The 141,684-nt window shown below is 47.4% G+C and overlaps 5 protein-coding genes and 1 long non-coding RNA gene across 10 annotated transcripts in view; 3 read left to right on the top strand and 3 right to left on the bottom strand.

The window, feature by feature from the left end:
• The window catches only part of LOC128338641 (hairy/enhancer-of-split related with YRPW motif protein-like), a 16,086-nt gene extending 6,857 nt beyond the window's left edge, over window positions 1-9,229 (bottom strand). Inside the window, exons 1-3 of the mRNA XM_053281360.1 lie at window positions 9,159-9,229; window positions 8,239-8,419; window positions 7,227-7,470 (exon numbers count right to left, since the gene is read on the bottom strand). Coding sequence (XP_053137335.1) covers window positions 7,227-7,470; window positions 8,239-8,419; window positions 9,159-9,227 — 494 coding nt within the window. The 5' untranslated portion in view covers window positions 9,228-9,229. The remainder of the gene's footprint in view (window positions 1-7,226; window positions 7,471-8,238; window positions 8,420-9,158) is intronic.
• Window positions 9,230-23,346: 14,117 nt separating this feature from the next.
• Window positions 23,347-27,396, top strand: LOC128338581 (transcription factor HES-5-like). Its single transcript, XM_053281259.1, has 3 exons — window positions 23,347-23,461; window positions 25,040-25,220; window positions 26,250-27,396. Exons 1-3 carry the CDS (start codon window positions 23,396-23,398, stop codon window positions 26,477-26,479), a joined length of 477 nt encoding a protein of 158 aa, XP_053137234.1. The 5' UTR covers window positions 23,347-23,395; the 3' UTR covers window positions 26,480-27,396.
• A 10,603-nt stretch (window positions 27,397-37,999) lies between these two features.
• TNFRSF14 (TNF receptor superfamily member 14) lies at window positions 38,000-65,640 on the top strand. The gene is made up of 9 exons (XM_053280996.1): window positions 38,000-38,221; window positions 39,126-39,817; window positions 49,952-50,057; window positions 51,370-51,495; window positions 55,120-55,275; window positions 56,222-56,312; window positions 56,918-57,102; window positions 58,386-58,402; window positions 59,875-65,640. Exons 2-9 carry the CDS (start codon window positions 39,809-39,811, stop codon window positions 59,983-59,985), a joined length of 801 nt encoding a protein of 266 aa, XP_053136971.1. The 5' UTR covers window positions 38,000-38,221; window positions 39,126-39,808; the 3' UTR covers window positions 59,986-65,640.
• A 1,196-nt stretch (window positions 65,641-66,836) lies between these two features.
• Window positions 66,837-101,275, bottom strand: MMEL1 (membrane metalloendopeptidase like 1). 5 transcript variants are annotated; one of them, XM_053280991.1, is made up of 23 exons: window positions 100,391-101,275; window positions 100,057-100,220; window positions 91,333-91,392; window positions 89,968-90,129; window positions 88,742-88,822; window positions 87,903-87,998; window positions 87,169-87,287; window positions 86,331-86,396; window positions 85,228-85,362; window positions 83,150-83,239; window positions 82,302-82,438; window positions 81,244-81,337; window positions 80,300-80,428; window positions 79,160-79,258; window positions 76,988-77,071; window positions 75,026-75,129; window positions 73,806-73,864; window positions 73,121-73,240; window positions 72,636-72,769; window positions 71,960-72,025; window positions 71,090-71,185; window positions 70,426-70,502; window positions 66,837-68,676 (listed from the first exon to the last, which is right to left on the bottom strand). In XM_053280991.1, exons 1-23 carry the CDS (start codon window positions 100,438-100,440, stop codon window positions 68,577-68,579), a joined length of 2,322 nt encoding a protein of 773 aa, XP_053136966.1. In that variant the 5' UTR covers window positions 100,441-101,275; the 3' UTR covers window positions 66,837-68,576. The 5 variants fall into 5 exon arrangements, with proteins under 5 accessions (XP_053136966.1, XP_053136967.1, XP_053136968.1 ...); XM_053280992.1 differs by having other exon boundaries at window positions 100,429-101,275; XM_053280993.1 differs by lacking the exon at window positions 71,090-71,185.
• Window positions 91,219-125,024, top strand: LOC128338488 (uncharacterized). The gene is made up of 3 exons (XR_008312639.1): window positions 91,219-91,415; window positions 114,396-114,510; window positions 124,984-125,024. It is a non-coding gene; the product is annotated as an uncharacterized LOC128338488 (long non-coding RNA).
• TTC34 (tetratricopeptide repeat domain 34) lies at window positions 107,424-131,530 on the bottom strand. The gene is made up of 8 exons (XM_053280990.1): window positions 131,397-131,530; window positions 127,049-128,683; window positions 125,907-126,132; window positions 122,306-122,498; window positions 119,015-119,181; window positions 116,418-116,688; window positions 114,322-114,536; window positions 107,424-108,062 (listed from the first exon to the last, which is right to left on the bottom strand). The coding sequence occupies exons 1-8, from the start codon at window positions 131,456-131,458 to the stop codon at window positions 107,541-107,543; spliced, it is 3,291 nt and encodes a 1,096-aa protein (XP_053136965.1). The 5' UTR covers window positions 131,459-131,530; the 3' UTR covers window positions 107,424-107,540.
• Between the last annotated feature and the right edge of the window lie 10,154 nt (window positions 131,531-141,684).

Here is a 141,684-nt window from a genome sequence, read left to right as displayed (position 1 = left end):
CAGGAGTCTCTCCCAGCCCTACCGGGAGATGCTGCCAGGGATGGAAGGCCACCTGGGGCCTTCTGCATGCAAGGAGGCGCTCCATCGCTGAGCTATACGTGCTCCAGATAAACATATGCAGCTGCCTACTGAGTCAGGTCATTGGTCCATCTAGCTCTGTACTGTCCGCCCTGACTGGCAGCAGCCCTCCAAGGTGGGGGTCTTTCTCCGCCCTTCCTGGAGATGCTGCCAAGGATTGAACCTGAGACCTTCTGCATACAAAGCAGTTGCTCTTTCCACTGAGCTACAGCCCTGGTCTCTTCTGTTTATTCAGTTAGAAATTATTGTATATATTCTTCAATATCTCGAAAAGCCTTTACACTGATACACTGCTAATCCATTTGAGGTGTGTGTGGGGGGGCGGATCCTCAATAGTGCACTTACAAAAGTAACTATTCACGAATAAATGGTGAGTACAGTTGGATGTGAAGACACACATCACTTCCTCTGCTTTGAAGGATTTTATTGTCTCTCAGTTGTCCTGACTTTGCATCTCTTCCTTATCTATCTATCTGTCTATCTATCTATCTATCTATCTATCTATCTATCTATCTATCTATCTATCTGTCTGTCTGTCTATCTATCTATCTATCTATCTATCTGTCTATCTATCTACTTCCTTCCTTCTTTCCTTCCTTCCTTCTCTTTCTCTCCTTCCTTCCTTCCTTCTTTCTCTCTCTCCCCCTCTCCCTCCCTCCTAGAATCAATCAATCAATCAATCGATCTGTCTATCTATCTATTGTTCTTTTCCTCCCTCCCTCCCTTCTAGATTCTTTCTTTCTTTCTTTCTTTCTTTCTTTCTTTCTTTCTTTCTTTCTTTCTTTCTTTCTTTCCTTCCTTCCCTCCCTCCCTCCCTTCCTTCTCTCTCTCTCCATCTATCTTTTCCTCCCTCCCTCCTCTCTCTTCCCCTCTCCCTCCCTTCCTCCCTCCCTCCTAGAATCAATCAATCAATCTGTCTGTCTGTCTATCCATCTTTTCCTCCCTCCCTCCTAGAATCAATCTATCTATCTATCTATCTCCTTCCTTCCTTCCTTCCTTCCTTCTTTCTCTCTCTCCCCCTCTCCCTCCCTCCCTCCCTCCTAGAATCAATCAATCAATCAATCAATCTGTCTGTCTATCTATTGATCTTTCTTTCTTTCTTTCTTTCTTTCTTTCTTTCTTTCTTTCTTTCCCTCCCTTCCTTCTCTCTCTCTCTCCATCTATCTTTTCCTCCCTCCCTCCCTCCCTCCTAGAATCAATCAATCAATCTGTCTGTCTGTCTATCTATCCATCTTTTCCTCCCTCCCTCCTAGAATCTATCTATCTATCTATCTATCTATCTATCTATCTATCTATCTATCTATCTATCTATCTGCGGGAGGGGCTTCCGCGGAGTGGGGCGGCCTCTTCCTCACTCCAGCCCTCCAGTGTCAGAGAGCGGAACGTTCCCAGCCTTTTGAAAGGGGCTGAGATAATGCGGATCGATCCATGTGGTCCCTGGGAAAGGGAGCCGCTCCAGATGGCCCATTGCATGGGGTGGGGTGGGGGGGCTGGCCGGCCCCCACCAGGGGGAGTGGCATAGAAGCAGCAGCCGCCTCAGCAGCACTAATGGGCCCTGTAGCCAGGCACGCTTCTTTTGTCTCCTCCCTGAATGTCTTCAATGGGCCAGAAAGTGTGGGAAACCCCGAGATCCCCAGCCCCACACTCTGAGGTTAATAGGGCCATTGTCGGAAGAGGCTCCCAGGCCTGGGAGGGAGGGAGGGCGGAGGATCAACATAATCAGCATCACCCCCACCTTGGACTCCTGCAAGAAAGGCTGCTGGCAAGGGCAGAGCTGGCCTGGGTTCAAGTCGAGATGTCTCAGAGCCAAGCCTTGAGAATACTCGCTTTCTAAGAGGCCAGGAGAAAATGGCTCTGCAGACTCCGTAGTAGCATCAAGTAACACGTTTCACAGCAGCTTGTGTGAGAAGCGTCTGCCACAGACTCCTGGGCTTGCCCTTCAGCTGCCGCCGGACTACAACTCCCATCACCCCCTGCCGCAATAGCCTCTGGATAATGGGAGTTGTAGTCTGCCAACATCTGCGGGGTGTGTGCACATGGATTTGGGCAGCCCTATTCCAGAACACACTCCAGAATCCTCTGTAACATGTAGGGCACCACAACGTCAGCCTGACTATAACTCCTATCATCCCCCCAGCCGCAATGGTCAATGGTCAGGGAGGATGGAAGTTCAACAACAGCCAGAGGGCTGAAGCTGCACAGCCCTATATGTTACAGAGGGTTCTAAGGTGGACTACAACTACCATGATCCAAGGGGCATTCGAGAAGCGGATGATGGGAGCTGTAGTCTTTTGCTTTACGACTCTGGGGCCTCTTCTCCGTCTGACCTATTCCTTTCTCGGGGTCTATCCCCACATTGTGAAGTATACATGTGCTATTTATTAATGCATTGTGTGCCATGCACACACAGTGCTGCACACAATCTGCATCCTACATTTGGGAGCTCCCGTTTAACCAACTAACTAAGTTCAGTTAAAAAAGAGTCCCTGTTGTACTCGCCCTTGATGCAAAGATGGGGCTGATGCATCCCCAGACACTGGGATGTACAACTTAATATGTGGATAGGCTTACATTTATTTTTTAAAATTGTGGTCTTCTTTGATTACAGGTCTTTTTTTCCTTTATTTAATTTTAATTTTATTTTATTTACATTTCTATTCTGCTCTTCCTCCAAGGAGCCCAGAGCAGTGTACATAGTTAAGTTTCTCCTCACAACAACCCTGTGAGGTAGGTTAGGCTGAGAGAGAGGCAACAGGCCCAGAGTGACCCAGTGAATTTCATGGCTGAATGGGGATTTGAACTCAGGTCTCCCTGGTCCTAGTCCAGCACTCTAACCACTATACCACGCTGGCTCTCTTTCTTTGTTACAAACAGATATTAGTACAGTCATCACTGGCCAACCGCAAAATCTGTCCTGGCAAAACCGCACCTGGCAAAACCGCACCGTGGACAAATTTGCAGTTGGCGAGGCATTGGAAACAGGGGGTTAGGGGAATCATGCTCACACACAAAAACCGCACCCCAAACTAAAGAAAAAAATGCTTTAAAGTGGCTAAAGTTCCCCCAAATCCCCTTAAAATTAGGAACATAGGAAGCTGCCATATACTGAGTCAGACCACTGGTCCATCTAGCTCAGTATTGTCTACACAGACTGGCAGCAGCTTCTCCAAGGTTGCAGGCAGGAATCTCTCTCAGCCCTATACTCGTAATCGGGTTAGTAAACCTGTATGTCATTTATGCAATGCTCCTGCATAGGAATAGGGAGGGAAGATGCGACCAAGAGGTTCACGTGGATGAGACAGTAAATTTCCTCTGGAAAAGTTTGTATGGTTATGTGCAAACAGACCAGTGTATCTCTTCTAAACAGCAATGGGACAAATTGTGGAAATGGGCGTAACTCCGATTACCTGATGTGCCTTGTAATCCCCATCCCCGAGTTACAGTACTGCCTGCATATACTTTATAGCTCTGTGGGTTACCAAATCCTTGTTTGTAAATCTTCGTAGATCTATGATGTACAAACAACCGCTTTGTATACAATTGTGCTTTGGTAACGTACTGTATGCTTCGGTAGTTTGTTGGTTCAATAAAAAAAAATCTTGTCCCATTTAACAAACAAACAAACTTGTCCTATCTGGAGATGCCAGAGAGGGAACTTGAAACCTTCTGCTCTTCCCAAAGCGGCTCCATCCCCTGAGGGGAATCTCTCACAGCGCTCATACTTCTAGTCTCCCATTCAAATGCAAGCCAGGGTGGACCCTGTTTAGCAAGGGGGGCAAGTCATACTTGCTACCAGAAGACCAGCTCTCCTTCTACAACATAGGAAGCTGCCATATACTGAGTCAGACCCTTGGTCCATCTAGCTCAGGATTGTCTTCACAGACTGGCAGCAGCTTCTCCAAGGTTGCAGGCAGGAGTCTCTCTCAGCCCTATCTTGGAGATGCTGCCAGGGAGAGAACTTGGAACCTTCTGCGATTCCCAGAGAGGCTCCACCCCCTGAGGAGAATATCTTACAGGGTGGGGGGTTAGCCAAGTGCAGAAGGCCACCCCCTCTGTGCAGAAGGCCTCTCCCCGGCCGGCAGGCAGGCTTCTCCCCATTCCCTGGCCAGTGTGCGGGCTTCTCTCCAGCCCCTTGGTGGTGAAGATAGGAGAACTAGCCCTCATCGGTCAGTCTAGTTATTGTCTCCTCTGATGGCCAGCCGCTCTCCAGGGTTTCAGACAGGAATCTCTCCCAGCCCCGCCGGGAGATGACAGGAACTGAATCTGGGGCCTTCTGCGTGCAAAGCACGGGCTCTTCCACTGATGTGTTTGTGGAACACACGATGCTGCCGATGGAGTCAGGCCCTTTGTCTGCCTAGCTGAGCGTTGTCTTCACTGACTGGCAGAAGCTACCCAGGATGAGTTTCCTAGACTTTCTTGGCCAGGGATTGAACCTGTGACCTTTGGCAGGCAAAGCACATACTGTGCCGCTGAGTTACAGCTCCATCTTTCTTTTCCATCACAGGAACTATTATGTAACTGTTTTCAGAATGACCTGAAAACAGCAGCTGATAACTTCTAGGCTGGACTACTGAAATGTGCTCTATGTAGGGCTGCCTTTGGACATAGTTTGGAAACTTCAGTTAGTCCAAAATGTGGCAGCCAGATTGGTTGAGCTGCTCTTGTGGTAGCCAGCATGACTTGTCCCCTTAGCTAAGTAGGGTCTGCCCTGGTTGCATATGAATGGGAGACTTGATGTGTGAGCACTGGAAGATATTCCCAACCCCCTTAGGGGATGGAGCTACTCTGGGAATTGCAGAAGGTTTCAAGTTCCCTCCCTGGCTTCTCCACGATAGGGCTGAGAGAGATTCCTGCCTGCAACCTTGGAGATGCCGCTGCCAGTCTGTGAAGACAATACTGAGCTAGATAGACCAAGGGTCTGACTCAGTATATGGCAGCTGTCTATGTTCCTATGCTCCTATGTGTCTGGGGGTATCCTGGAGAGACCACATTATGCCTGTTCTTAAACAGTTGCACTGGCTGCTGATATGTTTCCGGACAAAGTACAAAATGCTGTTTAAAACTCTGTTACCTGTTAAAGTTACCTGAGAGAGCACTTTCCCCTACAAGATTTCCACTGCTCATCAAGGTCATCAGGAGGGGGTCCGTGTTCAGGTGCCACCGATTCATCCCGTGGTGACCTCGGATCGGGACTTCTCAGTTGTCACCCCTGGGTTGTGGAACATGCTCCCCATGGAAATGAGATTATTTTCCTTGGAGGCCTTCAGGAGAACTTTAAAGACCCATCTTTTAAACCTGGCTTTTAATGATATCTAGTTTTAATTTTAATTTTAACCTGGTTTACATTTTCTTTTAAAATAGTTTTAATTGTTTTATTATGTGGTTTTGATTTTAATGTAAACCACTCTGAGCCACTTCAAGAAATGTGGAATATAGATCAATCTAACAAACAAACAAACAAAATGATGTAGTTGTGTTATCACTGCAGTAGGCACACACCTGCCCTATATTTTTTCGGCATATATTATATTATATTATATTATATTATATTATATTATATTATATTATATTATATTGTATTGTATTGTATTGTATAAATATATAAAAATATATTTTATATTTTGTGGGAAATTCTTGAGTATATATGGCAGGCAGGCCCAAAAATGTGAATGCAGCAGTAATCCTAACAACAGCCAGACAAGGTAGGCCAGAGTTGTTCTCTCTAGCTTTAAATGGGAACTGAGACTGATGGATCAGTTCATGGCAGATGTGATTATTGACCTGGGTCTTCTCAGTTCACAGCTCATTAAATTATCTGCACCAGATATAAAAGGAAGGATTCATTCATGGAAAAAACAAAAACATATTTTTATTGGCATTTCCATGACAGAAAATTCAAATTGTATTCCACATCACATAGGATGAACACATACACAAAACTTTATAAAAGTGACCCAAAGCCATTCAAAGAGAACATATTCAACCAATATTACAGACATTTCCCTCCTTATTAAAGATACATAAGCCTTGTTTCCTTTACAAAAGGCATCCGATGAACTCTCCAAGGAGAGAAGCACGCACAGATCAAAACCTAACAGAAATATCCCCCTACTCTTTCATTATCATAATAACTTACATGAGATAATCTACTAACATAGTACAGTTTCTCAGTCAGAATGTATCCCTTCTCCCTGGAAGGACAACACAAACAGAGAGACTTCAGTTCCTTTGGTGCCTCAACAGATGCTGTTCCCTGGATAGCTGCTACCAGTCAGTGCAGACAGTGCTCGGCTAGATAGACAAAGGGCCTGACTCAGTAGGCAGCATCAGGTGCTCATCAAACACATCCTTAGCTTAGAGGACGAGCACACAGAAGGTCCCATTTCAAATCCTTGCTGTCTCCCAGCTAGGGCTGGGAGACGTTCCGGTCTGAAACTCTGCTGTTGAAGCACCAAAGGATCTTCTGAGCAAAACCTTTGCTCCGGAACAGTTCTGGGTTCGAGTTCTGCTTTGGGCTCGGTGAAGGAGTGATGGTGGCTGTCTCTCTCTCTGTCGCAGCCGCCCACAAGAGTGGACTGCCCACTGCCATGTGCAGACACACACACACACACACACACACAAAATCTTCATTGTGAAGCCTTATGAAGAGAGGAGAGCTGGTCTGGTGGCAGCAAGCATGACTGGTCCCCTTAGCTAAGCAGGGCCCTCCCTGGTTGCATATTAAAAGGAGACTAGAAGAGTGAGCTCTGTAAGATACTCCCCTCAGGGGATGGAGCCACTCTGGGAAGAGCTTCTAGGTTCAAAGTTCCCTCCTTGGCAGCATCTCCAAGATCGGGCTGAGAGAGATTCCTGCCTGCCACTTTGGAGAAGCCGCTGCCAGTCTGTGTAGACAATACTGAGCTAGATGGACCAAGGGTCTGACTCAGTATATGGCAGCTTCCGATGTCCCCATCCCCAGAAGCCACCATGAGCCTTGAAATTCCTCAGTAGAGCAAAACGACCCAACTCTCCTCCTCCTCTTCTGTTACCTCCTCCTAGGACTACCTAGAAATCAAGTGTTCCCTACTTTTAAAAGGGGGACCTTCGCCCCCAAAGGGCCCTCTGGGGTCTGCAGGCAGGTGGGGCCACGGAGAGTCCACCAGCAGCTCTACCACGGCCTCCAGATGGCCACCGGTGGCAGCGGGTTCTTCTGGGCGGCGTGTTTCTTGGGCGGAGGGCAGAGGGCCGGTGGGCGGGCGTGGTTGGCAATCAGGTGGACCTTGCAGAAGTTCTTGATCAGGTGGGCCTGGGTCTCCCTCTTGGGTTCGCAGAAGGAGAGGAAATGGAGGACCTCCCGCAAGCAGCACAGGTAGCCGCTGTTGAAGTCCAGCTCGGGGTCCTTCTGGCTCAATGCTAGCGGGGGGGGGGGGGGGGAAGAAGGGCAAAATTCAGTGCAACGTCCACATAAAAATAAAATAAATAAATACCAGCTATTTTTTCTTAGTTCTCTTTCTGATGTCGTACATCATCATCATCATCATCATCATTAATAATTCAATTTCTATACCACCCTGGTATAGAGAGAGCTGGTCTTGCGGTAGCAAGCATGAATCCTCCGCCTTGCTAAGCAGGGTCGACCCTGGTTTGCATTTGGATGGGAGGCCAAACGTGAGCACGGTGAGACGCTCCCCTCAAGGGATGGGGCTGCTCTGGGAAGAGCACCTGCCGGCTTGCATGCATGCAGAAGGTCCCGCATCCCCTCCCTGGCAGCATCTCCAAGACAGGGCCGAGAGAGACTCCTTGCCTTTCAGCTCGGAGAAGCCGCTGCCAGTCTGTGCAGACAATCCTGAGTTCGATGGACCAATGGTCTGACTCGGTAAATGGCAGCTTCCTGCGTTGCTATGTTCCTATGAGATAGCGAGCTCCTAAAGAGTGGGATTCAGAACGAAACAACCTGCTTGGGTCTTTGGGGGCCTCAGGGAGGTTCCAGGTTGCCTCGCTGGCATCTCCAGATCATGCAGAGAGAGAGAGACTCCTGCCTTTGAGCTCGGAGAAGCCGCTGCCAGTCAGTGTAGGTAATACTGAGCTAGCTGGACCAATGCTCTGACTCAGTAAATGGCAGCTTCCTATGCCGTAAAAGGCCAGGGGATCCGAGCAAGGAAACACCGGCTCAGGACTCACCTTGACTTTGCACCTGGTGCTGCTGCTTCAGGTAGCCGACAGCCACTTCTAAGATGTCTGCCTTCTCCAGCTTGGCGTTGGGCTGCTGTCTCTGGAATTCCTTCTCCAGCAAGATCTTCAGCTGCTCGATGCTGCTGTTAATCCGATCCCGGCGCATTTTCTCCACCACCGGCTTCCGAAGCTGTCAAGGAGGGAGGAGAGAGACCTTCGGCTTTGAAAGGGCATGGAGAAAAATCTGACCAGCGACATTTGGGGGAAGAACCCATCATGCAAACTCCATCCAGCCACCCCCCAACGCCCCCGAGAAGAGAGAGCTGGCCTCGTGGTAGCAAGCGTGGATGGCTCCCCTTGCTAAGCAGGGTTCACCCTGGTTTGAATTTGGGTGGGAGACTACATACGCAAGCATCCCTTAGGGGATGGGGGGCCACGGCTTATGGAAGAGCATCTGCCTGCTTGCATGCAGAAGGTTCCCAGTTCCCTCCCTGGCAGCATCTCTAAGATTGGGCTGAGAGAGGCTCCGTCCTGCCTGCAACCTTGGAGAAGCCGCTGCCAAGTCTGTGCAGACAATCCTGAGCTAGACGGACCAAGGGTCTGACTCGGTCGGCAGCTCCCTGTGTTCACCAGCTGCATCCATCGCTCAGTGCCGGCTTTGCACACCAGCTTGGCAGGCAGAAGGTCCCACATTTGACCCCTGGCATCTCCAGGGAGGGTTGGGGAAGACTCCGGGGAAAGCCCGGAGTGCTGCTGCCGGTCAGTGTGGACACCACTGAGCCCGGTGGGCCGAGGGTAGGACTCAGTATACAGCAGCGCCCTAGGCTCCTAGACCTTCCTGACTTTGTGCCCGTCTGGACGTGCCTTATCCAGGGACGACGATGCAAGCATGAACGCACCCTAGGACAAGGCCCCGGGCCCCGAATTACCTTGTTCTTCTCCTTGGCAAGCAGCCTCTCCTCCTGCACGTGGCCCAAGCAGCTGCTGCTAGGAGCCATCCTTCGCTCTGGTCCCCCAGCGGCCGCTCAGCCCCTCTATTTATACCCACCAGTGGGCACCGCAGTGAGGTGAGTTTCAGACTCCTCGGTGTTTCCCACAGTCCGGCAGCCAATCCGGGCTGCCGGCGGCCGGATAATAGAGAAGGCATCCCTTTAGAGCACGCTCCGTTGGCTGTCAATGCCCCGGAGAGAAGAACCTTCTGGCCGTACCAACTGGTGGAGTGCGCCGAGAGCAGCCGGGCCGGCCGGCCGGAGGACCTGGGAAAGCCTGGCTTCTCCAGCTGGCTCCGGTCTGGGATCAGTGGCATTTCTGAGCCCCCATGCCGGCTGGCTCACCGGGTTCTTGGCTGGTTCGTGATTTATCCCATCCGTAGGGCAATGCCATTCTCTGTTTGCAGCGACGTAGGGTGTCCATCGGTGTGGGGAAGCTTGCAGTTGCGACTCAGGTCCTTTGGAACTCCCTGCCTCTTGATCTTAGGCTCTCCCCATTCAATTCTAAATGAAATTCGAAGACTTTCGTATTTCACCAGGCCACCCTCCTTCCTTCCCTTCCTTTGAGGAGAGGAGAGCTGGTCTTGTGGTAGCAAGTATGGCTTGTCCCCTTAGCTAAGCAGGGTCTGCCCTGGTTGCATATGAATGGGAGACTAGAAGTGTGAGCACTGCAAGATATTCCCCTCAAGGGATGGAGCCACTCTGGGAAGAGCAGAAGGCTCCAAGTTCCCTCCCTGGCAGCATCTCCAAGATAGGGCTGAGAGAGATTCCTGCCTGAAGCCTTGGAGAAGCCGCTGCCAGTCTGTGAAGACAATACTGAGCTCGATGGACCAATGGTCTGACTCAGTATATGGCAGCTTCCTATGTAATTTATTTATTTGTAAACCGCCCTGAGCCAATTTTGGAAGGCCGGTATAAAAATTGAATAAATAAATTAATAAAAAATTAAATATGTTCCCATCTCTTAGTGTCCTGTTTTAATGATTGTCTTTTATCCGGCGCTTTGATGATTTTAGAGGCAATTGCGTGTATATGTGTGTGTGTGTGTGTTCAAATTGTTGTAAGCCTCCATCAATTCATACGTGACAGCATATCACGATTTAAAATAAATAACTAAGATATACATACATAAAATCAACCAGGAGGCAAGGGGAAGGTAGTTCTGTCAAACCGAAATTTCTAAAGCTGCAGAAGTGAGTCACAGTTCGACACTCGGAACTGTGTCTAACTTGAAATTAAAACAGAAATGGGCATTTGAGATGGTGGGTGGAAGCAATGTATTACGTCATGTGCCCTGGAGTTATGATGCTGGTGGAATATGCCAGGCTGTATTGCTAAGGCAATACCAATCACTTAAATCGTTTTTGTACAAGGCAGGTGTGTGTTCACATATCGTCCAGATTTACATCAAAGTCCCTGTATGGTATTGGGGAGTGCTCCATACACGATTCGGGTTGCACATCGGAGCTTAGCCCGACATATGTCCAGGGTAAAAAAATCCACTTTTTGCATTGGGTTTTGAGGCAAATTTGAAATATCAGATATGCCCCATAACTCACAGTATTTCAACCCTCTTAATCTGTGGTAAAGAGAAGTGAGTGGCTCAGAGACACCCACTGAGTGTCATGGCCGAATGGGGATTTGAACTCGGGTCCCCTCGGTTCTAATCCAACCCTCTAACCACTGCACCCAGGGAGAGGGAGAGAGAGAGAGAGAGAGAGTCTGAAAAGAAGGAAGGAAGGAAAGGAAGGAAGGAAGGAAAAGATAGATAGGAACATAGGAAGCTGCCGTATACTGAGTCAGACCATTGGTCTATCTAGCTCAGTATTGTCTTCACAGACTGGCAGTGGCTTCTCCAAGGTTGCAGGCAGGTCTCTCTCTCAGCCCTATTTTGGAGATGCTGCCAGGGAGGGAACCTGGAACCTTCTGCTCTTCCCAGAGCGGCTCCATCCCCTAAGGGGGGGAATATCTTGCAGTGCTGTTCACATCAAGTCTCCCATTCAAATGCAACCAGGGCAGATCCTGTTTAGCTAAAGGGACAAGTCATGCTTGCTGCCACAAGACCAGATAGATAGATAGATAGATAGATAGATGTGGGTGGGTGGATGGATGGAAGGAAGGAAGGAAGGAAAAGATTAGATGGATAGATACTACAAATGCTGCTGCTATTACGGGTATTTATATATCGCTCTTCAACCAAAGTTCTCAAAGACGGTTTATATATAAAAATGAATAATGCATACATAAATAAGATGTTCCCCTGTCCTCAAAGGGCTCACAATCTAAAAAAGAAACGTAAGGCAGATCTCAGCAACTACCACTGGAGGGACGCTATGCTGGGGACGGATAGGGCCAGTTGCTCCCCCCCCGCTACATATAAGAGAACCACTGCTTCAAAAGGTGTCTCTTTGCTCCGTTAGCGGGAGGGGCAGATACACAGCAAGTTGCAGGGCTGAACAGGGACTTGAACTCAGCTCTCCCTGATCCTACCCCAACACTCTAACCACTAGGCTAGACTCTCTCTCTCTCTCTCAGTCTCTTGGGCTCCTGTTTTGCTGGGAGGCCGGAGACGGGTAGATCGCCGCATTGGGGTTACGGAGAGCGGAGCGGTGTCCAAGGGTGTGTCCGCTTCACCCCTGGCACTCCAGTTCCTGACCCCCATGGCTGGTTTGCAAGAGTGGAGCGGCCGGCCGGCCGGGCATTGAAGCCCAGGCCGTGGGCTCTCACGAAGGGCTCCTGTGGTTCCCCGGCACGCTTCCATTGTCCGGGCAGGCAGGGCAGGGGAAGTGTGGGAAATGCCATGGAGCTCAGACCCACACAGCCGGGCGCTAATAGCTCCTTTGTGGGGCTCCAGCCCTCAGACAAAGCTCCCGTGAACTCATGTGGAAAGGATCCGAGGAGGAGTCAGAAGTTTCAACCGTGTCAAAACCTGTTTCAAGATTGATTTTATTCTATTGCTTTTAATGGCCCTGCGTTTTAATCTGTTTTAATCTGTAACTTGGAGAGGCTTTACATTTGGTATACCGCTTAGAGATGTATATATCAGGCGGAATAGAAATATTATTATTATTGTTGTTATTATTATTATTATTTATTCAATTTCTATACCGCTTTTCCAAAAATGGCTCAGGGCAGTTTACACAGAGAAATAACAGGGATTTTGCTCCTCCTTGCCTTAAGATGCTGCCAGGGATCGAACCCGGGACCTTCTGCATGCACATCAAATGCTCTGCCACTGGCTGATCACTGATCCCAAAGTTAGAATAAATAGAACCTGCTGCCAAAATGAGTCAGATCTTGCCCCAACCAGTTCAATGTTATCTACTGCTAACTGAGCAAAGAGGCACCTTTAAAAAAGTGGTGATTTTCTTTATTGAGCGGTGGGGGAGCAACTGGCCCTACCCGTCCCCAGCACAGCATCCCTCCAGGGGCTGTTGCGGGCGTCTATCTTATGTTTCTTTTTAGACTGTGAGCCCTTAGGGGACAAGGAGCCGTTTCACTTATTTATTTATATCCATGTAAAATGACTTGCCTAGCAAGCATAAGGTTGCCGGTTCGAATCCCCACTGGTATGTTTCCCAGGGAAACACCTCTATCGGGCAGCAACGATCTAGGAAGGTGCTGAAAGGCATCCTCTCATACTGCGTGGGAAGAGGCAATGGCAAACCCCTCCTGCATTCTACCAAAAGAAAACCACAGGGCTCTGTGGGCGCCAGGAGTCGACCCCGACCTGACGGCACACTTTACCTTGAAACCACTTGGGGAACTTTTTGGGTCGAAAAGCGGTGTATAAAATATTCATCGCCATAGTACACGGACTGGCAGCATCTCTCCAGGGTTCCAAGCCGGGGTCTTTCCCAGGCCGACCTGGAGATGCTGCCAGGGACTGACACTTAGGACATTCAGCAAGGGAGATGCTCTCTCCTCTTCTCTGGCTGACCCCATCCAAGTCCACACTAGGCTTTCAGGGTGGGGGCTTCTCTCCCACACGTCCAGCTCTGCAGAGATGCACCCCGCGTGAAGCAGTGCAGCCTCCCCCTCGCTCCCCCCCGCCCTTCCTTTGCCTCGTGGAGATTCCCACAAGTCCCCTCTATCGGGTGCACAAGGGAGGATTTATTATTTCCTGGTTTATTGACTCTGAAAAGCCCCGGGGATTATGGCTGCTTTGCACATCAATAGCCGGAGTGTGTTGGACAAAAGGCCCGAGCAGCGGGTTCATGCATTTGGATGTGGGAAAGCCCTGACCCCCTGGCAAAGCAGGCTGGTACCCTGATGGTCGGAATCCATTCCCTTTCAAAGGAACACCCTGCCCCTGTCCATGGGCCCAGGCCATCCAGCACAGCCATGCGGGGGGGGGGGCTCCCCCCCTCCAGCTTTGCCTGGGCCTTCTTTCCACTCTCCCCCCCACCTGCAACCCCAGCCAGCCGAGAGGCATTCATAGGCACGCACGCTCAGCTTCTCGTTCCTGGGCATGTGGAGTTTCTTTCGAAGCAAAAAGAGGGAAGCACTTTTTAAAAGAGAGGAAGGAAGGAAGGAAGGAGAGAGGCAGACATACAAGCCATCTATCCATCTATCCTTCCATCCATCCATCCATTTTTTCCTTCCTTCCTTCCTCCCATCCATCCATCCATCTATCTGCTCATCTTCGGCCCTCCTGCAGATGTTGGCCTACATCTCCCATAATCCCATAATCCCTGGCTATTGGCTACTGTGGCTGGGGATTATGGGAGTTGTAGTCCAAAAATAGCTGGGGGCCCCTAAGTTGAGCAGACCTGAATCTATCTATCTGTCTGTCTATCTATCTATCTATCTATCTATCTATCTATCTATCTATCTATCCATCCATCCTTTCCTATCCCCTGAATCCGTTTGGCCCAGTTTGGTGGTCGAACCGGACTGGACCTGGTTCAGGTGGCCATTGAACCGGGCCAGCTCGAATCCAGTTTAGATTTGAACCCAACCTGCCAAACCGGTTCCGTGCACACGTCTAACCTGGAGATGCCGCCAGGGACCTAACCCGGGACCTTCTGCACGCAAGCAGACGCTCTTCCACTGAGCTGGGCCCCATCCCCTCAGGGGACTATCTCACAGCCCTCGCAGGTAGTCACCCATCCAGATGCAAACCAGGGCAAAACCCGCTTAGCAAAGGGGGGAATTCACGCTCGCTGACGGGCTCTTTCCACGCCCGGGACTGAAAAAGATCTGGGGCTGTTAAACTGTCAGTTGGTGGCTTGTTTGTTTGTATCTTTTTGCTTCTCCCTCCCCATCCAGATGTTAAACCCTCCAGAGAGAAGGGGGGGGCGGTGTCCCTCCCAAGTGCCTCCGCTTGGCTTGACAGTCGGTGATCAATGGCTCCCCCCAGCTCACCAAGCAGTAAATGGGATGCAGATGGCCGGCCCAAGGGAGGGCTCTCTCGCTTGGGAACAAAAGGAAGTCAAATACCATTTCTAATTCAGCTTGTAACTGGGCACACTTTTCTTTCTCGGACGCCTTCAATGCCTTGAATAGGGAGGCAGTGTGGGAAACGCCAACCAACTCCAGACACACAGTCCAGGCTCCGGCTTCACATCTGCCTGTGACCGACAGACACGAAACGGGGGTGGGTGGGCGCAGTTTAAGCTGGCCTGCTTGGGGGAGGAAGGGGCAATAAGGGCGGGAACTGCTGGTTTTAAAGAAGGGAGCCAAGCTGCAGAAAGTTGCAAGTGCTCTCCCTGGCATCTCCAAGACTGGGCTGAGAGAGAGAGAGAGAGAGACTCCTGCCTGCAACATGGCAGCTTCCTATGTTAGGGAAGAGAGCTGGTCTGGTGGTCGCCAGCATGACTGGTCCCCTTAGCTAAGCAGGGTCTGCCCTGGTTTGCATTTGAATGGGAGACTTGAAGAGCACAAGGTTTCAAGTTCCCTCCCTGGCAGCATCTCCAAGTTAGGGCTGAGAGAGAGAGAGACCCCTGCCAGCATTCTTGGAGAAGCCGCTGCCAGTCTGTGTAGACAATACTGAGCTAGATGGGCAAGGGCTGGACTCCGTAAATGGCAGCGTCCTATGTTCCTAAGTTGAAACAAAAGTTCCTCTGCTAATTCTTTGGAAAGACAGATTCCTTTTCTCAGTGTTATTGGCAAATCTACTAATACCAGGCCAGAGCGGTTACAGACAATATGGATTACGTGCAATATTTAAGTTTGAAAAGATATGGACATTTTACATGTCGATATTAATATTTTTTTATGAATATGATATGAATAATGCCAAATTGTGTTTGCAAGTGCTTGCTTTATGTGATGCATTGTTTCTAGAAATCTAGCATTGTTTTTAAATTTTTAGTGGTTTTAATTTTTTTAATGTTGCTATCATTTGAATGAATAAATAGCTTTATTACGATCAGTGATCAGACATACAAGCAGACTAATAATACTACGTGCAGATAAGATGTAACTTGTGCTTTACTGTAAACCACCCAGATATGTGACTTTGGGGCATATATATATATATATATATATAGAGAGAGAGAGAGAGAGAGAGAGAGAGAGAGAGAGAGAGAGAGAGAGAGTCAGGAAGGAAGGAGATAGATAGATAGATAGGTAGATAGATAGATAGATAGATAGACAGATAGTCAGACCATGGATATGTTTGTTTTAAATGAAAAAGAAAAGAAAAGAAATAATACTTTTCTTTTCTTTTGCATGCAGACGGGCTCAGTCCACAGAATTTCCTGGGAGGGCTGCTGCCAGTCAGAGCTGACAATACTGAGCTAGATGGGCCAAAGGTCTGACTCAATAATCAGGCAGCCTGATATTTCATCTGGAGCATCCATAGCTAGCATCTCCCGGGAAAGACTCCTGCCTGAAACCTTAAAGAGCTTCTGCCAGTCAGTGTAGGCAATGCTGACCTAGTTGGACCAAGGGGCTGACTCAGTAGACGGCAGCCTCATATATTCTTCTGGAGCTCCCTTAGTTCAGTGATCGAGCACCTGCTTTGCACGCAGAAGGTCCCCTCCCTGGCAGCATCTCCATGTAGGGCTGGGAAAGACTCCTGACTGGAACCTTGGCGAGATGCTGCCAGTCAGAGCGGACAGTCCTGAGCTGGATGGACTGATGGTCAGACTCAGTCGAAGGCAGCTTCTTATGTTCCTGTAATGCCTCCCCTGCACGGGAGCACAACCCCAGCTCCCCACCTCCTTGCCAAAGAGCCTGGCTCTTACCTCCCTCCTCCAGCCCAGACACATGGCTAAGTAGCTTATTACTTGGCAGCAGAGGAAGTTTGAACCCTTCGGAGTTTCCCACACTTTCCCTTCACGCCATTCAGCCCCTCCACAATGGACGTGTGCCTGCCCATACAAACACATTAGCCATGGTCCCGGGCTTGGCATTGTGTTCAGTGGGAAAGGCCCCTGCTCCCAGAAGACCATCTGGGCAGCCACCCCCGAGGAGGGCAGTGGCCATTTCTTGAATGCACAGGATGTCGCCTGTAAAAATAAAATAAAATCAGGGCGGGGGGGGGAGAGGGGGTGGTGGTGGTGGTGATAAGGCCAACATCTGGCAGAGATGCTGGATTTCGGGGGATTTTATAGTCCTGCGTTAAGCTGGGATCTTGGACCAGCAACCAGTGCATGTTTGTGCCCTCTGTCAAAAAGCGAAAGAAAGAAAGAAAGAAAGAAAGAAAGAAAGAAAGAAAGAAAGAGGGGGAGGGAGGGAGGGAGGGAGAAAGAGAGAAAGGAAGGAAGGAAGGAAGAGGGAGGGAGAAAGAGGAGAGGGAGGGAAGAGGAGAGAGAGAGAGAAAGAGAAAGTAAGAGGGAGAGAGAAAGAGAATGAGAAAGAAAGAAAGAAAGAAAGAAAGAAAGAAAGAAAGAAAGAAAGAGAAAGAAAGGAGAGAGAGGGAGGGAGGAGGGAGAAAGAGAGAGGGAGGGAAGGGGAGAGAGAGAGAAAAAGAGAAAGAAAGAGGGAGAGAGAAAGAGAATGAGAAAGAGAGGGAGAGAGAGAGAAAGAGAAAGAAAGAAAGAGGGAGGGAGGGAGGGAGAAAGAGAGGAAGGAAGGAAGGAAGGAAGAGGGAGGGAGAAAGAGGAGAGGGAGGGAAGAGGAGAGAGAGAGAGAAAAAGAGAAAGTAAGAGGGAGAGAGAAAGAGAAAGAAAGAAAGAAAGAAAGAAAGAAAGAAAGAAAGAAAGAAAGAAAGAAAGAAGAGAGAGAGGGAGGGAGGGAGGGAGGGAGGGAGGAGGGAGAAAGAGAGAGGGAGGGAAGGGGAGAGAGAGAGAAAAAGAGAAAGAAAGAGGGAGAGAGAAAGAGAATGAGAAAGAGAGGGAGGGAGAGAGAGAGAGAGAAAGAGAAAGAGAAAGAAAGAAAGAAAGAAAGAAAGAAAGAAAGAAAGAAAGAAAGAAAGAAAGAGGGAGGGAGGGGGAGAGGGAGAGGGAGAGGGAGAGGGAGAGGAAGGAAGGAAGGAAGGAAGGATGAGAGGGTGGAATTACTACTAGTACTACAGCAGCAAATATTCATTCATTCATTCATTCATTCATTAGATACTGCTTTTCAACAGAAGTTCTCAAAGTTCTCAAAGCAGTTTACAGCAAAAAACAACAACCCATAAAATAGATGAAGACGCTTCCCCAAAGTGCTGACAAATTCTGCCAACTGGTCTTTAGAACACGCGCAAGAAACCTTTGCAGGTTTGGGCAGAAGCCATCCTGCTTGCCTTCTAGCTGTGGTGGGCGAGACCTCCTTTCTCTCTCCCCGCCTGAAATCCCAGGGAGCTGCTGCCAGTCAGAGTGGCCAAAGTGGAGCTTGAGGGATCAAAATCCGAGGCAGAATGCTGAGGGGGGTCTGTTCACCGTAGGGAGGCAGCTCATTGGAAAAAGAAAGCTCCCCCTGCTATCTAGTAAGAACATTTTAAATGGAGATGCTTCAGCTTGAACATGGAATCTGCTGTATGCAAAGAATGCCACCATCCTAACCTGTAGCATGGACAGATTAAGTTGGTCCATCCGCCCTCTCTTGCCTGCTCTGACTGGCAGCGTTCTGGAAGATGAAACGGAGGACCTTCTCCTAGATGCAAAGTGTGTGCCTCTGCTTCACCATGGAGTGATAACCGCTTTGTCTTCTTCCCCTCCTTCCGTTGTGCCAGATTTCAGATTGTAAGCTCCCTGGGGCAGAGGCTTTTTTGGGGGGCGGGGCGAAAAAACATATGATGCTGCCTAATACTGAGTCAGACCCTTGGCCCACCAAGCTTGGCATTGTCTGCACTGACTGGCAGTGGCTCTCCAGGTTTACAGACAGGTGTCTTTCCCAGCCCTACCCAGAGATGCCGGGTTACAGGACTTGGACGACCTTCTCCTCCTTTGGGTGATAGTCTCTGAAGCACCATGTTCCCTGGGGGAGTGAAATCATAATAGTCGATCATAAAAACACTGCATTTACCCAAATAGAAGACGGCTCTGATTTTAAGTCGACCGCCTTAAAAAAACCAAGAGGTTCAATACAGGTTATGCCTATATTTACCCCAAAGGAAGAGGATTCTGAATTCAAGATGAGCCCCCCAATACTTAACATCAAAGAATGCCGGGGGGGGGGGGCTGCTAATCTTGGGTTCAGGTACAGGAGAACCTTGTTAATCGTGGGTCTAGCACCCGCAGTTTCGTGTATCTGCAGTCGGGTAATGGACACCCGACCTCGGTATACACGAAAAAAGGAGAGAGGGTTAAACCCACATATCTGCAGGTCAGGAGCAGCCAGAAATGGCTTCAGAGGTCATTTCCAGCTGACATTTTGCGTTCAGGAGCAATTTCATGGCTCTTTTTTTAAAAAAAGTGATTTTTCAGCCAAATTCCGGTGCCGTTTTTACTTGTGAGGAGCATCGTTCAACTTGCAAAGGTCAGAGAAGCATGGTAGGGTACTTTATTTGGCCGATTTACTTATCTGGGGGTGATTTCGGGGAGTCCAGGTGCCTAACCCTCCCCCCCCCGATTCCCAGCACCCTAATCGCCCAGTATCCCAGATTCACTATCCGCGTCCCCCCCCCGCCCTGTGGAATGGAGCCCGCGCAAATTAGGGAGTTCTCCTGTATATACAGTCCTAATACTAATACGAATAGGAAGACGAAGAAGACGATGATCATCGTCACACTTTCCCAGAGGTCCTTAATTTCCCCATCAATGAACCATCAATGAATCATTGATGGATTTTTTCTTTCTAAGGCTGGCAGAAATCCAGGCGTATCCCCATTCCAAATTGGGACAGGGCGGGTGAGCCTCACCCTGGCCTCGAAGGACCAAACAAAGGAAGAGGCAGGACACACGCACAGAGAGATTATCTGCATGCGCTTTGGAGAGAGACGTGGGAGCCAGGGTCGGGTAAACTTTCCCACCACTTGACATAAAAGCCTTCGACAGCAACAGCTGCTATTCTACACAGAAGGCCGCCAGCTTTTCAGGGCTGGGACAATCAGAGGGCGGGCGTGGATGCGTGCGTGTGTGTGCGTGCGTGTGCGCACGTGTGTGTGTGTGTGCATGCGCCGAAGGAAGGGATACCTGTTCCAGCAAAGCCAGGTCACCTTCTGCGTTCCTGATTCTTGAAGGACGGAATAGAACGATAACGGTAATAGTAACTTAGGAAGGGATATGTTCTCACTTCACTTCACTTCACTTCTCTTCCCTTCACTTCTCAATTTTGTACACTGCCCCAAACTTTCATCTCTGGGCAATGAACAATAGCATAAAACAAGTTAAAACATATAGAGGAACTTAAAACCATGTAACCATTTAAAAATCAACCACAGATTAAAACCTTAATTAAAAAAAAAACTTTTAAAAAACTGTTTTGGCTTGCATAAGAGACGGAACTCTGTGGCTGTGTTCGGATTCAACAAGGAATCGTGGACCCACGGTTCTGTGCGCCCTCCCCTCGCTCTCCCGTCCACATTCAGACGTTGGAGAGTGGGGTCTCTCTTAAGCCAGCAAGACAGCAGAGAGGCAGGGGAGCTTCATAAGAACATAAGAAGAGCCCTGCTGGATCAGGCCCAAGGAGGCCTATCTCGTCCAGCATCCATCTAGTCCACACAGTGGCCCACCAGATGCCTCTGGGTAGCCCACAGGCAAGCGGCGAAGGCATGCCCTCTCTCCTGCTGTTGTTCCCCTGCAACTGGTATTGAGAGGCATCATGCCTCTGAGGCTGGAGGTGGCCCACAGCCACCAGACTAGTCGCCCTTGATAGACCTCTCCTCCATGAATCTGTCTAAGCCCCTTTTAAGGCTATCCAAGCTGGTGGCCATCAACACATCCCATGGCAAAGAATTCCATAGATTAATTATGCACTCTGTGGAAAAGTACTTCTTCTTGTCGGTCCTCTATTTCCCGACCTTCAGTTTCATGGGGTGACCCTTGGTTCTAGTGCTGAGAGAGAGGGAGGGAAATTTCTCTCTGTCCACCATCTCTACTCCATGCATAATTTTATGCACCTTGATCATGTCTCCCCTTAGTCGCCTCTTTTCCAAGGTAAAGATCTTTTCCAAGGTCCCTGCCCAGCAGTTTCTGCACCTAGTCCAACACTCTGACTACAACACTTCATTGGCTCTAGCTTTTCTCTAACAAAAGAGAGCATCTCCCAACTTTCAGTTTCTAATATTATGAAAGAGGAAAAGAAATGTCTCTCTATCCATTGGATGTGCACCGTGCATGAACAGCCTTGCTGGATCAGGCCTAAGCCTCATCTTGTCCAGCATCCCAGACTGGGCAGAAGTGGAGGTGGAGCTCTGGTCTTGTGGTAGCGAGCATGAATTGTCCCCTTTGCTAAGCAGGGCTCACCTTGGTTTGCATTTGGATGGGGGACAACCGGTGAGCACTGTCTGCTGTAAGATATTCTCCATAGGGGATGGAGTCATAGCTCAGTGAAAGTGGATCTGCTTTGCATGTAGAAGGTCCCAGATTCACTTGCTGGCAGCATCTCCAAGTTGGGCTGCCTGATGCCTTGGAGAAGCGGCTGCCAGTCTAGGTAGACAATACTAAGCGAGGTGGACCAAGGGTCTGACTCAGTATATGGCAGCTTCCTATATACCAAGCCTGCTTCATGCAGCAGCCGAGAGGCACCTGGGAAGCATGCAAAGAGGGCAAAAGCCCCCTCCCTTGGTGTCCCCTAGCACCAGGGGTTCAGGGGCATCATGCCCCTTTGATCCTGATGGAAATATACAGCTATCCCAACTGTATATGGATAGGCCAATCCTCCATGAATCTGGCTAATCCCCCTTTTAAAACTACCTAGCTTAGAACATAAGGACAGCCCTGCTGGATCCTGCTCAAGGCCTGTCTAGTCCAGCATCCTGTTTCGCACAGTGGCCCACCAGATGCCTCTGAGAAGCCCACAGGCAAGAGGTATGTGCATGCCCTCTCTCCTGCTGTTGTTCCCCTGCAACTGGGATTCAGAGATATCTTGCTTCTGAGGCTGGAGGTGGCCTATAGCCACCAGACTAGTAGCCATTGAAAGACCTGTCCACCATGAATCTGTCTAAGCCCCTTTTAAAGCCATCCAAGCTAGTGGCCACCACCACATCCTGTGTCAGAGAGTTCCATAGCTCAGTTGTGTGCTGTGCCGAAAAAGTACTTCCTTTTGTCAGTCATAGGAACATAGGAAGCTCCCATTTACTGAGTCAGTCCATCTAGCTCAGTATCGTCTAGCCAGACTGGCAGCGGCTTCTCCAAGGTTGCAGGCAGTAATCTCTCTCAGCCCTATCTTGGAGATGCTACCAGGGAGGGAACTTGGGACCTTCTGCTCTTCCCAGAGCGGTGGCTCCATCCCCTAAGTGGGGGGCAGCGGAGTATCTTCCAGTGCTCACACATAGAGTCTCCTTTTCATATGCAACCAAGGTGGACCCTGCTTAGCTAAGGGGACAAGTCATGCTTGCTTCCACAAGACCAGCTCTCTTCTCTTCCCAGGAAGTCCTAAATTTCCTGGCTTCCAGTTTCATGAGATGACCCCTGGGTTCGAGTGTTGTGAGAGAGGGAGAAACATTTCTCACTGTTGCACTCTACTCCATGCATAGTTTTATGCATCTCTATCAAGTCTCCCCATAGTTGCTTTTCCCTCTAGAAAAGACTGCCTTCTTGTTGCTGTATTTATCTATTGATCTATTTATTTATCTGCCTGCCTGCCTGTTTGTTTGTTTTTGTTTGCTTGCTTCCTTCTTTAGGAAATAAAACAAAGGTTTGCTGCCTCCCCTAGCCTGAGCCCTTTTTTCACAAGAGCTGCTTCCAGGTTTGGTGGCCACATCTGACGGCAGCAAATTCCATAGCTTTACATCCTTACACACTGTGTAAAGAAGTACTTTATTTCCTGTTTATTTATTTTTATGCATCTCTCTCTCTCTCTCTCTCTGCCTCCAAGGAGCCCAGAGTGGTGTACATGGCTACGTTGATCCTCACAGCAACCCTATGGGATAGATTAGGCTGATATTGCAAAGGAAGCTGCTGTCTAATGAGTCAGACCCTTGCTCCGTCTAACTCAGTGTCGTCTGCACTGACTGGCAGCAGTCTCTCCAAGACTCCAGGCAGGAGTCTCTCCCAGCTCTTCCTGAAGATGCTGCCAGGGACTGAACCCGGGGCCTTCGGCATGCAAACCCTGAGCTGTGGATGCACCTGGCGACCCTATGAAGCTGCCGACTGAGTCTGGCCGTTTGTCCATCCAGCTCAGGATTGTCCAACACTGCCCGGCAGCAGCTCTCCAGCTCTCGAACCCGGGGCCTTCTGCATGCAGAGCAGAGTCACGTCCTCCCCGGCGAGTGACGCTCCTCCTTTGCCCTCGCTGCCCCTCCAACGGCCACGAATGGCTCGCCTGGAATGCGATTGATCTCTTCTGCGGCCTCGGCGGCGTGCGCCCGCACTCTCCCCTTCCCAGCTCCCCCGTGCGTAATCCCCGATTGCCGTCCCTCCGTGTACCACGCACGCCCCACCTGCTCGCTGGGGAGAGGGTCATTATCCCCCGGCTATTCATGGCCAATGGAGCATGGCAGATAGGATGCTTCGGCCATTGTGTCGGCCGCCTCCTTCTCATTGGCTCCCGAGTGTGGGAAACTCGCACGAGGCAGAGACCCACAGCATCTCGGGGAGATGGGGCTGTATAAATAGAGGGCCGGAGGAACCCGCCAGGATGCATTTCCCCCCACTCGGATCCCTGGCAGCATCACCGACATCCATCTCCGGCGGCTAGGAAAGATGGCACCCACCAGCATGGTTTTCATGGATCCCAAGAGCCCCCTGAGCCCTCGAGAGAAAAATAAAGTGAGTATCCTGGTGGGTGGATTCTGGGCTGAGAGAGACCCGCGTCTGCAACCCGGTCAGAGCAGGCTGTCCTGAGTTCGATAGACTGATGGTTTGTCTCAGTAGGCAGCTTCGTGCGTTTTCCGGGGACACCCATTGCTCGGTGGGAGATGACCTGCTTTGCATGCCGGAGGCCCCAGGATCGACCCCGGGCTTCTGCTCTGTCTGAAGCCCTGCAGAGCTGCTGCCAGTCAGTGCAGACAATACTGAGCTAGAGGGAGCAAGGGTCTGACTCGGTCTGGCAGCTTCATGTGTTCATGCGGAGCAGCTATAGCTCAGTCAGGGAAACTGGTGGGAGACTCATTCGACTTGCCCACATGGCCACCAGAATGAGTGGGAGAAGGGCCAAGCATGGGTCTGGGGGCCCGGTGTGCTTGCCAACATTACGGTGGGAGGCAGTGAGCATGCAAGGTGAGCGTGCAAGGCCATAGCTTACAGCAATCATGGGCAAGGCGGCAGCTGCATACCTGGATTGTGTCGCTGGGATTCCACCCCCCAGCTTTTTTTTTTTTTTAACCAAGGAGGAAAAGCCGTTCTATCTAGCTGCTACTGGCACCCAATCTCTCTCCCCCATCCGACTTTAATCTTTGCAAACACAAGGCCGAAAACTGAGCACGCACCCAGCTCGGATGCTTCCCGGACTCTTTCCTAGAGAGCCCTGGAGAGTGTAGTTCTCCCAAGTGGGGCTCATCTCGGATGGAAATAGCTAGCATCCTCGCCCAGACTAAACGACTAAAATAGCTAGCCTCCTCGTCCCGAGATGCTTTGAGGCGAAAGCCACTCTCGGCGGGCCAAAAAGGTCCGTTTGCTTTGTAGCGGAGAGATCTAGCCAGCGACTCTGTTTCCTGCTCTCAGCAGCGGACTCGAGTCTGTTGGAGATCGCTGTCGATTCGGCAGCCGAGGAAGCTTTGGGTGAGGGAATGGATAACTTTCTTGACCAGCCAAAATAACAAGATCACCGCCAACCACAGCATTGACCAGAGTAGCAAGCTTAGCATGATGTGTATAATATGCATTACATGCATGCATCTTCATTTTAAGAATCAATGCTCAGTGGGGGGGGGGGGGGAGAGCTGGTCTTGTGGTAGTGAGCATGAATTGTCCCCTTTGCTAAGCAGGGTCTGCCCTGGAGTGCATTTGGATGGGAGACGGCATGTCTGAGCACTGGAAGATATTTCCCTTAGGGGATGGAGCTGCTCTGGGAAGAGCAGAAGGTTCCAAGTTCCCTCCCCAGCAGCATCTCCAAGATTGGGCTGAGAGAGACCTTGGAGAAGCCGCTGCCAGTCTGGGTAGACGACCCTGAGCTAGATGGACCAAGGGTCTGACTCAGTATATGGCAGCTTCCTAACGCTAATTAAAGACAGTAATTAGTCTGTGTGTCTCAGTGCTGTTATGCTCAACTTTGAGAACTTGGATCAGCTTGATAAGTTTCGATCCGCTGGAAGGAAGGGAGGCATACAACTCTGCAGACCTGCCTGGCATCTTCACTAAAAGAAGGGCAATTTCCTAAGCAAATCTCCCTCTCTTTTTTTTTTGCAGCTGAGAAAACCGGTGGTGGAGAAGATGCGCCGGGATCGAATTAATAGCAGCATCGAACAGCTGAAGCTTATGCTGGAGAAGGAGTTCCAGAGACACCAGCCCAACTCCAAGCTGGAGAAAGCAGACATCCTGGAAATGACGGTGGACTACCTGAAGGAGGAGAGCCGGTGGCGAGCAAAAGGTTGGTAATCTGGCAGAGTCTGGAGTCAGGGAAGGAAAGGAGGGTTGGAGTTCAGTGAGAGAGCATCTGCTTTGCAGGCAGAAGGTCCCAGGTTCGATCCCTGGCAGCATCTCCGGGTACAGCTGGGAAAGCTTGGAGGGATGCTGCCAGTCTGTGCTGACAATACTGACCTAGATGGACCAGTGGTCTGACTCAGTCTGGCAGCTTCGTAGGTTCATTAGGAGCATCCATAGCTCAGTGGTGGGGCCTCTGCTTTGCATGCAGAAAGTCCCAGGTTCCATCCCTGGCAGCATCTCCAGGTAGGGCTGGGAGAGACTCCCGCCTGGAACCTCAGAGAAGCTGCTGCCAATCAGTGTTCCCTCTCACAGGGATCCCCAGATGCCATTGACTACCATTCCCGGCATCCCCAGCTTTCCTCGGCGATTATGGGAGTTAACAACATATGCAAATCCCTCTTAGAGGGAACGCTGCTGCCAGTCAGAGTAGGCAATACTGAGCTAGCTGGACCAGGGGCTGGACTCAGTAGAAGGCCATTTCCTAAGAGGATTGCCTGGGCATGGGGCTGTAGCTCAGTGGCAGAGCATCTGCTTTGCATGCAGAAGGTCCCAGGTTCAGTCCCCGGCAGCATCTCCAGGTAGGGCTGGGAGAGACCTCTGTCTGAAATGCTGGAGGGCTGCTGCCAGTCAGAGTAGACAGTACTGAGCTCGACGGACCAAGGGTCTGACTCCATTTGGCAGCTTCATCAAAGCATCCATAGCTCAGTGGTAGCGCATCTGCTTTGCATGCAGAAGGGCCCCGGTTCACTCCCTGGCAGCATCTCCAGGTAGGGCTGGGAGAGACTCCTACCTGAAATCCTGAAGGGTTGCTACCAGCCAGTGCAGACAACGCTGAGCTAGATGGACCATCAGGCAGCCTCCTGTGTTCCTTTGTCAGCCCCTTAAGCCTGTCCAAAGCTAATAAGGGCTCCATGGTGTTCAAAGCCATTGCACCTTCTCACCACGGTCTCTTCTCTTCCATTCCCTTCTCTAGGACCTGCTCCCAAAGACACGCAGGTGGACTTCAAAGAGGGGTATTCCAGGTGTCTCCAGGAAGCCTTCCAGTTCCTGTCCCTGCACAAGGTCCACACCGAGACCCAGGCCAAGCTCATGAGCCACTTCCAGAGGAATCAGCCGTCCCCAACAGAAGTGGCCCATTCCCCCTCCGCGCGGATGAAGCACCCGCCCGCCAAGAACCTCCAGACGCTCTGGAGACCCTGGTAGACGGCTGGATGGACATTAATTCCAGAGGGAGGGCGAGATTTCACCCATTTAGCCCTGGTCTTCTCATGTGTAGAGGATAGCATTTCCTCCTTGTATTATTTATTCCTGGGCGGCAGGGGGGCAGGGCATGGAATACTTTGGGCCAGGGATTCTCAACGTTGGGTCCCCAGATCATACTGGACTTCAACTCCCATAACCCCCATCCAAAGGCCACTGGGACTGGGGATTATGGGAGTTGAAGTCCACCAACATCTGGGGACCCAACGTTGTGAACCCCGGCTTTGGGCCAATGTATTCTGTTGGCTTGTATTTCGGCTGTACCGCAGTGGGTAAAATTGACCCACAGCCGCCATCCCGTTTTGGGGAGGGGGCACGTCTCTTCATAATGAAGACAGTGGGGTGTGTGAAAGCGAACTTTTAAAAAATCTTGCTGTTGCTAGAGATTGCTGTTCTCCACGCCCCAGTAGAAGCTTCTAGCTTCGCTCTGGTACTGCTTTGATCTACTGAGTTTGGGGGTGCAGAAAGTGAATGAAAGTTTAATTTTGCCTGGTGGAGACCTGTTTCTCTCTCAGCGGTTGGGCAACATGACGTGATTTTTCATTGATTTTCTGCTCCCCCATTGCTTAGGGAAGTGCTACCTTATTGTCGCTTTATATTAAAGAAAAGGGATAGTCCCGGGAAGGACTGCTAATTCCCAAATGTCATACATTTGCAAAGTAAGAACGATTGGTTCTTTTCTGATTGGCGTTTCATTGCTATAATGACGGTTTCCTCTTGTACGGGGAAGGTTTCCATTCGTGACGGATGAGTATGTGCATGTTCGTTTCCCGCTTCGGGGATCTTTGCATGGAGTGCATACTGCGTATGCTTGCTGTATCACATTATTTGTAGGATGAAATAAAGAGGGGAGAACTGGATGGCGCAATTCTCGGTTTCCTTTTTCAGAGGAGGGGGAACGCTTGGTTTTAATACTCACTCCCGGCTGCTTTCAGTAGTCTTGTGGGTAGAGATTGAGATACAGGAGCTTGGTATGGAGAAGACGACGCCAGGTCAATCTTTTCCACTCAAAAGTGTCTCTACTTTAGGGTCACCAATTCTGATGGAAGCCATTTCCCACAAGCAATATGTTTGCTGTTTGCACTGGGATGGACAGTTTCATCCAATTGGAAGATCCAATTTCTGGGGTGTCCAGGACCATCCTAGAAGGCTCGCAATGCCAACCCTCCAGAATAGGCAGGAATGAACAAACACACACACACACACACACACACACACACACACACACACACACACACACACACACACAAACACACACACATACCCCTGTGGTGTAGAGAGCTGGACAATTCATGCTTGCTACCACAAGACCAGGAGAAGAGAGCTGATCTTGTGGCAGCAAGCATGAATTGTCCCCTTCCGGGTTGCATTTCAGTGGGAGACTACATGTGTGAGCACTGTAAGATATTCCCCCTTGGGGCTGTTCTGGGAAGAGCATCTTCATGCTTGCATGCAGAAGGTTCCAAGTTCCCTCCCTGACATCTCCAGTTAGGGCTGAGAAAGACTCCAGCCTGCAACCTTGGAGAAGCCGCTGCCAGTCTGGGTAGACAATACTGAGCTAGACGGACCAAGGGTCTGACTCGGTAGAAGGCAGCTTCCTATGTTCCCAGGTGTAGGCAGCCCTTGGCCAAATGGACATGATTCTTCTGTTCAAGAGAGCTTTAAAAAAAAATAACACTGTGATTTATGTCCTGCTTTCCCATTCCAAAACAGCCTCACAGTCTGAAACAAATAAAGCAATGAAACACAATCCTATCCAAAACCAAGAAAAAGTCCATCAAGAAAAGTGGTTTTTTAACAACTGGCTTTCTTTCAAGATTGGCACAATGCTGCCCTCTAGTGATAACGCCTGGATCATCAACCTGATTTTTTCCCAGACCCCCAAAGGGGTTCTCAGTCTTGGGTCCTCAGTGGTTGTTGAGATCACAACTCCCATCATGCCCAGTCACAATATCTGGAGCCACTGTGGCTGGTTGGCGTGATAGGATTTGTAGTCCCAACAACATCTGAGGACCCAGTTTCAGAACCCCTGCTAATGATTTGGAGGCTAGGACCAAAACGTGACCCACCCAGCAAAAAGCGGGAGTAGAAGGACCTGGGGTGTAGGGGTGTGCATGGACAGTTCACGCCGAAATGGTTTGCCTCGAACCGGGGCCGGTTTGTTGGTGCAGTCATGGACCAAACTGGGGGGAAGTTTCGTCTGTGATTGAACCGAACCAGGCCCAGTTCGGGCGAACCGGTTCGGCACTATAAGGGGGTCAGATGGGGATGGAGAACAAGTATGTAAGCTGCTTAATTGGCCAGTGTGGCTGCCAGCACTACCTTTTGCACTTGCCTTCCTGGAGGCCCCAAGCTGCGCCCTCCCCACTCTTTTATCGGGTCTCCTAATGATTTGGAGACTAGGTCCAAAAGCGACATGCCCAGCAAAAAGCTGGAGTAGAAGAACCTTGAGTGTAGGCACAAATGGTTCGTGCTGAACTGATTCGCCTCGAATCGGGGCTGGTTCATCGGTTCGGTCATGGACCGAACTGGGGGAGGTTTGGTCTGTGATCGAACCAAACCAGGCCCGCTTCGGGTGAACCGGTTCAACACGATAAGGGGGCCAGGCAGTGACGCTGAGCGAGTAAGTACGCTGCTTACCTTTACCCCAGCAGGGCACTCCCTGATCTTTTACCGAGCCTCCTAATGATTTGGAGAGTAGGGCCAGAAATGACATGCCCAGCAAAAAGCTGGAGTAGAAGGACCTTGGGGAGTGTAATCCAGCCAAAACTGAGCCAAGTGGGGAAGGCAGGATTTCAACCTCTCCAGGACTCTCCTGGAACCCCCAGGAATCAGCATCGGTTTCCAGCTATCCTGAAGATCTGAATGGCTGGACATAGTGAGAAAGATTGCGGGGGAGATATTGAAGGGAAAAATATATATCTGGGAATAACTTCAGTCAGAATTGGCAATCTTAGGGCAATTCAGTACTAGATAGATCTGCCATGCCCCCCAGAATTTTGGGTTTCAGCTGGATTTTAAGCATCTCACCCAGATTTCATAGCCCACCCCAATTCGCCCAGATTCCAGCTTTCTTTCTTTCTTTTTCTTTCTTTCTTTCTTTCTCTCTCTCTCTCTCTCTCTTTCTTTCTTTCTCTTTCTCTCTTCCTTCCTTTCTCTTTCTCTCTTCCTTCCTTTCTGTCTGTCTTTCTCTCTTTCTTTCTTTCTTTCTTTCTTTCTTAAAAGCTAAGCTCTAGCCCTTGTGGAGTTATGAAAGTAGAGGACTGGAGCCAAACGTGCAGTCACTCTTTTGCTCAAAAATTATTTCCAACCCATTTACATAATATGCAAATTAGGTGCCTGGATTTGGAAAGCCAGAACATGTCGACCTTAGTAGGACAGCACATGCTTTACCTGCAAAAGAATCCTAGATTCAGTCCTACGTGCCAGGTAGGGCTGGGAAACTCCCCTGTCTGAACCCCTGCAGAGATGCTGCTAGTCAGTGCAGACAGTACTGAGCCAGAGGGACCAATGCCTGACTCAGTAGGAGGCAGCATGAGCTTGTGCTGCCGTTTTGAGCAGCTGCCACCTCGGATCCGAGAGGTTTGTCCTAGGCTCCCTTGCAGTAGCACCGAGATCTCTGGAAATACCTCTGAGATTACAGGTTGCTTCCTTAAAGGCATCGGCACCCTAAGCATCTGTTGGGGATGCTGATGCAGTTGGGGCATCAGCCGAGCATCCGATGCGGCCGCGTCGGATCTTGTATTCTGAAGAGCGGCTGAACAGCAGCTGGTGTGGTTGCTGAAAGGAATGGAGTGGAACGGAGAGTTTCCTTGTGACCCTCAAGAAGGAGAAGTAAGAGAGAAGTTCGCTGGTTACCGTCAGCCACAGAGAGAAATGAACTTCACCCGAACTAGCAGGGGGAAACCCCTCCAGCTGATACCAAGGAGAAGAGTCCAACAGAAGCACTGATGGAGATTTTGAGTTTGGCTGCTTTCAGGAAAAGCGCCTGCAAGTCAGAATCAGAGCTGACACCGGAAAAAAATTGTGTGTGTGTGTGTGTGTGTGTGTGTGTGTGTGTGTGTGTGCGCGCGCAAACCTGCACCAGGCAGGAGGCCAAGAAGGACTTATTGCTGTGGAGGAGAAGCAAGGAACTCCACTAAGGGACTCTTTAAACCTCTCCCTCTCTCTGGATTCTCAGGCAGGGAGCCTGAGTTGGGTAGTCTGTACGAGCTGGGCAGGATTGTTCCACGACTGTGCCCTCTATGACCTGAAAACGCCCCCCCTCCCCAGATTTTATCAACATTCAGCTGTGAAAGTGAAGCAGATCCTGGGAGTGGCTCACTTAATTGCCCCACAAAGGCATTGTTCTTTTTTTAAAAATAGGTATTGAGTTTATCTTGCTGATTCATCAAGAGATGGGAGGAGAGCGGGTCTGGGGGTAGCAAGCATGAATTGTCCCCTTTGCTAAGCAGAGATTGCCCTGGTTTGCATTTGAATGGGAGACTCCATGTGTGAGCACTGGAAGATATTCCCCTTATGGGCTGCTCTGGGAAGAGCACCTGCATGGTTGCCTGCAGAAGGTTCCAGTTTCCCTCCCTGGCAGCATCTCCAGATCCAGAGACTCCTGCCTGCAACCTTGGAGAAGCTGCTGCCAGTCTGTGTAGGCAATGCTGAGCTAGATGGACCAAGGGTCTGACTCCGTAAAAGGCAGCTGCCTATGTTTCTATGATGCTGGTTTTTGGTGCTTTGGGTCTGATCTCATCCCTTGTGTTCTGTACAGGAATCTCCTGTTTTCTAACCTCTGGCCCTGATCCCAGTTGTTTTATATCCTAGCTGGCCTCACTTGATCATATGCTATTTTGCGGAATTACTGGCCACTGGCCTGTGTGGAATACAAACAACATAACAGATAATTCCCGACCTCCGGCTCCCAGCTGGACTACAACTCCCATCATCCCCAGCCTCAGTGGCCTTCTGGCGAATATTCTCCAACCCGCTTCATCTTTTACAGATGCTGCTACTATATGTCCTACCCACCAGCTTGCGGTTGTGTCTTTCTTCTCTTTGGCCGCCAGAGGTCACAAACTTCACAGAAATGAGTCCGAACAAGGTTTCGATTCTTAAATTGTTTGGCCTTGGAGTTCAAGCCCTTTTCTGACTCCCAGACTTGGAAAGACGACTTGAGGTAGCTGGGCGAGAAGGAGAGGGAACTCTGCACATCCTCAGAGTTTATCGTGGCACACCTCCGCAGTAGAGAAGCACGGCCCCATCTCAGAAAACGATATCGAAGACCTTTGCCACTGCTCTACAACAGCAAACAGTGGTGAAACTATTGGCTCTAAGGAAGAGCAGAGAAGTTCAAAATGCAGCATCAGACAACCAGGTTACCCATATTTCTTTGCTCAACTCTTTGCTTCGTCTTACTGACAGTCTTCCGCAGCGTGGTGGGGCGCTCCTTGCGGTTCAAAATGGGACAGCACCTCGTAACTTCCAAGCGTGGCAGGAACTGGGTTCGAATCCTTTCCAACAGCCTGCTGTGTTAGGAAACGTATCCCCGCCAACTGAGTGCTCTCCTACATTTAGCAGGGGGAGAGCAGCAGCTGTTTCCAACATGATGTCGTTCCCAGTGGCTTTTGCTGGGGTCTCTCTGTTGTGTGTGCGGTTTTTAAGTCTTTGGGAAGACGTTGGACTTCGCCTTTGGGAACAGGCAACCATATACATTTCCTCTTGGGGCACAAAATTTGGGGATTGCCCCAGATAACGGGGCCAAGAGGCACCTTTCAGTATGGGGGTTGTTAGGAGCAACCCTCTTTCCAGCCCAAACTGTGCACATCCCTAGTAACTGTCCAAAAAAGTATGTTTTCAAATCACATATAGCAGTGGGAGATTCTTCTTTTCAACAGGGAACATTTTCCTCATTCCTATTGATATGCAAACCACTCAGAGTACTTGTTTTTAGTTGGCATGCAGCATCTAAATATTTAGATTGTTAATAACAGAAGGAATTGAGCAAAGAACTAGAGCCAAGCCAATGTCCCATCTTGTATATTTTTGAGATAAATATTGTGCTTTCAAGGAAGAAGCAAATAACTCCCCCAAACCCCTAGGTTTTACCATTTCGATCCCAGTCCTGTACAGCTGCGGGTTCAGCCATCATTTCCCTGGATGGTTATTGCTTTAGCACCATTTTGTCCTCTCTTTTCCTGGGGCAATCCCAGCCAGTCAGGGATCCTGAAGTGTAGAAGGGAAAATGTAGTCAAATACGAGTGAGGGCAATGCTTCCTGTTCTGGAGAACATGGGTGATTCTAGCCCATCAGGGATGCATTTTTCCGCTCAGCAAACTGTAACCTAAGCAAGGAGGGGGACGGAAGAGGAGGGGATAGATCACACTGGTGCTGCTGTTAATCTCTTTTAAAAGCCATGGATGATCCCAGCCAGTCAGGGATCCTGAAGTCCAGAAGAGAAAATGTAGCCAAATTGGAGTGAGAGCAACACTCCCTGATACAGACATATGGGTGATTCTAGCCAGTCAGGGATACATGCCTTCTCTCAGGAAACTGTAACCTGAGCGAGGCGGGGATGTGATAGATTGCACTGGTCCCCCCGCAGGATAAGATCAGTGGAAGAAAGCATGGTTTCCAGGCACTTTACCACTTCAAAGGAGGCCAAGCTCAGTGTGGCTATTCCCCTGTCTCGCTCTGCAAACGCTTTGACAAGAGACGTGGGTGGGAACTGCAGATTGTCTTTGCTTGAACGGCAAAAAAACATGCTCGTACAGGAGAGAAATGGTGGTGTGGGACAGGGGGAGGAAATGACAAGGAAGTCAATGCAGGCTAGAGAGGAGGAGGAATTTCCAGACCATGAGAGCAGTTTGCCTGTGGAACAGGCTGCCACATGCAGCGACAGGTTCCCTTTCACTGGAGGTTTTCCAACAGAGGCTAGATGACTGTATTCCAGTCTGAAATTGTGGAGAGCTAGATGGACCACTGTTCTGACTCCATAGGTAAAAGCTTCCTATGTTAAATTTGGGAATGGGCTATAGCTCAATAGAAGAGCATCTGCGGTGCATGCAGAAGGCCCCAGGTTCAATTCAGGGCTGTGCTTCCAGGTTGGGCGGGGAAAGACAATTATCTGGAATCTTGGAGAGCCGCTGCCAGTCAGAGCAGACAATCCTGAGCTAGAGGGACCAAAGGCCTGACTCAGAAGGCAGCTGCAGATGCTTGTCTGGAGCATCCAAAGCTCGGTGGCAGAGCATCTGCTTTGCATGCAGAAGGTCCCAGGTTCAATCCTTGGAAGCATCTCCAGTCTCTCTGATCTCAATATAAATCATCCATTGTGTTCTTCCATTGTCACGACGTCCCGTAATTTAGTTAACCAGCCTTAATTAACTCGTTCTTTCTGAGCTCTATGCCATGCTGAAATCATTCTGCAATGGTTCCTGATTTTCAAGTGGGACAATAGATTGCATTCAAGCTTGTAGGGACACCTGGGACACTTGGGAACTTCTCACCAGTCATTCGCAATATGACATGGAAATCCCCTGTCCCGGAATATTCTCGCCCATGGACATGGACAGAGGCGACTAAGGGGAGACATGACTGAGGTGTATAAAATTATGCATAAAGGGGAGAGAGTGGACAGAGAGAATTTTTTTCTCCCTCTCCCACAATAGGGGTGAGCACAAAACCAGAAAACCCAGTTCGGTTCGAGTGAACCGGACTCAAACTGAATCGGGTCTGGTCCGGTTCTGCACACACTAGAGCCGGGCCCGATCTGGCCCTGTTCCAGGTCCGGAACCAGTTTGGGTGAGGCTCGGGAGAGGGGGACAAAATAAAACTGGGTCATGACCCAGCCACACAGATGGCCATTGGGCATGTGCAGCAGATTCCAAAATGGCCACTGCAGAGAGGCCTGTAGGGCTGACAATGGCCGTATACGAATGTGGGGAGGGGGTACATCAGGAGACACTCCACTCCACAGAGAACGGAAATGGCGATAACTCTGCCATCCCCCCCCCCAAACAAAACAAAACAAACACCCTGAACTGGTTCGGCTCCACTGAGCTGAACTAGACCCAGTCCGGTTCGAGGGCAAGCCCTCGAGTCGGGCCAGTTTGAGTGTGAGCCCATTTGACCTTGAGTCGGCTCGTACATCTCTATCTCACAAGACAGGCAGGGGTCATCCCATGAAACTGAAGGCTGGGAAATTTAGGACTGTATAAAGGAAATACTTTTTCACACGTTGCATAATTAATTATGGAATTCTTTGCCATGGGATGTGGTGATGGCCACTATCTTAGACGGCTTTAAAAGGGGCTTGGATAAATTCACAGAGGACAGTTCTATCGACGGCTTCTAGTTTGGTGGCTCTAGGCCACCTCCAGCCTCAGAGGCAGGATGCCTCCCAATCCCAGTTGCAAGGGAGCAACAGCAGGAGAGAGAGCATGCCACTAGGTTCCTGTCAAGAGTAGTCATCAGCCAAATACCATCATACCACCATCTAGAGGCAAACTGAGTTTTTTCCTGCTATGAATCTGCAGCAGCTATTCTCAGAGAACTGACAAGAAGTCAATTCTAGAAATATTTCCTTGTGTATCTGATCTTGTTAATATCTGGCTTTCAGAAGATGTCATTGCTCTTGATGGGACCGGCCACAAAATTTCCTGAAGATAGCGGCTGCATCAGTGATTGAGTAGGAGCTCTAAAGAGGGACTGAATGGCAACGGGATTTCTCAAGAGTAATGCAAGTATGGCCGGCAGCCATACTGCATTACTCTTGAGAAATCCCATTGCCATTCACGGGTGGGGTGGTGCATGGTGTCTCATTTCGTCAAAGGGTAGCAGGCAGCAAGGATAAAAAAAAGTGCAGCTGAGATATTTATAATGAAATAGCCAAGAAAGAAAGAAAGAAAGAAAGAAAGAAAGAAGGAAGGAAGGAAGGAAGGAAGGAAAGAAAGAAAGAAAGAAAGAAAGAAAGAAAGAAAGAAAGAAAGAAAGAAAGAAAGAAAGAAAGAAAGAAAGAAAGGGGGAGTGAGTGAGTGAGTTGATTTTAATAGTACTTGTGGTGCTGCAGTCTTAAGCATCGCGTCGCTACAGAAAGGTTGTCAAAATAGGTCAGGCATCCTCTTTCCTTTGTAAGCGAAGGTGCTTTTGATCGGTTCTGCCCAGAAAACCTCTTTGTAGCAGCATCACGGAAACTTATGGGGGCTGTTCTTACCATCAGTGTTAGGGTAGGCAAAGCTTCCTGCTCTAGTCTGGGAGCTGGGCACGCTCCAGATGTTTGATCATATTTTAGATATAAGCAAAGTCGGAGGCTGAGGCCCAGCTGGGTAGGTCGGTATATGGCAGATTCCTATTGTGAGGGTCTGCCTTCCTGCTCTGCCAACCACGCCCGTCCAGCCCAGGGGAAAGCTGCCCCTGCTAACGGAGCTGAGAGACACCTTTCAAAATGGCGGTTCTCTTGATTGAGCAGGGGGACAGCCACTGGCCTTCTCCAGCCCCAGCACAGCATCCCTGCAGTGGCTGTTGCTGGTGTCTGTTCAGGTGGTCTTTGGCCCTTTCTGGCTCGTTCTCCCATCGCGGTGGCCATCTTGGAGGCTGCCATGCATGCACAATGGGCCTCTGCATGGCTGGGTTATGACCCAGGTCACACGGGCACATTGCGCATGTGTGGTGGCCTCCAAAATGGCCGCCGCGATGGGGGAAGGGGCTGGAGAGGGCCGGAGACTAGGTGGTTTAAAGCATAACGGAGGCCGTGGGGAGAGGGGGAACCTCTGTGGACTGCCCCCGCAGCCTCAGAGAAGCCCCCCAGAGGGGGGAAGATATATATATAATATATATGTAGATAGATAGATAGATAGATAGATAGATAGATAGATAGATAGATAGATAGATTCACGAGCCCCTGCCAGCCAAACCTAATGGGGGGCGGTTTGAGGGGGGCAAAACCAAACTGGCCAGGTCTGGTTTGAGGCCAGTTCGGATTTGAACCAAACTGGGCCAGTCGGTTTTGTACACACCACTAGCTGTCAGTCCCTGCAGGCAATGCTGAGCTTGGTGGATCAAGGGCTGGACTAACATGTTCCTAGGAGAAGGCATCCAGTTTGGCTGCCACCGAGAGGTTCTTCCTCAGATTTCTCCGATACTCTCCCACAAACCGCTCCCTGGCTTTGACTCCCCAAAGTCCACGCCGGAAGTTCTCGGATCAGAGTTTTTCAGCCAGCAGTCAGCAAAGTAGGGGAGAAATTCCCCTCGGAAACTCAAGAAGCTTGGCCTGTCATGTTGATGGCGTCTCTGGTGACCCAAGCCTCCACAGGGGACAGGAAGCGAAAAATCTGAAAACAAAACAGGCAATGCCGTTCCAAGCCGGGGGGGTGGGGGACGGGGGGTGGCCCGTCAGCTCCTGCTGCCAGGTCCTCCCTATCAAATGGGATGTTGCGAAATGAGGAATTTCATCAGCAGATGGCAAGGTGTGCCTGCATGTCTGAAGCACGTAGACTCTAGCAAATTGCAAAAGGGATCCCCCCCCACCTGGTGCACTCATTTCCCTGGATGAAGCCATTCACGACTTCCTGTGCGCATTTTGCAATCACGAAGGTTGCACATTCTATTTGAATCGATTGGATCCAGGCATCTCCCTCCCCGCTCCCCAAAGTTTATTGCCCCAACATTTTTTTTTAAAAAAATTGCACTCTCATTAGTGAAAAGATGCACACAGAAACTCCCTTATTAGCTGCTGATGCTCTCCGTCCCCTTCTGGGTGGGTATCCAGATGCACACAGCTGCTTCTAGGCCAAGGAGGACCTAGGAAATTTTGGGGCCTGGATCAAAAGGGCTTTGGAGGCCCTCCCACCCCACCCTGCAAATTAAGCATCATCCATCCCCCTGCACGCACACACACACCTTGATACTGAGGCCAGGCTTCTTATAGAGAGAGCCAGTGGTTGATTCAATGGGGCGGGTTGATTCCAAGCCAGTTGCAGTGCACTGGGCTGCCACAAGGGGCAGCAGCCAGCAGAATCTGGTGCGAGGCAGCCTCACTGGGTGCTGCTTCTCCCAGAGGTCCGGAGGCTGCTGATCTAGTTTCTCTTTGCCCGTTTGTCTCTCTCAAGGACTGCTGCTTCTCTCCTTCACAGCCTCATCACCTGCGGGAACCGGAGACGCGGTCAGCTGGTAGTCCGTGTGGGGCTCATTCGGCCCCCATTCTGGTCCTGGGCCACCCCTTCCCATTACTGGATTTCGGACGCAAGGTGTGCTGCTGTGTTCTACCTGGCAGATCCCCCTCTCTGATTCTGGCAGTGAGGAGGTGAAGATTGGGCGGGTTCCTTTTTAATTTGCTGCCACCCTCTTGGGAGTGCCTGGTGACGGGGGTGACCTGGAATGACCTCCATGAGATGAAACAGAAACCTCTGGGGTGACCTCGGCTGCTGTCGAAACTTTCCCGCATTGTTTCTAAGAAACGCTGTGGAGGTCTCCAGAGTCAAGGAGAATTCCTGATCGGGGAGCGGACGGGGTTGTGAAACTGTGATTTCCAAGACTGCGATTTCCAAGAGCCCCTGGATGTTTCCTTGGACCTCTGGGAGGCAGCGGCTCTGAGTTTAGGGAAATGAACTGCTTGCCACTGTCCTTTTGTGGTCCAAAGCTGCCAGGAGGAAGTTAAGTTTGCTCAAGTTAGCAAAGGGAGTCACACAGCTCACCTGGTTGGTAAGTAAAAGGTCGGGGGGGGGGCGGTGAGGATTCAAGTTGCATCTGGCTTGCAGGAAGAGGTTTGGGAGCTTCAAAAGCTAGGCTTTCATTTGAGTCTGTGCTCTTCAGAGCTTCACGGGCTCAAGCCCACCAGACTTAGCAACATCCCTAGTATCTGGACTCGGTCCAGGGAGATCTGAGTTCAAATCCCCGCGCAGCGATGCAACTCACTGGGTGACTCTGGGCCGGTCACTTCTTTCTCGGCCTAACCTCCCTCGCAGGGTTGATGTGCAGGTAAAATAAAGCCCTGTACGCTGCTCTGGGCTCCTTGGAAGGAAAGTGGGTGATAAATGTACTGCAGCAAATAAATAATACAAGAGTGCCTTTCCCCATTGCTTTCCAAGAACGCTGAGCCGAAACAGGGCCCTCTTTTCGCAAGACCCCCACTTTAAAAAAAGGGATCTCCCCCATTTTGGTCATATTTGGGGGAAGATGCATACTGGAGGAAACTCCTTCGGAATAGCAATCTCCATCTTAAAGGACGTGGTCTGCAGCATAATGTCCAATGCAGTCGCTTCTCCCCTTTTGGCAAGAGTTTTTCCAAGAAAGGGGACATTTCCTTTCTTCCTTCTTCCTTCCTTCCTTCCTTCCTTCCATCTATTTATAATATTTCTATACCGCCCAAAACTTGCATGTCTGGGTGGTTTACAATTAAAATCATTTAAAACAAAATTATGCTATCCATCCTGGTGCAGACCCCCTTCCTGAAAGGGGGAGTTTTGCCGATTCCCACCCCCACCCATCTATACCCCTTTCTTCCCAAAGGGCTCGCGGAGAGCTGGGGACCCTGTGCTGGATATCACACTGCAGATTACTATTTTTGTGAAGAAGAAAAAAAATATTCTTTTTAATTCTTTGACAGGCTGCGGCTTCCTTTCTGCTGAGATGGTCGCGGGCCGTTTCCGTGCTTGAAGTGGAACGATACGAAAATTCGGCTCTCTTTTCACTGAGCACGGCTCCCTCGAGCTGGCGTGGGGCTCCCCTGTGGGTCACCCTTTGCCAGGTACTTTCTAACCCAGTCAGCAAGTTGAAAGCTTGTTCCTCTATTGTCGTTTCCTGCCTGCAACTTCCTTCTGGGAAAGAAAACCCAGTACGTGTCTGTATGCAAGAAGACAAGGCCAGACAGCATCGGCAAATAGTGCCAGGAACCCACCAAGCTGGGGAGAATCATATATAATCCGCAGGCTCATTAATCACTGCCCCTCGGGGGTGTGGGGGAAACTGCAGTGGAGGGGAGGCTCTTTACTTTCACTTTCAACGAAGCTTTCGATGTGAAGAGACCGAGATCTGGGAGGGATCTCTGCTGGAATTAGCAGAGATCGGGTCGGGGGGGATTGCTTTCCTCCCCAGGGTGGTCGTCCAGAGGAAGAGTGTGCCGAGAATTCATGGAGAGGACTTCTCAGTGCTGGGAATATACACTGCGAGTGTCCGAGTTTAGTTTCCAACCGTTCGGAAAGTAAACAAGAGACTGCAGCCAGGTCAACGCCCCCACAGGCCTGTCGGCCAGATGGATCTGGAATCTCCCTGAAGTCTCTTCTGAGGATCATGCTCCTGGTAAGTGGATCCCGACACCGGCCCATCTTCTGATCAACGGAACCTAAGGAATCGCATTGTGTCAGATCCTAGTTTGCTGTTAAGCTGATTGGTAGCAGTGCTCCCGGATTTCTGACGGGGGATTTCCCAGGCCTACCTGGAAATGGAAGGCACTAAAACTTCTCCCTGCAAAGCATGTATTCTGTCACTAAGGTACGGCTCCGTCCCTGAATCAGCAGGGGCTCTTTTGTGAGAGGGGTGCAAGGATTACAAATAGGGGCAGGATATTTCGGTCCCGGCTGGCTTTCAGCTCACCCATGCAAGATTGCTCGTTCTGAGTGACTGGAGCAGAGAGAGAGCATATCTGATTGCTGCAACAAAATAGTTTTATGTGCATAGTCTTACTTTTTAGCTTCTTCTACTCACTAGACTATGGTTCGAGGGAATTGTATAGAGAGCCCTTATTACTTTGTAGGCGGAGATGGTCTCGAGTGTTTTTTGTTTGTTTTGTTGTTATGCTGGTCAAAGACCGAAATAAAGGCTATGCCTACGCTGAAACAAATAAACAGAGAGAGAGAGAGAGAGAGAGAGAGAGAGAGAGAGAATGGGTCTCTAACTTTTAACCAGCTTAATGGTAGTTGATTCAGCTGCGGCCTCATGGTTTGGCCCGACTGTAATCAAACATGAATGGGTGTGGCTGTGAGTTAAGATCATACTTGTTTTCGCAGTTACGTGTTATTCCAGTAAGAGGGAATGAAAATGAAAATGGGTTGCAAATGCTTCTCGTTAATTGAAATTTGCTGACCCTTCCTTCATTTTAGGCTGGGCAAAAAGAGGAATTGTATAATAGACTTGCCAGATCAAGGGAGAATCCTAAGGGCTGCATTGGGAGTTTCTGAGGGCTTGCATGCCATCATTATTTTTGCATTTTGAACCTCCCCTGATGGGGCATATCATAAATCGGCCAAAAATTCCCCTCTATTTCAAAAGGGGGGTTGTCCTAGATTTCGAGATCGATAAGACTCAAGCACGGATGAGTGCATGGATTTGACGAAGAGGCCCTCTACCTTCTGGTCGATACTCTTAGGGCAACGTTCAACCTGCAGTTACTCAGCTGTTGTGCAGGATCCAGACATGCTTTCCTCCATGTCGTTCTTTTGTTGTGGTGGAAAAGAATGTGGTTTGAGTGACGGGGAGGTAAGGTCCTTTACCCTGGCTGAGTGCAGCAACTGCAAACTTCAAAGTGGGCAGAGAGTGCGGTTGCTTAAATGTCACAGGCACCTATTGTCTATTGCCTGTGACGTCACTAGCGAGGGGTGACAAAACTCTTCCTTCCCTACATGCCTGTGCCATTTCCCCCTTGTTGAAAAGGTCATATGGTTTGCTTTTTTAAAAGGAGGAACCGTCAAGTGCAAGCACACACCTGTTGTACCACTCTTTAAGGTGAAGGGGAGGACCCTCTTCCAACTATCTGTCTGTCACATTTGTATCTGGTCCATCCTTTCAGAGTATGCTTAGGGTGCTGCAGTTGCTGCCAAGATGCAGGAGTCAATACAGATCTAACCTTGGGAACTGACTAGCCAGTAGAGGTGTGCTCTACCCGAATCAAATTTGAATCAAATTCCAAAAATTTGTTCGAATTTGAATCGAATCTGAATCTGGTCCAAAAATTCAATTCAAATGTGAATCCATTTCACCCACTCTTGGTGCCTTTTAAAATCAATCAGGGGACCTGAGTGGTTTTTTAAAGGTGCCAAACGCCTCTCCAATTGAATTTGAATCAACTTTCAAAAATTTTATTCAAATTCAAATAAATTGCCCTTTTAAGGGGTGATTCGATTCGAATCTGAATCACTCGGATCACCCAGATTCAAATTGAATCGATTCAAATCTGTGTTGATTTGCACATCCCTACCAACCAGAGCTGGATCTACAGAACTGGGGAGGCTTCTTTAAAAGCTGTTGCATCAGCCCTGAGCAGCTGGGGACTGACAGTTGAATAACAGCCCTGCAAATTTGCCTCTTCCCGGATCTCCTTGGAGCCTTGCCACTGCATCTGTGACTCTTCCCATTGCCTCGAAGTATGAGGTAAAAGGGCCCTTGGCGGCCAGATTGGCTAGACCTAGGCAAGACCCCACTCTCCTGGAGTCGCAGATAACCGGGACTCCCCTCTCCCACAATTCCCTGCAGTGACAGATCTGCATAAGCCACAACACCAGTCCGAACCTGGAAAATTTGAATGAGAGTAAAGGGAAATGTAAATTAAAGAACTGTCCCCGGTCAGGGTGTTTTGCTAGTCTGCCCACTCAACAATGTTCTGACACGTGGAGTGTCCGATTCTCTTTGGGGTGCATCAAAGGCTTCCCTGGAGAGGAGGGGGGTTGCTGTGCAAAACCAGAGAGAACAGGGGCCCCACACAAGTGCCCCCCTTTCCCCAAGGCTCAACTCATGAGCACACAGAAGACAGAAGGTTTCTGAGCCTAAGGTCCTCCCCAGTAGACTGGCCCTCTCATGAGAGGGCTAATCCCCGGGCAGCAAGCCGACATGGAGGCAGGACTGTGGTTTGGTCTCCCTAGGATGCTTTACCAGGGCGAGCCATCACAAGAAAATCCTTGGTCACAGTGGGGCAGACCCTAGGATCCTGTGCCCTCCCTCATAGACATATCCCCTCCTAGGAAGTCATCGTGTTCCCTTCCCTTTCCTGAAAACACAAAAATTGTGCTGCTCAGCATCCCCCCCGCGGCCAGAGATTGTGCTTGTGTGAGACTGCTTTGCTGTGGGGTTCTTACGAGGGTGGCAGTGAAATCGCTGCCAGATGCAGGGCTTGCATGGCATTTCAAGGGACTTCAATGCCCTTTCCCCGCCGAAGGCAGGCGGTCCATTCTGAGAAGGCACAATCGTTCTCGGCACACCCACAGTCTGGCGATGTGAGTGCTACAGAGTTTGCGGGGATGTGGCCTTGGCAGACCAAGAAGAGGGAGGGGCTCCCCTGCCCCGAAAACGGAGGTTACCGGGCTGCGGCTGGATGAACGTCTACGATGCGGTTCACAGTTAAAGAAATTAACCGCGGGTTCAGCAACCTCCAGTTTCACGTTATGTGTGAATGTAGCCACAGTCTGGAGCTATGGTGAGCATTCAAAGAAGACACCTGAGCCCTGATATTGGAACTGCCATTATTGAAATGTCATGTGGGTGGGTGGGGGCAACCTCTGGTTGTCCCTCAGGGTGTATTGAGTCCATGGGGTCTCCAGTCTCTGGTGGGGGCCACCGCAGAATCCTGCTTCTCCTCTTTGGAAAATGTCTCATTGGGCCTTAGAGGTCCTCTAGTCCAACCCAGTGTGGGAATCTATCACAGCATCCCTGACAGATGCCCCTCCAGTCTCTGCTTGCAAACCTTTAGAGCTGGGGAGCCCACTACTGCATGAGGCAAACTGTTCCTCTGTCCAACAGCTTTAACAGTCAGGAAATGTCTCCTAATGTTTAGCCTGAATCGTCTTCCTTGCAGTTTCGACCCACGGGTTTTAGTCCTGCTCTCAAGAGCAATGGGGAAAAGGTCTGCTCCAGCCACATGATTGAATGGGATTTGAACCCAGGTCAATCGAGTCCAAAATGCAATAGACCACAACAAAATAGTCTTGTTGCTCTTAAGTAACCAAGGAGGTCACACAAACCAGGCTATCCTACCTTCCTAAAGGAATTCCCCTTCTGTTTCACAAATGTCTGTCTTCTCTTTAGACCTCTTCACCAGCCGGCATCTGCTAAAGAGGAGGGGGGAAAATTTCCCAGCTTGGTCATTATGATTTCCTAGTTTCTGAGAAGAGACGTCAAGTTGATAAACCTCTTCCTCTGCCAGTCTGTTCTCCACCTGTTTCCCATCATGTGAAAATTCTTGGGTGAATTTTCACTCAAGAGACAACCATGTGGTTGGCTCATCCCCTGTGTATAAGCCTTGCTTCCTCAGAGTCTGAGTTCTGAACTGACATTTCTTTCTACCCTGTTTCCCATCCAAATGCAAAACAAGGCAGACCTTGCTTAGCAAAGGGGGCCATTCATGCCCGCTCCCACAAGACCAGCTCTCCTCCTATATCTCCCAGCTGAGAACGATGGGAGTTGTAGTCCCAACATCTGGGAACCAAAAGTTGGGAAACTCTGATGTGTTTAATCTCAGCCGCAAAATGTATTGGCCGATTTGATCTTATTCAGTCAGGGCTTAACCAGGAGTGGGGCTCTTTTCGCCCGACAGGTTTCCAATTAGCAGAGCGCAGCGCTATGCAGACATTACTCGCCGGCCGCCATGTTCACGGAATGTGGGAGGGGGAAAGGGAAGCCTGCCAGCTAGCCACGCCCCCTGCACCAAAGGACCGCCCCCACCAGGTGTCCTTGTGTTCAGTGCTTGTCTTGCAAAGGGGAGGGATTTGGAACCCAGGCCACACCATGGTGGATGTTCAGATGCTGTACGGGGAGGGCATGGCCAGCTGCCGCATGCAAAATGCTAGCATGTTCCTGCAGTTACCGTGGGAGGGGTGTGTGGCCAGCTTATGGATGCAAATGGATAGCATGATCCTGTTTCTGCCTCGCTTCTTCAAGGAATGCAGAGGGGAGAAGCTAGTGTTGCCAGTGATTTCTGATATAAGCCAGTCACCAACCTTAAAGCCACACACTGGACATTTCAGTGTTATTAGTTATTACCAAAATGGGCACTTTAGCCAATAGCAACCAAATCGGGACACACGCCACCACCACCACCACCACCACACAGATTGGGACCATGGTGGGGTATGCACTCCCTGTCTGGACCTGAGTTTGAGCATTTGGGTCATATCACGCCAGGGCTTCGTCAGGTCCCAGGTTCACTCCCTGGCGGCATCTCCAAGTAGAGCTGGGAAAGACCCCCCCCCAAAAAAAAAACCTTGGAGAGCCACTGGCAGTCAGTGCAGACAGTCCTGAGCTCATTTGATCCGTCGTCTGACTCAGAAGATGGCAGCCTCCTATGTTCTTAGTGATTGTGAAACAGTGTTGTTTCATTGGGGTGGTGTCGTGAACTGCTATCCCGGCTATCCCTACAGGATTTACAACCCCCTGAGAGAGTAAACAGAAAGCAGCAACGAAACTGGATGAAGGAAAATAAAAAGGCTTGCAAAGAAAACAATAAATGAATTAAGTCCCCTGAACTGAAACTAGGTACCCCCCTCTAATAATAACTGAGTAATAAGTGGAAGAAAAAGACAAAACAAGGAATGAATCAAGCGAAGAACACAGAACAAGGAATTAAGGGAACAATACAGGGAAGTACAGATAAGACAAAGTGGAACACGGAAAAGATATAATTCCAAGAGCACAGTATCTGCTGCCAGCAAAGTTGCAAACAGCAACTCAGCCATGAGAGACTGTTGAATATATATGGCTCAAAAGAACCAGGAACCAATCAGGCTTCCCTGAGTCAGCAGTTTGGCTTTCTTTCCTGTTATCTCCTGCACCTGCGTGAGTCTCTCTGAGCCTGCCTCTTGATACATCATCTCACTATAGGTGGAATCCCAGGTTCTTCCTCATCAGAATTCAAGTCTGGCAGCTGTTGAGAATTCTCAGCTCCAGAAACTGGTTTCTCTGCCAAATCTTGCTGCTGTGGCTCACTAGCAGGTGAGTCTTCCTGCTCTGGGTCTTCTGATTCCGAAGTCTGAGCCATGACAGGTGGATGGCATTATTACAAACTACACCATTGAGGTGTCTCTGTGTGTCACTCACTACAGCTGTACCAAATTTGCTTCAAATCCGTTAGATGGTCCACAAGTTAGCCCACTTGCGCTTCAAACATTTATGCATCCGCCATCTTGAATTGAGGTGGATGACATCATTACAGACTATGCCATTGAGGTGTCTCTTTGTGTTCCTTCAGCTGTAGGAAATTTGCTTAAAATGGTTAGGCGGTCCACAAGTTAGCCAACATGCACCTCGAAAGTTTAGGTGTCCGCCATCTTGGATTGGGGTGGATGACATCATCAGAAACTATGCCATTGAGGTGTCCCTGTGTGTCACTCACTATAAGTGTATCTAATTTGGTTCAAATTGGTTAGACAGTCCACAAGTTAGTCCACTTGCGCCTCAAATGGTCACGCAGCCGCCATCTTGGAGTGGGGTAGATGGCATCATCACAAACTATGCAGTTGATGTGCCCCTACAACTGTACCCGATTTGGTTCATATTGGTCTAGGCATTGCGAAGTTGGTGGGGGGACGGACACATGGACGGACACACAAACACACGGACATATGGATGGACACACACACAAAATGCTGAGTGATTCATAAACCTACTGGAAAGTAGGCAAAAAAAAAATAAACAAGGGGGGGAATCCAAACATTAAATTGTTTTTTTAAGTGGACTGCAGTGAACTTCTGTTTCATAGGTTTGACTTTTTATTGTTTTGTGGATCTGTGGAGTTTTGATTGCCACTCTGACAGGCTTCGTGCTGAAAAATACAGTGGGAACACAGGAAATATTAATTATATAGGTAACAAGATGTCAAAGGACGCAAATTGTTTTCCCTAAATGTCGTAACTCATTTCCTATTTGGAATTCCCCCTTCCCAGAATTCTTTCTGTTCCCTCTTTTGATGGGCACTAGGCTCCACCTTGTGGACAAAAAGGAGAAATGCAGGAAAACTTGATTCTCTTTTCTCTGCAACAGCTGAAATCATTCATGGGCTACATTCACACGTATCCCCAGAGATTGTGCCCGTGTCAAACAGGAGAGGTTGAATCTACTGAACATGTTTTGCTGAATTGTTGTTTTTACAAGGATCTAAGAGAAGAATTAATTTCTCCCCTTTTAAGAGATCATAGATTGACCTCAGGCCAGAAGAGAGTGGAGTTTTTACTCTCAGACTTGGACGATTTCATCTCTGCAAGAGTTGCCAAGTTTCTTAGCATTGCAAGTAAACTTCGCAGAAGATATGTTGGGAGGGTAGATGTGGGCATAGCACATTAGGAGGGTGAACAGATTTTATTTATTTGAAACTTTCCTATGTATGATACTGTAGTTTTTATTGTATTGTTCCTATTGTAGTTTCTATTGATGCTACTGCTGTGACTAGATGTATAGTTTTCTGTGTGGTTCTGTTGTAATGAGAGGCCGTTGGCTGTAATAATAATAAAGTTGAAGTAGCACACGTAATGTGGAACTGCAGTTGTATATGTTGTATAAGCCTGCAGTTCCGCAGACACTTTGTCTGAATGGGTGGAACCATCCGGAGTTGGACACGGCAATGAAGGTTTCAGAGATTTGAGGTTTCAGAAATCTGAACCCTCGGGTGGTAGTGAGTTTTGTCGCTTCAACCCAAGGTTCCAGGCAGCCTGTGGTGTGTCCAAATTAAGAAATGGAGCTGGAGTTGGGGGGAGGGAGCTGCTCCCTCAGCTTTGATGTGATTGGCTGTGCGGGCTGTCCTTCAGTCAAGAAGGAAGCCTTCACAGCCAGCTTCCCTGCCTCTCTGCAGTCTCACTGACTGCAGAGAGTCAGTTCTTCTGAACGTCCAAATTCAGATGGGAGATTGGGGGGAGGGAGGTACACAGAACCGCAGGTCCATTGGAGCCACGATTCTGTGTTATGTGCGAATGCAGCCAGTGTGTATGTAGTTCCAGCAATTTATAGTTAGAATCCAGATCTGCAGTTTCATGTGGATTTCCATGCAAGAATTAGTTTTTGGCATGAGAGCAGGCAGTTCATGGTGGTCATCAGAGAAATTCTCAGCCTCCATTTCTTCCGCTCTAGCCACCTAAATGTCCTCTACTCGCCGAGAGGGTTGCAGCCAGATTTTTCCAAACTGAAATTCAGAAGAGTAATTTCAGGAGTCCTCACAAGGAGAAACTGAAATTTGAAGAGGAATTTCAGGGTTAGAAGGATCCATTGAGGTATAGCTTTTCAGTGGTTCTTTAGGAGGACCACTGAAGAATGTTTTCAGATATTTCTCCAGGTTCTTGCTCACTCTTTATCCATAACACCCCTTTCTGACTGGAACTTCTGTCATGGTTACCCATATGGTCCCACTTCTTCCTTCTTCTGGATCCCATCTCCAAACCAACATCTTCGCTAAATCCTTTCCCTCATCCGCCAAGATGAGAAGAGAGTTGAACAGTTGAAAATTTCAGTCCTTTAACTGAGGCATGAAATTGTGTGTCAGAGCAGAAGGCAGAGATGTAGAGTGGACATTGAAGTCGTTTGGAGAGATCTGGGAAAGGAAAAGTCAACCTCAAAAGCTTTTTCCAGCAAGCCTTCCAAAAGGGAGAGAGAACCAGCTTATTTGAGGATCTTCTGGGTTTTGTTCTTGGTATTGCTACTGCTTTGTGAAAATGAAAACCTTGAATGAAGTTATGTGGCTTGACCTCGTGTCAATGATTGAGTTTCACTTTTGTTAACTGGCACATAAAGAGCCATTAAAAGAGCAACGAATCTCACTTCTATTTTTCTTGTCTGGTTTAGCCTAGCCTAATACCCCCTAGGAGAGGAAAAGCCTAAGTTGAGATAAAGTATGTTCTTGGCAGGCACATAGCTCCTCATCAAAAGTGTCATTCCTGTGACAGATGTTTGTGCACTTTTATGCAGAACAAGGAGTGTTGGAGCCAAAGTTTTCCACAAGTGAAGTTTGAAAGAGAATTTCAGGGTTCTTCTGAGGAGAAACTAAAATGTGAATGAGAATTTCAGGGTACTTCCGAGGAGAAACTGAAATTTGAAAGAGAATGTCAGTAGCTGAAATCCTGACTAAAATACTCAATGGCCCTCTATTGAAATTAAGTAGTCCTTAAGAGTAATCCCTCAGTAGGACTATCGAGTAACTTAGTTTGGATGTGGGTCAGAAGGAGCAACTGAAGTTTGAAGGTCATGTTAGGGTTCCTTCTAAGGAAAACATCAGAGATTTTCCTCTGACCTGTTTCATCATATTCAGCCTTGATGCAATTGTGCAAATGATTGCATCATGCTTCTGTTTATGTGCGGCTTACTGATATCCACGTACTCTCCTGAGCTTTGGTAAAACATCAGACAACCTTGATAGAACTATATGTACCTAAGCCTCTAAGATAATAATTTAAAAGGAGTTCTGTCGTCCGTGGATGGGCAAGAAGCATATAGTTGGAAATTTTTTGTGAGCTGTTGCTTAGCAACAGGAGATTGAGACAGATGGGCCTGTAGCCAAAAATTTTGTCGTAAGAGAGCCTGAGGGTAGGCAGAAGGATGGGAATCAATGAGGCCATACACACGATCAACAAAAGGGAGGTCGGAGGCAGTCAACCCAGCTATTTTTGAGCATGAGAACCCGTGGGTCTGCCCCTGAACCAGCCACTCCAGATCTGGGTAGCCTGACTTCTCTACTCAGGTATTTATCGAGGTTGTAGGGGGAAAGAAGCCTTCATACCTTGGTTCGCCATTTGTGTGCGGAGACAGCTGCTAAAAATAGTTCCCGTGCAGCCGGAGGCAGCTTTGCCATAGAGTTGTGTGGCTAGAGGGGCCAGTCAGAAGAGAGTTGCTGCTATACAGAGTGCTGCCTCTCTGCTGGGTGTGCAATGCTTGCTGGGATATCCTTGGGCAATGCAACTCCATTTCCCCATACCGGAGTGCCCAGCTGCCTGAATGCCTGGGTGGTAAGTGACCAGAGTCAAAAGAAGCTTGTCCTGTCTATAAAGACCAGGTTTGGGGCTCTTCCCTCCCACAAACCATGTGAAGGACCTTAATGTATAGTACCCAGAACAAAATACTCATTTACACTGCGTTAAATAATTATTGCATCCCACGCTTGGGAAATAGCCACCTGAAATCCGGAGCGGGGTGGTTGGTGGCCGCTGCCAGTCAGTGTAAACAAAACCTGTTACTCCCTCCATTTCTGCCAGACCCTCTGGATTCATCTCAGCCTCTCTTGGCTCTCATAGGGGGAACCACTAAATCAGGGATTCTGAACGTTGGGTCCCCAGATGTTATTGGACTCCAACTCCCATAATCCCCAGCCCCAGTGGCCTTTGATTGGGGATTATGGGAGCTGAAGTCCAATAACATCTGAGGACCCAACGTTGAGAATCCCTGCACTGAATCCCTAATTGCACCGTGAATGATGGCTGGGAAGTATTTTGCTGGGTAGGGCACCCATCAAGTCTCTCTTTCTCTTTCCGAAAGGTTTCTAGCCTTATCCTGGCAACACAACTGATCTACCTCGAAGCCATCACCTGTAAGGCATTTGAATACAAAGTGAATGAAGACTGCTGCCCAAAGTGTGCTGCAGGTATGTGGGTATGAATCACGGTGGGGAGACGTTCTTCCCATGCAGGTCAGATTTCCTTTCTTATTTCACCGATTTATAGGCCACCCCAAACTCACGTCTCTCATGAGATGGTCTCGTGAGCTGGTCTGCACGTTCGCCTTCCCTGGACAGCACTTCAATGGCCGTGGTTTCTCCCGTGGAATTCTGTGAATGGTAGCTTGACGAAGGTGTTGGGAATTTTCAGGCTATTAATAACTGAATTTGTTTTGCTCATCCCGCTGCCCCCAGGACGTATTTTGATGTCACTGGCTGTTTGTTACATAAGAACAGCCCTGCTGGATCAGGCCCAAGGAAGCCCATCTGGTCCAGCATCCTGTTTCCCACAGTGGCCCACCAGATCCCTCTGAGAAGCACACAGGCAGGAGTTGAGGGCATGCCTGCTCTCCTGCTATTGCTCCCCTGCAACTGGTATTGAGAGGCATCCTGCCTCTGAGGCTGGAGGTGGCCTATAGCCACCCGACTAGTAGCCATTGATAAACTTGTCCTCCTTGAATTTGCCTAAGCCCCTTTAAAAGCCATCCAAGCTAGTGGCTATCACCAGATAATTCCAACCATTCCAACATCACCAGATAATTCCAGCAATTGACACCGCCTAGAGATGTACATATCAGGCAGTATAGAAATATGATAAATAAATTGTTGTCTGTATTTATGGCTGGTCACGGGCCATAAACAAGATTGAGCCTGATTCTCTGTTAGAAATCTACAGCACTCCTCTCCAAGAGCTGCTTATTGGGATAGTAATTTGGAGGGAGGGGAGATGGTCTTGTGGTGACAAGCATGACTTGTCCCCTTAGCTAAGCAAGGTCTGCCCTGGTTGCATATGAAAGGGAGACTAGAAGTGTGAGCACTGCAAGAGATTCCCCCTCAGGGGATGGAGCCGCTTTGGGAAGAGCATCTAGGCTCCAAGTTCCCTCAATCAATCAATGATCGGGAACAAAGATTTTAAAATATAATAAAGCAGCTAAAAAACCCAACAGCAATTCAAAACCTTATAAAAACCCGATGCATTAAAAACCCTTTAAAACAATTTTAAAACCCTGGAAGGCCAGGCCAAAAAGGTAGGTCTTTAGGGCTCTCCTAAACGCCAATAAAGAATTCAAATTACGGATGCTTGTCCAACTCAGCTCCCGCCTTCCATGCAATCCCTTTCCCCTCCTCCTACCTTGATCTTGGAGTGTGTCCAGCTTTCCTATCTCATCTGGAGATAGGTCAGGATCATGAGAACAAGCTTTACATGTTAACAGGTTCCATCTGAATCTCTTTGCTCTAGGACTCCGAGTTTTGAATCACTGCACTGAAAATTCAGGAAACACCTGCGTTCCCTGTACCGAGGGAACGTATACAAAGCACCCCAATGGCCTGGAAGAATGTATACTCTGTCAAGTGTGTGACCCAGGTAAGAGCTGACCTGAAGAAGAGACTTCTGCCTGCAACCTCGGAGAAGCTGCTGCCAGTCTGTGTAGACAATACTGAGCTAGGTGGACCAATGGTCTGACTCAGTCTATGGCAGCTTCCTATGTTCCTATGATGCTTACTTACTTTTACTTACTTACTTACTTATTTGATTTATATACCATCCTTCCTAAAGTGACTCAGGGCGGTTAACACATCAAACACATAATAACACAATGGGGAAAAAACAATCAAAGCAGATAATTTTAATCTAATTTTAGTTTTAATTTTAAATTAGATCTCTAATGGCACAGTGGGGAAGTAACTGGCCTAGGGAGCAAGAGGTTGCTGGTTCGAATCCCCGCTGGGATGTTTCCCAGACTATATGGGAAACATCTATATATCGGGCAGCAGCGATATAGGAAGATGCTGAAAGGCATCATCTCATACTGTGTGGGAGACGGCAATGGTAAACCCCTCCTGTATTCTACCAAAGGCAACCACAGGGCTCTGTGGTCACCAGGACACCGAGTCAATGGCAAAACTTTACCTTTGATTGATTGATTGATTGAGTGCTGTCAAGTCAGTGTTGACTCTTAGCGACCACATAGATAGATTCTCTCCAGGATGATCCGTCTTCAACTTGTCCTTCAAGCTCTCTCAGTGGTGCATTCATTGCTGTCGGAATCGAGTCCATCCACCTTGCTGCTGGCCGTCCTCTTCTTCTCTTTCCTTCCACTTTCCCCAGCATTATGGACTTCTCAAGGGAGCTGGGTCTTCGCATGATGTGTCCGAAGTAGGATAGTTTGAGCCTGGTCATTTGTGCCTCGAATGAGAATCCTGGATTGATTTGTTCTATGCTCCACTTGTTTGTTTTCTTGGCTGTCCAGGGTATCCTCAAACTTTACCTTTAGTATCATTAAAAGCCAGGCTAAAAAGATGGGTATTTAAGGCTCCCTTGAAGGCCTCCAAGGGAAATTCTTAAAGCAACAGAAGCCTTTTGGGTGGCCGGAGAAGGCCATAGTATGCCATGACTGTATTGTCTGACACTTTGCTGTAAAGTTCTAGTCTCTTGTAATGGGGGAGCACAGAGGGGAGCGGGAAAGCTTTTTGGTGTGAAGTCACCCCTGTAGAAGTTGGACTTTAAGAATGATAACACAAGACAAGGCCCCTGTATTGCTAGCCTGGCATTTGGAAGACTGTGGAGCAATTTTTTTTTATTTAAAAAACTTCCTTGCTGCACGTAGGTATACTTCTATTAACTGGCCCAAGAGACACCTTTTGAAAGTGGTGTATTTAGCAGGGAGAAACTCTTGTATTTAGCAGGGGGAGAGCAACCGTCCCAATCCAGCCCAACCTAACATCCGTCCAGCATCTGGTACTGGGGTTGACCTTGGCTGGCTGGCTGGCTGGCTGGCTGGCTGGCTGGCTTTCTTTCTTTCTTTCTTTCTTTGACTGTAAGCCCTTTGGGGACAGGGAGCCATCTTTTGCTTTGTAGACTGCTTTTGCTTGGGGGAGTTTGGGGGTGGGAAAGGCGGAGTGGGAGGATGCGGATGATGAACAATAAAGGAGCGGCCCCCTCAGGCAAAGGCCGGCCTCGTTAGGTGGCCCCTCAGAACTGGGCCAAGAGGCAAAATGGCGGCTGTCTGCTACTGAGCAGCAAAGGAGAGCAAGGGTTGCGATTCAGCCCAGCATATCTCAGGGGCGGCGGCAGATTCTGAGCCTTTTTCGGGGCAGGGAACCATCTTCAGGCCCTCCTGCGGTGCACAGTTTGGGAATTGCCTCTGCTAACTGGGCCAAGGGGCACCTTTCAAAATGGCGGCTCTCTTGTTTTGAGCAGGGGGAGAGCAACTATCCCTCGTCAGCCCAGCACAATGTCCTCTCCGTGGCTGTTGTTTGGGTCTCTCTGGTGTTTTCTTTGTTAAGGTTCCCTTTGGGACAGGGGGCCCATTTCTTCTCCTATTTGCTATGCAGAGTCCATTTTGAGAGCTTTTATGTGTGGAAAAGAAGAGTGGGCAGTTGCTCAATAAATAGTAGAGTGCCCCCCTCAGGCAAAGGTTGGCCTTGTTAAGAAACCCCTTCTTAAAATGGTTTGCCGTGGGAAATAGGGGCCTTCTTAAAATGGCGGGTGAGGTCTGGAACATACCCGTGAAATGACATGTTTCTGGGAGCATGTTTCTGGGAGTATGTTTGTTCCGGCATGTTTCTGGGAGTTTCATATCAGTCAGGCAGTGAAGCCCATGCAGTTTGATTATTTATTTATTTATTTATTTAATCAATTTTTATACTGCCCTCCCAGAAAGGCTCAGGGTGGTAGTTTTCTATTTTCTAATAGTTTTCTATTTCTATCTATAATTATATAGATTCTAAATAATATTTAGTAGTATATGATGGATATTTATATACGATGGATATTTTATATACCATTTTTCAACCAAAGTTCCCAAAGTGGTTGGCATAGATATAAATAAATAAGATGGCTCCCTGTCCCCAAAGGGCTCACAATCTAAAAAAGAAATATAAGATAGACACCAGGAATAGCCACTGGAGGGATGCTGTGCTGGGGATGGAGAGGGCCAGTTGCTCTCCCCCTGCTAAATAAAGAAAATTATTCCTTCTACAGGCTACGCCACTCCTCTGTCATTACTAATGCATAGCAAAATCCTCTCTCCCCTAATAACAGCCTGCGCCACCCTTTTGCTCTCCCGTGCTAGAGTCACCCCTGAAGATCTGCATGATATTTTTCAAGATGGCACCTTGGCCATAGTCAACACAGTCCAATTGTCATTCTAATGTGGGAGTCCAGTTGGTGCACACTGAGACCTGAAATTCGGCAGGCTTCCTTTTTAGAATATCATCTTGCATGATCTCAGGGGTTCCCTTAGAGAGTCTTTTCTCCCCATGACCCTGATCCATTTTTGGACCTATAGAAAGACCCTCCTCTGAGGAGGAAATCTTGCCTTATTCTATCCCTGGGAGGCAGGTCTTGACATCAACGGACAAGGTGCTCTACAGCAGAGGTTGCCAACCTGTGGTGGTACTCCAGATGTTGCTGAACTACAACTCCCATCACCCCCATCTACAGTGCATTGTGGCTGGGGATTATGGGAGCTGTAGTTCAGCAACATCCGGAGTACCACAGGTTGGCAGCTCCTGTCCTAAGGGGGATAACTTTCAGTGCAATCAGCACTCACATATTTTCATCCATCCAAATGCAAACTAAGGTAAACCCTGATGAACTACATGAATTGCCCCGATTAGCAAAGGGGCAATTCACTATCAAAAGAGCAGATTGGGAAACCCTGCTCTAGAGAGATCTTGGCTACAGTCACCATGGTACGGAGCTCAGGAATATGTTCTCCTGGGATATGTTGAAGAAAACTGGAAGTTTGTCTGATTTATTTATTACATTTCTATCCTGCCCTTCTTCCAAGGGACACAAGGGGACGTACAATGCCCACCCCATGTTATCGTCACAACAACCCTGTAAGGTAGGTGGGGCTGAGAGACAGTGACTGGTCCAAGCTCACCCACTGAGTTCCATGGCGGCGTGGAGACTTGAACCAAGGTCTCCCAAGTCGTAGTCTGACTCTCTAACCACGATTCCATTTGTAACTGTGCCCTTCAGGAGTCATGCTAAGAATTAAGCAACCGTGCACCTATGTCAAGGATACGGTCTGTGCATGTGTCCCGGGTTCCTTCTGCATCCATTTAATTGATGAGAACTGTGAGCACTGTCAGAAACATACCATCTCTCCGCCTGGCTTTATGGTGACTGAATATGGTAAGATACACATAGTTATGGTGTCCTAATAACTAAGGATGTGCAAAATATTTGACCAAATCGATTTGAATTCAAATCAAATTCGAATCGATTTGACTTGAAACTGTTTAAACAGAATGGGATTCATTCAAATTGATTTGAATTCGCCTGAACTCCAATTGAATTTGCTCGAATTCGATGTGAATCCGATTCAAGGTCAGGTGAATTCAAATCGATTCGAATGAATCTCATTCTGTGCAAGCAGGTTCAAGTTGAATCAATTCAAATTTGATTCGAATTCAAATTAGTTTGGTCAGATTTTTTGCACAAACCTACTAATAACTCTGCAGATGCTCCCTTTGGAGAATCCACTTTCCCCTCTGTCCCTCTCAGGGAGGGAGATCTGTGTTTGCCATAATTTGCAGAGAGGGTAGAAAGGCCTCAGAATCTGGGGTTGGCTGCAGAATTCACCATCCTGAGAGGAAGGTTTCGAGACCCTAAGAAAGTGTGAATGCAATAGGTTTATTCACACAATCCTCACCTGTGTCATAGGAGCATGCAGCTAGGGTGGGAGATTCTGGTTCCAACCCTGGAACACTCTCCCTGAACGTGGAGGTTCCATTTAGCAATGACTGCTAACATCCATTGATAAATCTCTATGAACTTGTCTAACTCCCTTTTTCGAGTCATCTACGCTTGTTGCTAGCATAGCCAGACTCAATTTGCAAAATAATAATTAAAAGTAAAGCTGAGCTTTTAATTGACCAGTGGCCTGACTTGGTATAAGGCAAGTTCAAAAGGCACCCTTCTAAAAGACATTTTCCCCGGCCTTCATCTCTAAAATATAGAAGTTTAGGATCTCTTTTTTGTTATTGTCAAAGCCTGAGATTGCTACTGATCTAACAGGCAACTTTCTGTGCTGATGGGCGAATTCCTCTTGTGATGGGGTGGAAATCTTCTGTTCCAGGCACAGAAACTGCCGACACAAAGTTTGAACCCTGCCCTCATGGGACCTTTGCAGCAACTGAGATGTCCCCTTCCTGTAAAACTTGGACTAAGTAAGTCCCTCTTATATCTGTGTTCTTCACTGTAAGGCCTTATGACTAATATATGTACAGTGGTCCCTCGACTTACGAACTACTCGACATAAGTATTTTTCGAGTTACAAACGGCAGTTTTAGATCCGGTTTTAGATGCGGTTTTTTCGACTTACAAATTTTTAGATGGGGTTTCCTCGACTTACGAATTTTACATGCGGTTTCCTTGACTTGCCTGCCTGTTTACTGCCTGTTTATTCTTGAAAAGAAATGTTCCTGTGCAGTTTGCAAGCCTTACTGGGGGTCTGGGTCTTTTTTCTAGGCTCCGGAACGCATTAATCCGTTCCCAATGCATTCCTATGGGAAACCGCTTTTCGACTTACGAACTTTTCGACTTACAAATGTGCATTCGGAACGGATTAATTTCGTAAGTAGAGGGACCACTGTATACTGGTAGGATGGGATAGAATCAAAGCGTTATTCTCTGATTAAATTTTGCATTTCTATTTGGGCATCTAAACACATTTTTTTTTAATGCAGTGGAAAACTGGGATATTAGTGATTGGGCATATAGAATAAATATCATCCCTTTTGTAACCCCTTATTTCTTTTAATCTTTGTTTCAGTTGCAGTGATTTAGGGATGATAGCCGTTCGGGCCGGCAACAGGACTTCGGACAATGTCTGTGAATTTCACAGCCCGAATATAACCCTCCGGGCAACTATAGCCATTGTTGCTGGCCTGCTTGTTGGACTGTCTGTTGTGATTGTTCTAGTTCTTGTCATCCGTAAAAGAATGCTGCTCAGAAAAGGTGAGTGTGCGAAAAAAGTAGACTGTGGTTAAACAAAAACCCAAATGTCACAACCTAAGCACCCCAGCTCATCCCTGTTCATTTGCAATAGAAATATGACTTTACAGTAGGGATGTGCCCGGAACTGTCCTGGAGGCAGTAGGAGTGTTCCCTTAAGGGTGGGGGAGGGTGCATTTACCCCTCCCGCAACATTTCTCCCGTGGTGTACCTCCCTGCTGCTGTCCTCGGCCGGAAGTGGCCAGAAGTACCAGGCCCGCGTTTCAAGTTCCTTCCCTGGCTTCTCCGAGATAGGGCGGAGAGAGATTCCTGCCTGCAACCTTGGAGAAGCTGCTGCCAGTCTGTGAAGACAATACTGAGCTTAATAGACCAGTGGTCTGACTCAGCATGCAGAAGGTCCCAAGTTCCCTCCATGGCATCTCCAGATAGGGCTGGGAGAGATTCCTGCCTGTAACCTTGGAGAAGCTGCTGCCAGTCTGTGTAGACAAGATGGACTGAGCTAGGTGGACTGACTCAGTATACAGCAGCTGCCTATGTTCCTATGCTCCTATGACCACCCCCAGCTGAAGGCATTTTTCCTGTGGCATTTTAGTGCCACAGGAAAGCTGGACAGTGCCCTCGTTCTTTGATGGTGAACTTATCAAACGACTTCCTACTGAGTCAGACTATGGGTCCATCTAGCCTAATGTGCTGCACTCTGATGGCAGCAGCTCTCTGAGGTCTTCGGCAAGAGTTTTCATCCTGGTGGGTGAAGAAAGGGAAGACGCCATACTAAGCAAAGAGAAGTGAAGCCCCCAGATGCAGAGAAGACAATCATTCATTACCTGACATGCTTTGAGTATTCGAACTTCTAAGTCCGAGGCGAAAACTGCCTTCTACAAGATGTCAAAATGATCTCATTTTAGCACAGAAGGCAGTTCTGATCTCTCGTTGAAAGAACCAAACGAGAGTCTTCCTGATGGAGAGCTATAATACACAGAAGGTGAAGAATCTTCCCCAGAGTTTTCCCCACAGGATAAGGCCATAGCTCAGTGGCAGAGTATCTGCTTAGGGTTGACCCCTGGCAGCATCTCCAGGTAGGCCTGGGAAAGTTCCTGTTCTAAAACCCTGGAGAGCTGCTGCCAGTCAGAGTAGACAGTACTGAGCTAGATGGACCAAGGGTCTGACTGGGTATAATGCATCTTCTTATGAATGTTCCGATATAAAGTGTGGTGGTTTGATATCAAGAGATAAGGTAGTCAGAACGAAATGTGTTGCCTGAGAAACTCTTTCCTTTTCATTTGCAGGCACCGACACGGAACAGGTGAGTACATGTTATGTATGAGCCCAGAACCCTTTAAATGTCTCCTTCCTTCTGCCCTTGCTCCTCCAAAATTTAGATTTATAGAAGCCTTCTTTTTCTCTCTTTTTGGGAAACGGATGTGTACAAATTTTGGATGAATCGATTCGAATTAGATTCAAATCGATCAAAATTAAATTTGAATCGATTCAAATTAGATTCAAATCGATACAAAGCTGCTTGAAATAAATGAGATTTGGCCAAATCTCATTCATTACAAGCAGTTTCAAATTGATTCAAATTCGATTCAGATTCGAATCGATTCGGCCAAAATTTGTGCACATCCCTACTTTCTTTGCCCTTATTTCTCTTTACATCCGTTGACTCTTCAACTCTACTACACTGAGCTGCCTGAAGTTCTCCTGCTCTCTTAAGATCTTTTTAATTGGTATAAAGCCAATATAAAAGCCTGTAGTGTTGATGTCTATATCCCCATTCATAATTCAGAAACCACCACAGCTTATTTGAAAGTGCCTCTGGACACAATTTGTGCTGTAGGAATTCAGTGTCTGTATATTTATGCATATAGCATTTGATAAGGAGCTGCGTTGTTTCTGAAACAGAAACAGGGAAGGAGCAGATAAAAAATAAGTAGAAATTAGAAATGAATATTGCTTCCTTTCAGTATTCGTAATTCTGTATGAAAAGTTGCTCTCCCGTTGTTTTGCAAGGAATCTCAGTTTTATTTCCTTCCTTGCAGTCTTTTTTGCTTTCTTGTTTTCGTCTCAGCTCTTCGTCACTGTTAATGTCGCTTCCTTGCTGCCTTACTGCATTTGTTCATGATTTCCTGCTCTTTCTTTCCCGTTAAGAAAAAGTCTTTTTTGTGTGAATGGGAAGTGAGGAGTGCCTTTGGTGAGTAGCTTAAAATTAATTAACTAAGAACCCTGAGAAAACAGGTGTATCTTAAGGGTCCTTTTAAAAGGAGCCAGAAATTGAGAAGTTCTTATTTCAGAGAAGGCCCCACCCTGAGTAGCCACCAAATATTACTAATGATGGTAAAGTGTGCCGTCGAGTCAGTGTCAACTCCTGGCGACCACAGAGCCCAGTGGTTTTCTTTGGTAGAATACAGGAGGGGTTGACCATTGCCATCTCCCGCACAGTATGAGATGATGCCTTTCAGCATCTTCCTATATCGCTGCTGCCTGATATAGGTGTTTCCCATAGTCTGGGAAACATACCTGCGGGGATTCAAACCAGCAACCTCTGGCTTGCTAATCAAGTCATTTCCCCACTGTACCATTAGGTGGCTTCACTAATGATGGTAACCTACATTAAGCCTAGATTTGAACAATTGTGTGAACCAGGCCAAAGCCTGAACACTAGTTCTGCGTGGCCTGGAAGTATAAGACTAAAGCTCTTGATTCAAAGTGGCATATGAATTGAGTTCCTCACTGTAGCATCTGTGTTTTTTTTAAATGTCCCCCTTATTTTGAAAGGGAGAAGCACACAAAGAATTCCTGCCTGTCCCAGAGACCGAAACCAACATGGTAAATCCTATGCAAGAAACTTCTCTAAACCCTGGGGAACCAACTTACAAAGTTGCTTGACTCAACCGAGGAAGCTTTCAAAGGCACATGGGTTTGAGCGCTTGGGAGAATCACAGCAGTTCCTGTTGCCTCGCCTACATCCTGTCTTAAAAAAAACCCAAAACACTTTTCTGGGTGGGATACAGAACAGATGTCTAGTGTGGTCTCCAGCATGTACTCATCGCCTGAGCTGCTCAGGCTCCTAAGAAGTTAGGTTTCCTGCTCAAGACTGTCAAAGTGGAAAGCTGATCAGAGAAGGTCTCTCGGAGAAGGACAAGGAATAGAAATATGGAGGCATAGTTGAAACCGTGTGAGTGTGCTGTAAGGTGTTTCTGACAATAAGGGAGGAGAGCTGGTCTTGTGGTAGCAAGCATGACTGGTCCACTTAGCTAAGCAGGGTCCGCCCTGGTTGCATATGACTGGGAGACTAGAAGTCACTGGAAGATATTCTCCTTCGGGGATGGATCCGCTCTGGGAAGAGCAGAAGGTTCCAAGTTCCCTCTCTGGAAGCATCTCCAAGACAGGGCTGAGAGAGATTCCTGCCTGCAACCTTGGAGAAGCCGCTGCCAGTCTGTGAAGACAATACTGAGCTAGATAGACCAATGGTCTGACTCAGTATACGGCAGCTTCCTATGTCCCTATGTCCTTCTTTGGAGGACAGCGTTGACCTGGGAACTCTGAAAGTGCTCTAGGAATGTTTTAAGAAGAAATATTCTCCCAAGTTTACTTCAAGTGGCTCCTTAACCTTTCACTGCCTTTGTCCAGGAGTACCAAACCAAGGGTGCGGACATTTAAAAATAATCCCGGGTAGCCCTCGTTATCCACAGGGCTTCTGTTCCACAGATAATTGAATCGTGGATAATGAGACCTTGAGGCCATGGGAATTGCGGGGTTGGGTTCCTGGAGGGCAAAAAAGGCCCCAAATGGCAGATATCGCAGAAATGAGAGAAATAGAGCCACACTGTGCTCTGTGGGTCTCCAACTGTCCAGCAGTGCCCCTCAAAGTGTTGACCCTCCTTGACTGAACTGGACACCTACGCGTGGAGACTGGAAAGGGCTATTTTCATCCAGAGCACTGACGTCATCTGGAAGCAAGTTGAGGTTATTGGTTTGGAGGCAAGCAGATACTACCAAGATAGGCAGGCTGAGCCAGAAAATGGGTGGGCAGATAAGAGGAGTGGCTTTTCTAAAAGCATCTCAGCCTGGATACGAGTAGTAAATAACTCAGACTGAGTAGCTAAACCAGAGTTTAGAGTTAAACCAGAGTTTAGAGTCAGATTTGAGGAGCTAAACCAGAGTTGTTATAGGACCAGGTGGAACCCAATGGATTCTCTTGGTCACCTGGCCCTTGGTGAACTGGAAGCTGCAATACCACTCTCTGGCCAGCTGCAGCAGCGGCGCTGTAGTGCGGCAAAAGATCAAGCCAGTGTCTCCCGAGTGGACCCAGATGTTTCACTCTCTGCCCCACTGTAAATGCTGGTGAGCATCTGCAGTGGGGCAGAGAGTGAAACATCTGGATGTCACTTTCAGACCCTTCAGTTCAAGACCCTCAGTCTCATTTCATATTAGAACGTTTGATACCCAACAAGATGGCAACCTCCAGAAGAGCACAGTGTGGATTCAACTGATCAACTCTAAATAAATTATGGGATAACTGTCAGTTCAAAAGAAAATGGAGTGTGACTCCATTTGACAAGATTGTCAAATGATAGTTATCAAAGAATCCAAGTTATTCAATATGTATATGGTCTACATAGAAGAATAATAGCACTTTACAGTTGGAGATATTTTAATCCCATCTCCTCTCCGGTAGAATAGCCTCTTATCAATGAAACTAGATAAATAATGCTACATCTTATCCTGATAATCTTGTCTTTTGTCATATGGACACAGTATATCAAAATAACCACCAATTCACTGAACCTTAAAAAACACTAGTTGCCTGAATAGCGCAGCTCCCTATGAAGTCATACAAATCGAGAATTCACAATACAGAAAAATTCCTTAAGTATCACTCCTTTGCCTTATTGCTTTGTGGGTTGGATGGTAGTTGACATCCATGGGGCACTACCACCCAATCCATTTTGGGGTCCCTAGGCACTATCCCCAGGGAATTATGTGCTATTTCAAATCCCTATTATTTCCTATGGCAGAATATTTTAGAACTGGTTTGAGCATGGTTTGAGCTTGAACCGAACCAGGGGTTGGTCCGACCTCACCGGTACTCAAACCAGGGGACCCAGTTGGAGCCTGGTTCTAACTCAAACCGAACCACAAAATCCGGTTTTGTGCACACCCCTACCCACACTATCAACAAAACCTCTCTCTCTCTTTTGTTTTGACACCATAGCACTTTTCTTTTTAAGCACTATAGTACTAAACCTAATCAGATTTAAGAATATATATATATATTTATATTAATGCTAATTAATTATCAATAGAAGCAAGGAAAGCATCATGTAGATGCATTGCGTAAAAAGCAAAAAATAAAAAATAAATTCTAGTATAAATGGAGGTGGAAGTGATTGTACAATGTACATCCAATAATCTTAAGCTTCACATGCCAATAACGATAGACAATTAACTGATGCTTTTCTATCCAATGCAGAAAAAAAACCTATTTGTAAGATTTCAAGAAAGGTCAGGCAATCTGCTCTAATGTTCTAGACACACATGAGCTTAAGACATTTCATTAGACTAATATTTCAGTTCCCATTTTAGGATCGACAGGACCCTGGCTTTCTCCCAGTGGTGGTTGTTAAAGATCCTAGCCATTATTAATACGTAACAGGTTATTGCAGTTTGCTGAATAGCACATATTTACTTTAAATTGCTAAGGATAACAACGAAATGGGACTCATGTCCAAGTACACACACATAGGATGGCTCTTACTTGGTGATTATTTGATCCCAATATTAGACAAATATTGGATTATTTGATACTGACATCAGACTAATAAAGCATACCAGTGAGTTAAGGTGGCCGTGTACAACGTTCTCTCAATTTCCTTTCATTTTTAGCCAGTATATCACTTTTCTCTCATTGCTCTGCTCAAGGCGTTTTATGACCCATAGACATGAAAAATCAATAGTAAGAGATGGGCTTGAAACCTCTCTGGAATCTGAAACTGGTCCACAATGCAAAAGTGAGAATTTTTGAATTCTTGACAGGGTCAAGACCCACAGATCACATTCCACTCACCTTTTGGGGGCTGCATGGGTACCACTTTGTTTCCAGGTGCGATTCAGAACACTGGTGATGACATTTATATTTTAAGAATGGGGTCCCCGATGGATTGTGACACAATGATGATGGATTGGGGTCCCAATCCATCATCATTGGGGTCCCCGATGGATTGATGACACAATGAGCCCCTGGTGGCGCAGTGGTAAAACTGCCACCCTGTAACCAGAAGGTTGCAAGTTCGATCCTGACCAGGGGCTCAAGGTTGACTCAGCCTTCCATCCTTCCGAGGTCGGTAAAATGAGTACCCAGAATGTTGGGGGCAATATGCTAAAAATCATTGTAAACCGCTTAGAGAGCTTCCAGCTATAGAGCGGTATATAAATGTAAGTGCTATTGCTAAGTGCTATTGCCCCCCCCCCCGTAAATAAATCTGCCTAACCCATAAGATTGGATAGGGAGAGCCCCCAGTTGATGCTGCCTCCATCTGAGATTTGTTTCATGGTCATGTAGGGCAGGGCCTTCTTTGTGGTGGCCTTCTCCTTATTGAACTGCATTCCTAGACTGACTCCTTTGTCCCCCTCCCTCCCCCTTTTTAGACAACCAGTAAGGCCATCTTATTTAATCAAGCATTCATGTCAGTTAAACATAGGAAGCTGGTTGAGATTTTTAAAATATCTGTTTCTCCCGGTCACATTTTTAGATTGCTTATAGATTTGTGTTGGTTTTATACTGGAGATTTTAGTAGTGTGAGCCACTCTGAGACTATATGGAGCCATGATGCATTGTGTGTGTGTGTGTGTATGTGTGTGTGTATAATGTCTGTCTGTCTGTTCACTATACATTCCCACACCCTTGGAGCTATTGGGACCAAACTTGGCAAAGTGACTTTCTAGGACGCTAGGAGGAAAACCAGGTACCCAGGGACCCCAACAACCACCCTGCACGGACAGATATACAACGGGTAGAGTCACGAAACCCCGAGCAACGCTAGCTACACTTTGCTAGTGAGTGAATGAATAACAAAAGCAGAGCTCGTTTGATCTTCGAAAATGTTCCAATAAAATGAGGTGCTGTCCGATTTTGTGATGACACGGCGATTTGTGGGATATGTGTGTGCAATTCTTGTAAAGTTTCTTTTGGAAATTTGAGGGGGGGGGCTTGCCATTGTGGTAGCAACTGCACTTTCATTATGTATTCTGATGCAATGTGAATTTGGAGAGGATTCGAGGGGTGGGGGGGGGGAAGGTGGCAACCAGTAGGAGGAGAGCAAGCCTTACAGTAAGGAGCATGAATTGCTCCCTTTTGCTAAGCAGGACCTATTCTGGTTTGCATTTGGATGGGTAATAGATGTGAGTGCTATCTGCTGTAAGTTATTTGACTTAGGGAATGGGGCTGTCACTCACTGGCAGAGCATCTGCTTAGCATATAGAAGGCCCCAGGTTCAATCCCTGGCATCATCTCCAGGAAAGACCCCCTGGATGAAACCTTGGAGAGCTGCTGCCAGTCAGTGCAGACAATACTGAGCTAGATGGACCGAGGGACGGACTCAGTATAAGGCAGCTTCCTATGTTCCTAGTCTAAGAGATTCCTCAGTGTTTCCCGGGTCCACATGAGAAATTGCCGAAACTGGCCCACCATTTCTGCCACATGAGAATATGTTGGTGTAGACAGGAGAGATATTTCTGACATCAAAGAATTGGGTGGACAAAGTGGAAAGGGCATTTTAGATCAGCATGAAAAATCCATCCTAATATTCCATTCCATTTCATTCCGATCGATCCGATCCAATCCGATCCACATATATCCAAATCCAAAATATTGCCACAAACAATTTAAGGCAAAGCACTAAGGAGTGTTCTGTGTCCTTTTCAAGGTATCTCCAAAAGGTGACCATTAGAGCAACAGGTCTTCTAAAGCATCCTTCCTATCTTCCATCGTATCACATGAATGGTTAGTTCAGTTCAGCTAATTAATGTATGCACAGCATTCCAAGGTCCTCGAATTCCAGAAGATTGTCCTTTTATTGTTGATCTTTCATCAGGATGACCCATTAAGTTAAATGGAAGTCAGACAAGGGGGTGAGTTAATCAGGTCACACAGGTAAGAAAGTGGCGTGTTCTCCAGAATTCAAAGAGAACAAGTGTCACGATCCATCACTATTCATTCATGAGATTCCATGGATGTCTGATTACTTTTTAGATAGTATAGGGCACCATCTTACATGACATTACTTTTGTTTTATCATTTTAGTTTATTGTCACTGTCCTGATTTTATAGCTTCTTACAGGTTTTCATTTGTTTTTAGTCTTACGGCAATTTAATAATTTTAACTTTTTATGTCGTCTAACTCTGCAGTTATTGTTTTCTTAGTTTCCTGGCATGGACTCGATGCTTTTCACGTTATAGTCATGACTGTTACCGTTTCTTTGTTTCTTCTGCCTTATTCTGGCCAAAGACCGAAATAAAGATATTGGTTGATTGACTGGTTACTTGAAACACAGAAGAGCTGTTTGAATGAACCTCAACAGGGTCAGAGAGCTCTTTGCACGCCTGATTGGCAGCCACATGATTGCAAAGATCAAGGTAGGAGAAGGGGAGAGTCATTGTGTGGGAGGTGGAAACTGGAGAGGTTGGATTTTGGGGGTGTGGCCCACCCACTTTCTATCCCCACCTTGGACTGATCTGGAATGACATCCCATCTGCCATTCTGGTGCCCAATTCGCAGGTGGTGAGACGGGCCATTTGGGGGGTTGGGGGATATGAAATTACTGGCAGCAGCTGGGTTCTGATTCCTAGCTGCCATTTTTTTGGCCAGAGGGACCCCCTGCCACTTGCATGCTTTTGCATCATCATTGGGAGGGGTGGCTTGCCCCCAGGGGTTCGAAGCCGTGGAAGCAACCTGCCTAGAGAGCAGGAGGTTCGAATCCCCGCTGGTGTGTTTCCCATAATATGGGGAACTTCTATATTAGGCAGCAGCGATATAGGAAGGTGCTGAAAGGCATCATCTCATCCTGTGCTGGAGGAGGCAATGGTTAACCCATCCTGTATTCTAACAAGAAAACCACACGGCTCTGCCAGGATTTGACACTGACTCGACAGCACAACCTTTCCTTTCCTATTTATGTTATCTCCTTTCAAAAGATAACATAAATGATCTTCAATTGCTTTCAAAGGGAGACCCCACTCTCTTCTGTGGCCTGCCCCTTTCATCTGCCAAGAAAGGTGGGGAGGGGCTATATTGGGGGTGAGGGAGTTAAATTTCAGGACGCAGGGCCCTTAGCTGCCATTTTTTTAACCCACAATGCCTCACCAACCAATACCGCAAGAAAGGGATGTGGAAAAACAGTTTCAGGGCTCCCTACTGTTGCTCCTTGGGAAGAATCCCGAAATTCCCCTTCAGACCAATTTCTTCTTCTGGAGGAGCCCTGGAATTCTTTTGAAACTCACTTTGCCCAGTTCCGAGGGACATTCTGGGGCAGAAATCAGTGGCAAAGAAATGCAGGAGAGGCATCCTTTCATCACCCCCTTGGACACAGAACCTTCCATTCTACACCCAGCCCAGCTGTATGCATATGGCATATAACACAGTCTTTATCATGGCAAGACGGGAACGCATTCTGGGGAGACCAGCATTTGGAAAGAGCTGACCAAGGAGAGTGAGGAGAATTAAAGGCTGGAGAGGGAATGGATTGTAGCATCACTTTTACAGCGAATGGAACAGCTCGCCGGATGAAATGCCCGGACACGTTGCAACCTTTTACAAGAAGTTGTCACAATACAAGGTGTTGGGGTTATGGTAGCATAGCGCGCCATTTTACATTAGGCTGTATGGAGGGTAGAGGGCACCACCAGAGGCACAGGGCAAAAATCACCAATCGATCTTAGTCCATCAGCCAGGCCCACACATTTTACCTGTTGGTACAATCTCGGGATGAACGCTCCTAGTGATTTTTGGCGGCGTCCACTCTCCTAGAGATGGAAAATAGGTGATAGCATTGTTGTGCTGACTGAGCAAAGAGGCACCTTTTAAAAGTGGCAATTCTCTTCGTTTAGCAGGGGGAGAGCAACTGGCCTTATCCATCCCCAGCACAGCATCTCTCCAGTGGCTGTCTGTTTCTGTTTAGATTGTAAACTCTTGGGTGGGGGGGAACTACTGTCTTCTCCTCCTTTTTCTACATAAACAGCTTTGAGAACTTTTCCACGGACAAGCATGGAAAAGCTCAGCTCCCCCCGCTAAATGAGCAAAGAGGTGTCTTTTAAAAGTGGCGATTCTCTTTATTTAGCAAGGGGAGAGCAAGTGGCCCTCTCCGTCCCCAGCACAGCATCCCTCCAGTGGCTGTTGCCGGTGTTGATCTTATATTTCTTTTTTAGATTGCGAGCCCTTTGGGGACAGGGAGTCATTTTTAAAATATCTATATCATTTCTATTATTGTTTATAGCTACGCCAACTGCTTTGGAAACTTTGGTTGAAAAGCACTATATAAATATTCAGCGTATTCGTGTTCATACCAACAGCTTTCTGCCGGCTTCTTTACCCCTACCCCCTGACCATTACTTTGCAATTATTTATGCACAGAAGAAAGAGTCACTAATGAACAAATCATTGCCCTCTGTCCATGGAGGAATCTTTGGATAACATACCTGCCAATTTTCATTTCAATTCCTCAGACATCAATAAGGTTTTATAGCAGTTTGGGTGTGTTTTTAAAAAACCTTTCCAAAGCGTTGACTGCTGCAGGTGCGATGGTCAGGACAACAGAATAATGTGAACACAGGGAATGCGATCACCTCTTTTCCATCTCTATGGGTGTAGTCCCAAACCACCATGTGCATTCCTGCCCCCCAGATGTTACCCACCACCCCATGGAATATCTCGAGCTGTCTCCATGGAGGAAAAACCCGAGTGCTTGCGTTCTAGAAAGTGTAAATTGGTTTTGAGCTGGAAAGTGGCTGCATAGTTTGCAGGAGCTGGTGGATTGAGCCCCCCCACGTAGACAAAGACCAATTCAAAGGCTGGGAGGGAGACCTTGGAGCATTCCGCAAACTCCCCAGACTGCATACATATACTAAGATGAATGCTGCTTGCTGAAAAATAGAACTGTCTCTTTTTTTTTAAATAGCTCATCTTTTAAACCCTGATGTATCTTAATAACAGTCGACGTCTTTAGAAACAGTCTTTTCTTCTTTCCTCCCGAAGCAGAGCGTAGCTTACAGGTGACATGTCATGACCCATGTCACGGTCCAGGTTGAACCACAGGAGTCCAGACTGCCCCTACTGCCATGCGCTGCACCGTTAATCGTGGCTGTGATTGGACAGGGGGGGCGAAGGGAGATAAACCAGCAGGCACATCATTGGCAAAATCCAAACGGGTTCAGCATTCCAGACTGCCACGGTCTGACGCCGACGCCGCTCATGTCTCTTTGGTTACCAGATCCTGCACTTCTCCGCGGGGTGCATGAGGGTCCCCTTTTTGCACTGGAAGGCTTCGGAGAAAGCTTCGAAGTTCTGCAAGGAGCCCATCACTCTGGGGGGGGGGAAGGAGAAGGAGGGGAAAAACAGGATTGAGGGGGAAGTGAGCTGAGAAGCACATATCTGTTTTTTTTGGGGGGGGGGGGAATAGTCAATGCAACTCAGACACTGGGACATTAAGGAAGTTAGGAGGGATGTGTGTGGGACAGGGGCGGAGGCAGGATTGGGCAAACGGGTTCAAAGAACCTGGGCCGCCACCAATCGGGGGCCGCAAGTGTGGCCCCGGACACACACCCTGTGATGTCAGACACGGGGGGGGGGGAGTTATTTCGGTCCCAAACGGGACTGCATTCTTCTGACAGAATGAATGCGGAACACTCCCTCCCGTTTAGGAGGGAGACCATGCCCCTGTGTCTGATGTCAGATGTGGGGGCATGGCTAGCCAGCCCCTTGCGTCTGATGTCAGATGTGGGGGTGAGGCCAGGGGGCTGCCTCCAGCCTCCCTATATGCTCCTGGTGTGGGATGATATTTGTGTTCCATTCCGAGCTCGGAGAGGAACACAAATGCCCCGAAACGTTCCATCAGAACGACCAGTCAAGCTGGTTCTTCTGACAGAATGAATGCGGAAGACTCGAAACATGCCGAGTGTCGTTTTGGACTCCAAAATGACGCTCACTTGGGGCTCTGCGCACACAGGGCCGCCATTGGCGCAGTGGTGCTGACCACGCTGACGGCTGCCACATGTGTGCAGAGGCCAGAAGAGGGCCATTTTGGAGTCGAAAATGGTGCTCGGAACACTCGAAATGTTCCAACTTGGAACAGGGTCGTTCCGTTCTGAGCTTGGAACAGGCCCTTCATTTGAAGGGTGTCCTGTTCCAAGCTTGGAACGCTCGGGTTGGAACATGCTGAGATTGAAACATTCCTGCACATCCCTAGAAGTTAGCACTGCTGAGGCTTACCCCATTCTGTCTCTTGTCCTATCAGAATTGAGGAGATCCCCATCCCAGGGGATCAGCTGTTTTTAAGATTACAGCTCCCATCATCCTCAGCTTCAGTGGCCAGGAGTAAAGGATTGTGAGAGTTGTAGCCCTCCATCTTCAGGAAGGCCCAGATTGTGGACCCATCCAAATGCACAAAACCTTTGATGCACTGAGAACAACTTTCAGATGAGTGGTCATTTCTCTCCCGGTAGGGGAGGAGAGTTGGTCTTGTGGTAGCGAGCAGGTCTTGCCCCCTTTGCTAAGCAGGGGTTGCCTTGGTTTGCATTTGGAGGGGTGATTACATGTAAATGCTGTCGGCTGTAAGACATTCCCCTTAGGGAATGGGGCCATAGCTAAGTGGAAGAGCATCTGTTTTGCATGCAGAAAGATCTCGGGTTCAATCCCTAGCAGCATCTCCAGGTAGACCTGGGAGAGACTCCTGCCTGAAACCTTGGAGAAGCCGCTGCCAGTCAGTGTAGACAATACTGAGCTTGACTGGGCAATGGTCTAAACTGAAGAGAGCTGGTCTTGTGGTAGCAAGCATGACTTGTCCCCTTAGCTAAGCAGAGTCTGCCCTGGTTGCATTTGGATGGGAGACCACATGTGAGCACTGTAAGGTATTCCCTTTGGGGATGGAGCCACTCTGGGAAGAGCAGAAGGCTCCGAGTTCCCTCCCTGGCAGCATCTTCAAGACAGGGCTGAGAGAGATTCCTGCCTGCAACCTTGGAGAAGCCGCTGCCAGTCTGTGAAGACAATCCTGAGCTAGAGGGACCAAGGGTCTGACTCAGTATATGGCAGCTTCCTATGCTCCTATGAGCTTTACCTGTATTTCAACGGACTGTGGACATCGGTCTTAATAGATTGGCTGGCATACTCTGGCCGGTAGGAACCACACCAAACCTGGACGAAAATTTAAGTTCATATGAGTTGAAAAATTCTCATAGAGTAGTGTCAATACAGAATCATTCAAAAAGTGAGATTGCCCTGGATCTTAGAATAATAATAAATCCAGAGGCATGGCTTCAGGAATAATCAGGAAACAAGGCAATATGAAAATCCAGACCTAAGGTATCCCCAACTGAGGGCTTCTCCGCCTCTGCCTGAAGACCTCCAGCAAAGGAGAGCCCCCCAACACAAACCCCTGCCCGGTAACTGCTCCATTGCTGGTCTGGTGGTAGCAAGCATGACTTGTCCCCTTAGCTAAGCAGGGTCCACCCTACTTGCATATGAATGGGAGACTAGAAGTGTGAGCATTGTGAGAGATTCCCCTCAGGGGATGGAGCTGCTCTGAGAAGAGCATCTGCCTGAAACCTTGGAGAGTTGCTGTCAATCAAAGTAGACAATACTGTGTTGGATGGACCAAGGGTCCGATGTTCCTAACATGCTCGCAAGGTGCCCACGACATGCCAAGACTGAAAGGTGAACTTCTTCTGATCCAGACTGAAAAAGAACCTCCCACGTCATGAGCCTCCCCCGTCCCCAGTGACCTGTGCAAAGTTGAGGAAGAAAAGCTGCTCATGGGTCAGATCCAGTCCGGGTAACCTCGGTTCCTTCCCTTCCTTTTCCACCCATTTTAAATAGGCCTGGGGGGGGGGAACAACAACAACAACAACCATCATGAATGAACAGAGGAAGAAGCATATAGGGATGTGCAAATCGATTTGAATTTGAATCAATCCGACTCGAATCCGGGTGATTCGAGTGATTCAAATTTGAATCGGATCACTTGAATCAGCAGGGAAATCCAAGAGTTAACCTTCTCTTTGATGGAAGCTGTCTTCCATCTCTGCTCCTCAAACGGCAGATGATAACCTTGCACAGTGTCAAAGCCATTACCTGGGACGCCTTCGTGCTTAATTGGCCAATTTGCTTTTTATGACCGTTGCTATTCCTGGAGGCAGCTTAATGCATCCCAGTTTCTTCTGAATGCTTGCCTTCTCTCCTTCTTATGTTGTCCCCCCTCCTGAATAAAAGATCTAACTTAGCAGACCGGCGTTGCCAGTTTAGAAACCTCCTTTCAGAGCCTTACAATTCTCGGAGTTTCTTTTTGTTCAGGACCTTTGAGGGGGATAAAGAGGAGAAAACCACAACCTTGTTCTCCTCCTTTGCCTCTCTTCTTTCTCTCAGAGGCAGGACATCTGCTTTGCATGCAGAAGGTCCCAGGTTCAATTCCTGGCAGCATCTCCAGGTAGGGCTGGGAGAGACTCCTGCCTGGAAGGCTGGAGAAGCCTCTGCCAGTTAGTGTAGACAATACTGAGCTAGATGAATCAAGGGCCTGACCTAGTATAAAGCAGCTTTCTAGGTACCCTGCAACTCAGGGTACATGATTCTATGACCTACAATTATCATAAAATCACCTTGTAGGCCTGACGGACCCCTCCGTTATCAGCAATGTTCTCTCCCAATGTGTTGATGCCACTGACCTAAAAAGAAAATGTCCATTAGTTCTACACAGCACTGTTGCAATTGTTTCAGAAACTACTGGAGAGGAGAGCTGGTCTTGTGGTAGCAAGCATGACTTGTCCCCTTAAGCTAAGCAGGGTCCACCCTGGTTGCATCTGAATGGGAGACTTGATGTGTGAGCACTAGAAGATATTCCCCTCAGGGGATGGAGCCACTCTGGGAAGAGCAGAAGGTTTCAAGTTCCCTCCCTGGCTTCTCCAAGAGAGGGCTGAGAGAGACTCCTGCCTGCAACGTTGGAGAAGCCGCTGCCAGCCTGTGAAGACAATCCTGAGCTCGATAGACCAATGGCCTGACTCAGTATATGGCAGCTTCCTATGTTCCTATGTACTGCAGTACCATGTTCCCTCTAACAGGGTTTTCCAGACATTGTTGACTACAACTCCCATAATCCCCAAGCAAAGGTTTATTGCAGGTGGGGATGCTGGGAGTTGTAGCCCACAACAGCTGGGAATCCCTGTTAGAGGTTACCATCCAAGGTAGGCTGTAACCTGTGCACAGCCGGCGGGGTTGTGGGGGGGTGGAGTTGGTCTGCCCTCTAGGCACCACTCCGAGAATTGATTATGAACTCACGTTTTGTCCCCCGGCCAGGTCCCACGTGTAGTTCCCGTACTGGTAGATCATGCAGCGAGACTGCTCCTTGAAATGCTTGGCCGAGAAGTCGCTCCACCAATCAAACATGTTTCCGTCCTTGTCGAAATTCCGTCCTGTTTGGGGAAAGGTGGATGTAGGGGCAGAAGAAATAGAACCGGACATTGTGGAGCAGCACCACTCTGGTCCATGCATAGAAACGTAAGAAGCTGCCATATATACGAGAATCAGAACCTTGATCCATCTCGTTCAGTATCGTCTACCCAGGCTGGCAGGGGCTTCAGATGGTAAGCCTGGAGGGGTCCAGTTTTGCCCCCACCAATTACTCCAGATTTTGCCCCCCCCCTTTCAGCTGCCCCAAAGAGAATGCCAAAGTTCTCCCTAGAAAACCTTTGGCCCAACATTTTGCTTGAAGCAGCCCTGAGAGCAGGGATATTGCATGAGCCCCTTTCCCCGGATGTCCTTACCATTATCGTCGAACCCGTGCGTGATCTCATGCCCGATCACCATCCCGATCCCTCCAAAGTTGAGCGCCTGGGGCTGGTGCTTGCTGAAGAAGGGGGGCTGCAGGATCCCTGCAGGAAAGACTGGGGGGGGATATCGGAAAAAGATACATTTATGATGGAAAATAATCTTCTCTTGGCACTGCAGTTTCAAGGGGGAAGTATTGGCCCTGGCTTCTTTCACTTTGGGTATGCGGCACGAGACATTTTGTAGCTCAACCACTGAGCTACAGATAAACCTGATGAACATGGAGCTGCCAAACTGAGTCAGACCCGTGGTCCGTCTAGCTCAGTATTGTCTACCCAGACTGGCAGCGGCTTCTCCAAAGTTGCAGGCAGGAGTCTCTCTCAGCCCTATCTTGAAGAAGCCACGGAGGGAACTGGGAAGCTTCTGCTCTTCCCAGAGTGGCTCCATCTCCCAAGGGGAAGATCTTACAGTGCTCACAATTCTATTCTCCCATTCATATGCAACCAGGGCAGAACCTGCTTAGCTAAGGGGACAAGACCAGATCAAGACATCTGATAAGCAATATAGTTTTATTTGTGCCAATACGACAACCCAGTCATTGCCAGAAGCTCCATCACCAGACAAGCTGCTGTTTTCTGGAAGGTGACTCAAAGAACCTATCAGAATACTTTTTGGACTCACCAATCTGGTTTCGGTTGGGGGAGTAGAATGCATTGACCACGGCAGCACCAATAAGCCATCTGTAGGGGTTAAGGATATGAGGATAACAGTCATAATCAACATTCGTGTTCACTGATAACTGGTGTGAAGCTAAGCTGCAGGTATAAAATGGAGGACGTTTATTCCCCATTCACCACACACACACACACACACACACACACACTCTGAAACAAAAGAAGAGTGTGCAATAACCTAGGTGCATGAGACAAAAGTAGTGTGTGCAATAACCTAGGTGCATGTAATCAGATAAACAAGGCGGGAACCAGCCTTGTGAGACCCATTGGTTTCCAAGACCTTGCGAGTCCCATTGGTTTCGGCAGGAGGAAACTAAGCATAAGAACATAAGAACAGCCCCGCTGGATCAGGCCCAAGGACTGTTTCGTCCAGCATCCTGTTTCCCACAGTGGCCCACCAGATGCCTCTGAGAAGCTCACAGGCAAGTTGTGAGGGCATGCCCTCTCTCCTGCTGTTGCTCCTCTGCAACTGGTACTCGGAGGCATCTTGCCTCTGAGGCTGAAGATGGCCTATAAGTCCTCCGACTAGTAGCCATTGATGGACCTGTACAATATAAACAGTGGCTGCTACTCCCCTCCCCCCTATATATTGCTATATATATATATATATATATATATATATATATATATATATATTGCTATATATTGTTTAATTGTGTTTTTCTGATGCTGTATTTACCTGCATAGAAGATTACTCTGTATTTAAGAAGACATTCTTAAAAGTACATGTTAAATACAGGTTATATCTGTAGTTACCCCAAAGGAAGAGAACTCCGAATTTCAGACAAGCCTCACTTTCTAACATTAAAAATGCTTGGGAAAGCCTAGTCTTGGATCTTCAGAACCTGCTATCAGACATCGCCTTGGGACCTCAGGACAAAAGGCTGCTACAAATGTAATAAATGAGTGATTCGTATCTTACTGATGCATCCACTTGGGTACAGTGATGAAACATAATGAAAAATGGAAGTTTGATACACTCGAGTGCTCATCCGATCATGCTATTTTTAAATCTATAGATTATTATAGATTATTCTGTTGATTAGAATCTATAGAATAATCTATAGGTTATATTATTACAGATTATTCTATAGATTATAATCTATTCTATGATTGTCAGATTATTATTCAGTAAGGTGATCCATATCTTATCACATATCTACTCACACATCTGGGTCAACTCTCTCCCGAAGCTTTCTCAAGCTTTTCTGAGCCCCGGCCTGGAGGTTTTCCAGGATGTTCTTGAAGTATTCAAGCTCACTGAAATTCAGCTTTAAAAAAAAGAGAGAGAGGCTTTTGAAGGCACAGGAGAGCTGTTTTCTTTATGAACGCACAAAAGTCAATGTAGCACATTAATCCCATTTTTTATGATCTCCTAAGAGATGAGCGAAGCACACAAGGTTCCTCCCCCACAATATCTACTAATTGCCAGCAGGAATCATGTTCAATTCTTTCCCATTTCATCTTATTATTGCACTAATACATCATATGCCTTAATAAGTGGTAGTGAATGCCATTGGGGTTTTTTCTGTTGCCTATTGATCCCGACCTTCGTTCAAGAACCTCAGGTTGGCCTAGCCCTGCTCCCTTTCATTCCTGAAGGCAGGTAAAGTGGGCGGAGACGTGACAGAGGCGTATAGAATTATGCTTGCAGTGCATCAAGAGAACAGAGAAACGTTTTTCTCCCTCTCTCACAGTATTAGAACCTGGGGTCATCCAGTGAAGCTAAATGCTGGTAGGGATGTGCAAATCAATTTGAATCTGAATCATTTGACTCGAATCGCGATGATTGAAGTCATTCAAATCCGAATCGAGTCACCCCACAAAAGGGCAATTCAATTCAAATTCAAATCATATTATCAAAATTCAATTCAAATTTAATTCAAAAGCCACTTGGTACTTTTTAAAAAAGTATTCATCCCCCCGATTGGTTAGAACAGGTGCCAAAACCGGGCTGAATCAATTCAAATCTGATTCAAATTCAAATTGAATTTTTGGACTGAATTTGAATCGGGTTTGAATTTGAAATGAATTTTCAGAATTCAATTCAAATTTGAAATGAATCGGGGGGAAATCGTTTTGTGCACATCTCTAAATGCAGGGGGATTTGGGGAAATATAAAAGGAAGGACTTCCACACAGCTGCCTTCAGAGAGAGTGTTTGGAGACCCTCCTTGGGCCCGGTTCCCCCTGGGAGCGGGCTAGTTAGCTCTCTCCATTGATTTAATTGTCTGTTAGTCATGGTGGCTTAAATAGAGCTTCCATGTTCAACAGCAGTCTCTCACTGAAGATCACACACACACACACTCACACACACACACACACACACACACACACACACACACACACACACAGAACCTGAGACCATACAGTGAAGTTAGATATTGGGAGATCCAAGACAGATGAAAGTACTTCACAGAATGTAGAGCTAAACTAGGGAATTCGCTGTTGCCAGATGTGGTGATGACCATAAATCTAGGCAGTTTTAAAAAGGGATTGGAGGAGAGGTCCCCACTTCAGCTGTCCTGCAGATGTTAGCCTTCAACTCTGCTCATTCCTGACTATTGACCACTGTGGCTGAGGATGATGGGAGCTGTAGTTAAAAACACACACCAAAAAAACCCCTGGAGGGCCCAAGTTGTGCACTCCTGGGTTGGACAAATTCATGGAGGATAGGATTGTCAATGGTTACTAGCCTTGATAGCTGTATAGTTACATCAGGATCAGAGGGGTGTGTGTGTCCTGAACATCAGGGGCTAGGGAATACTAACTGGAGGGAGTAGTTGCCCTCTTTCCCCTGCTTGTGGGTTTTCCAGATGCATCTGGTTAGCCGCTACATAAGTGAGGATCCTAGACTGGCCCGATCCAGTCAGTCCATTATGTTCTTACATTTTTATTATGCAACAGCTTTGCAAGGTACCATAGACCACTGGCCTAGGTTCACCCTGAGTACTTTATGGCTGAGTGAGGATTTGAACTAGGTTCCTCTGGTCTGGCACTCTAACTGCTATACCCCACCCGCTCGTGCTCACCCAAGGGCTTCCAATAAGCAAGAGAACCCAAAAGAAGCGTGGTTCTATTGACATATGGGTGTTGCAAAGTGGATACCAGGAACAGTCTTCATACTCACATTCGCATATTCCCGATCCAATTTTTCATTCTGATCTTCCAGAATGTAATCCGGGTAGCCGATCTGCTCTTTGATCGCAGTCACCTATGAGGAAGAGGCAGATGGTCATCCATCTCTTCCAAGGCTTTGGACTCCTCAAAGCAAGTGGTGAGATGTATGTATGTTTCTTTTTCATTGACGAGAATTGTGCACAGCTTTTTCAAGCATATTCAACCTCGACTTTTTCAAAACCTCACTTTTTGCCTAACCCAGGACAGATTACAACACCCCGCTCCACTGAATCAAACCACAAAAAGGTCTATTTTCTCAGTGAAGAGATATACCTTCTGGGTTGAATGAATTTAGGTTATGTTTGGGAGTTCACATGATTGAATGTACATAGAAAATTAGCACGTCAAGCAGAATATGAAGCTAGAATCTTTCTTCCTAATATGTTAGTTTTCTATGTGCAAGGAGCTTTTTTTGTCTGGAGCAACATCCAATCACATGTATCCTCACATATATTTTTCAGTGGAACAACCTAGATGACAACCCAGAGGAGAGCTGGTCTTGTGGTAGCAAACATGACTTGTCCCCTTAGTTAAGCAGGGTCCACCCTGGTTGCATTTGAATGGGAGACCACATGTGAGCACTGTGAGATATTCCTCTCAGGGGATGCTCTATTCCTAGAGCTGCTCTAGGAAGAGCAGAAGGTTCAAAGTTCCCTCTCTGGTTTCTCCAAGATAAGGCTGAGAGAGATTCCTGCCTGCAACCTTGGAGAAGCTGCTGCCAGTCTGTGTAGACAATATTGAGCTAGATAGACCAATGGTCTGGCTCAGTATATGGCAGCTTCCTATGTTCACCTCAAGAGCACTATCACCTCTTCTAATAAAACCCTCCTTTTATTCACCTTTCCCCATAAAAATGGCCAAAATTGCCTCCCCCCGCCAGTTTCTCCGCTTTGGAGCAGTGAAATTGGGTAGGTTATGTTGGACTCAGTCTTAAACATTCATCATTTTTAGAAGCTTCTAGAAACCAATATGCTTTAAGCTTTCACTTGTACCAAATTTCAATGTCTGCTGTGGAATACTGTGGAACTATGCAATCATGCTCCCTGTCCTGTTCTGACCGTAGGTTTGGAACTGAGATTTCTCTGAAGCAAAACCTGAAAGAGAATTTCAGGTTCCCTTCAAGAAAAAATGGACATTTAAAGAGGAATTTCAGACGTCCCCCAAGGAAAACCGAAACATGGAACAATTTTCTCAGATGGTTTCTTCAAAGCTGTAATTTTGAGGGAGAACCGTAGAAAAATTTCCCTTTTCTAGTCTTCAAGGTGTCCAGAACCATGTATACCCAAATTACAACTTTCCAAGTCCTGTGGATTTTTAAAATTTCAAAATGCCCTTGAACTATGGGGGTGCGTGAATGAAAAATCGCGGTCCAGCTCGAATTTGGATTGGCCAGTCCATTCCGTTTGACCGAACTGGTTTGGCAGTTAATATTTGTAAAGGGCAATCTGGTGAGGATTCCCTTTTAAGAGTACAAGGGTGAGGGACTTTGGCTCCTGTGAAGGGGCAACGGGGGGCAGGGAAAGAGAAAGGGTCTGCTTACCCAAAAAAGTGCACTGTCGGCATTACCACTTGTCCCACGCCCCACCAGTGCAGCCCAGAGCTGAAGTGCACACGATCCTCCTTAGGATCCTCCCAAGGATTCTCTGCTAAGTGGTGCCTTGGTTGGTTCCAGACTCCACACATGCCTGGATGCCGTTTGGCTTGGTAAAAGAGGAAGTATCATGTGCGATTTAGCTATGGGCTGTACTGGAGGGGAGCAGCAGTGAGCGCGGCATGCTTGGTGGGTAAGCAGACCCTTTAAGGACCTCTCCTGCGGTCATCCCCGGACCACCTACTTGGCACAAAACCAGTCAGCAAAACCAGGCTTGGTTCAGTTCGATCATGGACTGAACCGCTCCCAGTTCGGTCCATATTCCAACCTCTAAACCAGCCCGATTCAAGGTGAATTGGTTTGGCACCGAACCATTCGTGCACACCCCTACCTTAAACAAATCAGTGAACGAGACCCACACATTATCATATCTATGGGGGAAACGTCTGGGGTTTTTTTTAAATGAAAAGAAAAGCCAGTATTGTGACATGTTCTTGAGAATTGATCTTAGGCATGCTCGTTTTCTCTGACCTTCTCCTGAGCTTTCCCTTTGGAGGTTCCATCCATCCACGGCAATTCGTCCAGCGTCTCGATAAACACTTCACGGATTTTTTCAATGAGGTCTCGGACCTAGAAGCAAGATAAAGATAGATGGAGAGGCACAACTCATAGGCTGCAGCACAGAATGATTAATTGAGTGTGGGTTATGCGAAGCAAAAGGCATCTGACACAGATATTACAAGTTCTAATGAGATTGGTGCTGTGCTGCAGCTAAGAACTGAGCTATAGATGAAGAGTTCTGTGGTTCACATCTTACCTTTCTCATAAATTAAGGGGTGACGCCAAGGGGTACCAATCGACCACCCACTGGTCACAGGTGGGTCACAGTTGATCGTCACAGTTGGTTGTCACTGTGACTCAATGGTCACAGCAGGTCTTGATTGTGTCACATTTTCGATTTTTTATTGTGTTAGATAAAGACAAGGTTGGAAGTGGGGGAGTGTGATAGTCTGCTAAGCATCAGCTGGGTAGGACGATTTCAGAAGCGGGGGATGGAATCTGGGTAGGATACACTTGTCCTGCTCAGAAGCTGTACCCATTTGATTAATGTGGCAGGAAGAAAAGCCCTCCTACACAGCGGGAGTCTTGCAGATGATCACTTCCCCCCATCCTCTCTAAAGCACACAATCACAAAACGGAAGCATGGACAGCTCCAAAACATGGGTAACAAGGACACTTGTCCCACCATATTAAAGATTGTGTGAACTAGTCTAATCTCTGCTAATTAGGGATGTGCACGAAATTCGCATGAATGGATTTGAATTCAAATCGAATTCAAATCCATTGAGTTTCAAACTATTGAACAGAGTGGAGATTCATTTGAATTGATTTGAATTTGCCCAACTTCAAATCAAATTTGGGCAAATTCACCCAAATTTGATTCAAATTTGGGTGAATTGGAATTGATTCAAACAGATCTCCACTCTATTCAAAGGTTGCGAATCAAATTGATTCAATTCAAATTCGAATCGATTGGAGCAAATTTCATGGACATCCCTCCTGCTAAACCCAAGCTCCGTTGTAGAAATACATTCAGAAAAAGATCTGGACTAGCAGGAATGAAAGATACAGGGAGTTGAAAGTAAGCAGGAGAAAAGAAAAGTTACATACCATCCTCTTGCTCTTCCCAGCAAAGGTTTCCCTGACGTACAGTGCTCCTACGGCATTCTCCATGTTGGTGTTGACGTAGCTCACACATTCTCGCCACCGGGCATCTTCTAGCATTGTTCCATAAAGTGCCTTCGAAAACAATGTTCCATCACTTTTCTTGTCATTGAGGCCCTATCTCTCCCTCCCTCTTAAAATCCTTTCACTGGCTTCCCAGTCACTTCTTCAAGCAACAGGAGCTCCTTGTCCTTTTCAAAGCTTTCCATCACCTAGCTCACTTGATCATTTTGACACAGGAACATAGGAAGCTGCCATATACTGAGTCGGACCATTGGTCTATCTAGCTCAGTATTGTCTTCACAGACTGGCAGCGGCTTCTCCAAGGTTGCAGGTAGGAATCTCTCTCTGCCCTATCTTGGAGATGCTGCCAGGGAGGGAACTTGAAATCTTTTGCTCTTCCCAGAGCGGATCCATCCCGATAGGAATATCTGACATTGCTCACACTTCTCGTCTCCCATTCATATGCAACCAGGGTGGACCCCGCTTAGCTAAGGGGACAAGTCATGCTTGCTACCACAAGACCAGCTCTCCTCTCATAATTATCTCCTGACATGCTCCTGCATAAGATGTTGCTTCCTCCCATTCCTCAGATGTATCTGCTCTTCCGTGTGAAGACAGATGAAACATGTTTAGAACACAGAGGCTGATCTAGAAGTACCCTCCAGACTTTTTGTCCCCAGAGCAGAACCCTGAGATAGCTACGTCTGCAAGTCTCCATCAGAAGCTTTGCACAGCACCATTTGGCTAGTGTCTATGATGTCATCAAGAAAACCCCCAATTCCTGGAGCAGTTCCCCTCCCCTCTCCCCCCAATATCTTTCTTAACTGGAAGATTAAACTACTGCCCTATTATCACTGATACGCTATGCATGAAGTGGGGAGCATTACCTTTTTGTAACTTGCCCGGGCATCCTTGAAACGCTGGCTTAAGCCACCAACCCTGTCCATCACCAATCTCCAAATCAGGTAGTTTTGGATTGTGCTGGGTGTGAAGTCAGAGCAGATGTTAACCACTTGAAATGGGATTCGATACATAAACAATTTGAATTTGCTATAGATGCGAATGCTGGACTTTGAAGAAGCAAGATAGGAAAAGTATTGACGCTTTTGAACTTTGGTGCTGGAGAAGACTTTTGAGGATACCATGGACAGCCAGGAAAACAAACAAAAGGATCATAGAACAAATCAATCCAGTATTTTCACTCAAGGCACAAATGACCTGGCTGAAACTATCATACTTTGGACACATTATGTGAAGACCCAGCTCCCTTGAGAAGTCCATCATGCTGGGGGAAATTGAAGGAAAGAGAAGAAGAGGACAACCAGCATCAAGGTGAATGGACTTAATTACAACAATGAATGAACCACTGAGAGACTCCAAAGGTCAAGTTGAAGACAGATCATCCTGGAGAAAATCTATCTATGTGGTCACCATATAATTATCATAAAATGTTGGAAGAGACCACTGAGGTCTTTACGTCCAACCCTTTGCTCTGTGTAGGAATCTGTTGAGCGTCCCGGACAGATACACCACATGTGAACATGACACAAAACCATTGGACCCATGGTTCTGTGTTACATGCAAATGTTATCATTTGATGATAATGATACGGAATGCATATTTCCAGCTTAGCTTAGTCTGCCAAGAACTTTCTTTAATGTTGTCACGTGCTGAAATATTGGCCTATATAGTATCAGTGTCGCCTGTAAGTTGTTGACTACAACTCCCAGCATTCCCAGTCAAAGGCCATTGCAGATGGGGATTCTGGGAATTGTAGTCAAAAACATCTGGGATTTCATGTTACAGGGGATACTGGCCTCCACCATATCCTTTTATTAAGCTACGACTCCTCTTTAGTTCTTCCAATGCACCAACACAATTGCTTATCTCGGATTTTTCTGTAATGATTTATTTCTGTTCCAAATCTCCCCTGATGTTTCTTTACCTGGCGGAATAGCTGGAGATGATGGCTTTCAGGTCCTTGAGATATGGGATTCCGTGTACAACCACCTCCTCATCAGGGCTGATCTGAATGTGTACTGAAGACATCACACCTTGAATGAAGAGTGTCCAATTAAACTCCTAGGAGACAGAGAAACACAGACCAAGTCTCAATTCTAGGAAGATATTTCAGGACTCTATCTTTCTCCCAGTCTAGTCTTCTTGGAATTGTTTCCCCATGACCTAGCTCAGAGGTTCTCACTCTGTGGTACTTCAACTGTTGCTGAATTACAACTCCCCTCACTCTCAGCTACAATTTATTGTGGCTGGGAATGATGAGAATTGTAGTTCAACCATAGGGCTGTGCACAAATCAAATGTTGTAATTCCATTCAAATTTGAGTTTGAAACAGGTCAATTCGATTTGGATTTGAATTGGTTTGATTCAAATATAAATCGATTAGACCCTGTTTTGGCGCCTTTTAAAAACTGACCAAGGTGTCTGAATGGTTTTTAAAAGGCACCAACATCAAATGATTCGGTTGTCAAATCAATTAAAATCAAATTACTCTTTTTCGGGGTGATTCAATTTTAATTCAAATTGTTCAAATCAACGAGATTTGAGTCGAAACAATTTGCATTTGAATCGATTCACACATCCCTATTCAGCAACATCTGGAGCACCACAGGTTGGGGACCCTGACCTAGAAGAAGACATCATTCCATTCCTTTTATCCTTCTTTTCTAAGGCCCAAAATCACACTCTGGGGGTCGTGTGCCCCTCCCCAAATGTTAGGGATTTTTATGGAGAAAGAAAGAGCAGATCTGAACTCCTGCTGTGGAAGTGACTTACATTCAACTCAAACCTTTCCTGGAGCTCCGTGAGAGTCATTTTGTTGTACAGCAGAGTCACGTCATGTCTTTCTTCTGCGGAAGCGGTAGCCTGGAAACCAAAGAAAAGAGTGGCCACCACCTTTGACCAAATGAGAAATCTGAAGGCAAAGTTTCTGCTGGGCTAATGGAATTTCCCGAGAAACCACCACCACAATGAAGATGGCTAAGCCTAGCAAGATTGTGAAACACAGAGGCTGTTCTCACAAGCGGCCAAACCCGGGCTACGGCAGCTGAGTCCGGGTTTGGCTGCCCGGGGGGACCGCCGGGAGCTCCTGGTGGTGCCTCGGTGGCAAACTCGGCTAAGAAGCCAGGCTCTTAAACGAGGTTAAGGGAGTGAGTGCTCATAGGAACATAGGAAGCTGCCATATACTGAGTCAGACCCTTGGTCCATCTAGCTCAGTATTGTCTGCACAGACTGGCAGTGGCTTCTCCAAAGTTGCAGGCAGGAATCTCTCTCAGCCCTATCTTGGAGATGCTGCCAGGGAGGGAACTTGGAACCTAGATGCTCTTCTCAGAGTGGCTCAGGGGGAATGAATGCGAAGGAATATCTGAGTAGGAATGAATATCTTCCAGTGCTCACACATCAAGTCTCCCATTCATATGCAACCAGGGTGGACCCTCTTTAGCTAAGAGGACAAGTCGTGCTTGCTACCACAAGACCAGCTCTCCTTCTCTCGTCATCCTTTGTTTCAGAGAAAGCTGTTTTCTGCATGTCAGAAATGTCAATGGACCTGATTCAGGCAAAAGGGAAGCACCTGCTCAAGTCTCCCTGTGACATCAGAATCCGGCATGCAGAAGGGCTTCATGGGAACATAGGAAGCTGTCATAAATCTGTTAGCTTGGCTAACCCAACAGGATTTATAATCTCCTTCAGCACTCCCCCTGTGAGTTAACAGAAAGTAGCAGCGAAGCTACATGAGGGAAAACAAAAGGCTCACAAAGAAAATAGTAAATGAATTAAGTCCCCCTGTACTGAACTAGGTACCCCACTTAACAATAACTGAGTAATAAGAAAAGAAAACAACAGAGCAAGGAATGAAAAAGAACAAAGGATACCCGAGCAAAGAATTAACAGGACAAGAGCACAGAGCAGGAAAAAACAGAACAAGGGCAAACTGGAACTCGGAAAAGTTAAGCATTCAAAACAGAACACAGTCCGCGGTCAGTGAAAGTTGCTAACAGCATCTGAGCAATTCACAGACTGCTAAATATATATGGCTCAAGAGAACCAGCAGCCAATCAGGCTTCCCTGAGTCAGCACTTCTGCTTCCTCTCTTGTGATCTCCTGCACCTGCGTGTCTCCCACTGAGCTTTCCTCTTGAGACATCTTCTCAAGACAGGTGAGATCCCAGCCGCCTCCTGATCAGCCTGCTCCTGATCAGGATTCATGCCTGATAGCTGTTCTGAATCCTCAGCTCCAGAGTCTGGTCTCCCTGCCAAATCCTGTTGCTGTGCCTCTGAGCCCTCACTAGCAGGCGAATCTCCCCGTTCCTCCTCTGACTCTTCTGAGGCAGAAGTCTGGGCCATGACAGAAGCTGCCATACATTGAGTCCATCTAGCTCAGGATTGTCTACACAGACTAGCAGCAATTTCTCCAAGGCTGCAGGCAGGAGTCTCTCTCAGCCCTATCTTGGAGTTGCTGCCAGGGAGGGAACTTGGGACCTTCTGCTCTTCCAAGGGCATCCCCATCCCCCTTATGGGGAATATCTTCTAGTGCTCATGCATGTAGTATTATTTATTTATTATTTGATTTATTTGATTTATATATACTGCCCTTCCAAAAATGGCTCAGGGTGGTTTACATCAAAATGTGGTCTCCCATGCAAATGCAAACCAGGGCAGACCCTGCTTAGCAAAGGGGACAAGTCATGTTTGCTACCAGAAGACCAGCACTCCCTTAACCTCACTTATCTGACCGTGTGTCAGGGCCTCCTGCTTTCAGCAAGCGCTGAAACATGGACAGGCATCATCCCAGGGGAATCCCCACAACACACTGCCACCCCCTTTGGATATCTCCATGGATATTCCCGTACTCACGTTTGCAATGTCTGTCTCAAACTCCATCACTTTCCTCATTTCTTCTTGGACAAAGCGGTTATCCTTGGACCCGTTCATGTCTTCTCTGATCATTTTGGCAATGGTGACCATATACTGAAAGTATGCTTCCCTCACCTATGTGATGGGGGACAAGAAGTAGCCATTATGAATTAGCACTTTATGAGCTGGAGATTTCCCAAACAGTGATTTAACGCAGCTTCACTGCACTCAGGCTGGGTGGGAAGGCAGGCAGGGTTCATACGAAGGACCATTTACAGAAGGACTATTCAACTCTGGCCTTCCTGCAGATGTTGGCCTACAACTCCCATAATCCCTGTCTATGGGCCACTGTGGCTGGGGATTATGGGAGCTGTAGTCCAAAAACAGTGTGTGTGTGTGGGGGGGGGGTTAAATTTGGGCCCGGGATACCTGAGGGACCACCTGCTCCCAAGGTTTGCTGCCCGCTTGATGAGGTCATCAGAGGGGGCTCTGCTTTGGGTGCCGACAATGAGGGAGGCTCGGTTGTCGTGCACGCAGGACAGGGCCTTCTCTGTGGCTGCCCCCAGACTCTGGAATGCTCTCCCGGTGCCTATTCGCTCCTCAGTTTCCATCACAGCTTTTAGAAAGCATGTTAAATCCTGGCTTTTTACCCAGACTTTTATATGATTGTCTCTGCTGCTGCTCTTTGTACTCTGTATTGTCATTTATCATATTTATATACCATCTGATATGTGCATCTCTAGGCGGTAGGTCTCAAGATAATGCTGTCAAGATAATGCTGTCAATGTAGATATCAAGCGGCATATACATATGATAAACAAACAAACAATGAATCACTCTGTGCATTACGTGTGCCCCCCCGCCCGCCCCAAAGCAGCACTTGGGGTGGTGTGCTCAAAACAGCCCCACTTTAGGCACTCAGCAGATTCGGTGATCACACTTGTGACGGCTCAATACTTTTTCCAAAATCAATGTTCCTTTTTTTATTTTTTAAAATGGAGAATATTCTCTTTGTAAGCCCATTTTTGCTGCCTCCGTTGCTACCTAGCGGGAGTAATATTTAAAAGAAAAACAGGCATCATGGACACTGTGGAAGGACTTACTTTTTGGTAGTTCCCGTCATTAAAGTAGTAATCTCTAGAAGGCATCCCCAGTCCAGGCTGGTCAATCTGGGGGAAGACAATCTTTCTTACTGAATAGAGAACTATGCAGCAGGAATATGAGTTCATGGCTGAGCAACTGGCCCTATCCGTCCCCAGCACATCATCCCTCCAGTAGCTGTTGCTGGTGTCTCTCTTATGTTTGGTAGATTGTGAGCCAGGGACCAGGGACCAGCTCATGGATTTAAATAAGACATCCATGAGATGGTCCGCAAAGGGCTCACAGTCGAAAAAGAAATGACAGATACAGCAAAAATTTATATACTGCTTTTTAACCAAAATTCCCAAAGTGATTGAAATAAATAAATACAATGGCTCCCCATCCCCAAATAAATTTATACTATGTAAACTGCTTTGAGAACTTTGATTGAAGAGCGGTATATAAATATCCATAGTGGCAGTAGTAGTTTCACAACAGGGGACTCGCTTTGCAAAATAGGACGTTGCAAAAGAGGATGTTGCAAAAGAGGGCTTTGCAACAAGGGCTTTGCAACAAGGGCTTTGCAACAGAGGAATCGCTTTGCATGAAGTCCCAAGTTCAGTCTCTGGCATCACCAGTTAAAAGGGCTCATAGAGCAGATCTAAGTAGGGCTAGGAAAGACCCCTGTCAGAAACCTAAGAGCAGAGCCCATCCTTTGCACACAGAAGGGAATTTGAACTCATCATAACCTCAGGCACCTAGCACCAATTCTTAACCTGACCTTGTGGGGAGAACACCTTATACAAAACATGCACAACACTTCAGGAAACTAGAGTGGTTCTTTCCTTTCCGTTTTCTTACATAAATTATATTTCTGCTGGAATCCCGGTCATCATGCCAGACGAACATATCGATGAGGACTCGGGTGTTAAATCGAGAATTCAGCAAAGAGAGCTTCTCTTCCACACTCCAGTTTGACTCTGTGGCACAAAGGCAGAGAGAACACATCATCTGGCCAAGAGCACAAAACTATTTTAACTTTATAGTAAGTTAGTGTGGGGGAGAAGACTCAGTGTAAGGCAGCTTATTTGCGGGGGGAGCAGGGAGTGGTAGAGCTGGTTTTGTTGTAGCGTTATGAATGGTCCCCTTTGCTAAGCAGGGTCTGCCCTTGGTTTGTATTTGGATGAGCTCCAATTTTTGCTGTCTGCAAACAGCCTTCATTTCCCTAAGTTTTTTTTTTTTTTTTTTAAAAGCTGTACAGCATAGTTCGCAACAGCTTTTGCTCCTGGTAGAGCTTGTCTTGTGGGAGCAAGCATGAATTCTTTGCTAAGCAGAGTCCACCCTGGTTTGCATTTGAATGGGAGACAACATGTGAGCACCACAAGATATTCTCCTCAGGGGATGGGGCCGCTCTGGGAAGAGGAGAAGGTTCCAAGTTCCCTCCCTGGCAGCATCTCCAAGTTAAGGCTGAGAGAGACTCCTGCCTGCACCCTTGGAGAAGCTACTTCCAGTCTGTGCAGACAATCCTGAGCTAGATGGACCAATGGTCTGACTCAGTATATGGCAGCTTCCTATGTCCCTATGTTCAACATTACCGTTAGTGATCTTCCAGGCTTCAGAAGCTACTGGCCAGCCTCCAACCACATTCAAGACCTCTAGCAGAGGCGATGAATCACATTGTTCTATAAAGCCTATGAAGGAAGCAAGAGGAGAAGATAAATTAATGCAGAAGAGGCTTTATGCCTGTATAGCCCTCTTCCTGCTTTTTCTCTCTCTGCAACTATGAACCCCTGAATGCTTTAACTGGCATTATATATTACAGATATTAAGGAAACTGGCACAGCTTCTGTTATTGGAGCTGTTCTCTCGGAGAGCTGGTCTTCTGGTAGTGAGCATGAATGGTCTTCTTTGCTAAGCAGGGTTTGCCTTGGTTTGCATTTGGATGGGTGACAATATGAGCATTCTGTCAGGTGTTTCCCTTAGGGGATGGGGCCAATGATCAGTGGAAGAGTATCTGCTTGTATGGTTCCAGGTTCACTCTCCGGCAGAGTCTCCAGATAAGGCTGAGAGAGACGCCTGCCCGGAACCTTGAAGTGCTGCTGCCAGCCAGTGTTGACAATACTAATCTCGATGTACCAATGGTCTGACTTGGTCTAGCAGTTTCATAGATTCTTCAGGAGCATCTGTAGCTTAGTGGAAGAGCATCTGCTTTTCATGGAGAAGGTCTCAGTTTCACTCCCTGGCAGTTTCATGAAGGGCCAGGAAAGACCCCTGCCCGAAATCTTGGAGAGCTGCTGCCAGTTAGTGCAGACAATACTGAGCTAGATGGACCAAGGGTCTGACTCAGTATGAAGCAGCTTCTTATGTTACTAATAGAGTATCAATTGAGGGATTAAGCTTGTGGCACAGGGGAAATTAAAAAGAGGGGACTCACTTTCATTCATACAGGATCTATAGAGCATTTTCGCCTTCTGGAATGCATCCCGGTCTTCCGGCTCTGGGGTCTCCAGCACACCTAGAGGAGAAAAGGGTTATGACATCACTGTAGTCTGCAAGGATATGCCAACCACCTGTTAACAAAAATCAATGACTGGGTGCAAAAATGGAGGACAGCATTTCCGGCTATTCTGAGGAGAGAATGTTAGCTGATGCAGCTTCTCCCTTCTGCTCAGCAAGCTGCACTTGCCCTGAAATCTCCTCTCTCTAAGCCAGAGGTTCTGAAAGGTTTTGCACCTACGGACCCAGCAGATCCTTCAGTATTCCTTATGGACTTGCAATATATTTCTATATATCATTACAGACTCCAAAGCTACTAGAGATGTGCAAGAATCGAATTTTCAGCTTTGATCCAAATTCGAATTGAAACTGGCTGATTTGATTCAAATCTGAATTCAATTGGCCTCAAGCAGGCTGATTCAATTCAGATTCAATCTGATGCAAATTCAAATCGATCTGACCCATTTTGGCACCTTTTTGACCAACCCAAATGGTGCCTGAATGGTTTTTAAAGGGGCCAAAAGGTCCCGAAACTGCCATCAAATCTATTCTAATTGGTTTACATGCAAATCTGGCTGATTCAATGTGAATTTGAATCGAATTACCCTTTTAGGGGTGATTCAATTTGGATTCAACTCATTCTAATCAGCCAGATTCGAGTCGAATCGATTTGGATTTGAATCCACCTGCAAATCCCTAGAAATTACCACCAAAGTTGCAAAATTCTGCGCTAACATTCATGTATTATTAGGAAACAGTTTGTTAAATCTTCCATTTAAGTGTATAAAAGGTACAGTCTGTTTCTATAGGACCATAGTATGCGCTGATTGCATCATATGCTGCAAAGTTCCAGTTTGCTGGAGTGGAGAAAATTTTTGGGCCCCTTCCCTGGTCATACAGACAAGACCAGAGCCTGGGTGTTGTCCAAGCAAACCTCCATCCTGCATTTATAATCAGGCCAGGTCAGATTGAATCAGTGCAACCACAGCAACAGCAAAGCCTGGTGAGTGTGCCAAAGGTCGCTGCAGCAGGGGATGCTGGGAGCGGTAATCCATAGCATCTGGGATTCGCGGTTACAGGGAAGACTGGTTCAGACCAGCATGTCTTGGATGCTTAAGGGTCTATGGGCATGTCTCCCGGAGAGTGCAGACCTCAGATTCTCACCTTTGAGAAGAATCTCCAGTTCGTCCCGCAGTGTGTCAAAGATGGTGTATCTGGAACTTGTTTCCGGGATGACATGCCGGTGGAGCCAGCCCCCGCAGGAGTATTGGTAGAAGTCTTGGCAAGGTTCTGCTGTGGGGTCCATGTTCTGAATGATTCTGGCCGCTACAGATCACAGAGATATTTGATTCTGTATTGAATGCATGCACATCCCACTTTCCCCCACCAACTCAAGGGGATGTTCATGGGAATCTCCAATAAGCATCCCGGCACTAAGCAGATCAGAGGCCACTTAACCAGTCTCCCATGTCTCAAATCTACCGTATCAGGGTTTTACCACCTTATTCTGCTGCGTGAATTCATCAGGCCTGATAATCAACTGATCTACTGAACGGTGCCACTGAATTTTCTTCTGACATTATTCAGGACTAGGGATTTGCACGAATTGAATGTTCTGGTTCGATCTGAATTTGAATCAAAACTGGCCGATCCGATTCGAATCCGGATCAAATTGGCTCGAAACAGACCGATTGGGTTCAAATTTGAATTGATGTGACCTATTTTGGCACTTTTATTTAATAAAATTGATCTGTTTTTAAATGTAAACCACTCTGAGCCACTTTGGGAAGGGCGGTTGATAAGCTCTTGGCACAGCCTTCTGCTTTCCACTGCCAAAGCGGGTTCAGGTGGCCTCAGAGCTTCTCGCCGGGGATGCTTTTCAGGTTTATGGGTTGGGCTTGCCACATTCACCAGCGCTGCCCTAGCCTAGCTACCTCCACTGCTCAGCCGGAGTCCGAGGGCTCCTTCCCACCAAGCCCTCCTCCTGGACTGGCCTCCATCACTGGCCAATCCTCCCTAAGATAGCTCCTGACCAGTGGGGCAAGTCTCGCGAGATCCCGCCTTGAAATCCCATGAGAGCCGCTCCTGGTCCTGCGAAGCTACACGGCCTGTTGAGGAGCCAGGGCCCCTCAACCTCTCCCTGCCAGGGCCAGCATGAACGCTTCTCGGTGGGCATATTGATGCCTACTTCTTCCCCTGACCGATCGGGCCCTCCCTGCAAGAGGCAAGGAGGGGACGCCCAGACATGAAGCTCTCGCGTTTACCAGCAGCAATCGGCTCCACCTCGGAGAGCTCCACCTGCAGCGTGTATATAATATGTATGGATTTATGGATGGAGGGAGGGATAAGGAAATAAGAGCCTTGTAAATAAGCTCTGGGAATGCCACTCAAGGTCAGACAGGAGCAACACACGAAGCATCCCGGATGATGAACCGACAAGCACACTCCTCGAGGGCCTGGGTGTCTAGGAGGCTGGGCAATGCTTCACATCCCCTTGCAAAGAAAATGAATGGGGAAGAGCCTCGCTACCTGCCGTGACACATCCAGGAGTGGTGCAAATGTTCTCCGGGTTGTCACCGTCTTGAGCACCTGGGGAGGAAACAGAGAGCCAGGTAAGACAGAGCACAGGCCCACCGATTCACATCCCCGAAGGTCCCTGAAGGACGCAGGGCTGCTTTTGATTTGCTGCTCCTCTCCCTCTCCCTTTCTCTATCTATTTCCTTCCCTCCCTCCCTCCCTCCCTCTATATATATTTCCTTCCTTCTTTCCCTTTCTTTCTTTCTTTCTTCCCCCCTCTCTTTCTCATTCGTTCTCTCTCCCTCTTTCTTTCTCTTTTCTCTCTCTCTCTCCCCTTCCCTCCCTCTCTCTTTCTCCCTCTTCCTTCCTTCCTTCCTTCCTTCCTTCCTTCCTTCCTTCCTTTCTCTCTTTCTCCCTCCCTCCCTCTTTCTTTCTTTCTTTCTTTCTTTCTTTCTTTCTTTCTTTCTTTCTTTCTTTCTTTTTCTCTCCTTCCTGCCTTCCTTCCTTCCTCGTTCTCTCTCTCTCCCTCCCTCCCTCCCTCTCTATCTATTTATCTATCTATCTATTTCCCTCCCTCCCTTTCTATCTCTTTCCTCCCTCCCTCCCTCTATTTCCCTCTCTATCTATCTATCTATCTATCTATCTATCTATCTATCTATCTATCTATCTATTTCACTCCCTCCCTTCCTTCCTCTATCTGCCTGCCTGCCTGCCTATCTATATGTATCTGTCTGTCTATATGTCTGTCTCATTTCTTCATCTATCTATCTATCTATCTATCACATTTCTATACCGATGTTCTGCCACTGACTTACAGCAGCTCTTCTTATTTCATGCCACTTTGCAATGTGTCTTTTTTCAATTAGAAAAGTAGGTTAGAACTACCCTAGATAAAATAAACTCATAGCGGAAAACAGGAGAGGGTCCCTGAGATTTTCTTTCCTCCCAGAATTTCTGCTCGATGGACACCATCGCTTCCAGCGGGGCTTGCTTAGACGTAGGTGTGGAGCTTTGGGGGCCCAGGATCAGCAGGATATTTTTACTCGCATCACCATGGGGAAGAGATATAAATATGTGTAAACTTTCTGCGGAGTGTTACTGAATGTCAAAACACTGGGAAGGTTTCGGTTGACACTGATGACATTTATTTTTGGCCGAAGAGTGAAATTTATGTGCGTCTCTTATTTGGAAATATATATGTGTGTGTGAGTGTGTGTGTGTGTGTGTGTGTGTGTGTGTGTGTATGTGTGTGTATAAATAAAAGACACATTGCAAAGTGGCATGAAATAAGAAGAGCTACTGTAAGTCAGTGGCAGAACATTGGAAGACTTTTCCATTCACTCAGGCTTTGAAAAATTGATTTTAAAATGGTTTGAAAAAAAAGTTTTGTGTTGTATTTTGCATTTAATGTGGAAATGATCACCTCTTTACATTGCCAGAGGACCTGTGTGGATTTTTCAGACTTGGATCTGAATATTTGCACAGCCTGCTTTCCATTGTAAGTGAGAAGGAGAACAAAGGACCCCAGTGTGTGTGTGTGTGTGTGTGTGTGTGTGTGTGTGTATTATATATATATTTACATATTTTTATACCACCCCAAACTTGAGTCTCTGGGCAGTTCACAACAGATAAAAACAACATTAAAACATTAGTTAAAAACAAACCAATAAATTTAAAACAGAACAATTTAATTTTTTTTTTTAAAAAAACAATGCTCTAAAACAACATTAAAAACAACCCAAACCATATATATACATGGCCCATTATTTTTAGACTTTGCATGAGAGTTGTACCCCCTTAAGGCCCTGTTTCCACAATCATTTATCCTGGCATAAACCTGTTCCCCAAACCGCGTCACCCAATATCAACACCTCTTTCCATGTGGTCAACGCCCAAATACAGAAGGGAAGGAGACAGTCAGATCAGGAGTTAGTTTGGAAAAGAGGCAGCTATGGGGAGACGCTATGGAGGTTTATAAAATCATGTGTGGAGCAGGGAGAGTGGAGAGAGAGAAATGTTTCTCCATCTCTCACAACACTAGAACCAGGGGTCGTCACATGAAACAGAAGGCCGGGAATTCTAGGACCAAGAAAAGGAAGTATTTCCCCCCACATAAACCTATGGAATTCTCTGCAACAGGATGTGATACTGCCCCCAGCTTGGATGGCTTTAAAAGAGGCTTAGACAGATTCATGGAGGAGAGGGCTATCAATGGCTACTAGTCGGGTGGCTATAGGCCACCTCCAGCCTCAGAGGCACGATACCTCTGAATCCCAGTTGCAGGGGAGCAACAACAGGAGAGAGGGCATGCCCTCACCTCTTGCCTGTGGGCTTCCCGGAGGCATCTGGTGGGCCACTGTGTGAAATAGAATGCTGGACTAGATAGACCTTGGGCCTGATCCAGCTGGGCTATTCTTAGGAGCATAGGAAGCTGCCACATACGGAGTCAGACCATTGGTCTCTCTAGCTCAGTATTGTCGTCACAGACTGGCAGCGGCTTCTCCAAGGTTGCAGGAATCTCTCTCTCTGTCCTATCTTGGAGATGGCAGTGAAGGAACTTGGAACCTTCTGCTCTTCCCCGAGTGGCTCCATCCCCTAAGGGGAGTTTCTTCCAGTGCTCACACATCAAGTCTCCCATTCATATGCAACCAGGGTGGACCCTGCTTAGCTAAGGGGACAAGTGCTACCACGCTTGCTACCACAAGACCAGCTCTCCAGTCTCCTCTTATAAGAGCTGGTGGCAAAGATAGCTTAGGTATTGTATCCAGGTCCCAAGGGACTCCCATTTACACCCGTCAGCTGGGAGTTCTTCAAACCAGGGCCCCCTGATCTTAGATCCCCAGAAGTAGCCCCCGCCTCTGAGAAACCAACTCTCCTGAGACCAATTCCATGCTAGGGATCATTAGGAAGAGGACTGAAAGCAAAGCTGCTAATATTCTAATGGTGTTATACAAATTGATGGTGCAGTCTCATTTGGAGTACGGTGTGCAGTTCTGATTGCCATGTCTCAAAAAGATGGAAATTATAGGGCTGGAAAAAGTGCAGAAGAGAGCATCCAAGGTGATCAGGGGCCGAGAGAACCTTCTGTATGAGGCAAGGCTACAACAGCTGGGGCTTTTCAGTTTAGGAAAAAAAGTGACTATAGAAAGACATAGAAGTTTATAAAAATTATGCATGGTGTGTAGAGAAGGGACGGAGGTAATTTCTCCTCCCTCTCTCACAACACTAGAACCAGGGGTCATCCTGTGAAACTGATGGCCAGGAAATCCGGGACCGACAAAAGGAAGTATTCTTTCCCACTGTGCAGAATTAACCTATGGAATTCTCTGCCCCGGGATGTGGTGATGGCCACCAGCCTGGACAGCTTTAAAGGAGGAGCAGACAAATTCATGGAGGACGGGTCTATCAGTGGCTACTAGTCTCGATGGCTACAGGCTCACAGACAAGATGCCTCTGAATACCATTTGCAGGGGAGCAACAGCAGGAGAGAGAGCACACCTTCATCTCCTGCTTGGGGGCTTCCCAGAGGCATCTGGTGGGCCACTGTGGGAAACAGGATACTGGACTAGATGGGCTTCCTTGGGCCTGATCCAGCAGGGCTGTGCTTATGTTCTTATAAAGCCTCACGTTCTCCAGGGTCTGCTCTCCAACACAGGCAGTGTCAGAAAAGTAATGCCATGCTAGATGTTTCCCAGGAAGGCTCCCCAGGAAAGGGATGGAGAAAGTTGTCCCAAGAGCTAGGCAAGTTCTCCATTGATCTCCAGATCTCACCGGAGCAAATTGCAGCACTGGAGCTGTCCGTGGTGCTGCTATTCTCATTGCCTATGGTTGGGTCTTCCACCCTCCAGCATCTCCTTGTGTTCATAGTCAGGACAGGATAATACATTCATCTTTCAGCTCTCAGACCGTCTGAGCAGTCCCTGGACCAACTATCCCAATTATGTCACTATAAAGAGATGAGGAACATCTCATTGCTGGCACCTGTTTTGTGGAATGCCTGTCCAGAAATGTCCACCTATCTTACTCCTTGCCTCTTTTACATAGAGACATAGGAAGCTGGCTGAGGAACATAGGAACATAGGAAGCTACCATATAACGAGTCAGACCATGGGTCCATCTAGCTCAGTATTAGCTTCACAGACTGGCAGCGGCTTCTCCAAGGTTTCAGGCAGGAGTCTCTCTCAGCCTTATCTTGGAGAAGCCAGGGAGGGAACTTGGAGCTTTCTGCCCTTCCCAGAGTGGCTCCATCCCCTGAGGGGAACATAGGAAGCTGCTATATACTGAGTCAGACCATTGGTCCATCTGGCTCAGTATCGTCTACACAGGCTGGCAGCAGCTTCTCCAAGGCTGCAGGCAGGAGCCTCTCCCAGCCCTACCTGGAGATTCCACCAGGAACTGAACCTGGGACCTTCTGCATACAAAGCAGATGTTCTACCACTGAAATACGTCCCCATCCCCTAAGGGGAGTATCTTACCGCACTCACATATAGACACCCATCCAAATGCAAATCAAGGTGGACCCTGCTTAGCAAGGGTGAAAATGTACACATTTAGATAAGCATTTCTGCTAGTAGATGGCTGCTGATTATGAGACACTCGCATTATGCTCAGTCCTATTGCAATTTAATTGGTTTTGTTGCTGCTTCTATTTTCTAGTTACACCACAAAAATACACACGATGGTCAAATGTGCTAAGTGGTTTTTATTTGTTATTTTTAAGTTTTTTAATCTTTTCACTTTTAAAAGAGCAAGAAGCAGTCTGGGGAGGCTGCAGTCAGCATCAGGAAAAAAAATGGCAAGAAAAGCTGATTAAGCCTTTTCGCTTGGGTCATTTTCCTACTCAAAATCGCTCCCATGCAGCTGTTTTTCTCTTTGGTATGGAAGGAAGAGAGATGTGTGTCTTTTCCCTTGTGGGAGAAAACTAACTGGGGGGTGCTGAGTGGAAAATAAATCGGGGCGAGGGGCGGGGATTTGTGCACTTTCTCCACTCTTGCTGTTCTTCCGTTCAGAATTCCAACCTCCTGAAGTTTGTTTGTTTGTTTAGTATTTATCTATATAACATATTTTTATACCGTCCAAAACTTACAAAAGTTGGCTTTCATTTATTTATTTTTTAACGCCAGGACAAATTTAAATACCAGTCCTATGACATATGCCATGACGTCTGCAGCGAGGAGTCAGTTAACAGACTTGTCCAGCCTTTTTAATATTTATTTCATTGAATTTCCGATTCACGTGCATCTTTTCAAAGTGAAATCGGGACAGGAGGCCGATGGGAAAGCCAATCGACATCTAATTCTCCATCTGTACAGCTGAAACACACGAGGGTTCCCTGGCTTGAAAGAGATGGCTCCTTTTGGATACAATCCTAATTTCTGTTTGATCATCCTTAATAGCCAGCAGCTGATCGAAGAATCTCATCCTTTCATGCATGTTCAGAATTTGGATTTTGGAAAGAGCTGACACTTTGTTGGAAAGGAAGTCAGTGACATAAAAGTCACTGGAGGTGCTATTAGTGACTTTCTGTCTCTCCAATACCTCACCAGATCTTTCAAAGAAGCTTTCATGGCAAATAATTATTCTCCCTCCCTCCCTCCCTCCCTCTTTTCTTTCCACCTCCAGAGCATCTAGGAACGTTCTGTGTGGGCGTTCCTTTAAAACTCTCCTTTCTAATGACAGCCTGCATTTGAGCTTTGACAAAAAGACTCCAAATTATACCCAATGGAGCAGACAGTGCTTTCCTTTGCTGGGTTCCATGGCTCTTTGACTCTCTAAACCACACTCGCTCCCTTTCTGCCTAAACCAAGAATGCTTCAGGAGAGGATTATAATCTCCGAAAACTCCCCCAAGTCAGTTTTCATATCTCACAGGGTTTGTGAATTCAACCCAGCCTTCCAATATTATTAACTGGGATTTGTTCTCTCAAACCAAACTCTTCCCCCGGATCTGCCAGTAACAGATGATGACGATGAAGAAGAGTATTTATATAATGCTCTTCTACAAAATTCTCAAAGCGGTTTACATTGAAAAATGCATAAATAAGATGGTCCCTTGTCCCCAAAAGGCTCGCAATCTAAAAAGACACCTAAGGCAAATTTCACCTTGTAAAGTGGTGATCCTTTTTCTATTTAGCAGGGGGAGAGCAACTGTCCCTATTCAGCCCAGCACCGCGTCCCACCACTGGCTGTTGCTGGTGTCTCCCTTCTGTTTCTTCTTAGATTGTAAGCTCTTTGGGGGCAGAGAACCATTGCATTCTTCTTTTTCTATGTAAACGGCTTTGAGAACTTTTCCATTGAAAAGCTTCATAATGATAATGAAGATGATGCTAGATCAAACAATTACTGATTCCACTGGAGGAGAGCTGGTCTTGTGGTCACAAGCATGACTTGTTCCCTTTGCTAAGCAGGGCCTGGCCTGGTTTGCATTTGAATGGGATACCACATAAATGAGCACTGTTAAGATCTTCCTCTTAGGAGATGGAACCACTGGGAAGAGTAGAAGGTTCCAAGTTCCCTCGCTGGCAGCATCTCCAAGATAGGGCTGGGAGAGATTCCTGCCTGCCACCTTGGAGAAGCCGCTGCCAGTCTGTGAAGACAATACTGAGCGAGATGGACCAAGGCTCTGACTCAGTATATGGTAGCTTCCTATGTTCCATTTCTCTCTGCCACAAAGTGGCCCATGGTATTCTTTTAATTGTGGTGGTGAGCATGAATGCTCCCCTTTGATATGCAAGGTTTACTTTATTTTGCATTTAGTTGGGAGATTAACAGGTGAGTGGTGAGAGATATTCCTTTTAGCAGATGGGGCTATAGCTCAGTGGTAGAGAATCTACTTTGTATGTAAAAGGCCCCAGATATACTCCCTAGCAGCGACTCCTGGTAGGGCTGGTAGAGAATCCTGCCTGTAACCTTGGAGGTCTGCTGCCAGTCAGTGTAGACAATACTGAGCTAGATGGAAAAATGATCTGACTCAGTAAATGGCAGCTCCCAATGTGTTCACACACACACACACACACACACACACACACACACACACACACGACCCTGCCTTGTTCAGAGCCACCTACTAAACACATAGCTACCAAACCGAGTCAGACCCGTGGCCTGTCTAGTTCAATATTGTGTGCTCAGACTGGCAGCAGCTGTCCAAGATTTCAGGAGTAAAAAGGAAGGAATAAAAATCTCAGCTTGGCTGTCCTGTGTCCAGATACTTTAATGGAAAGAGGACTCTCTTTTAACCTGGAATTGAAGGTCATCTGCAACCACTATAAATGTGCTGAGAAGTGAGAACTCTACCCAAATCCGCCAACAGGAGTTACTGTCCATGGTGGATAGAGTCTTTGATTATTGTTTGATTGATTGATTGATTCAGTGCCGTCAAGTCGGTGCCGACTCTTAGCGACCACATAGATAGATTCTCTCCAGGATGCTCCGTCTTCCACTTGGCCTTGAAGGTCTCTCAGTGGTGCATTCATTGGGGCAGGTCCAATTTTCTTCAAGCTGAGACTCACCCCTTGAGCTTGAAAGTACCTACAAGGTTAAGGTGTGTCGATTTCTTTGTGTATTAAACACCAAACTGCTTTAGGAAATGCAATTTTGCAATTAAGTCCCAGAAAGAGACAGCTCTTGGTAGTGAGCAGGAATTGTCCCCTCTGCTAAGCAGTATCTGCCTTGGTTTACATTTGGATGGGGGACTCTATGTGAGTGCTGTAAAATATTCCCCTTAAGGGACGGGGCTGTAGCCCAGGAGAAGGGCGTCTGCTTTGCATGCAGAAGGTCCCAGGTTCAATCCCAGGCAGCATCTCCAGGTAGGACTGGGGAAGACTCCTGTCTGAAACCTTGGAGTGCTGCTGCCAGTCAGTGTAGATAATACTGAGTTAGATGGACAAAGGCTCTGACTCGGGTTGGTAGCGACATGTTCATCAGGTTTATCTGCAGCTCAGTGGCAGAGCACCTGATTCATATATAGATGATCCCAGGTTCAATCCCTGGCAGCATCTCCCAGTTGGGCTGGGAGAGATTCCTGCCTGAAACTTTAGGTGAGCTGCTGCCAGTCAGTGTTGACAATACTGAGTCAGACGAATGGTCTGGCCCCTTATAAGCCAGCTTCCTAAGAGGCATTGATAGAAATGTCTTTTCTGTTTTCTTTTTCAGCACTACAGATGGATAAATGCAGATTTGGTAAGAGATTCCTTTTAGGGGATGGGGCCGCTCTGGGAAGATATGCAACCTTGGAGAAGCTGCTGCCAGTCTGGGTAGACATCGCTTCTCGGAGGAAGAGCAGGATAGAAATATAATAAACAAACTAACTAACTAACAAAACTTAGCTAAGTGGATCAATGGTCTGACTTGGTAGGAACATAGGAAACTTAGGAAACTGCCATATACTGAGTCAGACCATTGGTCCATCTAGCTCAGCATTGTCTTCACAGACTGGCAGCGGCATCTCCAAGGTTGCAGGCAGGAGTCTCTCTCAGCCCTACCTTGGAGATGCTGCCAGGGAGGGAACTTGGAACCTTCTGCTCTTCCCAGAGCGGCTCCAACCCCTGAGGGGAATATCTTCCAGGGCTCACACATCAAGTCTCCCATTCAGATGCAACCAGGGCAGACCCTGCTTAGCAATGGGGACAAGTCATGCTTGCTACCACAAGACCACAAGAAGGCAGCTTCCTGTGTTTCTAGATTCTTTTTTTAAAAAAAATGGGGAAATCACAAAGGATAACTGTAGTTCTCTTACCTCTGCTGTTGGAGTACAAAACGGCAAGGGCAGCCATAGCGCAGGTCATGAGGACTAGCAGCACGGTCAGGCAGACAGCTACAAAACTCCAGGACTTCTGCCCAGATCGAGTCGATTTCTCCACAATATCCATTTGGCTTTCGGATTTCCCCATTATAGTCACTCTATGAGATAAGCGGACAAAATGGTTAAGCGTGCGTCCGAGCGGCAGGAGTATCGAAGAAATAAAAAAGAAACTCCAGATGCCATCAGAAGGGCTGAGTGCAAGGGAATTTAAAAAAGGGGGCAGAACAGAGAGGGGACGAAAAGGGGCAAAACACCTAGAAATAATTACATGTATTTATCCATTTGGTTATCCACTGATTTCCCAACCTCATTCTCCATCTCCCGCTCTTCCAGCCGGGGTTTTGCTCCACGTGAATGGCCGGGGATCTCTCTCACATCCGAAAAGAGGAGACCTCTTTGGTTTGTGGAAGGAGGGATTCTTCACCCCGGCGAAGAAAAGGAGGCCGGCAAGGGAACTCCCGGTTTGCCTGGAATGGTCTTCCTGCTACATCGGAGATCCAGAAAGTCCCATCAATGGGGCAAATCCAGACCTGGACATGCCCCTGGGCTGGCTTTGCCCTTAGTCGGAGAGACAGCAGCTGGGGGGCATGGGAAGGGGTCAGAGGAGCTTGCAGGCTGCGGGTGCCATGGGGTTGCCAACCTCCAGCCCATCCCCAAACTTCTCTGCTCAGCCTTTCTCGGTCCCCTTCTTTCAATAAATGAGTCTGAGGCAGGGAAGGGAGGGGAGAAAGAGGAGGGTTTTGGTGTCTCTCTGTGTGTGTGTGTGTGTGTGTGTGTATGTGTGCAATCACACAGCATAGCAAGCAACAGCAGAAAGGCACAGCGCCCTCTGCAGACTCAACTTCTCTCCCTCGCTCAAGGATACTCCTTTTCTGCTCCTCTTCTGCAGAACAGTTCTGTATCTCAGGCTTGTGCTGCTGCTAGACAGGGCGGCTCGGAGAAACCCCCGCAAGGACCGGGAATGAGGAAGGGGGCCGCTGTCCATCTCCTCCCGGGTCTTTGCCATTGCAAAAAGCAGCCGATATCATTTGGATGGAGAGCAAACACCAAAGCAGGCACCGCTGATCTGAGCTTACTAATACCAAAATGTCCAATGCTCCTCATTCATTCTATTTACTTTTTATTGATGGCATTGATGGCATCCCGCCCCAAATAAAATCACTGGGCAGTTTATACATTAGGAACATCGGGAGCTGCCATATACTGAGTCAGACCCTTGCTCTGTCTAGCTCAGTATTGCCATCACAGACTGGCAGAGGTTTCTCTGAGGTTGCAGGCAGGAGTCTCTCTCAGCCCTATGTTGGAGATGCAGACCTGGAAAAGGATATTCTCCAATGCATTAACTATAATTGGAGAGAATATTTCAGAGAATTATTCCATCCATTCTACTAAATGCATTGGGAAACATTCTTTTCCAAGCGTAAAGCAGGGTCCGCCCTGGTTTGCATATGAATGAGAGGACTACATGTGTGAGCACTGTCAGATATTCCCCTCAGGGGATGGGGCCACTGGGAAGAGCAGAAGGTCCCAAGTTCCCTCCCTGGCAGCATCTCCAAGATAGGGCTAGGAGAGATATCTGCCTGCAACCTTGGAGAAGCTGCTGCCAGTTTGGGTAGACTATCCTGAGTGAGATGGACCGATGGTCGGACTCAGAAGAAGGCAGCTTCCTACGTTCCTATGATTGCTGATGGGATTCCATCCCCAGCTTCAGGGAGAGGTAGAAAGCAAAATGGTCCTACCCAACATTAAGAGAAAGGACCTGGATTTGCTTGAGGAGTTGTAGGGAATAGGGCAGAATGAATGTCAAGTTGGTGTCAATTCCTGGTGACCACAGTGCCCTGTTTTGGTTTTCTTTGGTAGAATACAGGAGGGGTTTCCCATTGCCTCCTCCCACACAGAATGAGATGATGCCTTTCAGCATCTTCCTATATCGCTGCTGTCCGATACAGGTGTTTCCGGGATTCGAACGGGCAACCTCTTGCTCCCTAGGCAAGTCATTTCCCCACTGCGCCATTAGATGGCTATAGAGAGAAGTTAATTTGATTGCATTAGCAGGCATTTAGTTTATCCCTGAGCAGCCGAGAGAGCGGTCAATTATGATAATAATCGTACTCAAAGTCCATTAAGGGTGCAGCAAGGGGAAAGGACTAATGCCTTATTTCTTAATGAAGTCCACCCCTTTGCTTAGGAGAAGTGCATTTAAACAAATATATATCAAATTTTACGGCAAGCAGGTTGCATCTGGATGAGCCAGCAGTGAAGATGCCTGGAGTAATGTACACATGAAAGGCGTATTTGCTGTTAAGATGCCACGATTCTGAAAATGGAAGAGGAAGATGAGGCAGGGAGGTGATATTTGGGTTGCTCAAATCCATTCCAGCTTTGGGGCAGCCTTCAGCCTTTTGAATATAATGGGGCTTACAGCCTTATACCGAGTCAGACCTTTGGTCCATCTAGCTCAGTATTGTCTACCCAGACTGGCAGCGGCTTCTCCAAGGTTGCAGGCAGGAATCTCTCTCAGCCCTATCTTGGAAAGGCTGCCAGGGAGGGAACTTGGAGCCTAGATGCTCTTCCCAGAGTGGCTCCATCCCCTGAGGGGAATATCTTGCAGTGCTCACACTTCTAGTCTCCCTTTCCTATGCCACCAGGGCAGACCCTGCTTAGCTAAGGAGACAACAACAACAAGTATTTATATACTGCTTTTCAACAAAAGTTTCCAAAGCAGTTTACCTAGAGAAATAATAAACAAATAAGATGGCTCCCTGTCCCCAAAGGGCTCACAATCTAGTAAAAAGAAATGTAAGACAGACACCAGCAACAGTCACTGGAGGTCCTGTGCGGGAGGTGGAGAGGGCCAAGTCATGCTTGCTACCACAAGACCAGCTCTCCTCCCTCCTATGAGTATGATCCTTGGTCCACCTATCTTAGTAGTGTCTGCACAGACTGGTAGCGTCTCTCCAAGGTTTCAGGCAGGAGTCTTTCCCAGCCCTACCAGGAGATGCTGCCAGGGTTTGAACCTGGGACCTTCTGCATGCAAAACAGATGCTCTGCCACTGAGTGATGGTCCTTCTTCATAACACATTGCTGCATAGAATGTTGCCTTATACTGAGTCAGACCAGTGGTCCATCTAAATCAGTACTATGAACTGAGCAAAGAGACTCCTTTTACAGTGGCGATTCTCTTATATTTAGCAGGAGGAGAGCAACTGGCCCTATCCATCCCCAGCACAGCCTCCCTCTAGTGGCTGTTGCTGATGTCTAACATGTTTTTTTTTTTTAAAAAAAAATTTATTGTGAGCCCTTTGGGGAAGGGGACTATCTTATTTATTTATGTATAATTTATATTTCTCTGCAAACCACTTTGAGAATTTTGTTGAAGAGCAGTATATAAATACTATTATTATTGTTTACACAGTCAGACAGGTGTTATTGACTGGTTTGTTTTATTATTATTGATATTGTTGTTGTTGTTGTTATTATTATTATTATTATTATCTGCACTGACTTATAGTAGCTCTTTCAGAAAGCTCTTTTTCCAAGTCCTACTTGGAGATGCTGCCAGGGTTTGAACCTTGGACCTTCTTCATGAAAAGCAGATGCTATCCCACTGATTTAAAGCCCCTTCCCCAGTTTGATATTGCCATCTTGCTAAACCAAAATCCACTGAGGCTAAGCAAGATAGTAAGGGATATGGAGGATGGGGCCATCTTGAGAATGCAGATTTACTCTTGCCACCTTGCTAAACCAAAATCCACTGAGGCTAAGCAAGATAGCAACCTTATACTGAGGATGGGGCCATCTTGAGAATGCAGATTTACTCAGCATGATTGCTTCCCAAGATATTGGGAGAGGCGAGCTGGTCTTGTGGTAGCAAGCGTGTCTTGCCCCCTTAGCTAAGCAGGGTCCACCCCTGGTTGCATATGGATGGGAGACTTGAAGTCCCAATAACCTGTCACCCTGGCAGGTTTCCTTTGCACTCTGAAGCTCCCCTGCAAGCTTCAGATCAGAAAAGGTGAGCCTCTGTGTTCCCAATGCCTGGAGGCTGATGAGATTTCTCGGGACCCCTGGGAAGCATGGCTCTGAAATAAGCCGCATTATTTCAGATGGCATTGACGGATGGTTTTCGCAGACCGGCGGATTCTGATGCAGACCGGTTGAGCCGAAATGTGATTAAGCAGCCAGATCTTCCCAAGCAAAGATGGGATGCCCATGGTAATTTTGCATAACACATTAAATTAACGAGGACACAGGCTCCACAGAACCTTGGCAAATTGGAAATTGCTTGATGTGCAGGCAAGGCGAACGATAACACACTTTCCAATCTTGCTCGGAGAGCTGATAGTAAAGCGAAATGGTTTTTAGATGAGCTGTCATTAAAACAGAAACATCTGCCTCTCCCCAGATTCAAAATGTTGTCCTCATATACTCCCAGGGAGAAAAAAAGAGAGAGAATCAAGAGGTAGGTAACTGTGGTGAGATAGCAGGGGTTGGACACAGGAGGAGAGCTGGTCTTGCAGTAGCAAGCATGGATTGCCCCCTTTGCTAAGCAGGGTCCACCCTGGTTTGCATTTGAATGGGAGACTACGTGTGTGAGCACTGTAAGATATTCCCCTCAGGGGATGGAGCCGCTCTGAGAAGAGTGGAAGGTTCCCAGTTCCCTCCCTGGCAGCATCTCCAAGACAGGGCTGAGAGAGAGATTCCTGCCTGCAACCTTGGAGAAGCTGCTGCCAGTCTGTGTAGACAATACTGAGCTAGATGGACCGGTTACCTGACTCTGTATATGGCAGCTTCCTATGTTCCTTAACCTGGTTGCACAAACAACGGAACGCACAACCTAATGGGGATTGCATGGCCACCCTTCTCTGGGTGGAGGAGAAGGATAAACGAAACCCAAACTGGGTCAGCCCTCAACCCACTGCTTTTTATCTTGTGCCCTTGTGACGGATACGTGGCTTCAATTTCACACTTGTGGGAGAATGTGATCCCGATGGCAATTGACGCCAGCAAGTTTGACCAAGATTGAAGATGGCATTTTGTTTATAACCACAGCTGTCCATGTGACACCCCCCCCCCACACACACACACAATCCAGGAAGTCACACAGATCAAGTTATACAACCATAAATGCTCCCATGACCCCCCTCACCTTTGCTTTATCTGACACTAGCTAAGCATGCAAGACCCCCACCGGGTTTAAAATAACCATCCCATGGAAACTCCAAGCCAAGGAAGGCGGGCTGCTTGGATTTCCTTTGAAACCGTGGCACAGGATGGCCTTTTTGAAAACCCCAGAAATTGGAAGTGAAAGAAACACAGTGCCTTAAAATCTTTTTTTTTTTAAAGAGTGAGAGGAACATTTGTGAAAGAAAAAACGCTGTTTGACACCAATTGTTCCGAACAGAAGAGGCAATTAAAAGAAGGGAGATGATAGCACAGAATGGGTGATAATTTGGGGGAGATGATGGGGCTCAGTCCTTGAATCACAGTTTCTCCCCCCCTGAAAAAAGTTTCTAGAGTCAAACTCTTAACAGAGAGTCTGTTGCTGTAGAACTGGGGGTGGCGGTACTCACATTTCTCTCTCTCAAGAAGCGGAGTTCTTCCTTTCTGATCACGTGTGTGCCTTTAACTTATCTATCTTTATCTAAAGCTTAGAAAGCAACACGTTGAATGCTTTGCAATGTGAATCAGGGACAGAAATGACCCATCCACAGCCTTCTGTCCTACGATTAGACCTCCACATCAAATCTGCTTGACTTTGGAAAGAGAATTGCTAAATTGATCAACTGATGGGCACTTCTGTCTGTTTGAAGCAGAACGGTCTGTATTTTTTTAAAAATCATTTTTATTACACAGTCAGACAGGTGTTATTGACTGGTTTGTTTTATCCAGACACTGAGTCCTTCCCAAGGACCTGGGATGGCTGAATTCTATTATCAATGTTCTTGCTGTTATTATTATAGATATCGTCGCAGAATATAGGCTGTTTCCAGTAAAGTTGCTTTTTGTAATTGGCTGATGCTGATTTCTGTGGCCCCTATAGTGTTGAGGTGCTCTTCAAGGTCTTTGGGAACTGCACCCAGGGCGCCAATGACCACCGGGATTATTTTGGTCTTCTCCTGCCACAGCCTTTCAATTTCAATTTGTAGATCTTTGTATCTGGTGATTTTTTCTATTTCTTTTTCTTCTCTTCTGCTATCCCCTGGTATTGCTATGTCGATTATTTTCACTTGTTTTTCTTTCTTCTCAACTACTTTTGCTGGTCAAATGACCGTAACAATAAAGATTTGATTTCTTCTCGATGACAGTTATATCTGGTGTATTGTGTGGCAGTTGTTGTTGTTGTTATTATTAATTAATTAATTCAATTTCTATACCGCCCTTCCAAAAATGGCTAAGGGAAATAATACAGAGAAATTTACACAGAGAAATAATAAATAAATAAGATGGAGCCCTGTCCCCAAAGGGCTCACGATCTAAAAAGAAACATCAGATAGACACCAGCAACAGTCACTGGAGCTCCTGTGCTGGGGGTGGATAGGGCCAGTTACTCTCCCCCTGCTAAATAAAGAGAATCACCAAGTTAGAAGGTGCCCCTTTGCCAAGTTGGCCGGGGTAATTTAAACACAGCTGCTTATCTTCACAAGCAACACATTACTAAAAAGGATAGAAGGCTTGCAGGGCAGAAACACGGGATACTTTAACGCAGGGTAGGGGTGTGCACGTGCTGTTCGATGTGGAACCCGTCCGCGTCGAACCGGCCCGGTTCGGTGGCTTGATCACGAACTGAACCAAGCCCGGTTCGAGCAGACCAGTTCGGCATCGAAGGGTGGCAGACCAGTGGTGGCGGAGTGGTGAGAAAGGTTGTCTGTGGTTCTTACTGGCCTGGCCAGTGCCACTGCTCACTGCCCCCCCAGGGTATCCCATTGCTGCTGGATTGTCCTTTAAGCAGGCCACCCATGCAGCAACGGCACAGTTCTGGCCTCGGTGGATGCCGTTGGACTACCACTCCCATCATCCCCAGACACAAGGGCCCGTGTCTGGGAGTTGCAGTCCAATCCCATCTGAGGATGCAAGTTTGAGAAGTTTGAGAGGAAAGCTGGTCTGGTGGTAGCAAGCATGACTTGTCCCCATAGCTAAGCAGGGTCTGCCCTGGTTGCATCTGAATGGGAGAGTTGATGTGTGAGCACTGGAAGATATTCCCCCCTTTAGGGGATGGAGCCACTCTGGGAAGAGCAGAAGGTTTCAAGTTCCCTCCCTGGCAACATCTCCAAGATAGGGCTGGGAGAGAGACTCCTGCCTGCAACCTTGGAGAAACCGCTGCCAGTCTGGGTAGACAATCCTGAGCTCGATAGACCAATGGTCTGACTCAGTACATGGCAGTTCCCTATGTTCCCTATGTTCCTATGAGAAACCCTCCCTTAATGGACCCGGCAACCCGATCCCTCCCGTTTCATTTTGGCTCTCAGCTTCTTCAGCTCGTCGTCGTCGGGGTTGACCATCAGACCATATTCCACCGTCGCCCAAGCCTCTCTGTGATGCCCCGCCGCAACGTCCGATTGCGCCGTTCGCACAAAGGCTTTGGAAAGCGCCTCTCGCTCGGGGCCAGCGGGGATAGTGGTCAGAGCCACGGACGGCTCGAGCTGGAGGGCTTTGATGTACTGCTTCACGGCGGCTCCCTCCTCTGCAACGGATAAGAGCATACGTCCTTGGGAGCAGAAATCCTCAATCTGAGTCCGCCGGCCGGTTGTCCGGTGATTTCGGACCACCGCCTCCATGTCCTTCAAAGCCCCCCGGTAGTCGTTCAAGTGGGCCAGGCACATGGCACGCTGGCGCAGGTACTGAGGGTTGCGGTTGCTTGCCAGGACGGCCAACGAATAGTAGCCCACGGCCTTGGTGTGGCAATGGTCCCTCGCCAAGGCATTTCCTTCTTTGGAAGCGACCTACGGGCAGAAAAAGAGATGGATTCACCAACCCCGAATCCATGTCGAGTGCCCCGGGGCTTGCGCCGAAGCAAGTATGCTCAGGAGCCAGGAATTCATGATGAGAGCTGGCCTTGCCGTAGTGAGTGTGAATCGTAGTGGGCCCCTTTGCTAAGCAGGGTCTGCCTTGGTTTGCATTTGGATGGGCAAGGCCATGCAAGCCCTGGCTGATATTTCTCTTAGGGCAGGGTTGCACAACTTCAGGGCTCTGGTTGTTTTTGGGTGGCAACTCATAGGGACATAGGAAGCAGCCTTATACTGAGTCTAGGGGTCTGCCAGCCGACTCGAAGTCGAATCGTCTCAGCTCAAAGGCTTGCCCTCGAGCCGAGGCGGGCCCGGTTCGGCTCGGGGTTGAGCCAAACCCTCTGAGCCAGTTCTGGCCAGGTTCGAGAGTGGTGGTGGCAACAGTCACTGGAGGTACTATGGAGAGGGCCAGTTACTCTCCCCCTGCTAAATAAAGAGAATCACCACGTTAAAAGGTGCCTCTTTGCCAAGTTAGCAGGGGAAAGATCTGCAGGCAGGCTGAAATTGTGCAGTTCTGCCTTAGGGGATGGGGCTGCAGCTCATTTGGAAGAGGTTCTCCTTGGTATGCGCAAGGTCCCAGCTTCCATGCCTGGCAGCATCTCCAGGCAGGGCTGGGAGAGACCCCAGCCTGAAACCTTGGAGAGCTGCTGCCAATCCAAGCACACACACTATTGAACCGGACGGACCAAGAGCCTGACTCAGAAGGCAGCTGCAGATGTTCATCAGGAGCATCCATTGGTCAGTGGGAGAGCATCTCCTTGGGATGCAGAAGGTCCCAGGTTCAATTATCCCTGGCAGCATCTCCAGGTAGGGCTGAGAAAGACCCCTGCCTGAAACCTTGGAGAGCTGCTGCCAGTCAGTGCAGCCAATACTGAGCTAGATGGGCTAAGGGTCTGACTCAACAGAAAGCAGCTGCCTATTTTCCTAGGGACTGATACAGCAAGGCCATTCTTATCTACTTTCGACAACCTATGGGCCACATGGCACACACACACACACACACACACACACACACACACACACACACACCGCCACATTATATGGCAACAGTCAGGTGGCAAGAAAGCAAAACAACTTCAACAGCCCGCTTTTGATGACTGAAGAGAAGTCTGGGGACATTTGCTCTTTTGCAGCAGTTCATGAAGGACAATTAGGGGAACGCCATTAGGAGGCTGAAGCTGTAATGGATTTCTCATTACTGCTCTTTTACTGCTCCGAAATGAAGAAGCACTTCGGCATAAAGGGTGACTATTTAAGTCATCAACAAAGCTACTGGAAAAGCCGCCGCCGGGGGTCTGGGGCAAGGCCATGTTTTTGTATATTATTTTCACTTGATCTTATTGATTTCTACATGTATATCCTGCTCTTCCTCCTAGGAGCCCAGACGGGTGTGTCTAGTTATGTTGAGCCTCATGACGACCCTGCGAAGTAGGTCAGGCGGAGAGAGAAGTGACTGGCCCGGAGTCGGCCAGTGAGTTCCATGGCTGAACGTTGCATGGATTTGAACCCGGGTCTCCCCACTCAGTGTTCCGGAACACTCCTAGCAGGAATTCACATTTTGGGGGGGAAGCCCCCTTGAGCTGAGCCCGAAGCAGTTCAGATTCAAGCCGATCCAGGCCTGAACCAGTTTGGACTGGAGCCGAACTGGGTCTTGCGCACCCATGCACAAAGCCCAACTGGATCTGGTTCAGCTCGGGTCAGGTTCGATTCGATTCGAACCGGGTTTTCTGGTTTTGTGCACATCCCTCGCGCGTCCAATGGAAGATTCGCCCAAGGCTTCGTGCTTGTTGCACGGTGCCTTGTGGGATATCCAGAAGCACAAACAGTGCCAGAATATAGTCCTGCCAATTTCTCTCTCTCTCCCTTTTCTATGGCACTCCTGAACTATTGCACACTGTGAAATAATGGGAGATTATTTAGGTCCCCAAAGGGCCGGCCCACCCTGCACCCCAAAAGACAGTCTTCTTTGCCCATTGCACCTCAGCCTTCAATAAATAGCGAGTCCCGTCAGCTGCACCTCTCTCTTTTAAATCTGAATTGCCTGCCTCAGTATTCGTTTCCCAAAAGGAATGGCCGCAGCCTAAAGCTCCAAATTAAGGGCAGCAGCTTGTCGTCTCTGAAGGGTTTGGGTTTTGCCCCCAGAATAGACTTGGGAACTTCCTCCCACTGTATCCTCAAACCAGCGGTGCACCTAGGTAATGTTGGAGCCTGGACCTAAAGGCCTTTGGAACCCCCCCCCCGGTCCCCCCTCCGGCTGAAAGTAAAGCATTATTTTTAAACATGTAGGTTCTTGAGGGCACAAACCACACCACCCAGGACAGACTGAAGAGGATTTTTTTGGGGGGGGGGAGGCAAATAACTAGTGTGGGCTAGTTCTTTGCTGGTCATCCATGTGGGCTGGTTATTGGACCTCACAAATGAGTAGTCTGTGGCTCACATTAAAGCCAGGATTCCACACTTCTCAGCTTTGGGGGCACCCCAATTGAACACCACCTCGGGTGCCCCAAACCCAAGGGTTAGGAACATAGGGACATCGGAGGCTGCATATACTGAGTCAGACCCTTGGTCCATCTAGCTCAGTATTGTCTTCACAGACTGGCAGCAGCTTCTCTGAGGCTGCAGGCAGGAATCTCTCTCTGCCCTCTCTTGGAGATGCTGCCAGGGAGGGAACTGGGAACCTTCTACTCTTCCTCCATCCCCTGAGGTGAATATCTTACAGCAGGGCTTCTTAACCTTGGGTCTCCAGATGTAGTTGGACTACAACTCCCGTCATCCCCAGCGGCCATGACAGGGGATGATGGGAGTTTTAGTCCAACCACATCTGGGGACCCAAGGTTAAGACACACGGTCTTACCGTGCTCACCCATCAAGTCTCCCATTCAGATGCAACCAGGGCAGACCCTGCTTAGCTAAGGGGACCAGTCATGCTTGCTACCACCAGACCAGCTCTCCTCTCCTGGGTCGATCCTGGTTGCTCGCTGTGTTTGGCTAGGAACATGCAGATTGGAGCAGGGGGCTAGTATAGAAGACCTCCAAGGTCCTTTCCAGCTCTAACATGCTACAATCCTAGCCTCTCCTCCTCAGGACTCTCTTTATGCCCTGGAGAAATGCGCCATATTGTTCTTTTATCTCCCACATAAAGTCACTGATTGGTAATTAGTTCTTAAAAATCTCCCAACTCTTTTCTCCCAGCAGAGAGACGTCTGAGCCCCCCGCCCCCTCCTTATCTAGAGATGAGAGGCTTTTTTGCCACCGGGATTGGTAAATTAATACAGTACTTGCTTACTTAACGCCCTCCTGCTGGCTTGCAAGGTTGCAAACACAGCGTCTCTCTCAAGGCCATTTATTTATTTAGCATATTATCAAGAGGCTTGCTTTCCTTTATGTTGTGTTTTGAAAAGCGCAGTAATGGACCTTCCAGCTTGAGTGCACAGACTCCACAAACAGAATGAGAGAGAGAAAGAGAGAGAGAGAGAGAGAGAGAGAGAGAGAGAGAGAGAGAGAGAGAGAGAGAGACTTTGGGAATAAACTTGAAAATCTGGGCAAATTTAACAGGAGACTTCTGGGATAACAGGAGATGAGGTGCAAACATCCGTAGAGCCAGAGATTGACAATGGTGTAACATAGGAACTAACGGTGCTGCCATATACTGAGTCTGGCCTTGGTCCCTCGAGCTCAGTATCGTTTACACAGACTGTGGCAGCAGCTTCTCCAAGGTTGCAGACAGGAGTCTCTCTCAGCGAGGTTTGCCATATTCCAGCTTCCCAAATGCGGGTGGCCTAATTTGCCTGTTATGCATATCATGCTGCAACTAATTTGCATTCTGTTTATATATGTATCGGACATATTTGTATGCTTTCCCCTCTTTCTCTGCCCTCCCATGTGATCAGATCCAGAGTAAAATCTGGGCAATCCGGGCAGCGCATTTGAAATCCATGTAAATCTGGGTGGAATTTAGCAGCCGGGTGAAGGAGCCAAAATGCGGGGGCAAACCTAAATTCCGGGGGATATGGCAACCCGACTCCCAGCCCTACCTGGAGATGCCAGGGAGGGAACTTGGAACTTTCTGTATGCAGGCATGCAGACGCTCCTTCCCAGAGTGGTCCCATCCCCTGAAGGGAATCTCTTGCAGTGCTCACATGTAGTCTCCCATTCAAAGGCAAACCAGGGAGGACCCTGCTTAACAAAGGGGACAATTCATGCTTGCTAGCACAAGACCAGCTCTCCTCCTGATAGATGGGTTAAATAAATGAAAGAGAATTCAGGCGGGATTCAGTGCATGGCATAATGGACACAGGGATCTTTGCTATTTTTCAAGTGAAGACCATTTGGTACAAAAAAAAATAAAAATAAAGATCAATGCGAGAGCTGTTTCCCACTGGGCTCACTTCCACACAGTGCTGCACTGTACTTAAAGGGCCGGGCGGGTCCTTTAAGAGAGACAAAGCCCTCGGTAGAAAGGAGTGGGATGGGCTACACTGCCCAGCACTCCATAGACGCCTTCCAAGATGGCCCCGGGGCTCAAGAGAGCTCAAATTCCCTTCAAGGAGACTCTCTGGCACTGGGAATGGGAATGGCCCCCTCTTCATGGTGCCAGCGGGACTGTGCAGAGTATCGATCTCTGGAACACAGGGACATAGGAAGCTGCTGTATACTGAGTCAGACCCTTGGTCCATCTAGCTCAGTATCGTCTTCACAGACTGGCAGCGGCTTGGCCAAGGTTGCAGGCAGGAATAGGTTCACGTGGATGAGACGGTAAATCTCTTCTGGAAAAGTTTGTATGGTTATGTGCAAAAAGACCAGTGTATCTCTTCTAAACAGCAATGGGGCAAATTGTGGAAATGGACGTTGGACGTAACTCCGATTACCTGATGTGCCTTGTAATCCCCCATCCCCGAGTTACAGTACTGCCTGCATATACTTTATAACCCTGTGGGTCTCCAAATCCTTGTGTGCAAATCTTTGTAGATAGACGATGTACAAACAACTACTTTGTATATAATTGTGCTTTGGCAACGTACTGTATGCTTTGGTAATTTGTTGGTTGAATTAAAAAAAAAAAATCTTGTCCTATTTTTTTTTTTAAATCTTGTCTTATCTTGGAGATGCTGCCAGAGAGGGAACTTGGAACCTTCTGCTCTTCCCAGAATGGTTCCATCCCCTGAGGGGAATCTCTTGCAGTGCTCACATGTAGTCTCCCATTCAAAGGCAAACCAGGGAGGACCCTGCTTAGCTAAGGGGACAAGTCATGCTTGCTACCAGAAGACCAGCTCTCTTTCTCCTCTGGCTGAAGCTTCACACAGGCCCAGTAGATCTCTCACTGAGATCATCTGGGGAGGTCTGTCTGCAGTTGCCACCAGCTCATCGAATGGCTCCTCAAGGACGAGCTTTCTCCATTGCCACCCCAGGACTTTGGAACACTCTCCCTGCCAAAATAAGAGCTTCCCCTATCTGGCAACTTTTTAAAAAGTTTCAAAAGATGCATTCATTCAACCAGGCTTTGAATCCGACTTACAGAATCTGTCATCGTTTCCCCTTGTTTTCCAGTTTTCCAGTTTTAATCTTGTTTTCATCTGTGTTCTGTTATCAGAAACCGCCCATAGACATGGGTTTGGGGCGGTATATAAATTTATCCAGGCTTTTAATTCGACTTACAGAACTTGTCATTGTTTTAATGTTTGAATCTGTGTTGTTTTATCGTCAAATGCCCAGAGGTATGATTTTGGGGCAGTATATAAATATGCTGAATGAAGTGAAATAAAACAACAACAACAACAAAGTATAACTTTTTTTTCTCGCGCACACAAACATAAGTAACTCCCCTGCTAACTTGGCAAAGAGGCACCTTTTAAAATTGGTGATTCTCTTTATTTAGCAGGGGGAGAGCAACTGGCCCTCTCCGTCCCCTGCACAGCATCCCTGCAGTGGCTGTTGCTGGTGTCTATCTTTGTTTCTTTTTTAGATTGTGAGCCCTTTGGGGACAGGGAGACATGTTATTTATTTATTTATATCTATGTAAACCGCTTTGGTAACTTTGGTTGAAAAGCGGTATATAAATATTCATTGTATTTGTATTTTGCAAACAAACTCTTCAAATTCTATGATAGATAACTACAATAAATTTTAAAAAATGAAATTAAAAAAATCTAATAATGCAATAAAACAACAATAACAACAACAATAATAATAGGCTTACCTGAGCAAGGCTCTGTCGTTGTTTGTTGTCCAAGAAGTTCATCAGGAATCCTAAGTCTTTGTAATCGTTTGCAGCTAAATTGGCCAAAATATGGGCTGCCGTGTGCACGTTTCTTCTTTGGGCCTGAAGGATGCCCAAGCGAGAATTGACCGAATCGTCCGGCATAGACTGGCCAAACGATTCCTGAAGGTAGGCCAGAGCTTCTTTGTGTCTCCCTGTTGGAAATGGTACCGAGATGCCAAATCCTCTTCTCTCAGTGATCGCAGCAGCAGAATTATTATACAAAATGCTTGGTTTAGGGCAGGGCTGCTCAACTTTGGCCCTCCTGCAGATGTTGGCCTACAACTCCCCTAATCCCTGGCTATTGGCTACTGTGGCTGGGGATTATGGGAGTTGTAGTCCAAAAGCATCTGAGGGGCTTAAGTTGAGCCGGCCTGGGGGATGGGGCTTAGTGGTAGAGCATCTGCTCAGACGGCCCAAGGTTCAATCCTGGTATCTCCAAGGATGGCCGAGAAAAATTCCTGCTTGACGCCCCGGGGAACTGCTGCCAATCAGAATAGAGAATAAACTCGTCCTGATAAGGAGGATCTATCTGATGACGAGGAACTGTGTGCGTGGTTGATTTTGGAACATGTGTGAACATACAACTAGGGGAGTGATCCTGTGTGTGAGGCAGGAAGGGTGGCTTGATCCTACTCAGGTCTCCTCATGCCCGGCATTCTATCAAGGTCGGAGGAAAAACCACTCCACTCCGCTTCTGCCTCACACCCGATCACTGCCCCTGCTGCTCACACAGGGCCAAAAATTGGGAGCAGGCACATTTCCTGAAGCTGGGAGGGATGCTTGTCCTGGCCAAGTTTTGATTGCGAGAACGGTCTCAATTCTGATCTGCATGGATGAGCCAATGATCAGTCAAACAATCAATAACTTTATTCCAGACCCTTTTGACCAGAATAAGGCAAGAAAACATAACACAGGCAGCTGTGTAAGGCTATAAAATCGAGGGAGTATAAACAGTAAGAAAGCTATAAAATCGGTAATAATAATGTTTAATAATGTTAAAAATCTAACATTACAGGTTGAGTATCCCTTATCTGAACTGCTTGGGACCAGAAGTGTTCCGGATTTTGGACTTTTCTGGATTTTGGAATATTTGTATACTGTAATGAGACATCTTGGGCATGGGATCCAAGTTGAAACACGAAAGGTTACTGTATACTGTATTTTATTTTTTAAGGTTTTATTTAAAGTATAAAAAGAAATATCTATCTGTCTATCTATCTATCTATCAAATTTGCACACTGCCCCAAACTTTCATCGCAATAGCATAAATCAAGTTAAAAACCTATACAAAAAAACTTAAAACAATTTAAAAAATAAACCAGAGATTATACAAAAAAACTTAAAACAATTTAAAAAATAAACCAGAGATTAAAACCTAAAAGATTTAGGAAGCTGAGAAAGCTTGGGCAAAAAGAGGGGTTTTCAGGGTTGTTGTTTTTTGAAAACTGCCAGAGAAGCAATTAATAGGCACTGAATTTACGGTAACTATAGGTAGCTGTCCACGATGCACGCCGTGGTGGTTTCTGGATGCAACTATAGGTAGCTGTGGATGCACGCCGTGGTGGTTTCTGGATTTTGGAGCATTCCGGATTTCGGATGTCCGGATTAGGGATACTCAACCTGTAATTAAAAGCTATAATGGGTAGAACCTATAAGGTGTATAATAAAGACCACGAATCAGCAGTTACAGTATAACACTAAAGGAGACTAAAAGGTTTTACAAATTAAAAGAGATTAGAAATGTATGGGTCAAAACCAGGGGCAGAGCCACCACTGTGAAAGGGGGCGGGTTCAAAGAAAGGGGGTTTCCATGGCCAGGGCGCCTTAGCCACGCCCATGTGTCTGATGTCAGACACGAAGGGGGTGTGGTCAGGTTTGCAAACGGGGCCATACTGAGCTAGATGGACCAAGGACCAGACTCAGTAGAAGACAGCTCCCTATACCCCAATGTCCAGTGCATGCTGTGACAAGATGGACACTGGCAATCCCCATCATGGGGAGGCATTCTTCATGATATTAGAAAGAGCTCTTACCCTCTGCAGCTAAGATGTCCACATACAGGATGTGACTCTCGGTCTCCTTGCTACGGATCTTTACGAGCGACTCCCCGACCACAGCGAGGTCCTTCAGCACCTCTTCCGCTGGTGGCTCTTTCGCGGCGCTGAGTTCCAGCAACACCGCTCTGCAATGTTCAAGCAGCCATCCATGGATCAGGGACTGGGCTTCCCGTCTTAAGGACAGGATTTCTGCAGCCGCCAAGCCTGGGTCGGCTTTGAGGGCAGAGGTCAGATCCTGCACCGCTTCCTACAAGAATGCAATAAGAGACAGAGCCTTAGGGGGTGGGGAAATCAGGAATGGGATCGAACGCAGGTGCTGAAATGTGAGGGATGCCGGTAACGTATATGGAACACTAGTGGTGAGAGGAAACCCACTCTGTACATGTCCAGTGCATGTCATTTAGATTGGGGCCAGTACTGCATTCGCAGCACGGCCAGAAGCAGCTTTCCCTGCCTTTAAGGCAGGGAAGAGCTGCTCCTGGCCACACTGCGGATGTAGCAATGGTAATTTAACTCCCGTCCTGAACGGGGCTGCGTAGCCCCGCTCGGGAGCTAAACCAGGCCCCCCGCCATATCTGATGTCAGTCACAGGGGTGTGTGTCGGGGACACAAGGTGTGGCCCCTGAGGGGCGGCGCCCCAGGTTCTTTGAACCCAGTGGCCCAACGGTACTTACACCTCTGTTTCCTGATTTTCTAAGACGTTGAGCTCTTTATCACGTGGTAAGAGATCACTGTCTACCCGGCTCTCATAATATACATAGGAGCCCACTGGAAATAAACACATATGCATGTTGTAAGCCAGAGCAAACCTATTACGGGCTCATTTCTATGCTCCGCTCACCCTTCCAAAAGCCAAAATGACATTTAATTAGCTGGCTTTCATATCGGTTGGGTAAACAAAAGCCTTCCATTTTAATCCAGAGGTATTAAGGATGCTGGGGCATGAAATAATCATAATAATAATAAAGAAGCCTGTCTATTGTGATGTGGCTGCTCTCTCTGAGAGCAGATAAGCCTTTCATCCCGTCCTTCCCATTAAGACACCCCTTGGGGGTTTACCACACAGAAATAGTTTCCAGATAGAAGGCAGGGGGGAGGTTTTTAAAATGTTAATCCACTCAACCTTTATCCAATCAGTTCCTTTGTCACCTTCAGGGCTCTTTGCGGGGATTTTGGGAAACAGGCTTAGTTGCTTAGGCAATCTCTTTGCCTCTGTCATTTCCCTTCAGTTCTTAGGTTCTGTGATGAGGATCATAAGAAGCTGTCTTCTACTGAGTCCGACCCTTGGTCCATCTAGCTCAATGTCGTCAACACAGGCTAACAGCAGCTTCTCCAAGGCTGCAGGCAGGAGTCTCTCCCAGCCCTCTCTTGGAGATGCTGCCAGGAAGGGAACTGGAAACCTCCTGCATGCAAGCAGGCAGATCCTCTTCCCATCCCCTCAGGGGAACATCTTTCACTGCTCACACATGTAGTCTCCCATTCAAACGCAAACCAGGGTGGACTCTGCTTAGCCAAGGGGACAATTCATGCTTGCTACCACCTAATGGTGCAGCAGGGAAATGACTTGCCTAGCGAGCAAGAGGCTGCTGGTTCGAATCCCCACGGGTATGTTTCCCAGACTATAGGGAGACACCTATACGGGGCAGCAGCTATACAGGAAAGTGCTGGCATCATCTCATACTGCACAGGAGATTCGAGGGCACACCTTTACCTTTACCGTTACCACAAGACCAGCTCTCCTCTCCAATTCTGGTATGGATTGTTGCAGTGTTGCAGTGCAGGATCATGAGACAGTCTGGTTTGCACTCTTCTACTCTCCCTTTATTAGGGAATGCTAGTAAGGAGGACCGAATGGCTCTTTGAATGGATAGACTCGCTTCCTTCTCCTCCCATGCCAATAATCCATCAAAATCTTCACTATAAACCTATGAACGGTGTCCAGCTGGCCTTGTGGCAGCAAGCATGAATGGTCCCCTTTGCTAAGCCGGGAGCGTCCACTCAACTTCGCATTTTAATTCTATAATAATATAGAATCGTATAGAACAATGATATAGAATGATATTTTATGGAATCGTAGCCCTGACTAACAACACCTCCTCCTCAACTTCCAGCTTTGTCCTTGAGCAGGAGGCATCTACGTCCCGTGGATGTGCGTGTACCAAGAATCGCAGTTTGGCTCAAATTTGAATCAGATTCGAGCCGAACAGCGTGCAGCCAAATCGGTTCGGTCAAACCAGCTGGCTGGTCCGGTCTGTTTGACCGAACTGGTTTGGCGGTTCAGCTTGTAAAGGGGAAACCAGAGAGGTCCTCAATCAAAGCTCCGAACCAGCCCGGTTCGAAGCGAAGCGGTCTGGCAATGAACTGTTCGTTCACATCCCGACTGGCTGACAGGTGTGTCGGGTGATCTTGCCCCTTGCATATTTAGAGCAGCTGCGTAGGACTTTAACACATCAGGATGATGCCATAACAGTTGCAGAGTGAGACGGCTATACACAGGTTTGAGCTTTCTTAAAGGCTGTGTTTTGACATCAAAACTTTGATTGCAGTGGGGAAAATAACCCCGCAAATGCTACCTTTTTCTGGTTCAGGGAGAGATGGATGAATCCTCTGCCACTCAGAGCCTGGACATTCCCAGGGTCCACTTTTAGGATGGCATTGAAATCAAAGATAGCGGTTTTCTTCTGCCCAAGGTGCCCGTAACACCGGGCCCGGGTGAGAAGGGAATCTACAGCAAAGCCCCCTGGGTGAGACAGAAACAGCCAGGTTCAAACATACAATACTGTTCTTCAGGACATGCTGAACTTAAAATATTTAATTTATAACCCCACTTGGCCTCCAAGGGGCTTTTAGTGGTTTATATGGGTTCTTTCACTCCCGTATCTTTAGAACGACATACCCAAAGATGGTCGTGACATGACCAGTTAAGTTTAGAGCTAAGTAGGGGCTCAAAACTGGCTTCCTGCAATCATGGTCAACACTCAAAAACCACTTTTCCATGGATGCAGTTGCCACTGGAACATGTTGCAGCCATGAAGAGCTGGATCTGAATGCAGCTCATGCCCTCTTGGGCATCGTTAACGAGACGCATGGTGTCGAGTCCACATGAAGTAATTAGGCTCGTTCACATGATTATGAACCGGGTGACTATGGGAAACACCTATATTGGGCAGCAGTGATATAGGAAGATGCTGAAAGGTATCATCTCATATTGCGCGGGAGGAGGCAATGGTCAACCCCTCATGCATTCTACCCAAGACAACCACAGGGCTCTGTGAGCGCCAGGAGTCGACACCGACTCAACGGCACAACTGTACCTTTAGGATGAGCATCCTACTGAGGTTCAGGAGCTTTGCATGCCCCTGTTTTGTGATCATGTGTGAGAGGAAAAGCAAGGTTGGTGGTGGAGGAAGCAATCATCTGGGGCAGAAGAGCTGGGTCAGAAGGTTGTATCCGGCTGAGGGTTTATTCTAATGTGCAGCTGGACACAGTGGCCGTATTCACACGTAACATGGAACAGTGGGTCCAATGGACCTGTGGTTTCGCTCCCCACCCTTCCTGCTCTAATCTCCAAATTTGGACCTAACAGAGAGCAGGCTCTCTGCAGTCAAGGAGACTGCAGAGAGTAGAGAGGGGACTGGCTGTGTGGGCGTCTTTCTTGCATGAAGGACAGCCCACACAGCCAATGAAAGGCAGAGGGAGGGAGGAGCGTCTGAGGGAGGGAGGAGCGTACAGAGGGAGACAGAGGGAAGGAGAAGCGTACAGGGAATGCAGCCTACAGTTCAGCATTCATATGTAATGTAGGCTGCATTGGGTTGGGGCGATGAAACTCTCTACAACCTGAGGGTACAAATTGGAGTTAGGAGAGTGAAAGCCCGAGTCGCTCTCTGTGTGGAACCCGAGTTTGAATGGTATGTCCTGCATTCGGACATACAGGTTTGGTAACCTCTGGTCTCTTCAACTCTGGTTTCATGTTATGTGCGAATGTGGCCATTTTGTGCAGTGGGAACTATATTTGCCAGCAGAGTGAATATAAGAACATGCAGTAAGAACAACCTTGCTGGATCAGGCCCAAGGACCATGTAGTCCAGCACCCTGTTTTCCACAGCAGCCCACCAGATACCTCTGAGAAGCCCACAGGCAAGAGCTGAGGGCATGCCCTCTCTCCTGCCGTTGCTCTCCTGCAACTGATATTTAGAGGCATCCTGCCTCTGAGGCTGGAGGTGGCCTATAGCCACCAGACTAGTAGCCATTGATAGACCTGTCCTCCATCAATTTGTCTAAGCCCCTTTTAAAGCCCTCCAAGCTAGTGGCCGTTACCACATCCCGTGGCAGATAATTCCATAGGTTAATTATTTGCTGTGCGGAAAGGTTCTTCCTCAGCCTTCAGTTTCATGGGATAAACCCTGGTTCTCAGTGCTGTGAGAAAGGGAGATTTTTTGAAATAAATCTCTGTCTACTCTCTCTACTCCGTGCATAATTTTACCAACCTCTATCCCCATAGTGGGTAATAGAAGAAGTTGATTTCCTCTCCAGTTTAAACTAAAGCCCTTCCCTTTTAAATGTGCCACTTCGAACAGCAGGTCCAAATGTGCCTCCATCAGGTCAAAATCCCCACATATAGAAAACTAGAAGTCTTTTCTCTGCTAAGTTTTCTATGTGCACACATTGTTTTCTATGGAGCAGCACTCTTGTCATATGAGCCCCTCCCCTACGGAAGTGGATCAAGCCACACCAAGGTCTACCCATCTCTATGGGCTCTCCATGGCTGGGGGTGGCATCTCCCACTTGCTGCCTGCCAGCAACTGGGGAAGAGATCGTCAACTGACTCTCGCATGACCCTGTGTGTTAGACAATTCGCCTCCATCAATCAGCCCGACGCGAGCCGTATCGCCCTCACTCCCTGCAACATCTCAGACCTATACAGCTGTCTCCACCCAGGGCAGAGGGGATTCCTTTAATCTTTCTGAACAATATTGAGTGTTGTTCTTTAGCAGATGTTCACGCAATATATCCAGGGCCCTAAGTCATAAAGGGTAAGGATAACCCGACCCCGGGCCAAATGAGAGACATTTGACAAGGAAGCGAAGATCACGTTGATCATCATCAACCCTTTCAGACGCAGATCTTGTCCTCGTACCCAGACTACAACCTCTAATTTTATCTGGAGCAAACTAGAAGTCTGCTCTGTACGGTCTACATGCAAGAGGGACCCAAAGGGAATACATCCAAGCCAGTCTTGTGATAGTGAGCATGAACTGTCCCCTTTGTGAACCAGGGTTTGACATGGGAGCACTGTCGGCTGTAAGATATTTCCCTTAGGAAATGGGGCCATCGCTCAGTGGAAGAGCCCCTGCTTCCCAGGTTCAGTCTCTGGCAGCATCTCCAGGTAGGGCTGGGACAGGAACTTGCCTGAAACCCATGGAGAACGGCTGCCAGTCAGAGCAGACAATACTGAGGAACAATGTGGTTTCAGGATGGCAGTGCCCACCTCAGTATGACGTGGACTCAATATGGCACTGTCGCCTGAGCATCAGGAGCATCCATAGCTAGAGGTGTGCATGGAACCGAGACGGGCAGTTTGGTTCGAGTTTGAAATGAACTCGAACCGAACCGAACCGAACCGCCCTGTCCACGAGCTAGTTCAATCAAACCCAGTGTGACCCAGTTCGATGGCCCTGCTTGTAACAGGGAATCGGGTAAGGATTCCTCATTACAAGCAGAGGAGGCCAGAGGGGATCGCTTACCTAAAAATGGGTTGGGGGGCAAGCAAGAGGGCTGTTGCAGTGGTGGCAGCTAATGGCTGGGGATTCTGGGAGTTGTAGTCAAGCACATTTGGGGAATGGTAGAAAGCCCACTGGTCTTACCAGCAGCTGCGATGGCAAAGGAGAGGTAGAGGATGGCCTCTTTGAAATAGCCCTCCCCTGGCTTGTGCTTCAGGATGGTCACGGCCCTGGCATGGCAGTGCTTCTGCATCAGCTGCTGGTCTTCGTCTCTCAAAACCTTCACAAATGTCTGGAAGCAGCAGATGTCTCCAGTTTGGATCATTTTCTTCAGGATCTTCGTTAAGAAAAGTGTGGGGAAGAGGGAGGCATTAATAGCAGCAGCAGCAACAAATTTATATACCGCTTTTCAACAAGTTTCCAAAGCGGTTTGCATAGAATTAATTAATTAGTTAATTAATTAATTAATTAGATGGCTCCTTGTCCCCAAAAGGGCTCACAATCTAAAAAGAAACATACAATAGACACCAGAATTAATTAATTAACATCATCACCATCAACAACAACAACAACAAATATGCATATGTATCTACTGATTTTCAACGAAAGTTTCCAAAGCAGTTTACATAGATAATTAGTTAGTTAATTAATTAATTAGATGGATCCCTCTCCCCAAAAGGGCTCACAAACTAAAAAGAAACATACAATAGACACCAGAATCAATCAATCAATCAATTAATTAACAACAGCAGCCGCAACAACAACAACAAATATGTATATACTGCTTTTCAACAAAAGTTTCCAAAGCGGTTTACAGAGAGAATTAATTAACTGATTTATTGATTAATTGGATGGATTAAAGGGCTCACAAAGGGCTCACAAAGAAACAGACATAAAATAGACACCAGCAATAGCCTCTGGAGGGATGCTGTGCTGGGGATGGAGAGGACCAGTTGCTCTCCCCCTGCTCAACAAAGAGAATCACCACGTTGATTCTCTCCAAGAAGTTTAAAAAGACATAAAAACAAACACCATTTAAAACACACTGCTTAAAACTATATAAAAACAATTCAAAACCATTTAAAACCAATTAAAATACTTAAAGACACTTTAAATTTAAATTTAATATATAGTTTGGACCATGTTACCTATCTTTTATGAAGCAAGAACACAGATTGGCGATTTTTGATTGATTGATTTAAGTACTGTCAAGTCAGTGTTGACTCATAGTGACCTTAGACCGTTTTAATCCTAAATATCTTTTGTCTTATATTTTATGCTTTATTCTGTTTTATCTGGTCATGAACCATAATAAATTATTCAATTATTATAATCCTAAATATGTTCTAGACAGTCTTAATCCTAAATATAAATGTATTAACAAATATAGATAAAGGCATAATGCATATATTTGTATTTAGTGGGGCTCTTTGTGTATCGTTATACCAAGTTGGGCATTGGTCTATCTTCTTCAATATTGTCTGCACTGGCTGGTAGCGTCTCTGCGAGGATTCGGGCAGGGGTCTTTCCCAGCCCTACCTAGAGATGCCAGGGAGTGAACCTGGGACTTTCTGCTTGCAAAGCAGATGCTCTACCACTGAGCTATACTTTCCTCATAAATGAAGCTGCCACATACTGCCACATACTGAGATGGACACTTGGCCCATCTCAGTATTGTCAACCCAGACTGGCAGCGGCTTCTCCAAGGTTGCAGGCAGGAATCTCTCTCAACCCCTATCTTGGAGATGTTGCCAGGAAGTGAACTTGGAGCCAGAAGGTCTTCCCAGAGTGACCCTATCCTCTAAGGCAGGGATTCTCAACCTTGGGTCCCCAGACGTCATTGGACTTCAATTCCCATAATCCCCAGCCACAGTGGCCTTTGGTTGGGGATTATGGGAGTTGAAGTCCAATAACATCTGGGGACCCAAGGTTGAGAATCCCTGCTCTAAGGCAGGGCTGCCCAACTTTGGCCCTCCTACAAATATTGGCCCACAACTCCCATCATCCCTAGTTATTGGCCACTGTGGCTGGAGATTGTGGGTGTTGTAGTCCAGAAACAGCTGGGGGGGGTGTGCTAAGTTGAGTAGGCCTGCTCTAAGGGGACTATCTGACGCATGTAGTCTCCCCTTCAAATACAAATCAGGGTAGACCCTGCTTAGCAAAGGGGACCAGCCGGGCTTGCTACCAGAAGACCACTTCTCCCTGCCTTGCCTGGATGTAAATGCAACATATTCCATGTGCTCACAGTCCTATGGGGCTGTTTTCTGTTAGCAGCCAGGAGAATACACACAGAGACATCTTTCCTGCAGCACACCTTCTATGGAGAAACCAGACCTCTACCAGATGAATGCTGTTCCTCTTCCAAAAGGGCAAGCTTGCCCTCTGCTGGGAGATGGTAGCTAGTTCTGAACTAGCCTGAAAACGTTGTGCATGATTAAAGGTTGGGATTCTGTTTTCTTACCCTGGGATGGATTCTTGTAAGCAGTTTGTAAGCAGATGGCTGAGTGTACGGTGGTTTTGTGAATCCTTTCAGATCTCGGGAATGTAAGAAGCATAGGCGCAGAGATCAGGTGGTAGCTTAGAAGGAGAGCATCTGCTTTGCATGCAGAAAGTCCCAGGTTCAATCCCTGGCAGCATCACCAGATAAAGTGGGGCAAGACTCCTGCCTGCAACCTTGGAGAGCTGCTGCCAGTCAGTGCAGACAATACTAAGCTAGATTGCCCAGTGGTCTGACTCAGTATATGGCAGCTTCCTATATTTTTCTACCTGCTCCTTCTTTGCTCAAAAATCTCTCCTCACCTAAAGCTACTTTTTTTTTAAAGGACTCTGCTACGTGTGTTCGTGCTAACGTGTAGCTAGCCCCTAAGAAGACATTTGAGCAAGATTTTCAATGAGAGATGTGTTCCTTTCCCTGCAGTGGCAATGACCTCCCACATCTGGCCCCCTCAGCCGAGGGACCCAAAGAAATGACGGAGCTAACTTATTTTTCTTAATGAACTTCTGCTAGTCACATGCATGGAGCCTGATGGAATAGGATCATGCAGAAAGCTGCCTACAACGCCAGAAAGCCTGAAGATCTTCCCCCCATGTGACAGCTTCAAAAAGGCACACCTCATCATGTGGGAGATGGGGAATTCAAGCAACAGTCTCCTGACAGGTCCTCTTAACAGATGTGTATATGTTTTTATGCTAGGAGCACTTAACAGCTGCTCCTTTTTGTTGGGTATGTGTGTCAGCTGCCTGGAGTGTCTCTCTCAGCGTCAACTGCCAAACCAGTAACCATAATCTGCAGACATAGGAAGACAAGAAGCTGCCCTCTACTGAGTCAGACGTTTGGCCCATCTAGCTCAGTACTGTCTACACTGACTGGCAGCAACTTCTCCAGGGTTGCAGGCAGGAGTCCCTCCCAGCCCTATCTGGAGATGCTGCCAGGGATTGAACCTGGGATCTCCTGCATGCAAAGAGAATACACTACCACTGAGCTAAGGATATGCCTGAGAAACATACGAAGCTGCCTACTGAGTCAGACCCTTGGTCCGTCTAGCTCAGTCTTGCCTACACTGACTGGCAGCAGCTTCTCCAAAGTTTCAGGTGGGAGACTTTCCCAGACGCCTACCTAGAGAGACCGGGGATTGAATCTGGGACCTTCTGCATGCAAACAGATGTTCTACCACTGAATTATGGCCCCATCCAGTAAGCAGTATTATACACGGCTTACTGGTTGCTCGTCTGACATTCTTCTTACCTGGTTGCAATCATATAAAAAGCCTTTCTTCAGCTGAAGCAGAGCCAGCCTAGCGAGGATCGCAGATTTCTGAGATGTTTTGGAAAGAGCCACCAGGAGGATCTTATGGGCTTCCTCCCCTCGGTCCATTTGATAGAGAGCATCGGCACACAGTATCTGAGATGGCTCAGAGGATGCATCCAGCTCCATCAGAAGAACAGCTAACTGGTGGACCCCAGATGCATCCCTGGACAAAGGGAGGAGAAGATATTTAAGTCCCTCCGAAGTTCGTTTGCCTCATTTCCCACCAGCGTAATCGCAGGTGTACTAAAATGTTTTTATTTCGAGCATTTTATATGCCACTGTTCACATCTGAATTCATTGCCACTTCTAATGAAGTTTAATTAGAGCAACTCCAGTACAATCAAAGCACAATAAGTCTAATAAAAACCAGCAGTCTCCAGAATCCAGAAGCAGTGGTAAAAGACAATAATTTAAACAGCGCCATTGGTTAAGAGATGATTGATAGATAGATAGATGGATGGATGGATGGATGGATGGATAGATAGATAGGCAGGTAGACAGATAGATAGACAGAAAGATAGATAGATAGATAGAGAGAGAGAGAGAGAGAGAGAGAGAGAGAGAGTTAGGGGAAGGCCCACTGAAATAAAGACTGCAGAGAACCTCATATCCGTTACATCCGAATGCGGACAGAAACAGGGAGCAGAACCGCGGGTCCATAATTTGACAAGAAGGAAGGCCATTAAAAAGGTGTGAAATGAGTAGGACTCCAATGAGAACTAAAACATGGAGCTCTGTGTTCTCTGTCGAGCCAGTTAAGGACTGTCCTTTGGGGGGGGGGGACCTGATTTCTAAGCATCGTAGAGCATTTGCTTTGGCTCACTTTGATGCCCTGCCTTCAGCTGTGGTAGATTACGTGTTATGTGCGAATGCAGCTGATACGTGAGACCTTGCATGGAACTCCTGAAAGAGGTCTGGATTCAGACCTTGAATGCAACTCAGCTGCTAGTTATGTCACACAACGCTAAGAGATGCTGTCGCACATCCCTGTCCTGAGAATTCCCAGGCCCCCTCTGACTCTACAGAAACCAGCCTATTTCTACAATATTGGCCATATTGGCCTATAACAGCAGACTTACCCTTCTTTCGTTTGGAATCCATTCAATGTTCCCAACCTGTTTTGCTGGGGAGCCGAGTTGCCGCTTTGATTGGGATTCTTTCCCAGGATCTTCTGGGCTTCTTCCTGCAGAACAGTCAGAAGGAAACCTCTTTGGTTCCACGGTACGTAGGACTTGATGGCAAAGGCGGTGTCCTCAGATCTGAGCCTGCAGGCCGTGATATAGTCCAGGGCTGTAAGGTACGGACTTCCGCCCAAGGCCCGGATCAAACCACGGCCACACAACGCTTTGACACAGCTGCTGGGGTGTGGGGAGTTGTGTTCTACAATCTTCTGGAAGTCCTGAAGGGCTTCTTGGTGGCAGTTGGCCTGAAGGTGGCAAAAACCCCGGAGGGCGAGGAGGGTGTTGTGGTAGGTCTCCTGCTCAGATTCCAGAAGGTGGTTGCAGATCTCCAAGGCCTCCTTGGTATTCCCCTCCAAGAGGTAGCAATCTGCCAGACGGACATTTAGTTCACGCCTGGCTCCTGGGGCGATCTGGATGAGGAACTTCAGGGTGCGGAGAACCGCCGAGAGCATCTCTTTGCCGCTGTCGCTTCGGACTTCTGGTCGGGTGCGCACGGCTTCCCGGTACGCCACAAACTCCGCATCTAAAGCTGCCCTGGCATGCTTCTCGATTCGCTCCGCATCACTAGCCGAGAAAAGCGCCTCAAAGTGGCTCTTTGCCAGGCTGGGTTTGGCCTCGAAAGCGGCGGTCAGGTCCCGTATCATTGCCTCCACTCGCCCGCCCAGAGAGAAGTAAGCGGCAGCCCTGTCCATGAGAAGGTCGGAAGCTCTTTCGTCCCACAATGCACTGCTGGCGGACAAGGCCTCTAAAGCCTTGCTGTAGACAGACACACATTCCTGATATTTGTGTCTCTCAAAGAGGTGTGCAGCCCAGGCTTGGCAGACACGGATGTCCTCAGGCGCTATGGCAACCAGGAAGTTATAGCAGCCCCCTTGCCAACTTTCTAGGCCCTGGCTAGAGACACTGTTCTTCTGACAGGCGATGAAATCAAAGGCAGCCTGGAGTATCTGCTGCAAATACTCCTTGTGCCTGCTGCGCACGAACTCCACCGTCTCCTCTTGACACTTCCCGAAGGCACGGAGATACTCCACGACTCCATCTTGGCACCCCGACACGACCAGGGCCAACGCGCGGGTCAGCAGCAGCTCCAAACTGGGGTGGGCGTCGAGCAGGGAATCACACCGGCTCACTACTTCCTGGCAGCGGCCTACTCGGAGCAGGGCCTCCATCTTGTAAAGCGTGGCGGCCATGTTGTGGGGGCTTAGGGTCGAGAGGAAGACGGCCGCGATCCCGACATTGGGTGCCGGAGGGGTGAGGTTGCCACACGGAACCTTGGGGATGGGGCTCCCCCCTTGACACCATGCCTCCAAGGTTGTGGTCACTTTCAGCCGAGACTCCTTCCCCAGCGACAAGACCTTCTCCACAGCCACTGGGGCACTGACGCTGAATGCAGCCATGTAGTAGGCCGTAGCAAGGGACAACTCATCAGTGGCCAGGCAGCGGTCTCCTTCTGTACAGAGTTGCGCAGCCTGCTCCTTACAGGGTGAGATGTCTTTAGAGATCTTTCCATCACCAGCAACTCCACTTGCAAGCCTTAAAAAAAAGTGGGAGTGGAGGAATCCATAAAATAAAATTTCTTCCACTAATTTCATTCATTGATTCATTCATTCATTGTTTAATGTAGACTAACTGGGCTGGGCGCAGAGCATCTGGGCCTCTAGTTCTATGCCCCCACCCGCCCACTGCCACCATTGTTTTCTTTCCCTGCACGCCCACTGCCACCACCATTTTCTTCCCTGCCCACCCGCCACTGCTGTTTTCTTCCCCACATCTCTCCTGCCTCGTCTGCAAGCCTGTTTACCGGTGCCGCCACTTTCCTCTCCCCCTCCTGGCAGCTCTCTCGCGAACTTTCATGAGAGCTGCCACACATGGGATTAGTAATGGGTACGCCTTAGAGAAATATATATCTAGATACTATCTTTCATAAACATCAGTAGTGTCTACAAGAGCTTGCTGGAGCAACTTGCTCTTCTATGTTGCCCTATCCAGCTCTGATCACTACTACTATTAGTATAATGACAACGATGATGAATATTTATATGTCGCTTTTAACAAGAGTTCCCAAAGCGGGTTTACATAGATATAAACAATCAAACAAACAAATAAAATGTCTCCCTATTCCCCAAAGGGCCCACAATCTTTAAAAAAAAGGGGGGGGCACCATGTGATAATTTATCCATTTATTCAGGCCTTTACATGATTGTTTTATTGCTGCTTCTGTGTGCTTTTATCTGTTTACAATTTTTATGTTTGCATTTTATATATTTTAAATCAGATTTGTTGTCATATTTGTAGCCTAATCCTTTTAACTGTCATTTTTTATTATATGTTCTTTAACTTTTGTTAACCGCCTTGGGATTGTTTTTAATGAAAGGCGGTATATAAATTTAACAATAAAATTAAAAAATAAACCCCAGCAACAGCCACTGGAGGGATGCTGTGCTGGGGGTGGATAGGGCCAGTTGCTCTCCCCCTGCTAAGTAGAAGGAAATCGCCACTTTAAAAAGCTGCCTCTTTGTTCGGATTAGCAGGAGATCTTTCACCCCACGTGCAATGGGGTGAAAACTGCCTTGAACCGAGTCAGACCCTTGGTCCATCTAGCTCAGTATCATCTACGCAGACTGGCAGCAGCTTCTCCAAGGTTTCAGGCAGGCGTCTCTCCCAGCCCGACCTGGAGAGGCTGCCAGGTAGTGAACCTGCAGCCTTTTGCATGGCAGTAAAACAGAGGATCTACCACAAAGATCTATGGCCCTATCAGCATCGGAAGCTGCTCTATACAGAGTCAGACCCTTGGTCTATCCAGCTCAGAACTGATCCTAGGATCTTCCACCTGGCAGCAAAGCAGATGCTCTACCACGGAGCTACCGACCCATCCCAATACTGGAGTCCCTTCCAGCTCTACCTGGAGATGCTAAGGACTGAACACAATCCAGGTGATCTCATCAGCTTACTAGGACTACTAATACCACTACTATGAATATTTCTATATTGCTCTTCAACCAAAGTTCTCAAAGCGGTTTACACTGAAAAATAAACAATTCAAAAATAAGACAGTCACCTGTCCCCAAAGGGCTCACCATCTATAAAGGCAGGTACCAGCAACAGCCATTGGAGGCTGCTGGGGTTGGATAGGGCCAGTTGCTCTCCCCCTGCTAAATATAAGAGAAGCGCCATTTGAAAAGGTGTCTCTTAGCTCAGCTGATTACCCGGCTCAGTGTGGCCAAGGTTCTGACTCTGGCCCTTGGAGACATCTGAGGTCAGATGCATCCCTGGATCCCTGGCTTGGTAGAAGATTCTACCTATACAATATCCTTCTTAAGGTGTGGGGACCTCCTGAGCCTCTTGCCATTGTTTACAAGGCAAGCATTCATTTCCGCCTGTAAATTCAAGCCCAGATACACAAACCAGCAAGTAGGGGTGTGCACAAAATTGGTTTGCCCAGTTCGGTTCGAGTCTGAACTGGACTCGAACCGAACCGGGCATGCTTGGTTTTGTGGCACCGAAACCCTCCCCCCTGGTCCAGTTCGAATTCAAGCTGGTTCAGGGTTCTAAATTTTTTTAAAAAAATCAACTCACCTCTGTGGGTCCACCAGCCATGGGGACGGGGGTCTCCTTAGTCTCTGTCTCCCCCCATCAGCCTCCCCTCAGTCCTGCAAGGGCTGTTTTGGCCCATTTTGGCCCACGCAAATGGCCAGGGAGCATGCACTGTGGACTCCCAAATGGCCACCACCACTGCGAAATGGGCTGGAATGGCCCGAAAATGGGTCAAAATGGCCCTTGCAGGATGGGAGGGAGGTCAGCGGGGAGAGAGGGAGACTATGGGGACCTGCCCATGGCCCCAGCACCCCTGAGGCCGCCAGACCCACGGTGCCACAGCTGTGATTTAAATTGGTTAAAAAAAAACCCTTTGAACCCCCAAACTGTCCCCGAGCCATTCAAGGGTGATTTCGGCTCGAGGTCGAGTCGAACGGGACTCAGTCTGGCTCGACGGCAAACTCTTGCGCTGGACCACTTGGATGGCGAATTGGCTCGACCTCGAATCGGTTTGCACATCCTTACCAGCACGATTCCGTCCTTCTAAAATTTCCCGAGGTGGCGGGGAATGATTTGCATATCCCATTACCACTAATGAGGAAATGTGGATTTCTAGAGGGCGAATTTCCCTCCCTGCTTCTACCAGTTCCACTCTCCTCATCTGGCCACAAGAAATCGGAGGTAACAGAGTGCAAATGGGGAAGGAACTCACATGTTAAAGTCATCGCTGGCGCTCACGGGTTGGGGGTTGTGATGGTCCCATCCTGCTTTCATTGGAGGAAATGCCCGCCGCTGCCCATGATCTCGCTGTCACAGGCAAGCCGCTGTCGCTAGCAGAAAGGCATCGAGAAAGCAGCAACAGCCACTCAGTTTCTCACATGCCTCTCTGTTTCCCAGGAGACAGTAAACAGCAGGCCTGCCTGCTTGGTCCCGGCCGGAGAAGAAAGAGCAAGCGAGCAAAGTCCTGGGCTTTTATCCAAAGTAGCGAGATGCACCCATGATGGATAACCATGGGTACAGACAGCTCTTTCAGAGTTTCTATGTGATGGCTTCTGCGTTCAGAGATAAGCCAATATTATATAAGCCATGTCATTCATTACCCTTAAGTACACCTAAGTTCTTTCTTTCTTTCTTTCTTTCTTTCTTTCTTTCTTTCTTTCTTTCTTTCTTTCTTTCTTTCTCTTTTCCTTCTTTCCTTCCATTTATATACCACCCCTTATACAAATCATTGGGTGGTTTACAGATTTAAAACCTCAACAACAATGAAAACATTAGATCATTTTTAAAACAATTTAAAATATGAGGTTGGACATCTGGTGTGAGAATTTATGGCCTATTGCAATCTACATATAAATTGTAGCTGGGAATGATGGGAGTTGTAGTTCAGCACCGTCTGGAGGCCCACAGCTTGGGAACCCCTGGTGTAGACAATACTGAACTCAATGGACCAAAGAGCTGACTCAGTATAAAACAGCTTCCTGTGTGCCTATTTCCCATTGAGCAATGCACACATCGTGATATGGTGGACCAACGAACGAGACTTTTTTCTGGATCTATAGATTCCATACTAGTGTTCCCTCTAACAGGGGTTCCCAGATGTTGTTGACTACAACTCCCAGAATCCCCAGCTGCATTGGTTTTTGCTTGAGGATTCTGGGAGTGGCAGTCCACAACATCTGGGAATCCCTGTTAGGGGGAACACTGCTAACCATACAACACAATGCCTGAACAGGGATAATATTATGGTCCATTTTGACCACACCTTCTAAGGAGCATTTTCTCACCTGGCTTCTCCACATCTCTATGTGAGCTGAGAGCCTGGAAGCAAAACGGGAGCCATTAAGCCCAATATGAATAATTCAGGGGATCTCCAACGTTAAGTCCCCATGTGCGGACTACAACACCCATCATCCCCACCCACAATGGTCGACGCAAGTTTGAGATCCCCGGGATAAGGGACTGGTGTCACCTGATCTGAATGGGCAGCTCCCATCAGAACCCTCCCTGAAGCAGCAACGAGAGACGTGTAACTTACCACATCTCCCTAGGAACTCTGTGGGGTCCCGATCGCTGGGTTTCCCTTCTTCCTCTCCATACTATGGACTCAAGGCATCCCCCAAGGCACAGGTGTTCCCAAAGCTGCATCCAGAAGAGCCGTGGAAAGCGAGAGGTACAGACAGTTCTTTGGGACTCTGGTTAAATATTAAAGCACACCACCATTGTTCCTCCTCTCTCCGTCGACGTGTAATGAATTTTTAAAGAGGAGAAAGCACACAGGTGGTGCAACCGTGGTCGCACAGATGCGAAAGAGTTTTCTCTCTGCTATTCCATCCATCCCAAGCAACAGCTTGTAAAAAGCCACGGACGAGAGCATTCTGATCTTGCCATGAGTCCAGAGCCACACTTTCTCAGCAATGGAAGAGGCTCATGATTATTACTAGGATTGGAGGAACCTCTAACCTAGTTTAGGAGCTGTGAATGTGCCTGTATTTTATAATCTGGTTCCTGGCTGACAAATGACCACCCTCCCCACCTCATACCTTTGAATTCACCTGGCTGGGCTCCCCTCCTAACCTGATTAGGATCATAAGATAGAGCGTAATTAATTTTTTTACCTGCTGTTTTGAAGAACAGCACATTGTGTTCGGCACCTTTGGGCACATAGTCCCATTTTACAGCTGGGAAACACTGAGGCTCAGAGATCTATGACATAAGCATGAATTGGGCAAGTGGGGATGCTTAGAACTTAGTAAACGCCTTTGCGGTGCGGCTGTGAAAAATTTGGAGTCTGAAATCTTTATCGATCCACTCCATGTCTCCCTGGGATCTATCAACAGATCCCATTATTTTTTTCACCCATCTCTGGTTGGTCGGTATCCTGTAATTGTTCGTCTTTGTTTTTCAAGGTTATCAGAGTATTGTAATTTTTTGTAACATCAACACAGATAGTAATTTCTAGAGGAGCTTAAAAGAGCCAGCATAATAAAGTGGTTAGAGTGTTGGACTACAACCAGGGAGAGTTGAGTTCAAATCTCCATTCAGCCATAAACTCACTGGGTGACTAGCGATGTGCACAAAACAAATGTTTTGATTTGAATGTGAATCGAATTCCAAAAATTCGTTGCCAATTCAAAACAAACTTGAATCAATTTGACCCTGTTTGGGCACCTTGTTTTAACCAAAAGGGGGCCTGAATTGTTTAAAGAGGTGTCAACCCATTTTTGAATCTAATGTCAAAACTTTTATTTGAAGTCTAATCAAATCGCCCTTTTAAAGGGTGATTCAATTTGAATTCGAATCATTTGAATCACCCAGATTCAAGTTGAATCCATTTGAATTTGAATTGATTTGCACATCCCTATGGGTGACTCTGGGCATATATCTCTCAGCCTAACCTACCTCACAGGGTTGTTGTGAGGATCAGCATAACAATGTACACCACTCTGGGCTCCTTGGAGGAAGAGTGTGATATAAACATATAAATAAGTCCACACAAAAAGACAAGTCCATACTCCTGAGAGATTACAATCAATCATGGGGGAAACTGTGGAAGAAAGGGAAAATAAAGCCAAGGGGAAAAACTGAATGATAATATTGAATGACTGGGAAAACTGGAATGATAACATCCATCTAGACTCTGAACCTAGTTTTGCCCCCAAGTAAGGTAATTTCTAATTTCTAATTTTTTCTATTTCTAAAAACAGTTTTGTTTAAAATAGCCACTGCAGTCATTTGGGAATACCGCTATGTCAACATGTAGCATTGTTCGCAAGGGAAGATGGGAAATAAAAATGGCAGTCATCACGAGTAGCAGCATCACCAATAGGCGTGGTGAGGAGGCCCTTTCCTCCTCGTGCTGATGCTGAGAAAGGCTAAATTGCCGTGAAGGGACAGGGCCTTCTTCGTTGTTGCCCCCAGGCTTTGGAATGCTGTCCCAGTTAATGTTTGCTCTCTGAAATCTGTGGCTGCTTTTAAAAACAACAACTCAAGACTGTTTTATTTACTTGGCTTTTACCTCTTAGAGGCTGCCAGGTTTCTTAGCTTCCTTGCTTCTGCTTATTTTTTAATTTGTGTGTGTGTGTGTGTGTGTGTGTTTAATAATGTCAGTTTTAAGGTTTAAAATGTAACTTTTATGGAATGTTATTGCTATTTATTTATTTATTTATTTATTGTTAAATTGATATACCGCCTTTTGTTAAAATAATCACAAGGCGGTTTACATAGAAAAAGTTAAACAAGACTATAAAAATCACATCTTTTGTAATTATCTTTGGCAAACTGCCTCGAGATGCATTATAAAGGGTGGTATAAAAAGTGGACAATCAATCAATCAATCAATCAATAATGTCCGCTTGAGAAATAATTAAAATTAACCCCATAACGTATACTATCTGAAAATGGGGTGGCAAAATCAGAAGGGATTTCAACTGAGCTGTAGAAAGCATGCATATATGAATTTCTTAAACACCCTCTCCACACCAAACTTATTTAAAAATCCCAGATCTCCACAGCCAGTTGACAGACAAAGAAAGCACCCTACATTGTAGGATCTGCTTGTAGGATATAATAAATGGGGTCTTCTTTCTACCTTACGTGGTATCAGCTCCCTGCAAGACTGAGGAAGAACATTTCAGAGAGAACGGAAGCTTTTCTGATGGAGAGAAACTCATTGCTGAGAGTCTGAATCTGGTCCACGCAGAGGTCACTGTTAGTGGAACCACAAAGGAAGGATCCGGCCGGTGTTGAATAATGGATGGCCAGTGACGGAAGGGGCAGCGGTGAGGATACCGAGTAGCTCTGCTTTTGCCGTGGCGGGCTGCAGAGTTGGGAGATGGAATTTCACCTGCAAGTCTGTTTGGTTCCTGATTCCCTTCTCTGAGAGAGAAGGAGCCGGAGCTCAATGGCAGAGCATCTTCTTTGCATTCAGAAGATCGCAGGTTTTGTCCCTGGCAGCATCTCCAGGTAGGGCTGGGAGAGACTCCTGCCTGAAACACCCTGAAGAGCTGCTGCCAGTCAGTGCTGGCCATCCTTAGATGGACCAGTGGTGTGACTCGGTTTGGCAGCTTCGTGTGATCATTAGGAGCATCCACAGCTCAGTCGTAGGGCCACTGCTTTGCATTCAGAAGGACCCGGGTTCACTCCCTGGCAGCATCTCCAGGTCGGGCTGGGAGAGACCCCTGCCTGAGACCCTGAAGAGCTGCTGCCAGTCAGTGCAGACAATACTGAGCTAGATGGACCAAGGGTCTGACTCAATATAAGGCAGCTTCCTATGTTCCTGAAATGCTACCAGAGGCCTTTCACTATATAATGTGGCCAGTGCTGTTTCTGCCTCCCCCTCCCGCCACTTTCCAGCCCAAAGCGGAGTAAGAAACACAAGATTGTTAAGCGATCACTTATTTGGTTTCACTGCGCACCCAACTTCTATTGGTTTCTGAACTAAGTTCATCAGCCAAGCAGAAAGACATTAATCACCTCGGAAAAAATAACACGGAGCGAAAATGACTTTTCAAAATGTCGCCGGCATAATTATCAGCTTGCCCATTACATTAAATGCCACCATTTATAACTGTAATGTTTAAGTATGCAAACAGTAATTAACTTCGTAATGAACTGAGGACCCCTGCGCCTCTCTTCCCTCAGCTAATTTGCATGTTAATTATCATTAGCAACCAGGGAAACAAGTTATAAACAGCTTAATTAGCAGCTTAATCATTTTTACAAGGAAACCCGCCACACTTTGATATACGAGCAAGCGTTAGATTAATGGAGTCAGATGGGAATGTTTTCCGAAGAGTTAGGTGTAAAGAATTGGAAAACTTGCATTTTGCTCATACACATGCACACATGCGCAAATGCACATGCGCGAGTATACACACACACACACACACACACACAATCCTCAGGTGTTTTTGCTCCAGTTGGGAAAAAAAAGAATTTTCTTTAACGTTCTCATTCCCCACAATTTAGATAAACTGACAATTACTCATCCGGTATATCATAATTAATTTTTTCTTCCCATCAACTTAGGAGGATAGGAAGCTGCAAATTCTATCTGTTCATGGGATATACTGCTGGCAACAGGTATATTTCTCACCTCCAGGGAGATGGGCTGATAAGCCAATTGCAGCGTGCTGGTTAGCAGACTGGGTTGTGGACTCAAAAGCCTCTGCTTCAAATCTCGAGGCTCTTCTCACGCACAGCCTAGCCCTGCCTAGGGATGCCCAACCCGGGTTAGGCTGTGCGTCAGAACCGCCGGAATCTGTGCAGATCCCAGCAGCACCTCGGCAGCAAACCTGCCAAAGAAGCACGGCAGTGAGCCCAAGTTAAGGGCGTGTTCGTGCCCGCAACCACATCTAACTGCTTGTGTGTCAGCATCGGCTGCTGAGAAAGTGTGGGGTTCCCAGCCAGTTCCGGAAGGATCCCCACAATGTGGGATTTCTGGGGGGCCAGGGTGACGTATCCTGACCCCCCACGCCTTTCAGAGGCAGCAGAAGGATCGTCTGCAAGGAAGGTCAACTCCTGCAAGCTCTCAAGCCCGCTCATGGGATCGTGAGAAAGGGCTCCTTAACTTCCCACAAAGTGGCTTTCGACAAGTTTCTCATTCCCAAGCACAACCCAAACAGCGTAAAGGATCTGGAAGGCGGAATACAAAGCACAATCCGGCAGATCCCATAAAGATAACATAAACAAGGAGCAAGAAATGAATGTGAATATAAATGATATTGAAAGGAATGAAATCATTTGAACATGATAATATAAATAGAACCCGGCGAGGAAGAATACTAACAGAACAGAATGTGCACAAAAGAACAAGGAATCAAACAGGAGAACTGTGTATAGTCCATAATCGATGTAAAATGTTCCAATGTAAAATGTACAAACAGAACTGGATGTGAAAACAGCAGCACCCCAGTGACGACACTTTCGAGATCCTTTCTCAAGTGTTTTTAGGAGTTCATATGTTCTCCTATAAATAGCCATAAGATCTTCATTGGAACTTCAAAACTTCAGCGTTGTACAATCTTCTTCAGGGGGGCCGGAAACAACATCATTTTACATCTATTCTTAGTCCTAGTTTCGGTTACCTTTATCGGATCTGCCGGCTCTTGAGACGCTTCGCACGACACGTGCAAAGGTCCAGGTGGGTTTGTGTGGGGAGCCCTGGGTGGCCGGGTCGGCCGCCCACACGACTGCCAGCTCTGTCATGGAGCTGGTGGGGGCTGCGGGGATCGGGGCCGCCCGGCCCTTGGAAGTTCCAGGATGCCTCGCACAAGCACAGGGGGGCATTCTGGAGGGACCCCCAAGGCCGGGATGCTGGCTGCAGCCTCCTGGTCGGGGGACTACTTGTGTGTTGCTGCCTGCTGATGTGGCACACAAGCAAAAACAAAACACAGAGGGGTCTCTCCGTTAACCTCATTTAAGGGGGAATTAGGTGGTCTAGCCGCCTTAGGAACATAGGAAGCTGCCATATATTGAGTCAGACCATCGGTCCACCTAGCTCAGTATTGTCTACCCAGACTGGCAGCAGCTTCTCCAGAGCTGCAGGCAAGAATCTCTCTCAGCCCTCTCTGGGAGATGTTGCCAGGGAGGGAACTTGGAACCGAGATACTCTTCCCAGAGCAGCTCCATCCCCTGAGGGAAATCTCTTCCAGTGCTCACACTTCTAGTCTCCCTTTCATTTGCAACCAGGGCAGACCCTGCTTAGCTAAGGGAACAGGTCATGCTTGCTACCACAAGACCCGCTTGATAAGAGCCTTGGAACCACCAGACTTGCCCACCAGCCCGGTGGTTCCCACGATCTGTAGAAAGCAGGCTAGGCTCTCTTAGCCTGCTTTCTACGGATCATGGGATGGGCATAGCTTCTGGGTTTCATAAGCTTCTCTTTCTGCCATTCTTCCCGCTGTAAAGGAGGTTGTTCGTCAGCATGCATCTCTACCGTCGATACATCCAGCCCGGTATTATCTACACTGACTGGCAGCAGCTGTTCGGGGTTTCAGAGAGGGATCTTACTCAGAGAGGGATCTTACTCAGACAGAGAAACCAGGAATCGAACCAGAGACCTTCTGAAGGAAAAGCAGCTGCTCTGTCCCCCGATCTGTCTCTGCGTGAGTCCCTGTTCTGGCTTTGCCTCCTTTGAGTCAGTCTCTGCTCAATTGGGCTCCTTAAGGTCTGATAAATTTCACACTTGTGCATCCAAATAAAACCTTTCAGGAGTTGAAATGTGCCTCCAATTTTAAGGTTTCTTAAAACGGTGTAAGTGTAACAAGCCTACACTCACCCAAGTGTAATGCAGCTGTGTAACAAGAGTTTATACACGTTTGTTTTTATACACGAGCATATAAAAAGGGTACGTACCTCTTTCATAACAGGTTTCAAAACTGCTGCACCATAGATTCTGGAGGGACATACCCCCAAATATCTATTCGTCACCATCCCTTTTCAATCTCTTTATTTCGATCAGCGACCAGCATGAGATTAAAACAAATGTAAAAGAGAGGACAATCAAACTTCTATTGCAAACAATAACACCAGATAAATGTTAAAAAGTCCTCCTCAGCATAGATCAGGATACTAAAAATACTACTAAAATAATTGGAGATAAAAGAGGCAGCAGTATTTCCTACTTATGAGGCTATTACACAAAATCAAAACTCAACCAGTTGCCTTCTCGACTGCTAAATCTGAGGGGGGTTAAACAATTCAGGAGCTCTGAAAAATACCATCCCTTTTTATATTCATATTGTGTGTGTGTGTGTGTGTGGAAAAAAGTCTTACTACTTACTGCCACTGTCAGCCAGCAGAAGCAGAATGCCTCCTTATTTTATTTTATTTTATTTTATTTTATTTTATTTTATTTTATTTTATCTATCTATCTATCTATCTATCTATCTATCTATCTATCTATCTATCTATCTTTACATTTATATCCCGCTCTTCCTCCGAGGAGCTCAGAGGAAAGGGATGGTCTAGAAGAGCTTCATGGTCCCTTCCAACTCGAGAATTCGATGAACAATGAAAATGGGCAAACAAAACCCATTTCTTCCCTCTCACATCCCTTGAGGACAGGTAATTCGTTTGTACCATTACAATAAAAAAGCAAAAAAATGTTTGGGGATGATGTCCATGTTAAATGTACCCACAATTTTAATTCAGATTTTTTACAAATGTATCTCCGTTATCAGAAGCGTGGGGAATCACTGCTTGAAGCCGCACAGGTCTGGCAAACTTATTCCATTCCTCTGCCATTTTAAGTTACACCAATAGAGGGTACCAACATTCCATATCTCAGCAGGTCCAAGTTAGGGAAATCGGACTTTTTGAAAGTCTGTTTAAGCTGGAAAGAGCAGGATAATAGGAAAGCAGGGCGGGGTGGGTGGGTCTTGGATATTTATGTGTCCCCCCCCCCCCCAGTAATTTTCATTGAATGAGTGAGTTGGTTGAAGCACAGACTGGTATAAAGGATTCATTGGAGGAAACTTGAACCAACTGTTCAGAGCAAAATAACATAAATCCTTTCCCGAAGTTTCCTTTCTGCCTACGATCCTCCTGCCATTTATTAAAATACCAGTCTGGCGTTTTATGACACTTTGTTGTCTTTAGAACATCAATGGGGAAAGTTTTTTAAAATAAATCTTTTTTAAAAATCATGAATTGAATCCAAAATGCCAAGCCTTATAAAGCGACCACATTGACCCGAATAGAAGTCGACTCTTAAAAATAGAAGACAACCTCTTAAAAAATATAGGTAAGATACAGGTTAGGCCTACATTTACCTGAAAGGAAGAGGATTATGAATTTAAGATGACGCCCTGGTTTCTAACATCAAATAACTGGGGGGGGACTCGGATTCAGGTAAATATGGTAAATTCCTCTTTACACATTTCATTGGAAGCCTCTGTTTTAGAAATGTAGGAAGCTGCCATATACTGAGTCAGACCATTGGTCCATCTAGCTCAGAACTGTCTACACAGACTGGCAGTGGCTTCTCCAAGGTCTCTCTCAGCCTTCTCTTGGAGACGCCAGGGAGGGAACTTGGAACCTTTTGCATGCAAGCATCCTGATGCTCTTCCCAGAGCAGCCCCATCCCCTAAGGGGAATATCTTACAGTGCTCACACATGGAGTCTCCCATTCAAATGTGAACCAGGGCAGACCCTGCTTAGCAAAGGGGACAATTCATGCTTGCTGCCAGCAGAGCAGCCGCCCTCCTTCTCTTTTGGTTGGTGCCACAGTTACCTTGGGCCTTTAATTTCCCTTCTTTCTTTCAGATCACCCTCCTGAAAAAATCAGGAAATTTCTCATTTTCATTTTCCACATTCAACATTGGGTGCATAGCCAGGGAAACCCAAGTTCAAACCCTCACTCGGCTACATGGCCCACTAAGAGACTTCGGGCCAGTCGCATTCTCTCAGTCTAGCTTACCTCTCAGGGTTACTGTGAGGATATCCGGGGTCCCTGAATGGCCGGAAATGAAAACTTCCGGCATCATTTCTGGCCGCCATTTTGTATCATGGAGCCATTTTGAGGTTCTTTTGTCGCACCCTCCAAAAAAGAAAACAAACCTGGGTTTGGGGGACATCACTGCAGAGCAAGGTACTGAGCTTATTTCTGCTCCGTCTCCCTTTTCTGGTAATTTTTTTTAGCACACTGGAGTGTGTTTAGGAACCTAACTGCACCAATCCCATAGAGTTAAGCTCTCCCTATTTGCAGTTTCGGTATCCCTGGCTGGAATGGAACCCCTGTGGATAAAGAGGGCCTTCTGAATTGATATCCCTCTCTTCCTCCAAGGAGCCCAGAGGAGTGTGCATGGTCATGTGCATCCTCACAACAACCCTGTGAGGTAGGTCAGGCCGCGAGAGGAGTGGCTGGCTCAAAGTCATCCAAAGAGTTGCATGGAGGATTTGAACTCGGGTCTCCCCAGGCCTGGTCCAACACTCGAACCACAACGCCAGGCTTTGTTCTCTTCAGGACACCCATCAGATCTGCACTCCCACAAGAGCTG

This window comes from Hemicordylus capensis, chromosome 16 (genome assembly GCF_027244095.1).
Source record: "Hemicordylus capensis ecotype Gifberg chromosome 16, rHemCap1.1.pri, whole genome shotgun sequence".
Taxonomy (NCBI): Eukaryota; Metazoa; Chordata; class Lepidosauria; order Squamata; family Cordylidae; genus Hemicordylus; species Hemicordylus capensis.
This window is presented reverse-complemented; position numbering and strand designations above follow the sequence as displayed.

Excerpts from the sequence above, each read along its gene's own strand:
- LOC128338581 (XM_053281259.1), top strand. The coding sequence starts at position 23,396 with ATGGCACCCACCAGCATGGTTTTCATGGATCCCAAGAGCCCCCTGAGC. Across the intron at positions 23,462-25,039 it reads GCCCTCGAGAGAAAAATAAA|CTGAGAAAACCGGTGGTGGA; the intron begins GTGAGTATCCTG and ends TTTTTTTTGCAG. Across the intron at positions 25,221-26,249 it reads GAGCCGGTGGCGAGCAAAAG|GACCTGCTCCCAAAGACACG; the intron begins GTTGGTAATCTG and ends TCCCTTCTCTAG.
- TNFRSF14 (XM_053280996.1), top strand. Across the intron at positions 51,496-55,119 it reads CTGTCAAGTGTGTGACCCAG|GAGTCATGCTAAGAATTAAG; the intron begins GTAAGAGCTGAC and ends TGTGCCCTTCAG. Across the intron at positions 56,313-56,917 it reads TCCTGTAAAACTTGGACTAA|TTGCAGTGATTTAGGGATGA; the intron begins GTAAGTCCCTCT and ends TCTTTGTTTCAG.
- MMEL1 (XM_053280991.1), bottom strand. The coding sequence starts at position 100,440 with ATGGAGAATGAGGTTGGGAAATCAGTGGATAACCAAATGGATAAATAC. Across the intron at positions 100,221-100,390 it reads AACCAAATGGATAAATACAT|AGTGACTATAATGGGGAAAT; the intron begins GTAATTATTTCT and ends CTTATCTCATAG. Across the intron at positions 87,288-87,902 it reads AGCCTGGAAGATCACTAACG|AGTCAAACTGGAGTGTGGAA; the intron begins GTAATGTTGAAC and ends TTTGTGCCACAG.
- TTC34 (XM_053280990.1), bottom strand. The coding sequence starts at position 131,458 with ATGAAAGCAGGATGGGACCATCACAACCCCCAACCCGTGAGCGCCAGC. Across the intron at positions 126,133-127,048 it reads GGATTCCAAACGAAAGAAGG|GGATGCATCTGGGGTCCACC; the intron begins GTAAGTCTGCTG and ends CCCTTTGTCCAG. Across the intron at positions 122,499-125,906 it reads TTTTATATGATTGCAACCAG|ATCCTGAAGAAAATGATCCA; the intron begins GTAAGAAGAATG and ends TTCTTAACGAAG.